General features: G+C 38.3%; 1 protein-coding gene, 1 long non-coding RNA gene and 1 pseudogene across 6 annotated transcripts; 1 reads left to right on the forward strand and 2 right to left on the reverse strand.

The window, feature by feature from the left end:
• Positions 1–1241: 1241 nt before the first annotated feature.
• HMGN3 (high mobility group nucleosomal binding domain 3) lies at positions 1242–31439 on the reverse strand. 3 transcript variants are annotated; one of them, XM_081139926.1, is made up of 7 exons: positions 31128–31304; positions 13112–13162; positions 6558–6587; positions 3760–3810; positions 2250–2363; positions 2089–2131; positions 1242–1714 (listed from the first exon to the last, which is right to left on the reverse strand). In XM_081139926.1, the coding sequence occupies exons 1-7, from the start codon at positions 31140–31142 to the stop codon at positions 1701–1703; spliced, it is 318 nt and encodes a 105-aa protein (XP_080996052.1). In that variant the 5' UTR covers positions 31143–31304; the 3' UTR covers positions 1242–1700. The 3 variants fall into 3 exon arrangements, with proteins under 3 accessions (XP_080996052.1, XP_080996053.1, XP_080996051.1); XM_081139927.1 differs by lacking the exon at positions 2089–2131 and having other exon boundaries at positions 31128–31439; XM_081139925.1 differs by lacking the exon at positions 1242–1714 and having other exon boundaries at positions 1770–2131.
• Positions 31440–31503: 64 nt separating this feature from the next.
• LOC308558338 lies at positions 31504–55206 on the forward strand. Of its 2 annotated transcripts, none has more exons than XR_013998986.1 (4): positions 31504–31593; positions 33707–33818; positions 47006–47135; positions 54468–55206. It is a non-coding gene; the product is annotated as an uncharacterized lncRNA (long non-coding RNA). The 2 variants fall into 2 exon arrangements; XR_013998987.1 differs by having other exon boundaries at positions 31512–31588.
• A 43541-nt stretch (positions 55207–98747) lies between these two features.
• On the reverse strand, positions 98748–99971 carry LOC308558336 (proteasome subunit alpha type-3 pseudogene; annotated as a pseudogene). Its single transcript has one exon. The product of its transcript is annotated as a proteasome subunit alpha type-3 pseudogene (transcript).
• Positions 99972–144179: the final 44208 nt, after the last annotated feature.

Genomic DNA, 144179 nt, shown 5'->3' on the forward strand with positions numbered 1-144179 from the left:
TTAAATACAAACTAAATAAAACAATAATGTTTTAATTTTCTTACTAACTTAGAGGAACACTGGCCAGAACTGTGGTCTGTATGTTTAGGCTACACTACCCAGTTAGCTTGATTTGGAAACGCACAGAGCAGTGCTCACAACCCTGAGCTTGGTTCTTCCCTGCTGAAGACCACGTTTCACCTCAACAAATATTTACTGGGCCTCTACTCTGCGTCAGACCCTCGAGACACAAAGGAGAATGAGACATCCCTCCCTGCCCTCAAAGAGCTAACATCTCACCCGCCCCATGTCTTGACTAATAATACTTTTTGAACATTTACTTTGTGCCATTTAACACTTATAATACCCTATGAAGCAAGTACTGTTTTTATTCCCATTCACAGATGGCAACTCTAAGATATACGGAGTGTAGAGAGGCTGAGTAACTTGTCCTTGGTCATATGGCCAGTAAGTGGCAAAGACAGGGTTTGAATGCAGGCAGAAGGCCTGCAGAATTCACAAGCTTAGCTATTACACTAGACTGCCGTCTTAGCAAAGCACAGTTCTTCCTTTTGCACTGTTTAAGGAGACACACTGACCCGAGGCTGACTGCCCATGCCCAGTCTGTGATATTTTGTTATAGCAGCTTAAACAGAGTAAGATAGACACTATGTAGACAATTCGAAAGACCAGGTTCGAGTTCTGGCTGTTCTTCCTGTGGGCCTAACATAAGTCACACACTCTCCATGTCCTTTTTTCTTAGCCTAAAAAGGAGCTCTAATAATATCTTTGCCAACTTCTTTCTTAGGGGGACCCAAGGCTGAAGTGTGGTCGTGCTGGGTAAAGTGTTTTCAAAGCTGTGAAGTCCTCAACCAATGGGAAAGTATTTCAGTACAAATGTGACTCAGCATTATTTTGAAAGTGGGAAAATTTCAAGGATGAGCCCGAGTTTATGGCTTTTCACTAGCAGAACGCTGTTTATAAGGACTTCAAAAAAAGTGGTGTTTTATTATGTGTTGTGTATGATAATCACTGCGAGCCACTTCCTATATGAAGTGTATTAGGTGGAATTCCACACTGGCACTCACAGATGACTTTATTAAAATAATAACATTTTTAAATGCCAGAAAATTCAGAAGCAATCCTATTTTACTTATTAGAGATACCCTCAGGGCACAGACTGTAGAAATTCTTTATCTCTTCTGCAACAATAAAATGAAACTCTGCCTAAATTTAGTAAAAACATTACTTAGAGGCAGGTATTCTGCAGGCAAGAAAACCTTTTATTTTAAACCACAAATAGTCAGCAGGTGGCCACAACTATCCATGTTTCATTAAAATCACATAAACCTAGGTACAAAAGCACCACTGATTATTGCTCTAGAAAAACTGCATGAAAAATGCATATATGCACAGTAAAAACACCACAGTATGCACAGGACTATATTTTTAAAGCAAATGCATGGAATGCTGAATCAATTATACACACAGCTTCCAATATTAAATTTATTACACTTGAGAATGATGGAAATTTCCAAAAAGATGTATTATGAGAAGGTAAAATGTCCATCCTTATATATTTTTGTATGCCAACTAGAGTTCTAAAAAATTAGCATTTACAAAAACTTGGTAAAAATAGCTTTTAAAAGTTGTCCCAAGAGGTACATAAAATCAATCTCAATTTTTCCATGACAATTCATTCTCCCTCGGTATCTACAGATTCAGTTTTCTGTGCCTGTGGGGGGGAAAAATGAAAAACAATGATATAGTTACTATTAAAACTACTATAAGCCAAATAAAAGTCCACCCCACCAACACACACACTTTAGAACATCTGTTTTTTAGCACCTCCACCGCAAAACCTACTTCAGCTCTGGGTGTAAAACAGACAAGGCAGGAATGTATTACGCAAAAGCTCTGCTGCACTCATTGCTTTCTGCTTTTCAAACGACCACAGACACTTTCCCTGCAAGCTCCCAAGGCTCATAATAAACAACAGCACACCACTATCTGGTTCTAGTCACTGCAAACATGCAGGATTTTCTACGATACCCTTAACTCTCACTGTTTCAATCTGCCCCTTTACGGACAGTGTGCGGGGTGGGGTGCCTCTGCAGGTTGAGACACTAACAGTTGAGCGATAGATGTGGATCTGCAATAACATCACAGGCAACGAAGAGAGACTTTAAGAACATGCCATCAGCAGCTGAAGGAGCCAGCAATTTCTTAAGACACTGACTCAGCCCGTGGGAGGTATTTATGCACAGTACCTCTTCCACTTTAGTTTCTCCGTTTTCAGACGGGGCAGCGCCTTCCTTTCCAGCTTCCTGCTTCTCCTCTTTCCTCCCTTTAGCACCTTTGTTAATCTTGGTTCCAGGCTCTTTCTAACAGGATCAAAGCACAGACAGACAGTACATCAGGCACGGTGCGGTGTCAGCCGAGACCTGCCAGTCTCCGTCCAAACGCAGCGCCAGGCACAACCGGGCCAACACGGTGGGTTTGGGGGGAAAATAGGAACCCAGTTTGGCGGGGCATCAACTGAGCTCCACTGAAAGTGTAACAGGCTGCTGAGAGAGTCCACCGGACCTTCCCTTCTGCGAAAACACGACGATTCCTCTTCTGCATTTGTTCGGGGGACCGCCTCTCTCGATGCGGTGAGAGGCGGTTCTGCCGTGGAGAGGACAGAGGCAGTGGTGAGGGACAAGGCAAAGCCGGGGAGGCCGGCTCGTGGAACACCTCCCGTGCTTGGGGACGTGGGCTTGTGTGACTAGAGAGCTGAGAGAACTGGAGAGTGAAGACCCAGATTCTAATTTTTTTTTTAAGGGACATGAATCTTTTTTTTTTTTTTTAATATGTTTTAATATGTTTTTATTGATTTCAGAGAGGGAGGGAGAGGGAGAGAGAGGGATAGAAACATCAATGATGAGAGTCATTGATTGGCTGCCTCCTATATGCCCCCTGCTGAGGATCAAGCCCGCAACCCGGGCACGTGCCCGGACTGGGAATCAAACCTCAATCTCCTGGGTCCTAGGTCAATGCTCAACCACTGAGCCACGCCCGGCTGGGCTAGATCCTGATTTTAAGACCAAGCTACAGAATTGAGTTCTGCTTCAGAATCACCTACTCACACCATGATACACATAGTTTCAAACAATTCACAACAAGGGGCAATGCTCTGAAGGGCAGAGTAGAGAAAAGCCACGTGGGGTCTGTTTTTGTGCTTTAGTTTCCTCATCGGCAAAACAGGCTATTTGTACCTACCTCAGTAGGGCTGATGTGATGGTTACATGAGAAAAGCAATCAGAAGAGGGTCTGGCATAGTATAAGGGCCATATAAATGTTTGCTGGTATTAATTATGTGATTATTATGAGTTATCAGACTGGCCTAGTAAGAGCAGTGATGTGAAGCCAGAAGCCCCTTCCCTGGGTCCTTGAGCTCTTGGCAGCAGTGTCCATGGCTGCCACCAGTGTGAACCGTGTGAGCACCGTGTGAATGGCATGTTCAGGAGGAAGTACCAAACCCCCTTGGACATGAGGCTTCTCAGAGCACTGTGCGCTGACTTTCTTTGCTTTATTGACCAGATGGAAAACACATTCCTGGTAAAAGCATAAAACTGTGCTTTATGCCTGTCGAGAAAGCCTGTAGCAGGGATAAGTTTTCTAGTCAGTACATTTAGCCTGAAGCATTAAATGTGATCTTTCCTTGGATGACTTTTGGATATGAAATTATAATTTATTCATTGTTTAAAAAGCCAAAGTGGGAGTGGAAGCACCTCTTACCTTAGCAGATGTTTTTCTTGGTTTGGGTTCAGGTTTTGGTGGAGTGGGTTTCTGCAAAGATAAATTAAGTTATGCAAATAGTGACAAAGACAACCCTCAGCACCAAAAAGACCACGAAAAGATCACAGAAGACAACAGTGCATTTTGACTATGATTTTGCTCATTTAAAAAATATTTTGTTCTATTTTTAGCATCAGGTAACGGCATAAAGAGCTCTGCAATTTCATATCTATTTTCATCCTGGGTTCTTCAGTGAACGGCAGGTGAGATTTAAAAGCCAACTCGTTATTCTCTGGTCCAGAATAGCTCTCCGGGAACAGGTTTCAGCTTCTATCTCTGATGTCTCTGTACTTCCTTTTATCACAGCATAGCAGCAGGAAGGATGACTCAGGCTCTTGGCCAAATGACTCAATGAATTCGGTCACACTAGCCTTCCCAACAGTCTAGAAATCACAGCACAATCACAGGCAAAGCCCATCCTGTAATGAAGACTGCTGCCTGTGAGGTATTTCAAAATCATTTCCAAATCCTTTCACCTCTGATGCAGATTTCAAGTCCTGGAGCCAACTTTCATCATCTCCAATGCCAGTACAAGGTGAAAAGAATCTCTTGCCCACCCAGGCACTGGGCTCATTTTGTCTCTAGAGCTTTCTATTAAGAACATGATTATAATGATAAAATGTCCACTGTTAGCCCCTAAAGTTTAAGATTTTTCACGAATCTTATTAGCCAAAGAGCCCACCAGGCAATTATTTTTCTGTGGCCTCGTGTGGGTCTCCTCATTGCCCTGAGCAGTGCCTGCCTGCTCTGTGGCCATGGTGCCCCCCACACAGGGCTTCAGTCCCAGCCTGCTTCCCAGGGCCCTGAGACAGGGTGGCACGTGGGGATGCTGGGGAAAATAACCAGTGTAAACCTCTAGTTTTCTATAGCTATATTAGGGCAAATATTTCTCTCATGGAGCTAGAAAAAATAAGTGTACATCTCTCCTGGCACTAGGGGGAATGGTTTTTAAATAGAAAACACTGGCCAGGGTCTCCCCCTGTGGAGAAAAAATACATGTTCCTCTCCAGTGCCTCTAGGTATTTCAGATTCATGTTGAATAGGGCCCTTTTCATCAAGAGCATAAAGTAAGATTGTAGACAGTTCAATTCCTGAAGACTGACTGCTAGACATGACCTTTCAAATAAAAGAAGAAAACTGAGATTGAAAAGTAAGGAAGGCTTTTATTAATCTTCTTACCACTCTAAATCTGCAGTTTGCTCCCCAAATACAGCAGCTTGCAGGACTCCTAAATTTTCAGGATTTTAAAATTTTCATTTTGAGCTTTGATATGTTGTGTTAACATATACTTGTTTTCTCAATTGACAGCAAATACTTTCCTTTTATAATAGTTTCTATAAGACAGCCTCACCGCCTTCTCCGCCCCGCCCCCTCCCCCCCCTGACCCAACTCAGCATTCAAGTGTTTTGATGGGACAAGAAATATTGAGGTTTCAGTCTGTAATCCCACTGGCCTCTGGAGAGACTCTGCATCAGCACCACGGGCAATGATCTCAGTGGCAGGCGCTTATATTGCTGATTCCTGTTGCTCAGGAAAAGCCTTGTTCTAAATTTTGGGTATCATTTGCCTTGCAAGGTGTATCCCCTTCATGGGCCAGACATCCATGGAATACAATGGCTTTCAGTAAAATCTATAGTTTAGCCTAAAAAGGGTTTAAACTAACCCGAGCCATGCTGAAAGTTACTATTAGAGCACACCACCTCTGGGGGGTTTTGGGAGAATCTGGATTAACTGTATACATATACAACCGCACCTCCCAGCACTTACTCTTCCTGGTGACTCTGACATCACTTCCTAAGGCTCAGACTCACGGGAAACACTGGTCACTCCACTCAAACCCAGTTACACTTCTGAACTTGTGACTGCTCCTAATATCCATTTTTGTTTGGATTTCCTGATCCGTTCTAGGCATGGGTGTTGGCTACAGATGAAATCCATGCTTCCCCAAAGGCCACAGAAGCTTGCAGCTCCTATACTATCTAGTGTGGGAATATAAGCGATCAGCCAAGAGGTCAATGCCTTTCCTCTACATCTCAGTGGGCAGTGCTGCTGGTATTTTAAGCAAAATCCTCCACCAGAGAAACAGGCTGACCTGTCTTGGCAGAATGAAGACTGGACTTCAGTCAGTGGGCAGCAGGGAGGAGCACAAGGGCCAGCAAGGAGCACAGTGTGGCGAAGAGAGCTGGAGCACACTCACTGCGGAGGTTTGGCCCCTTGCCCATCCCTACTTTAATGATCTAAACCTCTTCCCTGGGCCTGGCCCACAGAGGGAGACTCCAAGTGTCCAAGTGGAATATTTACTTTCTCAGCGACTCCCTAGTTCTGAAATGAGGCTAAAGTCTACGGAGTCAGATAACTTTCAGAACATTCTGACTAATGTATGAGTTGTAGACAGAGAATCAGATTCTTGTCCACTTCAGCGCATCACAGGTAGAATCGGAAGGCTCCATATGACTTTGCTGAACGTACTTCTTTCGTTTCAGAGATCGAGCAATATCAAACAACTTCTGTGCTTTATATTCTTGGTAATGGGGCTGGCCACTGGTTTTCACCCACACATCTGATCAAGGGACTTGCTTGGCAGCAATGGTTGAATTTGCTGTATATTGTGACCCACGTAATTACCAAAACGCAAACAAAAAACTCAAGGGAAACAATCTTGCTTCTGCAGCTTTGCTCTGGACAGAGGGAACATGAACTCATAGGAACTAACACCAAGGGGGTTCTAGAGTACTCACCGCTGACAACCTGGCAGACCGTCTTGTGGGCTACAAAGGAAATGGAAAAATACATATTTTTTAGTGATTAAACACAACCAAGTTGATTTTAAAAAGTTCTTTCTTGATATGTATTTTATATTTGTTGAAATAATGTAATGTATGACTCCCATCACCCTCTCTAGGTGAGTACAGTGAATACCCCAAGTCACCCTGGGCACCCTAATGCTCAAGACGAAGTTTCTGTGGGCACATGGTTCAAAGAAATGGCCTCTCCCAATTAAGGATGGAAAAGGAAGATGAACTTAGGCTCCAAACCCTAATCTCGACTCTTTTGTGATAAAATTGATAGCGGGAACATTGAGATGCTATTTAAGAACTACTTTCCAGTCTGACTCTTGTTCCTTACGAATGGAACTAAAGCTTATAAGTTAAAGCAAGAGACTTAGATAATTGTGTAGAAACCAAAACAATGGGAATTCCGGACCTTGTTACTATGTTAGAAAAGAGGACTACAAGTCTTAGGCAGTGAATGAGAAATGTTTCCTTTCACCTGCTACCAAGTACACACATTTATTTCTCTACTAAATGCGTATGTTTAGAGGTTTAAATAGAGTAAAAAGTTCACTAATCTTTTCTTTTAATTTGGAAGTTTAGAGAATATAGAGAGAAACTGTGTTGAGACTGATGTTTTTCAGGAAATCTTTTCTTCTTCAGCAATGGTGCAAGTTAGCAAATCAGATGGCAAAGAAAATTTAAACTAACAGAACTCTTCTAACCATTTCAGAAATAAGCATATAGAATTTATACTCTACTTACCACCAGCAAAAAGATGGCTCCCCAGGGGATTTCACATTCTAAAAGTACAATTGCCCTTCTTTAAAAATGTCCTAGAAGTAAACACTCCATACTTTTTGTCTGTTTTACTCCCTGCTCTAATTCTAGTAGAATAGTATGCCACCCAACATATGGGAGATACTCAACATTTGCTCAACAAATGAACTCAAGCTTTTCCCCAATTCTTGCTGCCTGATGCAGACTTTGTCTTACTACAATAGCTTCAATGTTTCAAATAATTTTTAAGGGGGTCAGTGAAAATGATCAGTAGCAGCCCATGCCATGAGTGCAAGGAATCATGAAATTCTTGAAGCTGTGCTTGGGTCAGTCCAGGTCAGCTGGTCAGGCCAAACTGGAAGAAATATTTCTTGCCATCTTTACATCTAAGAAATTTCTTACTGAAAATAGCCACAAGAAACTAAACTCATCTTTCTTTAAACTACAGAAAAAAATGAAGGGCCAGAGCCTTCATGAATAATTTTAACCCTGGGGTCTTGAGGAAAGATCAGAGCTGGACTTCAGGCCAGCCAGCAGCAGTGCTGAGACGAGGGGACTGTGCAGGCTAAGTGGGGGCCGTGACATATGTGCTGAGACCAGGGGACTGTGACATATGCACTGCAGAGGGAAAGAGTATGCACCACGCAGCACACAGCATGGGAGGCCTGCCTTTATCGGATGCTCATCGGAATACCACAGTGTCCATTAGGGTTATCAGGTCAGTGCACCACAGGTCCCTGAGAATCAGAACCCAAATTGTGTGATGCCTTTCCCAGGACGGTGAATTGCATAAACTGGGTATTACTGAAGAAAAGGCAACACTACCAGTTAAACCGGGCAGCAGGTGGGTGAGCTGTGCTTCTTCAACGTGGAGTCAGAGCATGGAGGAGCAATGTGCACCCGCCGATTACTGAACAGAGCTCAGCTTAGGCGCTTCGGGGTGACCTTAAGAACTACCCACACCATCTCACAGCAAGGCGCAGGCGGCATAAGCATGCTCAGGAAGATACTCTCCGAGAGGAAAAGGGCAGACTCCATGCTAGAGGGGTGAGCAGGCCTTATCTGAACCCCTCTCCTTCGAGTACCACGTTGGTCTTCCCTCACTGTTCACCTCATCTGTTTCACGTCTGTGCCCCTCCTGCACAGGACTATCTTCTGTAACATTTCTGTAGCTCCAGTGCCTACTGGGGCCCCTCAGTAAATGTGGAGGTGAACACTAGACATGTACAGCAAGTGTGACCTTGGGAGAGTTGCTAAGGTCACTACCTCATTTTACTGCACTTTACAAATGACTGTGTTTTCATCAACAGCAAGGCAAGACCCTCTACCAGCAAAAAGACTGTGACTCACTGAAGGCTCCAGTGATGGTTAGCATTTTTGAGCAATAAAGCCTTTTAAAATTAAGGTATGTACTTTGTTTTTTAGGCATAATGTTATTGCACACTTAATACATTACAGTATGGTGTAAATATAATTTACTTTTTAAAATCCTCACCCGAGGACATATTTTTATTGATTTTTTAGAGAGAGGAAAGGGGAGAGAGAGAAACATCAATCGGTTGCCTCCCATACAAACCCTGACCGAGAGGTGAACCCACAACCATTTGGTGCCTGGGATGATGCCCCAGACAACATAGCCATCCGGTCAGGGAGTAAATATAACTTTTATATGCACTGGGAAACAAAAATATTCATCTGACTTGCTTTATTATGATATTTGCTTTATTGTGGTGGTCTCGAACCAAATCTGTAATATCTCCGAGTAATGCCCGTACTCAGTCAGGTACTATTCAGTTCAGGCCTGAAAAGGGGCCAAATATGTTAACCGTTACTCATAGCTGCCTCCCTATCCGCCAACCAGCTGTCCTGATAAATGGTGAAGTGAGGACAAATCATGTGAAAAATTCCCCCACTCATGCTCTTGCTCCTGCCCTCCCAATGCAAACACCCAAACATAGGAAGAGGGAGGGTGATGTCAGAGAGCACTTTGGGATTTCCAGAGGGACATTCCAACCAACGCACTGCTCTGCAGGGCCTGCAAGCAGTTCTGATGCAAAGACTCACTACTTTTTTTACAATTCAAGTCCAGTATGAGAACTGCCAAATCAAAAGCCTAAGAAATTAATGCAAAAACAAAGTTTGCTTTTTCTAGGCTGTCTAAAGTAACTAATCTCCAAAAAGCACACATTTTACTGTAAAATCATTTCATGACTTCCTGCCTGCAATTTGCCAGCTCTTCTTTCTATGCTATATTTAAAAAAAAAAAAAAAAAGAATTTTCTTAAATTTTCCTTTCTGGGAACCATCGGAAGAGATTTTTTTCCCCTTCTGCAAATAGTGGAGGCTGGGATGAACCTTTCACTCAGCCAGAGGAACTGGGTACACGTGCAAGTGTGTACACCCGTGTGTACACCTTCCTGGACAGTTCCATCAGCCTTCACAGCCTTAGAGGCTATAAATGATTGGACTATATTTAATAGACATGAAATAGACTAGACTGCTGGTTTTTCCTCCTGAAACACTCCAATTTAAAGTATTCATTTGAGACTCAGACTATCGGGCAGGACCACTCCAAAAATAAATGTAGTAAACATTTCTCTCAATTTATTGATTGTGAATCCATAGGAAAAATGGCCAAAAGAATGGTCCCTGAGGAAGAAAGGCAGGCTTTTAGAATGACAAGTCACCACGAGAGTTACAGAACAATGTGAGGGTTCGTCACTGTGGTATATGTGTGCTGGGAACAACGGAATTACTCTGCAAGTGTTTACTGACTAGCTGATCATTCCCTGGGTTGGAGAGAATGTGGGGAAAGGCTACTCTGAAAGACATGGAGTCTTTTACTTTTATGTCCTGGAGGCAAAAAGCAATATGGAAGTCTAATCTTGCTGTGACAGAGTTCACTGGGATAGAGATTAGCTGGATTCAAGTAGACTCACTGGACTTTGCTGAATACAGCTTGAAATACATGGGCCATTCTATTGGAATTTGCAAGTATGTTTATTTTAATGAGATTTCTTAATGCTCCTGAGCCTGACCACGTACTTCCAAACAAAACCCCAAATTTGAATTGCTTTTAATTCCCAAACACAAATGAGGAACTAAATAGAAATGACCTTCTTTGCAAAACTGGGAGGTAGGGGAAGATGTAATGAGAGCCTTGGCAGAGAAAAAGCACTGGATGGTCAGCCTTTTGCGATTACCACAAAAGGGGCCCAAGGGCAGAGGACTCTGAATCAGGACTTTCAGACATCTTTCCTGGTTCTGCAATTCACAAGCTGCGGCATGTGGGGAAAATCACATACGTCTCTGGGGACACTGTTTGCATTAGTGAAAACGAAGATAATAACACCTGCCTATTAACAAACACGGCACTTCTCTGACATTCCCTATGACCTTTCCTTGGTTTATTTTTCTTTATAGCAAATATCCGATTATTTTCTTTTACTCTCTCTCCCTCCTGCTAAAATGGAAGTTCCATGAAGACAGACATTTTTGCTTTTGTTCACTGTGGACCCTGCAGAGCTGAGAACAGTGCTTGGTGCACTTTAGGTGCTCAATACATTTCTGTCAAGGAATGAATCTGCTTTGCCCTCATTTCAGGATTATTGTAAAGATCAGATAAAACAGCGTATGTGAAAGGGCTTTGTAAACTGCCAAATGTAATGACCGCAATATATTGTTTTGGTCATTTATTGTCCAAATACTAAGCTCTGCACCAACCCCTTCGAATATCATGGCAGGGATAGAGGCTTTTCAAATCCTTTGCAAGTGATGCCTTCACTGTAGTCAAGGCTGTGCATACTCAATGGCCTGACTAGAAAATTCAAACAATTCAGCAGAGGTGAAACAAATCAATATACGGTCTGACAGTTCGTACCCTAAACCCTAAACCACCAGCTAACCCACTGACTTTTTCACTTTTCAAACAATTGTACTGATGTCCTGAAGGAATATCATGAGTTTTAATTTGGGTATGGTTTAAATGACAGGTAGAGACTTGTCTAGGAAAGTTTTTTGTTACAAAAATATAATATATATAATATAAAAACAGGATATAAAAATAATATAAAAAATAAAAATACACCTCAGAACACCTCAATAAAGTGAGTATCTCAATAAAGTGAGTCACACAATTTTTTTATTTCCCAGTCCATAGAAAAGGTGCGTTTCCACTATATTGCAGTCTATTAAGTGTGCAATAGCATTATGCCTATAAAAACAATTTACATACCTTAATAAAAATACTTTATTGCTAAAAGATGCCTAGCATCATCTGAGCCTTCAGCAGTTGCCACAGACTTTCAATTTGTAAAAAATGGAAGACCTGCAAAGCACAATAAAGTGAGTCGCAAAACAAGGTGTGACTGTACTGTAAATAATTTAAATTCTGGGGCCAAAATAATATGTATGAGACAGCTGTATACACAAAATTATTTTCTATATATTCTAACCAGCTTGATTTCTTTTAGTGAAGGATTGGAAAGACTTTTCACTATCAAATGGTTTCTAGGTTTTCTGACTGACAGATCAATTTCAATAGCAGTCCCTAAGGACAAACCCAGATGCATTTCATGCCCAAATCTAAAAACATTAAGGTTCATTACACTTAGTCAACTGTCCTACAAATTATATTTTTCCATTTTCAAGAAAATTCTAACATTCATTATTTTTTGGTTGGATCTAGCATTTGTATAGTGGTTTGACTTTGGATCACAAACTTCACCTCCCAAATGTTAGACACTCAATATTAGGTAAACGGATGGTGGAGATGTGGTTATAGGCAGTTTTGTTTTGGTTTTAAATTATTTCTTTATAGAGTCTGTTAAAGGTTTTCCGTTGGCAGAATGAATTTCCCTGTACAAATCCTGTACAGGGATTTTACTCTCATGATAAACTCCTCTGAATTATTATCCACAGTATGAATCACCTAATAAAAGAATCTGTAACTAGACATTGTTTTTATCTCTCTCATGACCCATTTTAGTTTATAAGTTAAACCGTAACAGTTGCAGTTTTTCAACACACTGAACTCTGTGCAAAAGTGAATGGCTGTCACCATAGTTACCATCTCACTTGCTACTTTTTCACCCATCTCCTTTTAGAAGTTCATGATACTACCAAGGAAGGTCAAATGAAAGCAAGCATCTCTTCCAAGTTCCTAGCTGTTTGGAGGTTTCTGTATTTTAATACAGAGCTTCTTTGAATTATTGCCTAATTAATTATCTTAAGCCCTAAGAATTTTTCTGATTAAAAACCCCCAACTTTAATATTTTGACATCTTGTGTATCCTTTCATAGTTTTTTACTTTAGAGATGATTCCTCTTAGGCAAATTTCAAAACCTAAAAAGTAATTTATAATTCACTCACTGGAGCAGAGAATTTATTAAATCAGAAGTCTTTGATTTCCTTGCTGTGAAAGGCAAACTTTGTTCTCCTTGATGAATTTACCTATTATCTTGATTTTTGCCCAGAAGGAATTCTCAGTATCTGCTTTAACAAGACAGCGGGACCCACAGGTAGAAACATAAACAACACAGTAAGTGGAAAAATGACTCATCTGTGAACCGACTGAAATATACCCAAGCCAAGGGAGACTACACAGTGACACTCTTATCTCTGGCCTATGTAGTCTCAACAACCTTGTACAGGAATAGTATTCATTCAGATGCAGACAATCATAACAATATTAAAAATTCCAGTTAAATAATTAAATACAGGATGTCAAAAAGATACACTTACCTCCTGTTTAGTTACTTTGGATCCATCCTTGCCCTCTGTATTCTCTGGAGACTAGAAAGAAAATATTTCAGTGAATTGTATTTAAATTGGAAAACACACATTAGAGGGAGATTTTTTTAAAAAAAGCTATTTAAGTTCTCTGGACCACATAAACCAACAGATATTTTGTGGGGGGAAAAGTAAGTTTGTATAAGGATATGTTTTTCACACACACACACACACACACACACACACACACACACACACACACACATTGCATTTATCTGAATGACTGCTCTTGTTTTAAAGCAGGAGTGGTGCAAGAACTGATATGAGTCCCTGTCCTCAATGTACATTCAACCCTAAGCAATTTTCGTTCTTTTATGATTCCATGTGGGTTAAAGAACAGGGACCCAGAAGTCAGTGGCGGGGTACCTAGGATCCGCCTGCATGTTCCAGTTTGCTTGATGCTCTGAGATGAGGGCAGGATGTTGGGAAAGCCTAAGCCAATTGCAAAAGAGTATTTTCATCCCATACTTGCCTTTGATTTCTAGCCCATTTCTTGATATGACTTAAATTGATACTTATTATTTTTATAAAATATTACCATTTTTCCATTATCAACTCCAGCACCTCTACGACACTCCCAGCCTGACAGGACAGCCAAGAGCCCCGCCACCCAAGCTGATTTGTTCCCTGATTTTAACCCAGCCCTGTGCAGCCCTGAGCCCACTCTCGGGACAGTTCAAACCTGCCTTTTTTACAGGCTTGCATACAAAGGGTAAAATAGATTTACATGACATACCAACTACCCCAATATATTTATTTTTATTGGCTAAAGACAGTAAGTAAGATTAAAACAATTAGAAAATTTAGCTATTTAACACAAGATATAAATATAGTTCCCATCAGGAAAAATTACAAATAGCAAACTGATGTTTGGCACACTGTTTAGCTTAGCAAAATGAAGCAGCTATGTGGTAATGCCTTATCTAATAAAAAGAGAAAAAAAATGTAAGATCATAAAACCCACTGTTTGGTGGGGCAGGTGACACTGTAAATTAGAATAATATTTTCAAAGAACAACCTGGCAATATGAAAAACACACATAAGACTAATTATGTGATAGTCCAGTAATTCCAATTTTAGAACCAGGGCTCAAAGAAAGATTCTGGTTTTATTTGTACTGTTTGTACTGTTTCTAATATGGAATAAACTGGAAATGACTTACTGGAAATGTTTAAGTAAACTATGTAACTATTAATACAATGGGATTAAAAATATTTAGGCTATGTGACTACATAGAAAGTACACATCAAATAATGCTAAATTTAAAAACATAAAATAATATGTAAAACATAGGTCAGAAGTATACAAAGTCTTTGAGAAAGACAAAAGCTTTTCTTCAAGTCACAGGACATAATAAACTTCTCTTCTTCCTATGGTTTCCTGTTACCCAGTCTATCAGTTTACCTCTCTCTAGAACTTCCCAGATTCATAGTTTTCTTCTGTTTCCCAAATCAATGAACTATATTCCTTCCTCCATGGGACTTCCTCTATCATAAAGGGAAACAGAGCTTCCACCTTTCTGTTCTCCACTCTCTTGTACATGATTGTCTGGTTCACAGAACTAGTGCTATATCAGTTAATGGAGTTAGAGAGGGCACATCTTAAAAAGTCTGACCATATGAAGACAATCCCTAGATGGGCCATTCGGCTGTGTTCACTTCCTCTGCTCATTTCACAAACTTGACCCTTCTGGCCACAAATCAGACCCTCGGTTGTCAAGGAATGCTGGGCTGCCCTTCATACCTGTTGGGCCACTGGGCAGATTTAAATCCGGGGTACCCTCTGTTACCAACAGGCATTTAAAGAAGCAGCACATAGCTATTGTTGATGTTAAACTACATTAAAAAATTAAAAATGATTTAACAACATTTTCAATATTTTTCTAAGCAGTGGATTAGTGACAGCAATATGACTAAGAAATCACTCTCTAAATAGTGACCTGATAATGTTTGAATTGGATGTAAGTTATTGAAAAAGAGAAACTTGAAAGGATGCCACTTAAAAAAGCAGGTATAATTGAAAATATTAATGCCTTCGGATGAATGAACATAAGACTAGAGATGTGAAGAAATATAACTCTAGGCAAAGCTGGTTTCTCCGGCAATCTTTCCACAAGGGCTTTCTATTAACAGGCATGTAACAAATTTACAGTCAGGAACAACCCAACTGATCTTTACCCTGAGATCAGTGTGGAACTGTGGCAGCAATGCAGGTCAGGACACCAGCTTAAATCTTAGCTTTCTACCTAGGAGCTGTGTGATCTGGGGCAGTGCCTTGATCACCATGGCTGTCTCTTTATCTGTGAATGATAGATTATAATGACATGTAACTCAAAGGGTCATGCTAGTGAACAAGCAAGATGTCGGGAAAAGCATTTCATAGACTAAAAATTGTTATATAGATGTTGAGTCTTCTGAATTATCAAATATAAAATTATATTCAACAGCACCTTGGGCTTGAGCACATCCCCTTACATCCAGATTCTCTGCAGCCTCGTCATCTGTTTTAGTTGCACAGGTTAACAGGTATACTATTTCATAAAGACCAACCATCTCAGGCTATCTTATCACACACTATGTAGAACATTAATATTTAGCCATGAGCCTGGAGATACAAGGAGGGCATGGTATGAAGGGATTAAAAGAGAAGTCTGAAGTTTTCTGTCCCAAGGGATCGTGAGGAGTAACAACAAAGAAAAGGGGAAACAAGGCTTGAGGGTGTACATAGATGATCTCAGATGTATTTCAATATTGTAGCAGGCTGATGGGAAGGATGAGGTGACTAAGACGGGGACAGGAAATTCCAAGGCAGAGGGGTTCTTGCCCCACTCCCCAGGACGGGGCAGGTTTATGCTAATCTAGAATGGTCAAGAGGGCAGAGAACCATGGTGAAAGGAAAAGGTCTCATTCACATATCTGAGCTTGCTGCAACTAAATGGCATGGGTACTGAGCTGAGAGGCAGCACGGGATGGGGGACATATATGGTGGCCAGATGGAAGGCACAACAAGGATTCTAGGACTCTAGAGCACTGCCCTCAGATCACTGAGGGCAAGTTGGCAGGCAGGTGGATTATTGAATACCTGGTGATAGATTATTGGCCTAGAAGGCCTAAACTTTGGCAAAATCAACGGGCAGTTGAAATTTTTTTATTACAAATAAAAGTAGGCTAACTGAAATAAGAAAAACTTGAAACATAAACACTAGACCAGGGATAGTAATAGAAATAATGAATTGTCACAGACTACTGAAAGTTGCATTAGTCCAGAATGCAACTAGGAGCAATAAAGAAATGGATAATATGAAAGAGAGGTTAGGAAACATGGTGGGTAATTGAGAAGCTTCACATATACCTACTACTTATTTCGGAAGCAGAGAACAGAGGTACTAGTAGGACGGCAGAGACATAAAACAGAATATTTCCAAATTAAAGTAATGAGTCTCCAGATTGAAAGCTCACACCAAGGAACAAACTGGAAACAAACAGAACAAATACATTGAGAAATGCTGTAATAAAACTACAGAATGTCAAGGACAATGGGAAAAATCTTACAAGTTATCAGAGTTAAAAGATGGATAATCTACAAAGAATTACTTCTCACCAGCAACTACAAAGGTAACAAAATATGGGGTAATGTTCAAGAAGCTGAGAAAAACTGTCAACCTAGAATTCTATACCTTGCTATCACTCAAGAATGAAGGCAAACTATTGTAGAGACCAATAGAGCCTTTCTTTCAATAAGGACCTATTACTAAAGGATCAAATTCAGCAATTAAAAAAAATGAATCCAGGTGGAAGAAAAGTATAGAAGAAGAAATGTATGAAATATGTTGGTAAATTTAATTAGCTACTCCCTATAGATAATAATATCTATGTTGTGTGTGTTTAAATATTTAAAAGTTTCAATAGAACTCCTAGATCAGTGCTGTCTTATAGAAATATACCATGTAATTCTACATTTTCTAATAGCCACATTGAAAAAGTAAAAAGAAATAGATGAAATTAATTTTAATAATATTTTATTTAACTAAATATTTTAAAATTTTATCACTTCAACATGTAATCAATATACAAATTATTGAGATATTACACAAACATTTTGTACTAAATTTTCAAAATCTGACATGTATTTTATACTTATAGCACATCTCCATTCAAGTGCTAAGTTTTCACCAAGAATACCTCATCTGTATTTAGAGTTCATAAAGCTTATAGTGGTTTTACATATCCAGGTTGTTTCAAACATATGTAAAACTTTCCAATAACTGAATTTAATACCAGTTTTTTAATTTAAATTGATTAAAATTAAAGTTTTAAAAATTCAGCTCATTTTTTTTTTTATGTGGTTAATAACCTCATGAAGCTACTGGCTACCATAATGGACAGCACAGTTTTAGACAATAACCACTGCAAAAGATGAGAGTAGAACAGATCAGAAGTTAAAGGTCCTGGTTTTGTTTTGATTTTGTTCTGTAGGACAATACAGACAAAGAAAAATCTTAGACTTCATTAAAAAAAAAATTAAAATATAGTCATTAAAATTTTTAAGAAAATAAGTAGGACCTATAAACCTAAAAGTCAGGAGAAGTGAAAGTAAGCAAATTTTACAAATAAAAGGCAAGGGAGAAAAGAACAAAGCAAAGGGAAACACATGATAAATAGAGACCACAAAATAAGTCATTAGAAAAGGTCCAAATACATTAAGAATCACAATACACCTAAGTAAATTATACTTATTCATTATAATGTCAAGCGACAGAAGGAAAAAAATAAGAATACATGTATATGATTCCACTTACACAAATTTTAAAACATGAACAAATCAATATTATGGATTTATATATGTCAAATATATCATAAATGCATAAAATCATGGACTGAAAGGATACACACCAAATTCATAATGGTTGTCTCTAGGGAAGCTGACAAGAGAAGGGAACCAAGGAGGTGTTTCAAACTTGAACTTTATAACATTTTATTTACTAAAAATATCTGAAGCAAATATGATAAAAATAAGTCAGATTTATAAATTCTGAGCATTGGGTAAATAGGAATGCTCAGAATTCCTCAAAACTATTACCAAAACTATTACTGGTATTAGGTGTGTGTGTGGGGGAGGGGAGCTAGAAGCCCAGTTTAACAGTGCCAGGTCTATTCCTGAACACAAATTCCATGACTAGGTTTACTCACAGTATTTTTTGTGTTTTTTAAATGGCTTATAAATCTGGTTTATACACTGCCTCTTCTCTTTCTGTTCAAGACATATAATTCATAATCACTTCATTTGTGCTGATATGAAGGAACTGGTGTAGGGCAAGACTGGAAGCCAAGATCACTATAAACACTGATTCAAAACTCTCCCTCTTGGGCTAGTGTGGGAGGATAATGTGGCAGAGGGAGCGTGGGTTCCTTCAGCACTGACTAACTGAAGTATATCCCTTCTTTCTTTATTCAAAGATGCCTGGGCCCTGCATCTTAGGACACTAACCTGTATTGAAGAGGACACAACTATATCTTCCTTAAGACTACAACAGGACCAGCAGTCCTTATCAGGAAAGCAAGAGAAGAAATTGGGGATTTTTATTCTATAGACTGCCCATAAGGAATCAACAGGAAAAATTACCCCATTGCTGAGCTTCTCTTTCAATAAACAGCAGTTACCACCTTACCGAGGGCACTGTGGGGGTCATGAGCACACTTTTCTTCCTCCAAACTTGGGAAGGGATCAGAGAAGAGAAAATCCTTATGCCGTTCAACAGCTGCTTGGGAACACTTCTAGATGGCAATAGCCTATGAATTCGTCACTGCAGAGGAAGCTTTACTGAGGGTGTGGCAGGAAGTTGGGGAGTGTTAGTCTAGTACGCCTGGTGCCATGTTTCTCAGCCACACGCAAGAAAGAGGAGAGTTCAGGATCCTCAGCAACGTGTGCTGGACCTTATATTAAAGTTCCAAAAAGTCCCTTCTGGTAAGTATAGGCTCTCAGAGTTACTTCTCAGATTTTTAGTGACGAAGACTATTGCTGTATAAATTAAGTGAATTAAATTATTTAACCATTTGCCAGTAGCGATAGAACAAAATCCAGTCTCAACTCCTGGGTTATCCATGTTAATGTGGAAAAGCTGGAAGCAGATATAACCAACAATCACTTCTTTTAACATGGGGACTATATTACTTGGAGGTGATCTTCCTCTAATTTATTGGCCAATATTTTAAAATTGTTATTTTTTTATTACTTAAAATTTCTTTTAAAGTTAATTTACAATTTCTGTTACAAATGTGAGGCTGGTGAAAAGAAAGCAGTCCAATAGTGAGCTGGTTAGCAGAGGACAACCATTCTAGGACAAAAAAAAATCCAAAAACCCATCCAGAAAAGAAAAATGTGTCTACACCTACTTCTGCTAAGATTAACACATAAAGTAACTACTTGAGTAATGCAATGTTAATTTCCTTCTACAAATGGGGTACTACCCATGAAATCTTATGAGGTTTTTCAAATAACAGTTCCCTTAAATATTCAAATATTTCTATAACACATGAAACAGACACTAAAAATTTTATTAAAAGCCATCAGGACAATCGTTTAACATTAGTATGGCTGTTTTTCATTCATTCTGGAGGTGTATTTTGGGACCTTCCAATATTGCATTGCTTTTTAAAAATCCAATACCTGGAATTGAGAGATCACATGCAGAGGACTAATAATCAAATAACTGTTAAATTTCTTTGCTCCCTCCTCCTTTGCTATATTGATTAATTTCACCAACTTCTATAAACCCAAATTATACTTATTAAAATCATGTCAGGCTAGTATCTTCCCAAAATAATATTTTGTTGTTCAAGATAAAAGTAATAATTCTGCTTTAAAAGACTTTGGATGATTGGAAATAAACAGCAACTCTCTCTTTTCTGAGGGATACTTTTAGGGAAAATATCTCACATTGTAAAGGTAACTGAAAGTAAAGAAAAAGCCATGTTCAACCAGGTTCAGAGAAATTTTATTAGCATAAATGTACATAATTCAATAATGGGACTATATTGTTAATATGAAATAAATAATTCAAAATATTTTACACAACTCTTTGGCATGAGTTGCCTCTTTCATGAGAGTTGCCTTTTTTCCGTGTGTGGGATACTGTATGGGATGGGGTCATGAAGGAAGCACCTGACTGAGGTCAGAAGCCTGCATTCTATTTGGCCTCGTATCTCATGTCCATGGGTCTAAGTTTCTCAAGAATATAACTAAGAAGATGGACATGAAGGTCTCATTTGCCTGACTTACTTTGCTGCTCATACACTTATTAATCACACTGAGGAAGTGTCCTGTGAATATTACAGGGATTCCAGGTACTGAGGTCTTGGAAAAGGACAAGAGACCCAAAAGAACAATCATCATCTTAATAAACATGCATATTGCACTATGTGCAAGGCAATGATCGAAATGAGTTAATCCTTGTGGCAACCCAGTGAGGTTGGTAAAATAGCATCTTGCCCACTTTATAAATGAGGAATTGAGGCGAAAGAGGTTAAATAACTTGCCCAAGAACCCCCAGCTGGCAATGTTTCTGGTAAGTGGAAGGGCTGAGATTCAGACTCGGGTAGGCTGTCTCAGAGTTCATTCTCTTAACCACTACACCACTCTAAGTTTTCCTAATTTCAAAACTGGATGCAAATCTGGGATGCTAGAAGAGCAAAGGGCTTCCAGTTTGGGAAATATTTTAACCTGTATCCTTAGCCAAGGAGCACATAAAATGTAATGGAGTATTTCTTATTCCCCCTCATTTTTGAACCTCTTAGAATAACAACAAATAATTTCCCATTAAAATACTATATGTTGACATGCATATAAATTTACTATTCTGGGTTTTTAAATGGTCACATACACAGATACATGTATTTTTGTCTCACTATTAAAACCAAAGACAAACCACCAAGTCACTTCTATAATTTTTAATAGTGCTTTACATTTTTCAATGTCCTTGCACATTGTTCTTGTATATGATCCTCTCAAGAGCACTGAGATACACAGGGGCAGTCTTAATATTCCCACTTTACAGATGAGGAATAGAGGTTCAAAGAGGTCAAGTTACTTTCCCCCAGTAAAGAGTATCAGAGTCCACACTAAACACATGTATTCCAACTTTTACACCTGGGCTCTTAAAAGGGTGTTACCAGACAGTTACTTTTGCCTACATCTGAATTAGCTTCTAGCAAATGGTAAATGCAGTTACGTTGTTCCTTGTATTTTTGCAAAACTAATCAGCTGTCTCTGATGTGACTGACATATGACCACTAAAAGGGGAAGTAGTAAAATTAAAAATTATATCAAGAGAACAGGTAAGGAAAAGCAATGAGAAACAGGAAAAATATAGTTAAAAAAATATATTACATGGCATATATATGAAACTTCAGAAAATTCTTTAGTTTATCTCCCACATACACTATGTCAAAGACTCATGACTCCCCACAGAGTAGAATTTAACTAAATCTGTCCAGTACTGTAAAAAACCATAGCTTACATCCAAAAAGAAAAAAAAGAGAACGTAGGAGAGAAAAGAAAAAGAAATGTTAAAAAAAAGACCACAACACCTCTCAGGGTAGACTTTGTTTATATCTTTGAATGGGCTTAAAATAATTAAGTTATCATTTTAAAATAATATCACTTTATACCTTTAAAAAATAACTTTATAGTTAAAATTAAATCAATTGGTAATCCAGAACATTGAAATAAAAATCCATCTAGTCTTAGGTCCAATAGATTTTCTAAGCTATAAACCTTTTAGTCTTATTTGAGTTCCAAAATCAAAAGCACCTGCTGATTTTTTAAATCCAATGCCTAAATAATGGTGGCTTAATATTTACGCTACAATCTCTCAATAGACTGTATAATATGCAAGTGTATTCACAGTTTTCTGGTCATAGGGGAGTATCCCTATTATTCTATATATAAAAAAATTAACGAAGACAATATATCTTGGCAATAGTAAATCCAACAGTTCATGGTGGATTTGAGAAAATATGAAGTCTTAGACTCTCAGTACTCAAAGCTATCAATACTTGGGTGAGGAAATTATGTATATCTTGTATATGTCCCTATAGTCCATCAGTTACTGAAATACCCAGAAGACTCCATGATAATGTGCCTCTTCCAGAAGCAGGGGCCTGGACCCCGAGGCCTGCCTTAGGGCATGATTGCAGGTAATAACAACTTGCTGCGTAACTTTCTCTGACTGGCACCTAGAAGCAATGGCATCAGCCTACATCTTAATAAAGACAACATTTTAAACAAATAAACACTCACTAGTTTATATAGCTTTTGGTTCTTCCTTGTTTGATTCGTTGGGCACCTTTATTTAAATAAAAGTATATAAGATTATTAGAAATAAACATTTATCAGAAGCATTGTGGAATGGTTAAGAGCAATATTCTTGAGTAAAAGAGAGCTGGGTAGAATTCCTGATTCTATGTTTCTAGCTGTGTGGCCCAGGGGCAATTCCTTTATCTCACTGAGTCCCAATATTCTCACTGTGTATGAGAAAGGCTGGGGGCTCAATGGTTAAGAGCACAGGCTCTGGAGCCAGGCTGCCAGGACCATTCCCTATCACTGGGGCCTTCTGCAAAATGGCAGTGTGAACAGTACTTTTTGTCTTATTTGGGAGGATTACTGGGGTGATTCAGTTCATTAATGCAACGTGCTCAGAACAGTGCCTGAGCAATAGAAAGCTACCTAATTTATTTATTGTGGCTGTCATATCACTATCTGTGAGATGAGGACAACCTCACAGAACTGTTGTGAGAATAAACTGAAATGACACCATAATACTTCCCATATATAATGACTTCACATATTTTTCTTAAACCTAAGGTGCCTAATAAATATAAAACACATAGCTCAGGACTGGTACATCCAGGCATTCAATAAATGGTAGCTATTTAAATTTTAATAGTAACACATGTATTTATATATTACTACTGATACAAGTTTCTCTTTAAATATTAAATTTTAGAACCAATTTTGAAATTTAAAATTGTTTCCTCTATTTCCTTACATCTGAACATGCATATCGTTTACTTTATGGGTGACTTAATATGCATTTGCCTTGGGCATATCTAAATCGCCGTTTCTGGACATGGCCACAGATATAAGAATATTAGACTCAATAAAAATCTTGACTAGGAACCAATATAGGATTCGGCTGAATTTTTCTGAGAAGAAAATGAAATGTACAATAAGTAAGCAGCCAGTGAAAAAAATATTCAACATTTTGATTTGGTTTGTTATCTTCAACACTGATTTTTAAATTACTCAGGAGATTAACCTCATATTTCAACATACTAGGTACTATGAAAGCAGACAGCTTAAATGGTTATTTCAGTCACCATTTCCAAAGTATACCCTAAAGAAAAGTGGAATACATTTAATTTTGGTGTAAACAAAAGGAGTGTTTTCGGAGGAAAATATAAGAAAAGAGGATCACTTGATAACTGATTTGCCAAGGGAATTTTAATGTTATGTGAAGATATTTTTAAACACATTTCTTTTCTGTAAGAAAAATCAACCATGTAAAAAATGCACCAGATTAAAGCTTATGTTCTTTCAAAAGCACTACATTTTTATTTGGTTGCTGAACATTTACTCCTCTAATTGCAGTTAATTAGACATCCAAGGTGAGAAAGGCTTGCTCCCTACCCACTGTGTGTGCCATTTGTCGTACAAAATGGAAGCTTGGTGCTTACTACAAGCCTATTAATTCATGGTAGTTTTCTTAATAGTTAAAAATATCATCATCACAATAATGAATATCCATTGACTGTTTTACATATGCCAGGCACTGTGCTAAGAACTCTGCATTCACTATTTCATTTAATTCCTTCAACAACCCAATGCGGTAGAACATAATTCTATTCTGGTTTTACAGATGAGGAAACTGATTCTCAGAGATTTAGGAATTTAGAAGCTTAGGAAGAAGTTAAGTAGCCTGCCCTAAATCATATAGCTAATAAACTGTAAAGTCAGACCAAATTGGACTATCTCCCCAACAAATATATGAAATAATTAAACTTATACTTTCTTCTCTTGAAAATCACTCATTCAATATACTCATTCAATAATTACAGTACCTGTGCTAGGAGCTATGGCGATTAAAAAAAAGACCAGAGCCATCAAAAACTTCATGCTCAAGTGGAATTAGGATTACAAAGTTAATTCAAAATTAGGTAATCAATCAAATAAGGTGTGTCAATTTGGATACATGGTCCCACACAACCACCTTTAAAGCACAAGAGGGTCATGAACAGAAATGCGTAAGGACCAAGAAGTCACTGAATCTCTACTAAGGAGGGAGGATGGCTACTGTTTACAATCCAATCTCAACTGTAGTAACAGGCCTTGAATTTAACTTCCTCAGACTGCAGAGAAAGCAATACTTCACAGAAAGACCAATGACAGATCACCTATAGTAACAAACTAGCACTCATTCTCTTAAGACTATATATATTTTAAAAAAGCTATAACCCCCAACCATTTGAACCAAACAACTTTTGTCAGGGTTTTTTCCTTTGGACATGCATTCTGGCCAAATCTTTAAATGCTCCACTGCTCATAGCTTTTCTTATGGTTTATTATCACTTCTTGTCGTGAATTATAAATACTTGCATTGCATATGTATATTTCCTACCCTGTGAGACTGAAAGATCCTTAAAATAGGGCATTTATTAATTTACTTCAAAAGGGTCAGAAAAAAACAATAGTTTACTTACTTTCCCTGAGGTGATGGTACCTTGCATAAAGATGATGCTCAAGAAATGTTTATTTAACATGGAGTGAGTGAATGAATGGATAAAATGAACAACCCTACCATTCTGGAGTCTTTACTCAAATACAGGTTCCATATCAATATTGACTCAAACTCAGCAAGCACTTACGGATGGCATACTATCTGTCAGAACCTTTCATATTCAGACCTGGAAACTCAATATAGCTTAGATGACAATTCTTTCCAAATTGATTTATAAACGCAATTAAATCCCCATCAAAATCACAACACGCATTTCTGTAGAAATTTACAAGCTGATCCTAAAATTTATATGAAAATGCAAAGGATGTAATAGCCAAAACGATTTTGAAAAAGAACAAAGTGGAGAACTGACATTATTAGATTTCAGATCTTACTATAAAACCAAGATAATGTGGAAACAATGTAAGAATAGACAGGGAGAGAATGGAACACAACTTAGAGCCCAAAAATAAACCTTTATGATCATGATGAATTGATTTTCAACAAAGGTACTTAAGCAATTTAGTGGAAAAAGGATTATCTTTTCAACAACTGGTGTGGGGTCAACTGGATATCCATGAGCAAAAGTTAATTAATTAATTAATTAAACCTTTATCTTGCACTATATCCAAAATTAACTCAAAATGGATCATAGACCTAAATATGAGATCAAAGTTGTAGAATAAAATAACTGTGACCTTGGATTTAAAATTCTGTTCTTTAAAATATTAAAAGGTTTTTTTTAAGCTACAGACTGGAAGAAAATATCTACAAATCATACATCTGATAAAGAGCTTGCATTCAAAAAATATAAAGAACTAGTACAACTCAATTAAGACAAACAGGCCTGGTCAGTTTGGCTCAGTGGTTAAAGTGTCAGGCTGTAGACTGCGGGGTCCCAGGTTCAATCCTCGCCAAGGGCACGTGCCTGTGTTGCGGGGCTCGATCCCGGTCCTTGTTGGGGCATGTGGGAGGCAACCAATTGATGTGTCTCTCTCACATCAATGTTTCTCTCTCTCTCTCTCTCTCTCTCTCTCCCTTCCACTCTTTCCCAAAAAGCAATGGAAAAAATATCCTTGAGGATTAAAATTAATAATAATGATAATAATAATAATATAAACAATCCAATTAAAAATGGGCAAAATATCTGAATAGACATTTCACCGAAGATATACATTGTGCTAGTATGTACAGGAAAAGATGTTCATTATAATTAGTTATTATGGAAATGTAAATGAAATTTATTAGAATGGATATCACAAAAATACTGACAATCACAATGAGCAAGGATGTAGAGAAGCTTGAACTCGCCTGTGCTGATGGTACAATCACTTTGGAAAATAGTTTAGAAGTTTCTTAAAATGTTAACGACACTTTCATAACACCACCAGCTCTACCTTTTGAAAACTTCCCTAGAGAAATGAAAACATGTCTATGAAATACTTATATACCAATATTCATGGCAGCATTATTTATAATAACTGAAAACTGGAATAATCCAAATGTCCATCAGCCTGTGAAAGGATAAACAAAAAGGAGTATACCCATTCAATGGAGTATTAATGGGCAATAAAAAAGAATGGAGTACTGATATGTGCTATACTATGTGTGGACTTCAAAAACATTAGGCTGAATGAAAGAAACCAGACATGAAAGATTACATATTGTTTGAATCCTTTTATATAAAATTTCCAGAACAGGCAAACCTATGGGGAGTAGATTAGTGGTTGCCTGGGACTGGGGTGGGAATAGGGACTGGTTGCAAACAACATCAGAGACCTTTCTGGAGTGATGGAAATGGTTTAAAAGTAGATTACGGTAATGTTACACAACTCTATACATTTCTTAGATATCACTGATCTGTATACTCTGAATAGATGACTGAACTTTATGGTAAGTAGATCATAGCTCAATAAAGTTTTTTCTTTTAAAGGAAATTATACTCCCAACCACACTGCTTGAGAGTTGCATGGAGTGTCAATATCACTCAGCAATGGGCAGTGGTACTTCCAATCTTTTAAAAAAACTACATCTCATTATTCTTAATAATATGCATTTCTTTGATTTCTACTAAACTAAACATTTTCATTTATTTAAGCCTGCTATTTTCTTACAAGGATATACATCTTTTCCATAAGGACATTTGAGACTATCTTTTTAAAATAGCAAACTTTTTCAATGATATCTGGTACAATTTTTCCCCCCAGTTTTTCATAAGTTTTTAAATTTTAACAGTGGGTGTCTACTGACATATTAAAATATGCATTTTCATATAGTCAAATGTATCTGTATTTTCATTTACAGAGTCTGTCTCTAGTGTTATAACCTGTTATATTTTATGAAAGATTAATCAGAAATCTTCAGTATTATTAGTTAAGAATCCCCTGTGCCAAGCCCAGCACTATGGAGCCTTTCCATTTTAAGAAAAAAGATAAAACTTAATTTCATATTTCAAAGGAGGAGGCAGACAGTGCCCCCCCCCAAACTTTTATTTTAAGAATAAACAAACACTAGTATTTACACCCCAAATTCATGGAAAATCTTCTCATTAGAGAATTACTGTGATACACTAGACATTTCTAATAGTTCTAGTGATGAGGAATTGGAAAAAGGAAAAAGAAGGGTGTGAAAACGTGTTTGCTGTTGCTAATCATGCCAGGACTCTGACTCTAGGCCTCACTGGCTGATGCCTCTTTGTAGAACATCAAATCATCACTGAACAATGTGACCACTACAGGCAGTTGTGGATGTCTGACCAGAACAGTCTAGAACTCAGTCACACACTGTCCACTACCACAGAGTCCATTATATTATCATTTTCCCTGGTATTCCATTCAGTATGAATAAGTAGTGATCCACTGACCCATCACCCATTAGGTATGTCAACTTTATTTAAATATATATAGAAAATATATTAAATATATATTTATATATTAATAAATAAATTAAATATATATTTAAATACATATAGGAAAGTCAACTTTATTTAAATCTCACAAACTCAGAGATTTAGTGCTAATTGAAGAACTCCTCACTGTTGAGTGATGTACTACTACAAAAAACACTACAGCAGTAATAAAAAACCATTTGGTTTAATGTAGCTATCATATCCAAAGATACAGATAAAATAAAGATATGATTAAGGAGTGTCATAAGAATGTTTTACATTAATGTAAATATTATGGGCTTTGAGTTGTGTAACTGAGGCCTGGTCATGTTAAGAGACAATCAGAAGAGGCATTCAAATACCCGATAACAAAGAATGACTGTTTTTTCCTTTGTATATGAGCTCTACCCACCTTTTCAAGACCAGTTAAAATTCAACTTTCTTCCTTATCTATCCTACAGCTTTTAGAATCTGTACTATATATTCTGGAACATACATACAGGCTTAATATTATTCAATTGTTTTGTATCTGCTACTCTGGTCATCTTATTGAATTAAATATAAGCTCCATGAGAACAACCTATGTATGCCTATGGCATTAAAGAGGTGCTAGGGTTCCAGACTTATTATTATTATTATTATTTTAAAAATTTATTATATTTTTATTATAGATGTTTTATTTCTAATGTCTCTTCTTACTCTGCAGAAGCCTAAACATGTGCTCATTAAATACTTTTTCTTGATTTCTGGGAAAAGGTGAAAAAAGAGGCCAAGATGGCAAAAAGTATTGTGGGGGCACTTTTAAAACTTATTATAATGCAGAACAGACAGTCCTTTAGTAAACACACACATACCACACACACACACACACACACACACAGAGTATGTAAATGTTTTGACAGTTACTCCAACTTTACAGATCTCCAAAAGCTACGCAAGGATAGTGTCCAGTTCTTTTCTTTGTATCTGGGCAGGTTCTACCTAATGACAATGGCTTCTAATATAAGTTCGGGTGAACTCCAGGATTCCACGAGGCAGCTCCAAGGTTTACCTGATGGATGGGATGGCCAAGGTAGCCATGTTTAATTTGTGGCTGCCCCTGACCAGGTCTTTTGAGTTCTAGGTATAAATGAAAACCATTCCTATTAATCAAGGAGAGGTTTGTCATCTCTGAAGAACACTCTGACATCCTGAGGGTTGACACACAGGTGTGCCCCTAGCTAGCTTCTTTAGGGGGTTCCCTGCCTTCCAGAGAAATAAATCCATAATTAAAAGCCAGTTCCTCTACTGCTCTTCTTGTCTTCCCAAGAGAGGTGGACAGTAAAGGAAAGGAAAAGTAATGGTTTCACCAGCTCTCGCTCTTGAAAAACAAAGATTCTACCATGTCAGGGTCCATTATACATAAAGGGTTAGTGCACATCTAACCCACTGTTCATCTAAATTTGTTAATAATTACCAGGAAAGGAGATGGCACCAACTAACCCTGTAACCCACTTCTTGATGATTAGTACCTTTGACTCTGCTAGAATTCCAAACCTGTCATTAAAACTCAGATAAAATGCTGAAAATGGTGGCATCATTTTAATATCCTTACTTTAGTACAACAGGGCTGGAAAAACAATCCTTTCATAAAAAATAAGTTTAAATAATGAACCTCAAGCATTAATTAGAACTCTCAATAAGCCATCCAACTTCTCCGGGGGTATCTCTGGATTTCCTAAATTCCTCTTGACCGCCCAGCATTAAATGAAGAGAATGAGACATTAATGTTTGAAGGTAAGAAGTCTGGACCTACAATATCTAATTAAATCTTCAGTACTAGCCACTGGTTGGTGAGACGTTGGGTAATTCATGTTTCTAAGCCCAGGTTCAAGGGTGATAGCACTCAAGGTGTTCAGAGGATTAAATGAGATAATGCAAGTGAAACTAATCCCACAGTAAGAGGCACATAGTATGCACAAAATAAGATTTTAGGAAACCGGTTTGATTAGAGACAAGTTTCCATCAAATTTTCAGTAATGACATATAATGCAGAATCTCCCGTTTTCTGGGAAAGCTCACCCGAGGACACAACACAAGGATTTTTTTGCTCTGGGCTGAAACCGAACCTGGGACCCTTCCGTCTGCAGGCCAGTGCTCTAACCACTGCGCCAAATCGGCCAGGGCGAAAAGCGCCTGTGTTTTTAAACGTCAAAAGGTTTAAGCAACGCATTCACTTAAACACACAAATCAGCCCACAGTCTTTGACGGCTAGAGCAGGTTATTATTTGAAATTGTGCTTCGAATGGAAAACCCTGCGGGCTGACGCCGCCGGGAGCCCTGGGCAGGGCTGGGAGGGCGCGCGGCGTTTCCTCAGGGGCGGGCGCCGCACACCTGTTTCCTGCGGGGGAGGAAGCCTCCCCTTCCCTCCCCGGGACCACGCGGGTCGCGGTCGGACTCCGAGAGAAACGGGCGTCCCTGTGCGAGATTCGCGGTGGCCGGGGACCGCGCGGAAGGGGACATAATAGTCCGCAAGGAGCAGCGGCGCCGACAGTGACCCCAGCTCCCTCCACGCACGGACCCCGCCCTCGCCGACTGAGCGTGGGTTTGGGTCTCGGGAGCGGATGCGGCGGCCCCGGCCCTCGGCGGCCCCAGCGGGCGACCCAGGCGCCCGGCGCCGCCCGCGCGTCTCGCACGCCGCCGACTCGGCCGCTCTCGCCGCGAACTGCGGGGCAAGTCCGGCCGCCCGGGCCCCGCCCGCGCCGTCCCCAGCCCTGATTGACACCGGAGTTGGTACATACGGGTCCGCCGCGCGGGCGAGCAGGGGGTGAGCGCTATTCTAAACATGGCTTTCCCTCTCCCTCAGCCTCCAGGGCCAGCGCGGCGCACCCAGCCGAGGGCACGGCCCGCGTGGGAACGACCCCAACATCTGCCCGACTTCTCTTTTCCGACCTCCCCGCGCGTGGACTCGTTTCCCCTCTCGCCGCCTTCCCTCCGCACTCATCCCAACCTGGTAGTTTGCGGAGGAAACTCCCCTCTTGGAAGAGGGAACGCATTCGCTTTTGCGTCTCGCTGGGGCTGGAAACCATTCCACAGAGAAGGAGTTCAAAAAGCGGGGAAAACGCGTCGCCGGACAGAAAGTAACATTCGGAGATCGATGGGGGCGGAGGGAGGGAGAGAAGAAGGGGGAAATGTCTACAACAAGCAGAGAGCCGAGACATTCGCAATCCCCGACTTATTACTGAGCGCATTCCGCGCAAGCCATTGCAATGACAAGGTCTGCCGTAAGCACCATTTGGAGGCCTCTGGAATCTTCGGGTAAGACTTACCTTTCTCTTCGGCATAATGCCTGTGCTCGTGCAGCTAAAAAGTAAAGCAACGGGCTGGAACCGCCGGTGCCGCCGCTGGAGGTTGCCGCTGCAGCTGCTCACGCGCGGGGCACGGCCTCTCCGACCCGCACCTCCGCTGCTCCCTCAGGGGGCCCTCTACTCGCTCGCCTCCCGGCTCCTCCAATGAGAAGCGCCGGCAGCCGGCCGCGAGGCCCCATTGGCTGCGACAACGTTCTAAATTCCACGAGGGCACGCCCACCTCTGCTCGCTCCGTACTCGCTGTTGTAGTTTCCACTTTACTGAAAAATCTGCCCGGCGACTGAGCATGCCCAGTGCAACTAGCGAACCCCCAGGCGCAGGACCCCGGAGTTCCATTGTTTTCCTGCTCCCTCCTTGGGTTGTGTCAGTGTGGACGGGCCTTCATAGGGAGGAAAAAGAGTGAGGATGGACACCTTAACTTGGTAATGTAAGTCTATGCACAGCAGACTCTGTATACGTTTACCACTCAAAGGCTTGTAATGAAGGTTTATGATGGAGAGTGGGTGGGAGGCGCTCTGCTCTGGGAGGGTCTGGCAGTCCCCAAGGCTCTTGGTTTTCCCCTCTAGGTATCTATCTAGTGACATGAATCTCTAAAATTGCTTACCTCTTATTTCCTAAAATCTGTGCAGAGCCCATGGACACAGACAATAGAGCGGTGAACGCCTGGGGGGGGGGGGGGCAAAGGAGAGGAAAATAGAGGACATCTGTAACACTGTCAACAATAGAAAATAAATCTGTGATTACAAGCCACTCACTAATGCAGGCTATTTCAAACTAGGCTTGAAGAGGAATAGGATATCTTGGTTATGGAAATTAGAAAAAGAATGAACAAGGTCAGAACAGATTTTTATATTTGAAGTGTATATTTTAATATACATGATTTAAATGTGCAGAATTTGATATTTGATCTCAAAGTTCTGCCAGGCATGAAATGGGCATTACAAAAACACTTCCAGATTTATTTCAGGAGATCAGTGTTAGCCTGATACCAAAAGCCACTGCATGACTTTGTCTTTCTCAAAGGAAAAGAGAGCTAAGACCAATATCCTTCATAAATGAAGACATAAGAATCTTGAACAAAACTTTAGTAAGTCAAACCCAACAACATTTGAGAAGATACTACATCATGATCAGGGAGGTTTATCCTGGGAATGCAAAGTTGGTTTAACATCTGAAAATCATCCAATGTAATTCACCATGTTAACAGAATATAGGAAAAAGTCAATATTATCATTTCAACAGCTACAGAAATAGCACTACTGAATGGGTAAACAAAGTGTGATAAACATATACAATGAAATACTACTCAGCATGAAAGAGGAACAAAATATTCCTATATGGGTAAATGTCAAAAACAAAATGTTGCCTGAAGTAAGTCAAATACAAAGGACTATACTAAATAATTTTATTCATGTGAAATTATAGAAAAAGCAAAATTAGGCAAGGTTAGTTTCATAATCATATTAGAAGGCTAAAGTTTACATCGCAGGAAAGTATACTGAAGCCTTACACTACAAATATGGCCAAATATACTTTGGTCACACAGAGGCTGTAAATATGTATAAAACAATGTCACAAAGTAATTAGATTTAATGTTTTGTTTTTTTCCTTGTTAACTTCAGAATAATTAATTGGAATCCTAGCAAAGTGGTCAATGACTTTTTTTTTATAATCCCTTAAGGAACTCGTGGATTTTTGTATATTTGGTGTACTTCAATCTATTGCCATTATTGTTATGTTTTTATGCTCATATTGCCCCAATATGAGAACCTTTTTAAATTAGGGCCTATAGATTCTCTGCTTTCAGTGGATCACAGTATACTCATAAGAACTGGGATAAAACCAGTTCTTTGCTTTCGAACTGGATAGAAACTTCAAGGTTAACAAATTTATGTAAAAGTAATATTTATAATGAAGTTGTTTTGGAAGAGAATTAATTTGCAAAGTGCTTGATGGTTTTTAAAAAGCCAGTGAAGATATTTTTTAATGATAGATGTGTGTGGGAAGGAAACTGGACAGCAAGTGAAATCTGGGGTGAATTTTAAAAAAATAGTTTTATTGATTTTTTAGAGAGAGAGGAAAGGAGAGGGAGAGAGAGACAAATATCAATGTGAGGGTGGCTGCCTCCTACAACCCTGGTACCGTGCCCTGATCGGGAATCGAACCAGCAACCTTTTGGTGCACCGGATGACGCCCAACCAACTGAGCCACGCTGGCCAGGTCTTGTCATTTTTCTTTATGGAGATAAAAAGGTTCACAACAAAGGTGGGGCTAGGGTGAGTTTTTTCCTTCTGTGATGAAAAGTGACTCATGAAATTGGCATCTTTAATTGATATTTTTCAAGGCTAAACACTCAACAACAGCAGACAAAATTGTCAATGTAGACTGGCTGCAATGAAAATGAAACATGCTATCTTGATAAAAAAAAGTTGATTGTGGGGATCTTGGGTCATTTGAGTCTCTTAGTTCATTTACAAGTGATGAAAGTAAGGACTTTAGTTGTAAAATTAATAACAATATCGATTCTCTTTCCTTTGAAGTGGATTGCACCTGCCTGAGCAGGACACTAGGGAATGGACAGTTCTCCAGGTACCTTCAGTAGCCTTCAAGGCCTGGGAAAAGAAGTGCAGACCTCTTCTGGCAGCCCTGAAGGTAAGAAGAGTAGGCAAAGAGAATGATTTGGTAGATAGCTAGAATTCCAGGTTAGGAGATAAAGAGGCCTGAGAAAAAATGAACCTGTCTTGCCACATGCAAGACAGTGAGGAGGCCAGCGTGGTAAGAAGTAAAGACTCATTTGTTTATCAGTATATTCCGCTGAACACTTTTCCTGCTTTGATACATCAGCGTCTAAAACAGTAAAGTCTTCTCGGCAGGATGTGGATACTATCTAAGCCAAGATAGACAATGGATGAATGACGGGAGGGAGTTAGTCCTGAGGGAGAAAGGGCAAATTCGTGAACAAGCTTCTTTTCCAATTCCAGCTCCTCTCCCCTTCTTTCCTACTCAAAGAGGTTAGAACCCTACACCTACCTCAGCATTTTTCAAACAGCAGGGCAAAACCGTGTGTGCTATCCTGACTATCATTAAGGAAGGAGCTGGAGGGGTGGGGGGAGAGGGAGAAAGCGAGAGACAAAAGAAAAGGCAGAGCATAGAAAGTATCAGTTTCCATTTCCCCATGCATTCCCACGTAAACTCACACCACACACAAGTACACATACATGGCTTATTTGTGTGTGTGTGTGTGTGTGTGTGTGTGTTTTCTAGGTTGTGATTTGAAATGTATTTTTAGGATGGGTCTTGGTGAAAAATCTTTAAAGTTACTGCATAGCCCTAATGAATCTTCTGAATCAATTTCTTCCCCAGACTAAAGGTCCTTAATCTTCAAATCCTGAAAGGAAATGCCCACTTGCAGTTCACCTCCCTCTTGATTTGTCCTTCCTTCCCTCTTTCAGGGAGGCTTCCTTAGGGTTTTGCTCTAAGGAATGGCAAATTACTGGAGAAGTCAGATTTAGAATCTATTTATTGTTGCTTCTGATAGTTCTGTGATTCTGGGTTATGTTACTGTTCAGTAAATAGGCCAAAGAATTTGAGAGGTGAATGAATTTAGGAGTGTAACAAAACATAAAAAAAAAACCCAAAAAACCAAAAACAAAACAAGAGATGGCAAAAGAATATTCTATTTTGTTTGTTTTTATTGATAAAGCCCTTAATTTGATTGGATACTAACTTTTGAAGAATCCATGTTTTGTTTTTACAAAGTCCTTGTGTCGGTCGAAGAGCCACCCATCCCAAATCACAGGAGCTGCCTGATAATAATTCAGTCCTAGTCCCCAACTAAGTAAATCGGAATCTTCATGGCTAGACCTAAAAATCTGCATTTCAAACAAGCTCCTTTTGTGATTTTGTTATACTAACTAGAATTTGAGAATTCTGGAGTAGGCCTTAGCTCTCAACAAATATTTGCTGAATGCTGGTACTTCAATTCTACTGATGTATATCTGTGAAAGCCTGTTGTTTTCTTAACTCACGTTCAAAGCAGGAGCATAATTCTGAGAGTGAGACTCCACCCTCTCCCACAGACCTCACCTTGTGCTTTCTCTCTCCTTAATTCCAGTTTTGCTTGGCACTACCTGCTTACTTCACATTCCTCTTCCTCTTCTCAACTTGCAAGGACTCTGAAGGGTGATTAAAAACTGCACACCTCCAGATCCCTAGAACAGCACCTCCTCCCGTCTTCCCAAGCAGCACTGCAGGTGGCTGCTGGAGTCCCTGGCATGATTAAATTCCCAGGCCCCTCATCCTCAGCGGGAACCTAACCTGCCCAAAGCCCCACAAGCCACACCCTTTCAAGGCTTTATTATTTCAGTGATTGTACAAGTGTACCTTGTAATTGCGTTAACAGCAAGGGGGACCAGGGTGTCCTGTGATCTTCCAACAGAAACCCAGTTTTCAATCAAATTTAATCTGTGTGCAGATTCTTTATCTCAAGTATGTTTTACACGCCCGCCCGCGCCCCCCCCCCCCCCCCCCCCCGCAATCTCTGTTATTTACATCTCCTTCTTGTTGTTGATGTTTAAACTCACAGGAGTGTAATTGATTTGCTCTTTGTAGCTCCCAAATAACTATTTGGGGATGAATTAGCCATGCTCTGTAGATAGAACCAGGGATCAGGCTACATTCGGTCATCCATCCCTTTCTGCCAGCATGTCCGGCACCAAAAGCCAGCCATGTCTAAGGAGGCAGAAGTGAAGGGAGGGACTCTCCTAGGTTCAAGGCAAGGACACAGCAAGTGAAGGATATCTCATTCCCTTAGGGGAAGCGCCACAAGCTGCAAGGTGCCAGAGACCAGTCAGGTGTTGCTGCAGCTCTCAGACTGAGTAACACACTCTGTATCCTGCTGCCATTGCCAGCACCTCTCTCAAGGACCACACCCTGCCCTCCAAGCTGGGGATCTTGGCTCCCCTTTTCTGATTCTTCTGCATTTTCTTCAAACCTCAGAACTCTTGGGAGCTTGTAAGAAACATCCAACACCCCTGTTCTGTCATTATTTACAGCAGTCCTGCCTTTCAGGACAGGTAGGACTATTTCCTTTCCTCAATGAAAGCAAAGAGAGAAAAAAAATTCTCAGGTTTGGGGAAAAGACACTCAAACAAATCATTCTGGAAAATACCATTTAACAATTAGAGGTGATTTTCAGGCTAGCCTGATTAATAACTATTATAATTCTCAAGCACTAGGTAAGAGTTAATACAGGCAATAAAATGAGTTTTGCCAGGTCATGATGAGTTCTAGCCACAAGGCAATAAATATTTAGTCAGTAGTGGAAAACTAGCCTGAAAATGTGCCATAATCTTTAAGTCTACTTTTAAGCACAGAGGGTTTTTTGTTATTGTTGTGATTTTTTGAGCATAGGATTGTGCTATTCCCATAGAAAAATCTTATCTTTCCCCCCTTTCTCATCTCGATTCCCACTTCTGCTCTTTAGAATCTTTAGCAAATGGAGCAAATGGGGTTTTTGTTTGTTTTCTGAATAATCTGATTTGTCTCTATATGTCAAAAACATTTTAAGTTTAACAAAAAACCCTGGATTTGCAGTTATAAGGCTGGAGTTCAAATCCCAAGTTATCGAGCTATGATAAAATTACTTAACTTTTTTGAACCCTGTTTTCTCGGTTGTAAAATGAAAGTAGTAATGTTTATCCAAGGCAGACACCACTAGTTACCTGCCAATATTCACATTAGCTTTTTTCTTAACAGAATCCTGATTTTGGCAATAGTCCTGGCCAAAACAAAATGAAAACTTAAGTTCCTTAGTTCCCCAGCAGAGAGAGGTTACTATGTGACACTGTTTTGGCCAATGAGATGTGTGCAAAAGACACAAGGTAGTAAACACCACCTATAAAGGGGGCAGACCCAGCCCCACAGCTGCCTTCTGCCTTTGTTCTTTCCCGTCTTCCATCCTGGGAGTTGATAATGTCTGGAAGTAGAACAGCTATCTTATGTCTGTGAGGATAGGGGCTACAAGTTTAGAGGAAAGACCAGAAAGGCAAGTGTCTTGGTCCCTGCACTGGCCCTGGATTGCCCACCTCCAGACTACATATAATGAGCACTATGCTTGATCAAGCCACTGAAGGTGGGTGTCTGTGACATGCAGCTGACTGCGATCCTTAACCGACACACCACCTCACAGAATTGGTGTGAAATTGAAGGTGACAAACTATGGGAATGCACATGTGCCTGAAGCATAGTGCTTAATGTATTTTGTTTGAAGAAAGTATTTTATATTTCCCCATGAATTATAAAAGAGAGCACAGGAAATTTTTAACTTTTCCTGAATCCCCAGGAACTTGATTAAGAATATTTAGTGTAAGGCTCTTAAAATTAAAATAGGCAGAGATAAAAAAATTATATATAAGTTTTATGGTTGCTGTAGAATGTGCTGCCCTATATTTGGCTTACTACCTCATGGTGAAACATTGGGTAAAAGTGTTGCCTGCAGTACATTGGAAGGTAAAAGACATACCTAACTTTAGGGAAGAGATTGAAAACAAATTATTATTATGGTATAATTGGTTTCTATTAGCTGCATTTGACAAGATATTACAAGAAAGATATATGTTTGGAGAAGAATCTGTCAGTTTGTAGGGATAAATAAAAGATGAGAGTCTACAAATTCAGGGACCTATCAGGCTGGGAAAGACAACTGCTTCTCAACACAAACAGTAAAAGATAAAATTGATACTTTGAACAACAAAGGCCTATTAAAAGTCAGCTCTGCAGCAAGGATCAGATCACTAAACATGGATTAGGGTGTTGTGACCTGAAATTCCTTTCAATTGGACCAAATGGCTCAAAATTACTTAAAATGGTTCAGGGTTTGAAAAGGTGTTGCTCTCATCGCTGTGCTCAAGAGACCTATAATTAGGGATGGAGGGTAGGAGGGAGAGAGAGAGGGAAGAGGGAAAAGGGGGGAGGTCATTGGGACAAAAGAGCATAGGAGTACAGCAAAGAAATAGGCCTAGAAAGGAAATGTGGGAATAGGTAAGAAGTCAACCAAGTTTAACTTTTGAAGACAGTTTTACTGCTAAAAGAGTCACCAACCTGGATTAAATGCAATTGTGGCTATTTGAGACTTAAAATGACCCTTGGATTTCGTACCATTGATGGGCAAGAAGTACACTGAGAAAACTGCTCAACCTGTAAGGCGGAGATATTCTTCAGTGCTTACTTCAGACAAGGCCCAGAAAGATAATGGAAAGAAGAAGCATCCCAAGGTGAAAATCCAAGGACCATGAGATCAACAGACAGGGGAGCCCCTCATAAGAAACCCCCATGGATCCTGTTCAGGGAACATTCCTCACCTTTAGGCTAAGGGACCTAAAACTTCTGCCCAGTCTAAGATCAGAATTGCAAGAGGCCATGCATTTCCCATTCTTCCTTTTTTAACGTATTTATTAAAGGTATCCTGCCCCTGCCCCATCACTGGATTGTGTGTGTGTGTGTCTGTGTTTGGGGAGGTGAGGGAAGGGAAGGGTCTGTGGATCAAGAGGAGTTGCACATGGGCCGTTGTAGAGGCTATTGCACCTTATTTCCTGATGTAAAGACTACTGTGCGTCCACCCCAAAGATGTCCACATCCTAATTCCCGGAATATTCCTGTGAATATGTTACTTTTAATGGAAAAAGCCTTAAGAAAAAAACCTTGGGCCCACAGTCTTATTTCTCGCTGTGACTGTTCATTCAGAGCATACCACCTTTCTCAGCCCTGCACACCTCACATTGTCAGAGTTCTTGTTGAGTTAGTTTGCAAGCTGCAGGCAAATATCCCTCTCTTAGCTCAGCTGTATTTCTTTCTTTTTCTGCTTTTGTACCATTCAGTTCTAGCCTGAGTTTATCTCCCCCTTGTAAGACTTTGCTGAAGGCAGCAAGAAGCATTCAATACATACCTACATTCTGAATTTTTCACACCATTGCCCTGTCTGTCTTAGGTTCTATGGTCACTTTACTACCAAATATTTGCCACAGAATAACAAAGGTCATCAGTTTTCTAGTTTGCTTTTCTTTCACTGGCCACTTTCACTAAATCACACATTTAGTTCTGTTACTTGTAGCACCAGGCTTCTAGGTTCCAAATTCTAATTGGGTTTATTGTGAATGTCAGATATCCAAAATGACAGTGGCTTAAACAGGGTGGAGTTTTTAAAAAATTCTTTGTACAATTGAGGTCTGGAGCTGATGGGCAGCTTCGCAATGATCAGATTCCCAGACTTCATCAGTCCTCAATATGCAGATTCTGTTTTGTGGTGCATGATGGTTACTCCACCTTTTGCCAACACATTTGCATTGTAGTCATCAGATTTGAGAAAAAAGAAAAAGAAGGAAAAGAGCTCACTACTTCGCTTTAAAGGTGTCTTCCAGAAGCTGCACCACTGTGCCACCAGTGGGAAATTATTGACATAGCCCCTCCAAGCTACAGGGGAAAATGTAGTCTTTATTTTGGGTGTCCATGCGCCTAGGTAACATTTTGGGCTTTCATTACTGAAGGAGAGTTAGGGTGTAGTTAGCTGCATTCACTGCTGCACACTGCTTTGAATTGTGGACATCAGTCAGCTAAGTCATGACAGGGAACTTGTTGAGTAGATCTAGGTAGAGCTGCACTATAATGGGTGATGCATTTCTGAAATGGACCATTATGGAGTGAATCTTGTCATTCAAATGTATCAAGAGCTCATAGTGATGAAACCAAGAAAAGAAATGGAGGAGCCATTTCCCAGTCTTTTATTACTAGCAGTTTGGGTACCTTAACTATTCTCTGCGTTGGCTATCTAATGGGTAAATGGGAACATAGAGGTGTTGGGCTATGCCTGTCAGCTTCCCAAAGATGCACATAGGTTTTGCTTTAACTGTCTACCTCATGAAAACTGGATAGTGTGCATCTTAGATTACAAAATTCTGCAAAGCTGAGGTACCAGGGTCAGGATGATCTTCACCGTGGCCAACCGTCACACAAGTACATCCCTTCTGCTATAAGGAAGACCAGATGTCATGACAGCTGCTTAATATTAGATCCAACTCTGTAATATTAGATCTAAAAAACAAGCTATTTTGCCTCTCTTAGTGTTGGGAAAAGCCTTGAATATTTTGATTAAGTTCAGAACCACTTTTTGTATTTTGGACCCTGAACAAATTGGGAGTTTCCCTGGCGTCTGTTTCCCAAAGATGGGGGAGGGAGCTTAAGGAGCTTTGCTTATGCCTTTGGCCTTGAAGAAATGCTTTGTGAAATGATCAGTGGTTTCCAAAGAAGTGTTTTAAAGCTTTAGGATGAAGGCAGGAAGAAACATTCAATATAATAAATCAAATCTTATTACACAGCAAAATGATTATATATTTTTTCTATTCTGATTTTTTTTTTAACACTTTTCAGCTAACTCATCACATTCAGGAACCCCTCAGTTCAGGGACATGATCACTTATCAGAATACAACTTCAGAAGGACACATGCTCTGCCTGGCTCTATAACCTGTGCTGCACATAGGGCCACCATATAAGGACATCAGAAACTAGAACTCCTTTCTAGATTTTTGATCTGGCATTTTACACTATTTTAACCAACATCTCTTACTAGACCAAAAAGAAAAGGCTCTAATGAGGCTTCACACCTTCATTTTAGTTCGAAAGTGAGAATCAACTGATTTTATATAAGGATTTGAAGAGCTTTAGCCCCACAATCTGAGAATCACTATTGTCTCTAGTGTTGTGGCTCATTTCTAAAAATTTCATTTTAACTACTTCCCTGTACTGAGACTCCCATCAGAGTCAATTGCCTGGTGTGTCAGTGTCTTTAGACAGGAGAAATAATCCTCATCTCAGCTGCCAATGTGTCCCTCCATCCTTAAATATGTTTAATTCAAACATATAGAATTCTTGTATGGTATTTTCTCCTTTATCAAAGTGGCAAAATTAAAATAAGTGGCATTATGCTCCAGTTAAGATGTAGAAAGTCATGTCCATACTTAAATTGAAAAAAAATAGAGAAATTTAGAAAAGCATATTTTTAAAATGACAGAGCTATTGAATGAAAAAGTCTAAAGGAACTACATTCTAGAGAGGGGACAAAGCCTAACAATGTAGTTAGTAGCTTGGCAATAAGTACATAATAATGGTAGTAATGTAACTGATTTTTTTTTTTAAATCACTCAAAGTGTTATTTTTCCAGCAAAAGTAAAACAATTGAAAAGAATCAAATTAATTTCCTAATTATTTTTAGTAAACTTAACTTTAGTCTTTTGCTTGAGAATATAATTTTTATTTTTGCTGTTAGCTATTCATGCAGATATTGCTGACATTTTTTCAGCATTTCACATAATTGGTAACATATTAAATACGTTGTGTTGACTTAAATAATAAGATATAAACTGTTTTTATTTAGTTCTCAAAATCCAGCTAACACACAAAAGCATAAAGAACAAACATAAAAGCATTCACAAGGCCGGCGGCTGCCTGTAGCCATGCGCAGGCCACCTCTCACTGAGATGGAGCAAGGGAAAGTCCTTGATCGACAGACTTTTCTGCAGCCATCGTAGGGCTGATCTGGCAGAGGTTTTGTGTGCCCTTCTTGAAATTAGTGTCAGTGTTGCTCATGTGATACCCCTAAAAACCCCAAACCCAGCAACAGGAATGAAATACTAAAGAATAAGATTTTATCAGATAGAACTGTGTTTTGAAGGGCCATGTTCATTGTAATATTAAGATATTTTTTAACACTTCCCAAGGAACAATTTTTGTCCTGTTGGATGCAGTAGCCCCCAGTGAGAATGCATGATGTAAATGAATTTAAATCACTAATAGAAAATATTTATAAAAGGAATACTTGCAAGAAAGATACATTTTCCCTTGAATTGTATAATTTAACTTTTTACATGTAATTTTATATGGACAAGGGATAACTGCTCCCTTCCATAAAAAATTGCCTGCCCGGCCGGGCGTGGCTCAGCGGTTGAGTATCGACCTAGGATCCAGGTGATCGGGGTTCGATTCCCCGTCAGGGCACATGCCCGGGTTGCGGGCTTGATCAATGACTCTCTCATTGATGTTTCTATCTCTGTCTCTCCCTCTCCTTACCTCTCCCTGAAATCAATAAAGACATATTTTAAAAAAAAATTCCCTAATTTAATTACAGAAGTCAGTGATCCCAAAGCTCATTTAATGAAAACTTATTTTGGACTACACTTTTTCTAGAGACCTCCGGGATCCTCTTGTACAGTGGTATATGGCCTGAGATCTTTAAATAATTACAAAGGCGATATTAGGGTATCTTGAGCTATTTTCAATATTGCAAAATGCCTAGAAAAAGTTATAGATACTCTTGCTGGGCTTTATTTCCTAATGTGCTAAGTTTTATAGGATTTTGTTCTATAAGAACAGAACATGAAATGCTGCTTAATTACCTGAGGAAATTGACATCTCCTTCTAGCCGAATCACCTACCCTGTTCTCTGCCTAACGCAGCTTCCGTCATTTCTGTCACCACCATTCCTAATCCTCCTTAGGGATTTGTCAGAATTTTTAACAAAACAACCAATTATTGCTAAGTGACTTTTTCTATTATCTAAATATTATTCTATATAATATTTTGAAGGACAAGGCCCATGGTTAAATATTATTAACTGGAGAGCTTAGTAGTGAAATGTTTCAACTTCTTATCTGGTTTAATGTTCTATAGAGGTATAAAGAGGTCAAATGCATTTTCCAAGGTCACCAAACTGGTTAATGATGAGGGAGGAATGAGTCCCAACTTTCTGACTAAAATCTGTCATAGTTTTCACTACATTAATGCTGTCCTCAGCATGGACAGCATTAAACACTTATGCCATAAATGACATGAAAGCCATTTTCTGTTGATAGAGGTTAGTGGCTGCCTTCACACCCTAAGGCTTATGAGAGCTCCTCTGGCTGCCTGTTTGTATGCCGGGGCATTGTCGTCAGCCCAGAGCGCAGCAGAAGGCTGGGAGGCAAAATGCTGGTGCAGCAGTTTTGACATCCCTAAAAGCAAGCTTGTGTTGTCTGTGACTGCTGAGTTGTGCTGTGATAACTGTGGTTTGCGATGTCCTAAGGCACTGCATGTTCCCAGGATGTGATCTGAAGAATCAAAGACATTACATTTGGAAAAATTTTAGCATTTACTACATATGCTAGCATTCTAAGGTGACAATATGGCTGCTCTCAGTCAAACATAATTTGTATAATTGGACTTTAAAGTAAGATTTCCAGAATACAATTTAATAGAAGAATCAAGGTCTAGAGTCATATTTCTCATTTTTGTATTTTATATTTGTTAAAATAGTCTTACTTTTGCCTCAACAAGCCTTTGCTGACTATTATGTTATGGCTTTCATTTATTTTTCTTTCTTACTACTTTGAACTACTCAATCTTTTAAGTTCTTTAGCACAAAATTAATCAATTATGCACTCATTCAATAAGTTCATTGAATACCTATTTTGTGACAGATTTATGCTAGATACTGGGGAGATACTGGTGAAAAAATATTGGAAACTTATTAGAGACTGTAGAACTAATAACACAAATGAATATAAAATTATAACTGATGAGTGTTATTGAAGGGAGGGTATGGTGGTATCAAAGTTATTTTTTAAAAGCAGGTTTGCTGATGTTGGGGATAACAAGAAAGGATTCCTTGAAGAAGGAATTATTAAGCAAAAGTCTGAAGAAAACTCCTTTAACTAAGCAAAGATGGCAGAGAAGAAGCTTTCAGGCAGGAGAACAGCATATGTAAAGTCCCTGTGGTCAGAGTTCAGAGAAATGAAGGCCAATGTTACTGGAGTGCAGATTGGGTTGGAGGTTGTTATGAGATGATGTGAATTTAAACCAGGTTATGCATGATTTTAAAGCAGGGTTGGGCTTTTTGGCATTATTCTGAGAGCCACTGGAAGCATTGAAGGAGGAGGGGTAATTAAGGTTTATGTTTTTAAAAGATCATTTCGCAGCATTGTGAAGAATAGATCAGAGTGGCAAAAAGAAAGTAGTAAGATGTAGCAGGAGATTATTTTAAGAATGCTAGTAATAAATGATGATTGTTTAGACCATGAACTTTCAACATGGGTGACTGTCGCCCTCAACAAGACAAAAATTAGTTCAGTGGGGGCAAAAATAACCCCCTTAATTGTTACATTGATTTGTGGCCCTTAGAAGCTCAACCCTAAGTGATAAAATATTATGGGCTTAGTAATTAATTTCTCTCATTGGTTTTTGGTGTTGTTTGGAGGTAGCATATGAGCAGCATTGGCATTGAATTCATGAAAGATATACAAAGTGTATGCAAGATCAATGCTAGACAACTACAGAAGAGATAGCTATGATTGGGGACTTTCTCTTGTATGGCTATTTGGTTCTGAATTATATTGCAAGAGATGACCTAAGAATGGCTGTGGGCTGCTATTGACCACCATATAGATATTGTTTATGTTTGATTTTTATGGTTTTGTGTGTGAATTGGACTTTGAGATTTAAATAAAAATAGTTCATAGTTTATTATTTAATTAGACAAAAGTTAACCAATGCATCATCCATTTCATCAAATGCTGAAAAGAAAAAAAGATCAACAATATTCGAATGGATATCTAGCAGCTAATTACATTAAAATGTTTTCTCATACCAAGCAAAAGTTAAAAGCTAACTTCTCTAAAAATAATTTTAAAGAAATTAATTAAAATTTTCAATAGTTTTATGTTTGCTGGAAAATAGTTTCATGTTATTTTAAAATTTAATTCCATTGTTATTATTTCTGTATTTATATGTATGCATATATTTGACACATTACAATTTATAAGCATATAAATTACATTTGAAGTTACTCAGCATATACAGTTTTAAAGCTAAATATTGGTAGCTGTTTAATTTATCTTTTAACTTGGAAATTCTACTAAGTCATTCTTCACTCAGTATTGAATAAAGAGATTAAGCGTTAGACATACTCTTTTTATGTATAAATCACAGCTACATTGTACTATCTGTGGTATTAACATTTCATAGGCGAGGCAATTAGGAAAAATATCTAAGTAGGCTTTTTTAGGGCATAATAGTGAAGAAAAGTTTAATAAAAATGGCTTAGAAGAGGGTGATGAAAGTAGAAATACAGAAAATTTGGATGAAGTAAATCGCTAAGATTGAATGATGAGTGGGATTTGGAGAGTGATAGAGGGGAAGGTGTCAAAGATTCCTCTTAAGCCTAGTTTACTCAGCTACACAGGTGATTCAGCCAGCCGTGGAGGTAGGGAAGCCCTGGAAGAGTACCAGGAGGTTCTCATTTGCTTATTTATTTTGTGGGATCTATTAGTGTGCATGTATCTGTGTGTGTGTGTGTGTGTGTGTGTGTGTGTGTGTGTGTGATGTGTGTTTGTGAGCACATATTTAATGAAAAGGTCTTGGACATACTGACTTTTAGGTATCTATAGTAGGCAGAATAATGGTCCTTCAATATGTCCACATCCTGATCTCTGGAACCCGTTAGTAAATTATCTTACATGGCAAAGATGAATTAAGGTTGCAGATGGAATTAAGATTGCTAACTGGTTGACCTTAAGATATTAATAGTAATCCCCAGGGAAACCACTAAGAAAATAACTCAGAAATACATAGTAAAATATGTACAAATAGTACAAGAGAATTAAAATGGCACATTAGGGAATATCAATTTGGCACAAAAGAAGTCAGTAATGGAGGAATTGAAAAACACAAAAGACATGACATATAGAAAACAAATAGCAAAATAGAAGATGTAAATCTTATCTCACCAGTAATTACATTAAACGAATTAAATTCTCCAATTAAAAGATAAAGATTGACAGGTGGATTTTTAAAGAACATGACCCAAACTAGTTGCTGACTACAAGAGACTCAAGACAGAAAGACACACATAGGTAAAAAGGATGGAAAATAGATACCTGCAAATAGTAACCATAGAGAACTATAGTGGCTGTACTAATATTAGACGAAATAGACTTAAAGTAAAAAATCATTCCTAGAAACAAAGATGAACACTTTGTAATGATAAAAGTTTAATCTACCAGGAAAATACAAATATGTAGACAGTCCCTGATTTACAGTGATTCGACTTAAGATTTTTGACTCTACAATGTGCAAAAGTGATATGCATTCATTAGAAGTCAGTCTTCAAATTTAATTTTTTCCCAGCTCGTAATATTTGGTATGATGCTCTCTCATGATGCTGGGCAGTAGCAGTGGGCCACAAACCTCAGTAAGCCAAGTGATCATTAGGGTAAACAACCAATGCTCTATAGTGTACTGTGCTGTCAGGGTTTTGTGGATATTGTGTTTTGTGTTTTTGTGTCCCCTCATGTGTACAAAACACCCATATGTCTCCTGCTTCTGGTGAGAAGGAAAAGAGAAAGGCAATTACTCTTGAGTTAAAGTTAAAAATAATTGCCTAGCATGAGGATTACAAGCCATAATTACATAAATTATATGAGATATTCAATACTTTATTATAAAATAGGCTTGGTGTTAGATGATTTTTCAACTGTAGAACAATGTAAGTGCTTTGAGCATGTTTAAAGTAGGTTAGGTTAAGATATAATGTTTGGTAGTTTAGGTGTATTAAATGCATTTCTGACTTATATTTTCAACTTACATTGGGTTTACTAGGCTATAACCCCATAATAGGTTAAGGAGACTCTGTAGATATACATGTACCTAACAGAAACTCAATGTATGTGGAGCAAAACTGACAAAATTAAACAGAGAAATACATGATCTAACAATAATACTTGATGACCTCAATATCTCACTTGCCATAATGAATAGGTAAGTCGACAGAAGATCAGCAAGGAGATAGATTTGACCAACTAGACTCAACAGAACACTCCACCCAACAGCAGCAGAATATATATTCTTCTCCAGTGCTGATGGAACATTCACCAGAATAAACCATATGGTAAGCCATTAAACAAGTCTCAATAAGTTTAAAAGGACTGAAATTATACAAAATATTTCCTTTCAATCACAATGAAAGGAAAGTGGAAATCAAAAACAGATGGAAATTTTGAAAATTCACACATATGTTGAAATTTAAAAGCGCACATCTAAAGACCCAATGATTTTAAAAAGAAACCACAGGGGAATTAGAAAATACTTTGAGATTAATGAAAGTTAAAATATAACATACCAAAAATTATGGGATACAGCAAAAATAGTGATCAGAGGGAAATTTATAGCTGTAAGCACCTACATTTTAAAAAGAAGAAATATGTCAAATCAATAACCTAAACTTCTAACTAAAGGTATAAGAAAGTAGCAAACTAAACCCCAAGTAACCAGAAGGATAGAAGTAATACAGATTAGAGCTGAAATGAATAAAATACAGAACAGAAAAATAATATAGAAAATCAATAAAACCAAAAGTTGGTTCTTTGAAGAGATCAACAAAATTGACAGTTAACTATACTGACCATGATAAAAAGAATATTCAAAATACTAAAATCAAGAATAAAAGAGGGGACACAAATTACCAACACCAACTCATGAAGAAGTAGAAGCTATGTACTGGTCTCTAACAAGTAAAGAGTTTTAATTAGTAGTCAAAAACTTTCCATCAAAGAAAATCACAGGAGCATATGGCTTCATTAATGAATCTTAGCAAGTATATAAAAAATTAGCACCAATCCTTCCCAAACTCTTTAAAAAAAATAGAAGAGAAAGGAAAACTTCCTAATTCATATTGTGAGGCCACTATTAACTTGATATCAAAACCAGATAAGGGCATCATAAGAAAAGAAAACTACAGACCAATATCCCATGTGGCTCTTCAACAAAATACAAGTAAACCAAATACAAAAATATATAAAAAGCTTTATAAGCCATGACCAAGTGGGATTTATTCCAGAAATTCAAAGTTGTTTCAACATACAAAAATAAATCGAGATACATCATATAACAGAATAAAGAAAACAACCCCTCATGATTATTTTAAGAAATGATCATCTTAAGCAGAAAAAGCATCTGACCAAATCTAATAACCTTTAATGATAAAGATATTCAACAAACTAAGGGCAGACAGAATTTCCTCAAACTAATAGAGGGCATCTGTGAAAAACCCACAACTGATATTATATTTAATGATAAAAGACTGAAAGTTTTCCCCCATAAGATCAGGAACAAGCAAAGGATGTCTGATCTGACCACTTCTGTTTGGTGAGGGTGGGGGAGAAATAGGCATCCAGGATGGGAAGGAAGAAGTAAAACTATCGCTATTTGCAGATGACATAATCTTATATAGAGAAAACACAAAAGAATCCACAAAAAAGCTAATATAGCAAATTTCAGCAAATTTGCATTATACAAGATCAATGTGCAAAAGTGAGTTGTATTTCATACATTAAAATAAACAATCTGATAGTTAAATTAAGAAAACAATTTCACTGACAATAGCATAAACAAGTATAAAATACATTTACTTAGGGATAAATTTAACCAAAGAGGCACAAGACTTGCACACTAAAGACTATAAGACTTTAATGAAAAAATTAAAGAATGCCTAAATAAATGGTGAGACATTCTGTGTTCTTGGGTTGGAAGACTTACTATTGTTAAAATGGCAGTACCACCCAAATCTACAGATACAATGCAATCCCTATTAAAATTCCAGTTACTTTTTACAGAAATAAACAAGTTGATCCTAAAATTCACACAGAATTTCAAGGAACTCAAAATAGTCAAAAGAATCTTGAAAAAGAACAAAGTTAGAGGTCTCACTTCCTGATTTCAAACCCTAATTCAAAACAGTGTGGTACTGGCATAAACATAATCATATGTATCAGTGGCATAGAGTTGAGAGTTCAGAAATTAACTCACACATCTATTTTTGTCAATTGATTTTTGACAAGGGTCCCAAAACCATTCAATGAGAAAGAAATAGACTTCTCAAAAAATAGTGATGGGACAGCTTGATATCCATGGGCAAAAGAAGGAATTTGAACCCCCTTTCACCACGATATAAAAAAATTTAACTCAAAATGAATCAAAGACCTTAATGTAAGAGCTTAGATTATAAAACTCTTAGAAGAAAACAGGAGTAAATCTTTGTGACCTTCGACTAGGCACTGGCTCCTTAGATAAGACACCAAAAGTATAAGCAAAGAAAATAAAGGTATATTGGACTTCATTAAAATTAAAAACTTTTGTGCATCAAAGCACACTATCCAAAAAGTGAAAAGAGAACCCACAGTATGGAGAAAAATATTTTCACATCATATACCTGAGATTAACATCCAGAATATAAAAATAATTTTAATAATTCAACAATAAAAATGTTAAGAAACAATTTAAGAGAAGCAAAAGATCTGAGTAGACATTTCTGCAAAGAAGATATATATATGGCCAATATGCATATGAAAACATAATCAACATCATCAGTCCTTAGGAAAATGCAAATGAAAACCACAATGAGATACCACTTCACAGCCACTAAATGACTGTAGAAATTTAAAAAAATAATTAAAAAATTTTTAAATAAGACAAAGAAAGAAAGAAAAGAAAAAAGGGAAATAAGTGTTAGTGAGGGTATGGAGAAATTAGAATCCTCCTACACTACTAGTGGGAATGTAAAATGGCTCAGCCACTTTGGAAAATGGTTTGGCACTTCCTGAAAAGGTTAAATATAGTGTTATAATATGATTCTATTAGATTCTTCTCAAGAAAATTGAAAACACATGTTCATACAAAAACTTGTACATGAATGCTCCTAACAGCATTATTCATAACAGCTAAACGGTGGAAACAACCCAAATGCCCATCAACTGATGAATGGATAGGAAGTATGTGATTATATTCATACAATGGAATATTTTCAGCCATAAAAAAGATGAAGTACTGACACATGTTACTACATGGATGAACTAAGTGAAAGTTCTAGACACAAAAGGCCACATATTGTATGTTTCCATTTATATCAAATGTCCATAATAGGCAAATCTATAGAGATGCAAAATAGATTAGTGGTTGCTGGTGGCTGGGAGAGGGAGGAATGAAGACTGCTCAAGGGAGTAGGATGTCTTTTTAGGGTGATAGAAAAGTTCTGGAATTACTGGTGATGCTTGTACAACTTTATAAATATACTAACCACTGAATTTTACACTTTAAAATAGTGAATTTTATGGTGTGTGAATTACATCTCAAAAAAAAAAGTGAAGGTTGAGTCAGAAGAGAGTTAGAGAAAGAAATGCAATGTGGTTGGCTTTGAAGATGGAGAAGGAACCATGGAACAGGCAAGGAAATAGGTTTTCCTCTTGAACCAGAAAGGAAATCAGTCCTATAGGGATCTTGATTTTAGCCCATTGAGACCCATGTCAAACTTCTAACCTTCAGAACTACTGTAAGATAAATTTAAGTTGTTTTAAACCACTAAGTTTGTGGTACTTTGTTACAGCAACAATAGAAAATGAATACAGTACCTTTGAGATATCCAAGTGGAAGTGTCCAGTATGCAGTTCAATATGTCAGTCCAGTATGCAGTTCAGAAGAAAAATTGGGGCTAAATATAAAATAGTGATTTCTAGGCTCTATTGCAACTAAGTTATATATGTGTGTAAGAGATACCTACAGGTCTTTGAGGTTAGTTATGTATTATTTACTTTTTTTTGTAGGATGAAACCACAGCATAGGTGTTCAATAAATTCTGAGATGTGGAAGTATGAAATGGTAGAGGTACGACTCAAGTGCGGCGAGTCTAGCCTCAGAATTGGGGTCACCTCTCATGAATGGATCTGTAAATTATTATTATGTGATAACTGAAGCTCTCTGAAAATACCTATTGAATTTAGCTACATGGAGCACTTCAGTCTCATTTACTAGCACTCTTTTGGTGGAGTGATGGGGCAGAGCCAGATTGGGTTAATGAGTGAATGAAAGTTGAGGAAGGGGAGGCTGCATGTGTAGACAGTTCTTCTGCCAAATATGTCTGTGAAGGGGCAGAGAAATACAGTACAGTCTCTGTGGGGGGAATGGGAGTTGAGAGAAGTAGTTTTTAAATGGAAGTCTTGAAGATGCTTAAAAACTGTTGGGAAATTATAATGGAGTGAAGAAAAGGTGAAAAAAATAAGAAAGAATAGATATCCCTATTTATAAATTCTGAAAAGGAAGAGATGGGAGCAATCTATCATGTTATGGAGGATTTTGCCTTATACTTTTGTTATATAAGAAAGGGATAGGTATTGGTTGATGTATTTAGTATCAGGAGGATGCATAAGTTTCGGAGGGCTCCTATGTTTATTTTCTCTCCTATAAGTTAAGGTCACCCTATGAGAGTGGGGAAGGTGAGAGGAGTAGAGGTGAAGTTGGTGGTTATGACAGTAGCAGTCACAGCACTGAATCTGAAGTTGGAGGACAGTGGAGAAGATTTAAATGCTAATTTGGGAGAATAAATTGACCGGAGGGATATATGTAGTATTTTTGTCAGTTTTAGGGCCCTTTTAAGGATTTATCTGGTTTGCTACTATTGTCTTAAGTTGGTCACAAATTACTGCAAGGGTCTTAGACTTCTCACCTCTAGCTGTATTGTAAAATCTTCTGTTTTCCTCTTGATGCCTAAGACAGTGTTGAGAAAGCACTTAAGAAATATTTTTGGATTGATTAGAGTATTCAATGAATCAGAATATCTTAGTTCTCAACATTTCCAGATGAAGTTAGCTTACTATACCATGTTTGTAAAAGGCAAATAATCTGTCTCTCTCAAATCCTAGTTTTAGTAGAAGTCTTCCATAAAAAAGGTCAGTTAAAGACTATTTGTTTTAAAGTTTAAAAGAAAAGCAATAACAAAAAAACCTTATCCCACAAAAGCTAGAGAAGAGCTTCAATTCTCAATAAAATAAAATAATTTTATTTTGAGGTTAATAAACTTCCTCATTTTTTAAGTTAATAGATCCATTACCAATGGAAACATTCAAACTGGAGTTGAGCAGGGAGAAAGTAAGATTCTTTTTGAGGAAGCAGCCAGTGAAACAAGACAGGAGGGCAGACTCTGGGCAGAGATAAGGAGATTCCTGCCAAACTCCTTCCCTGCTCATTATAGTCCACAAATATATGTGTGGTTGCAACTGAGCTTCTCTGAGGCCCCATTCCATTCCAGAGGCAGATAAAAAATGTGAACATTTAACTGTGGATAGAAATCTCACACTGTGAAGCGTAGCAACCAGGAGGGAGTCCCAAGGAAATCACCCAGCAACAATCAGAACCTTGAAAACAAAGCAACCCAGTAACCAAAACACAGTCCAGACATGCTGAGGAGCCAAGGAAAGAAGGAAACACTCCAGGCAGAGTAGAGGTGCCCTAGGTCAAATTCCCCAGCGTCATAAGACGTGCACTTTCTCATTCATATTTAGGGAATGCTATGTGCCAGTACTTTGCCAGGAGCTAGGAATTCTAAGTTGAATAAAAAATAGTCCCTGTCTGCAATGAAATAATGATGATATTTTTTTAAACCCCTAGAATGATGAATGCTAGGATAAGTCATCTGCACAGTGCCATGGGAGCACAGAAGTTTGGGGAGTTTGGAGATGTCTTTGGGACACTCAAGTGGCACTACTCATTTGACAGTTGGACTTCTAGGCCCAAGGCTAGAGCCGACCACCTGAATGGTGATACAGGTATAGGAATATGTGTAGGTAGTAGTGGAAATCATGAGTTTGAAGAAAGTCATGGAGAAACTCATGAAACTGAGCATGGAACTCTGGGGAGCACTGACACCTAAAAGGGGAACCAGAGGAAAAGAAGATGAGTGGAGACAGAGGTAAACCAGGAAACAAGCGGCAGAATCGGAGGGAAGGGAGAGCACCAAGAAATATCCGATGCTGTGCTGCCACTCTAAAGTGTACGTTGAATTTGGAACCAAGGGAGGTCATTGGTGACATCCCTCAGACCAGCTTAGGGCAATGCTGGGAGGAAGCCATGTTACCTTGGTTAGAAATCATGCTAGTTGAGGAAGAAAGGAGAGAAAAGGTAAATATATTCCTAGAGAGATAAAGAAAAATACAGCAACCTTTGCATTTGAAGGGCACCCTTTGACACTCACTTGCTGACTGCTATTCCAGTAATCATTCTAGGCTCTATTGCAGGACCTTGAGACCTTTTCCCTCGCTTAACAAGATTTGTGGTCAAACCCTGAGAAGCCATGAGAGAGTAAGAAGTGAAGGGACACTTTGTAGCAGTTTTCAGGTGGAAGGTCCTTTAGAGACATGATTTCATTTAATTCCCACAAAAACCTTTAATAAAGTTTTCATTTTTAGTTTAAGATTCGAAGCAATGGTAAAAGTGAGTTAAGTAACATTGCCTACTAACCTCAGTTGTTAGCATGTTGATGTTATAGCCCTAGGAAAACCTTTCATTTCTCTTGCTTATGGGCCTTCCAGGTTTTGAAAAGTCTGAAAACTGCTCTGAGGGTCTATCCCACCTTCTCTTAAAAAGCTGCATCACAGGGGTCATTGCCTAAGTCAGAGTGACCTGCTGTGGAGGCTTGGTTCTCAGCATCTAAAAGCTGTGTCCAATCCTAAAATGATTTTCTTCCAACTGGAAAAATGTACTCTGAACAACTAGTTTAAGTCATATACCAGCCTGTCATATTCCCATTTTATATTGGGTTGGACATCATGAAACTGCCGTGTTCAGAGGTCAGAAAAATTGAATGCCAGCAATTCTGTGTAGGCTTTTGGTCATTGCTTGAGCTTTGTGGTGAAAGTGATGAGAATATTGACTCTTGGTGCTTTAATTTAACTTTTACACAGTTTATGTGTGTTTTAGTTCTATTTTAAACTTTATGCTTTTTACATATTAGTAAGAACAGTCTATTATTTTAATGTCTAGGACATATACTAACTTTTATAAAACTGGACTAAAAATGGTATAGATTAGCTGAGAAATCTGTTTAAAGCTCTATATTGTTTATTGGGCACATATCTTAGAAGCTGAGTTTTTATGAAACTGGTTTTGAAATAAACTATCAAGAACTGGTGTTTGCAGCCCTGTGAACGGCTCTGAGCACTTTAACCAGGGCCCTGTGCTGTTGTCTAATGTACCTTATACAAATTCAGATCAGGGACTGAACGTTTACCCATTTTCAATTTCTCAAGCAACATGTGAACAAAAACCATATTTACTTTAAATATCAGGCTGTGTGTTCTAGTTGACAAAAAAATATTAAGAGTAAGTTATATAGGCAACATGCGTACTTTTCATTTGGTTAAATAATTCATTTTATTCTTATTTCCTGGAAGTATAGACACTTCGATCAGAAAGCCTATCCTCTGTTATACTCTACAATTGAGCTATTGGATTTAAACAGTTCACCAACCACTTACAGAATGCAAACACAGCCTCGCATGATACTGATGTAGAATAAAAGAACCTCGAACTGGAAGATATCAAATTCAAATTCCATCCCTTTATGCTTTGAAGAGCCTATAAAATAGCTTCCATGTAATGGTTAATGTAAACATTACTTATACTTAAAAAAAAATATGACTTTGATACGTTTGTCCTAACTGTAATATCTGGCTCCATTTTAAACATATTGAGTGTACTTCCAACTGACAATCTTTCTGATTTTTAAAAGAATACTGTGATATTCTTTCTACATGCAGCTTTATTGTATAATTTTGTTGTGTGGTGTTATTTTTTGGAAACAAACAGTATTCCATTCTCATGTTTTCAGTCTCATGCTATGTGATAGTGATATTCATGTGCAAAAGAAAACTCCCAGGTTTGTTTTGTGATGTCTGAACTAGATGTATATCTATCATCAAACAATAATATAGAAAATAACTGGCATAACAATTGATTCATATAATCGCTACTATTTTCATTTGGGAAAAAGAATATTGAACTTAGAAGGAAAGAAACGAAAGGACAAAATAGCTGCCCTGAATTCCAAAATGAGGTATTTAAGAAATTTTTTCTTACTAAGAAATTTAGAGAGAAATAAACTGAGTTGGAAAGAGGACTGTATAATTGTCTGTGAAAGTGGTCATTTGTTAAAAATAAGACAAATCTCCATCAGAAGAAGGAAATGATTGCATTTGGGCTAATAATTTTGTGGGAAAATTCACAAGTATTTCACGGACAGGACTGTGAAAATATTTATATCCAGTCTCAGTCTAGAAAGTAACTGGACTAAGTGAAAACTGAAGGACTCTAAGCTATTAGAGAATGTGATCTTTCTTAACGATTTGGAAATGGAGTTTTGTACCAGAATTTAAAATCCTTAGTGAATTGCCAGTATCAGGGGAGGGAGAAGCCTTGGTGATGGGTACTGTTTGTTGAAGCATGTCATGGAGGACACACAACAGGGTGAAACAGAAAAGGTTCCAGAGGCATAAAAGGAGAAATAGGGAGGTCACACACCTGCTGTGGCTTTTACACCTGTGACCTGACCTTAGAGTGGTCTCATCAGTGAGAGCTGAAAGTGACCCCGAAAACTCTGCTTCTACTGCCTCATTTTCAGATCACAAAATTGAGCCTCAGAGACTGAGCAACCTTTTTCCCAATCTTGGGAGATTTTTTATTATTATTTAATGTCACCTAATATGTCTCATTAGTTATTGTAAAGGTATTATTATCAAAAAAGTGATGCGGCCAGTACATGTAAATGCATAAAAATGAGCAGCAGCCGTAGCATTACTATTTTAACGGAGCATTTGAAGAGGACACTCTGGCATCCATCCCAGGAAAAAACACTCCAATAATCCCCTGGAAACCTGAGGGCCAGGTTCTAGATCAAACCTCCAAACTGGTTTGAAGCCTCATCCAGCTTCTGGCTTCCAGCTTTCTCGGTGGGAAAAGATGACTGACCCTTCCCAATGGAGGTGTACTGATGGAGCATAATTTTTTCACCCCTTCTATTGCATGTTGCATGGACACTCAGGGCTCACACTTTGCAAGCCAAAGGCCACAATGGGAAGAGAGGATCAGAAACCCTAAATTTTTTTCTTTTACTGTAGACTCTATTACAGATGCCCTCCATTTCCCCCTCTTTACCCCCTCCACCAGTCCCCTACTCTCTCCCTCTGGCCTTCACCACATTGCTGTCTGTGTCTATGGGCCATGCATATACACAAATACGTTCTTTGGCTAATTCCTTCCAGTCCTCTCCTGCCCCACCGGAGATCTATTAGTCTGTTCCATGCATCCATGCCTCTGCACCAATTTTTGTTTGTCAGTTTATTTTGTTCATTAGATTCCACGTATAGGTGAGATCATATGGTATTTGTCTTTCTCTGACTGGCTTATTTCGCTTAGCATAATATTCCCCAGGTCCCTCCATGCTGTAGCAAAAGGTAAGAGATCCTTCTTTTTTACAGCCACCTAGTATTCCATGGTGTAAATGTACCACAGCTTTTTTATCCACTCATCTCCTGATGGGCAGTTGAGTTGTTTCTGAGAGACCCTGAATCTTTAAATTTCCTGAGTCCCCCTTCTCTGAGCCATGCTCATTGGCATGTGTGGTCAGCAGAGTCCCCTGGGGCAGGCCACTACTGAACATCTTGACAGCACTCTTGTCAGCAGTGGTGCCCAGCTCTCAGGAACGAATCCAGTTAGGGGTGTCGACTCTGTCCTTAGTGACAGGATCATCCAGAAGCTCTCCATTTGCCAGCACAGCTCCTGAGAGGAGTCTGCTCTGACTGTCTTCCAAGTTCCAAGTTGCAGCTCTGTTATTCTTTCTAAGGTACCTCATGTCACAGTTCCTGCTTTGTCACAATGTTTTCTAATCTGTGGACTTAAGATGCCTCAGAAACCATTGAATTACATCAATAGCATGTGACCCAATATCTACAAGTATGTCTGTAATTCAAATAAAAGTATTAATAGTTACTGTGCTACATATACTACACTGTGCCAAGCCCATTGCATACATCATCTCATTTAATCCTCACAGAAATGCTGTGAGGTAGGTATAGTGATCACCCCCATTTTCACAGGTGAGGAAAGAGCCTTAAGGAGGTTAAGTTGCTTAAGATCATAAAGCTAGCAAATGGATAAACTGGTGTTCAATCTTGAAGACTATGACATAAGTATGCCTCTCACATATGTATAATTACTTTTTTTTAAACAAATGTGTACATGTGTTATGATTAAAAAGTTACATATAGATTTTAAAAAGTATATAATTTATAGTAGAATTTTGTCATTTTGTTTTTTCATTATTTTTCTACAATGAAAATACCTCAGCTATTACATGCTTGGCACATGACATGTTATTTTTTAAAGAGCCTTTTCAAGAATCTTGCTCAAATCCTTTTAAAAAATATAATAGAGAAAAATGACTGGTAAGTTGAGGGAACATTACTCTTGTACCTGCTTTTTTAGCAGCATCCTGCTGTGCTGTAGGGAGCGCAGGGACCCACCACTGACTATGACCTTGACGCAAACGAGCACTGAGGCACCTCTCAATGAAGACCTTGAGTTACACTAAAACAAACCTGACACAAATTGAAATAAGCAAAACAATGTGAAATTATTTTAATTGGTTGGTTATTTCACTCATTTGTTTATTCACCCATCCAACAAATTTTTATTGGTTGCTAGTGGGCACTGAGTGAGGAACTAGAGATACAACCTTCGAGCAAGAAATGGTCCTGGCCAATTGCAAGAGAATGTGACACCCGACTAGTTATTTTGCCTGTTAAAACTCTTTCCTTCTTTGTTCTTTATGTTTATACTTTACATACCCTCACTTAAAAGAAATTTACTTAGCAAATGTGAAATTTAAGAAATATAGATAAGTTAGAATTTCATTATAAGGAATCATCGGGTCCTGTCTTGCCTGATCCCCAGGTTTCTGAAATCCCACTTGCCATGGGTCACTCTACAGGGATGCTAGGTACTGTAGCTGCTAGCTACGTCTTTGAATTCAGCTTGGCACTCTACTGTATTAGTGTTCTGCTCAGGCCCAAAGGGGGATTGGATTATAGGAAAAGTTCTCAAAGAGCCTTTACTACTGCTTTTGATTCTAAAGAAAAATTTGACACGTAGATATTTAGGAAATTCTATTTCAAAATTTTAGGTTATAATCAGAAGCTGGGTTAGATGGGGGGAATTTAAGGATCTTTTGTCTATCTGGAAATCAGCCTTAAGACACCTTTGGTTCTACCCCCAGTGATATGGCCCCCATTTAAAAACCGGAATTGGCATTGCATTTCTGTCCCTACTGCCCTGGCAGTGCGAAAGCCCTGCTACCTGCCAGCAGACTTGCCTGGTTCTGTCTGCTTAAGTCGCCTGTCCTGGATTCTGTAAGCAGACTCTGGTAGGATCCCTGGTTACCTGGTAGGATCCCTGGTTACATGGTCTTGAATACTCTTGATGCTTCGCTTATCTTATCTTTGCTTTGTCTATTGATAACCATTTTTAATTCATACAACATATATTTATTTAGTATCAGACATTATTCAGGGACCTGGAAATATAACAGTGAACAAACAAAACAAAACAGAAACTAACCCTGCCTTCATGGAGCTCTGCATTCTAATAGACACCAAAAACTGGTAGCTACCCTGCCCCCATTCCGACACAGCTGGATACTTTTCCCTACACCTGAAAATTCTATTTCCAGGTCCTAATTCTGCACAGTCTTCTGTCCCACTGCAGTGAAGGGACCCCTCCTCTTCCATGATTCAGAATGTTATATGAAGAGAGGGCACATGACCAAGGGTAAGTCCATTGGGGTAGCAGAAGCCTAGATATCAAAATGAACTGAGGTTTGCAAAAATGTAGGGAACAAGAAACAAAGCTTTAAAAGTTTGATTAAAAAAGAGGAACAAAGAGGCAGAAGTCCCATTGGGTGGAGTCAAGTCTACAGTGACCTACTGTTGAGAGATTACTTAGGAAAAACCATGCTATTGTAGCTCAGTTTTACTTTTATCTTCTCATTGAAAAGAGTAAGAAGTGGAGAGCAGAAGAGAAAAACACCTTAACAGGAGAAAGAGAAGCCCATGGTGGAGAACCTAGTTACTTTAAATAGTCCCCCAATTCTAGTAAATTGCATCTCGATATTCTGTGAAAAATGTGTAAATTACATTGCTGATCTAATTTGCAAGAAAGCAGAACTTTTAAGAATGGTAGAAGTTCCAGCTTCCAGGAGATGGGTAAGTACCATCCTTATTTTCAAAAAGTGGGAGAAGGAAACTTTTGCATCATGAATACCAGTGACTTGATGTTGAATTTTTTTAGGTGTATAACTATTTATTAATAGACAAGGCCTATAGAACTATTTCTTCTTGGATACACCCGCAGTGTGGCCACTGCCACAGTGGTCTTGGTATGCTGGCTGTGGGGGTGAAGGCCCAGAAGTGGCACCTGAATCTTCTTCAATTGCTCCAGGTCTTCATAGTTGTCAAGACCAGTGGCCAGACCTGGATATAATTTCCATGTTCCATGTCATTCTGTCTGTTTCAGAACCCTTCTTTGATTTCATATTGCCTTAGATTCTGCATGATTGTGACCACAAGCTCTACTTCATCCTCAGTGACCGCTCTTTGTGAGTCAGTGTTTTTCTCAACACTCTGTAAGCATATCTCTGCTCCATACTCTTAATGGCAGTGATGACAAACGCTATTTTCTGCAACCCATTGATGTTGGTATTCAGTGCTTGCAAACTGTGCTGGAACTTCTTGGGGATCGCTAGAGATGTGGCCTCCTGTGGGAGAAAGAGGTTGGAGTTTTTTAAAGTTGGTTTAGAAGCCTCTAGGTCAAGAGTGGGCAAACTGTGGCTCACAGGCACTATCTGGGTCATTGTTTATTTTTATAAATAAAGTTTTATTGCAACAAAGACATGCTCATTTGTTTGTGACTGCTTTTGTGGTACAACAGCATTTTTGAGAAGTTGCAACAGAGAACATGTGGCCCACAAAAGCCTATTTTTACTATGTGTAAAATTTACTATATTTACTATGTGAAACTTTATAGAAAAAACTTGCTGATCCCTGCTCTGGGTAAAGAGGCACTGGGCACTAGCACTTGAGTTTGCTAAAAATGGTGATGTCCAATCAACATACACACACACACATATATGCACACACAGATACACACACACACACACACATATATACATATTTACATTTTGGGGTGTCAGGCTTACTAGATATATAGATCGGGGAAATGTTTTTTGTCATTTAGCACCTGATCTTCACTAAAAATTCAACCACTATTTCTTGAGTATGTCAAGCACTGGGAATGAAAAGATGAATAATTGTCTGGTAAATGAGACACATACAGTAGGGGATAATTCCCCCCAAAGTAATATTTCCTGTGAGAGGAGCATGTCCAGAACAGTGAGAGAGCTTTGAGGGGGCAGTTTACCAACTAGAAGACAAGGTACAGGTTGAGTACTGAAGAGTGAGTGGGAATTAGCTCCCTGATGAAGCAAGGTATTCATCTGCTGCAGCAGTGGTGCAGCACCCAAGGTAGCAGGTTTAGTGGGAGAATAAAAATTGGTGTGATACTGTTATAAGGGAAAGGTGGGAAATGGCAGGAAGTGCAGGTTGAGGCCAGGTTGGGAGAAGGAATTTTTTTGCCAAGTTGATGAGTTTGGACTCTATTTATTATAGAAGCAAAGAAAAACTATTAAAGCATTTTCTTTGCTAGAGTAAAACTCAGATTTGCAAATTAGATGAGTCCCTTTGGCAATGGGGTGAGTCAAACAGAAACCTAGGAACCTGACTTGAGGATTATTGGTAGAATCCAATCAAGAAGAGGTTAGTGCATGGACAGGGTGGTGATGTTATGGGTTGAAAGTAGTAGATTAGAGAAATATAGGATATAAAATACATAAATTAGTGACATTTGATTTAGAGATGCAAGAGTGTGATAAATCAAGAAAAACTCATAGTATTTTTTGTATGGTACCTAGATAGATAAATGAAATTATCAGTAGCTGATAGGGAAGAAATCAGAAGGAGAATCTGGTTTGGCCATGGGAGAGATGCTCAATTAAGTTCTGAATTGGTCATCAGTTATTGTCGTAACTGATTTGCAGTTCAACTTCTTCCTCGATCCCAACCCCTGCCTCTCGCTTTCTTAAAGATGGTGTTCCTAAGTGCACTCCCTAAAAAACCTTGGCATGCAATTGCTACTTCAGAGTCTGTCCTGGGAACCTGACCTACCTAAAACAGAAGCAAGCTGTATTGTATTTGCTAATGTATTTAGTTGACATTTTTGTACCTGCATTTTAAAGTGAGATGGGTCTAGCATTCTTTAAATATCATCAGGCTTTGGAATTAATATTAATCTGTCTTCATAAAATGAATTAGAAGATTTTTTTCCCCTTTTTGCCAATGCCTAGAAATACATAAACAATATTGGAATCATCTGTTACTTAAAGATTAAACCCCATCTGGTCTTTGTGCCTTGTTCCTTGATAGGTTCTTAATCACCAGTGTGACGTCTTCTGGAGTGATTGGCATTTTAAATAATGTGGCAAAATTGGTTTTGTTATCAAAACCAATTGTTACATCATTTTGCTTAGAGTCGCAGTTTCTGAGAACCTATTGATAAGATTAAGTGAGGACTTACTGTAATTATTTGGAGCTGAGTAGCTGCTGCCCCCTCTAGGAGCAGGCCTGTACTCTGCAGCCCTCAGGTCACTTATTTACATTTTCAGAAAAGCTCCTATAGATGCTTGAGTTGGCTATCCCTGCCATAGGCCAATGGATCAGGTTTTAGGACTTCCAGTGCAATGTTGATTAAGAGTGGTGAAAATGGACATCCCTGTCTTGTTCCCAATCTTAAGGGAAACGTTTGTAGTTCCTGCCCATTTAGTATGATCTTTGCTGTGAGTTTGTCACATATGGCCTTTGTTGTGCTGATGTATGTTCCCTCTCTTTCCACTTTGCTGAGAGATTTTATCATAAATAGGTGCTCGATTTTATCAAATACTTTTCTGCACCTCTTGATATGATCATGTGATTTTTATCCCTTATTTTGTTTATGTGGTGTATCACATTTATTGATTTGCAGATATTGTACCAACCTTGCATCCTCAGAATCAATCCCACTTGATCATGGTGTATGATCTTTCTAATGTATTGTTGGATTTGATTTGCTAATATTTTGTTGAGGAGTTTAGCATCTATGCTCATCAGAAATATTGGCATATAATTTTCTTCCTTTGTCATGTGTTTATCTGGTTTTGGAATTAGGATAATGCTGACCTGATAAGATCAGCTTGGGAGTCTCCCCTCCTCTTGAATTTTTTGGAATAGTTTGAGAAGGATAGGTGTTAGTTCTTCTTTGAATGTTTGGTCAAATTCACCTGGGAAGCCATTCAGTCTAGGACTTTTGTTTGTTGGATGTTTTTTGATTTTTGCTTCAATTTTATTAGTTATAATCTGTCTATTTAGATTTTCTGATTCTTCCTGATTTGGTTTTGAAAGATTGTATGTTTCTAGAAATTTATCCATGTCTTCCAGATTGTCCAGTTTGTTGTTCATAGTATGTCCTTACAATCCTTTGTATTTCTTTGGTGTCAATTGTTACTTCTCCTTCATTTCTGATTGTTTTTGCGTCTTCTCTCTTTTTTTCTTGATGAGTCTGGTTAATGGTTTGTCAATCTTATTTATCTCTTCAAAAACCAGATCTTGGTTTCATTGATCTTTTGTATTGTTTTTTAGATTCTATTTTGTTTATTTCTGCTCTGATCTTTATTATTTCCTTCCTTTACTCACTTTGGGCTTTGTTTGTTGTTCTTTCTCCAGTTCCTTTGAGTGTAAAGTTAGGTTGTTTATTTGAGATTTTTCTTGTTTCTTGAGATAGGCATGTAATGCTATGAATTTCCCTCTTAGGACTGCTTTCACAGTGTCCTATAGATTTTGGGTTGTCATGTTCTCATTTTCATTTGTTTCAAGGTATCTTTTTATTTCTTCCTTGATCTCATCGTTAACCCATTCATTGTTTAGTAACATGTTATTTATCCTCCATGTCTTTGTGTGTTTTTCATGGAGGAAACTTTAGAGAGTGATGGATATGTTCATTATTCTGAATGTGTTGTTGATTTTACAGAAATATCAAACATAAAATTGTATACTTCAAATATACAAAGTTGACTGTGTGTCAGTTATGCCTCAATAAAGTTGTTTTAAAAAGAACAAACTCGTGTATATCTCCTTTTGAGCTCTGTGCTCAGGCTTCATGAACTTTTTGGACTATCTAGGTTGGTTAAGTTAACTGTTTAGCATATATAATGCCAGGATCCTTGAGCTTCCCTCATAGAAACATCTTCGGTGGCTGCACACAGCCTCCTAGCCACACTTGCTTGCTCGATCTCAGGACTGAAGCTGTGTGGTAAGGCCTCTTCATTCTTTCTCCAGGCAATGCCAGAAAGTACAGAAAATCACCGGACTGTGATCCCCCGAGGGAGAAACTACTTGTCATTCAACTTTGTGATAATGGAAGCATTTTACTTAGGGTGTGATAAGTGTCATGTGTGCATTTGTACATTTAAATAAGTCCAGTGGAATTGCTGTCTTAACTGTGGCTATTGCATCTACTCAGAGATTTACTTTGGCTCAACATTTCATAAAGAGCTCCTTAACTCATTTAACTTTTGCTTTCAGATCTAAGATGCATGGTCCCATGGCAGATAAATAATCTGCTCAAATGAGGTTGGTTGTCTGGGTCTTTTGTGTCCATTCTTGTAACCCTGCCTTAATGCTCCCAGATGCCCAGGATAATGCTTCTTGAATCTGTCTACCAGCAACTCCCCTCAAAACAAAACAAAACAAAACAAAACTTTGACTAAAGGCAGCACAGGCTAAAATTACCTTCTCTGTGGTATTCAACCCTGGCTGCACACTAGGATCTCCTGGGGAGATTTTTAAAGCATGATGGGCACACCTCAGACCAATTAAATCATAATCCCTAAAGGTGACCCCTGGGCATGAGGTTTTGTTTTGTTTTGTTTTAAGCTCCACAGAGAATTCTAATGTACAGCTAGTTGAGAAGCACTGCTAGGTTTGATGGTATCTTGTTTTTGTACGGAAAGTCAGCACTTTGTTAACATGTCTGAAAAAAACTTAACTGACTGCCTTTGTTTTAGCCTCTATCACTACATTTTCCTGAAAGGCCAAGTTCTCTCATTGGTTATGTACAGGTCATGATAGTTAGGGGAAGATTTAGCCTGTAATTAAGAATAAAATGCAACTTAATTTCTGTGGAAATTACATTGTACAGTATAGTAAATTACACTTTTCATTGGGAAATTATGAAATAAGAATTTGTCATTGGCTACCATAATATAATGTTTAAATTTTTAAATTACATCATTAAAAGACAATTAGCTGAATAGGTAATAATTTGGCTAATTGCAGTGATTAAATGATTGCTTCCATAATGTAAATTACTTTCCACTAGAGTCAGTGATCTAAAATATTTTCTAAACATGTAGCCGTATTTTAAACATTAGATGATTTTATGAGTAAATGGCCTATATTTGGTTGATGGACTCCCTGTGGCCAATTTGTCAGCTGCACTAAGGAAGAGACCTTGTTGCAAAGATCTGTCAGGACCTGGGTCTTAGCCAAGCAGGTTGGCATTCCAAGAATAGTTCCAATGGGTGTGGGGAAAGGAGACTGCAATTGTTTAGGGCTCGTTGTGGGGTGTGCTAGATATTGTCTTTGTGTCTAAAAAAACTCTGAGTCTCAGTTTTTTCATCTGTGAGTAGGGGTAGGGGATAATAAAACCTGCCTTGCAGGATTGTTGCTAGGGTATGCATAGTAATAAGGCTTTTAGTATAATGCCTGGCATATAGTTAACGGTCAAGAAATGAGATTATTATTTTTAAAATTATTTTTTTTGCACCAGAGCTTGTTTATACTGTTCCTGGCCCTTTATTCAGCTGGCCATAGAGAGGCCTTTTGGAGACACAGGGGCACTGTTAATTATGCCACTCAATTCTGGATGACAGTTCCTGATGCTGCAAGATAGAATGGCAGGTGGGGCTGAGGCTAGGTTTCTTGGTAGGGGTCCCTCTTCCATTGAGGAGGGGTTGGGAACTGGAGCAAACCCAAGTCTGTAGGGAGAAGTCATCTTCACATTCAGCACTGAGGGAGAGCCTCGCAGATGCAAACTTGGAAAGCGATGCCTGCAGATCTAACAGTGGGATTCAAACCAATTTAACAAACATTCCTACAGAGATTTGCTATCTACTTCCTGCTGGCTGTTAGGAAAAAAAAGTGTTTTTCTTTTTTATGTTATGCAACGTTTTTACTTTTTGACTTTCTGTTTCTCTGACATTTCACACACTAATTGAAACTGAACCAGATTCTCTGCATCCAGGTAGAGAAGAGTGAAGTAACTTATCACTGAATTGCAGAATTTAAATCTAGAAAAGCTCACCTAGGTTGGTGGTGTTTTTTTAACATGAGTTCTCAGTCTTCTGAGTGAGGTGACTGGCATTAACACAGCAAAAGTGCAAGGGGAGAGCCTGGGATCAAATGGCTCCACATACCACCGGCTGTTTCCCCACTTCAGATTAAGGTATTCCACTCTGATGTTTTATATGTTGGGGTTTTTGAATAAAATTCCACTTGCAGATAAGGATTCTAGTACTAAAAACAGTTGGAAAGCTAGAGAATCAGTAAATCTTCCTTTTATAGGTGGAGCTTAGAGTGGTAAAGTAACTTGTTTAAAGTTACACACTTAAAAAATAATAGAGCTAGCACTGTTAGCTCTTCTGATGTTCAGTACAGATATATCCCTATATCATGATGCTGCCTCTTCGGAGGCAAGGAAAAGCAGGTATAAGCACAGGACGTACTTTCTAGGCCACATTGTGAACACATTGCACAAGAAATCTAGCAAAGTGAAAGGAAAGCAGCAAAATCTCAGCATCTGAATGTTATGGGCAGTTAGACTGACGTGAACAGAACAAGGACGATGGGCCAGGGACAGAAACTCACCAGGGCACAAAGCTCTGGATGCCTAGGAAGGGGCAGAACTGGGAAAACAAGAAACTTGTCCCCAGGGTAACCTATACTCCTCTAGCGTATCACTAGTCATGTGGTTTAGATCCCCTGAACTTTTCCTCCCTGAAGATAATACCTAAGCCTCAGTAGTATTTCAGCTCCAGGCCCAGAAAAGCAGCAAAACCAGACAAGTGACACCATGGCTGCCTCATGACTCGATACGTTGATTAATGACCCCCTGCCCTGGTACTGACCAATCAGTGGACACCACAACCCTGAAAGAACACACCTGGAAAGCTGATGAATATTCTATTGAGACCCTCCCCTGAGATCTCCCCTAAGATTTCCACCTGCAAGAGTGAGATAAATATTCAGGATAAGGGACCCAGTGCAGGCTCTCCCTCAGGGGAGCAGGCCTATGCCGTTCCCTTCCACCTCGCCTCCTCCCACAGGCATGCATCTCCTAAACTCTAAGGGACCCCACGAGACTTGCAACCAGGGGAGCAATGGACAGCAGCAGCTCATCCTGGGCTAACTCCGTGAACCTGTCTCCAAAGACCCCTTTTCTCTGACATCTCAGTGAGCCAGAGAAGCCCAGCCTCGGCTCTCCTGTTGTTTCTTCTATGCCCTTCCTTGTTTCACTGTCCTAAGTGTATTTTCGCTACAGCCATTAAAGTCTTACTTTGCTATAACTTTGTCTCTTGATTAAAATCTTTCCTTCAAATAAATAAGAACTGAGGTCTTGTCGTCTCCCCAATAACATTAATAGTGGAGTTTTCACACTGAATATAAAAAAGGGACACAGAAAGGGCATATTTTCTCTTCTGTTCTCTCTTCCATTGGAAGCTTTCTATTGTATTACCAATTAATTGACATGACTTGCAAACTATACAAAGGTTTGTATGTATATCATAATTAGAATGGTGAAAGAGCCCTGTAACATATTAGTTTCATGAACAATCCTCAGCATAATGTTATAGAGGGACTCGAGTGGCTGTATTTCTCACTACTGAGGCTTAGGACTCCTTATTTACGGCCTTGTCCCTGTGTGGTACTCAACTGTAGCATTTGTGGGCAATCAGTATCTACAAAAACGATGCCCCTTACTCACATGTATTTAATGGAACCCTGTGGTTCCCATCAACCATATTCCATTCCCCCCTTTTTCCTTTACCTGTTTATGATCCTGGACATGTTGAATGAAAAGAATGTAGGCAAAACATCTCACAAGTGGAAAGAAAAGTAGTCAGTTTGGGCAATAAATAAAACTCAATCATTGGTGTGTTCTGAGTGATCAGGACTGATAAAATGATCTTCCTTCCTGGTTGACTCTGGCTTTGCAGGTTTAGCCACAGAATGGCTCCTAGGGTAGGACTGCAGGTGGAAGCCAGAACACGTAGTAATTATTCTTTTTAGTGCCAAATTGCATTTGAGAAGTCTGTAGATCACTATTGTTAACCCTCCATCTAGATTCTTCTCCCTTAATTCAATGCCACTTACCATGATTGCCTTTTGTCTTTATCTTATTTCCTTAAAACCCACACACCTCACATCGCCAATCAGAATAATGTCAGCAAGAAGTATTCAATATAATGGGCTTAGGTTGTTTTAAGTAAATTGACCTTGGTTATTATATCTGTTGAATAGGGATATATTACTCTGATTTAACAAAGGAATGAATTAAAACATAAAAGTTATGCATGCACCATCTAACCATCTCTCTGTAGTTAAATGTAATTGCAGTTTTTCAGCAAAGAATTTGTGGAGAATTAAAATGAAAAGAAATAAAGGCTTGGGAAAGTAGCACCAAATGGATGGAAAATATGAAATCAATTATCTCAATGTTCAAAAAATCTGTTTCTTATAAAGAATTGGAGATCAGTGGAACTTCAAAATTATTTACATTTCTTTAGAAATGTTCTCACTGTCAGTAGAAGAACAACATATGAAGAAGTATCTTTTGTCACATGAGCCATGTAATATAGAGCTGAAAGAGGGTCTACAGAGCTCATCCGGCCAAGTCTTCTGTGTCCAAGAGATGACTACCACAACTGCTTGATATACACGATTCCTGTCTACTTTTGCTAGCTCTTTCTCTTACGTAAAAACAAGCAAACACTAAACAAAAAAACAAGACCTGGTTTTCTTCCTGATTCTTAAAGTTTCTAAAACTTTCCCCAAATATTACATATTTTAGACACAGTTTTAGATGTTTTATTTCATGTAATATCAAACTAAGTAAAGGGTCCATCTATCAATAATTTACTAAAGTCTTCCCAACAAATATTAATTTAGCTTTACCTATATAAGAAATGGACTAATTTGAAGAGGCATTAGTTAGAATTAAAAACATTGGAAAAGGAAAAATATAGGAGAGAGTCTTAGTGGTGCTCATTCAGCAGCCACCCGGAGGAAAAGGGGTGATAATCGACAGTCCTCAGATCACATTGCGCCTGTCACGTCTATTTGAGATCCGTGCATCAGGCTGACTTAGCTTGCAACACTGAACATGAGGCTCAATTGGCCCTTGATTCAATACACATCAAGAAAACTTGTGCTATCATTTGGATTTCCACAAAGCTCTGCCTAGGAGGACAAAATAAACTACTCTGGACAGACCATAAAACACTTGAGCCATTTCTAGAACCTTATTCTGGGAAAGAGCCGCCCCTAGAGATTCTTTTGGTCTGAGGTTGCTGTGGCTTGCGGATGGGAAACTGGCGAAGCCAATTCTGCTCCCTAACTGCAGCTCGTGGTCCTAAGGACCCACACCTGGCTGGGACGCGTGAAAACAGGCTTCTGGGAGTCAAGTACTAAGCTCCACCCCAGACGTTCAGTCTCTTCCAGAGAGTGTGGCTTTAACATGACCCAAGAGTGGGTGAGCTCCCGGAATTGTTGGCGAATCCTATCGATGAGCCAGACGCCAGCACTCTTTGAAGCCAGACGTGCTTTTCAGTCTTCGAAGGGCTGTTTTCCAAGATTGGGATTCTCCATCTATAAAGCCCCCAGGTGGAATCTGCAAAGGTAAGCATCCAGATTAATTTCTGGTATGTGCTGTATATCTGCAATAGAATTAGACTCTGTACATTGTTTTTCATATTTATAATTTTAAAAAATCATTAGTGGGGGAGGGAATGTTTTTCGAGGGAATGTTTGCCGTTAACAAAGGTGAATTGGTTGGGAATTTCTAAATGGAAACCTATAGCTCTAGAAATGATGCTCTCTGTTTGGGCATATGGCCAGAGTTGGATGATTTTCCTAGCTTTTACTTATTTTTATTTATATCCTTGCAGAGTTAATTATCTTTGGGGAATATTGGTGTGTTCAATTGAGAGCTGAAGAATGGCTCAGGAGATAGACATGTTTAATTGAATTAAAAATTCTCCAACACAGTCCTGTGTGAAAGGGAACCTGGTGGTGCAGGATGCTTGTTTCTGTAACAAATCTCAGACAAATTTAAATATATATTCAGAGCCAGTATATTATAGTTATTTCTTTTCTGCTTACTGTACTGAGGTTGATGTGGATGCAGGGAAAGAGAGGAAGCCAAGAAAGAAAAAAAGACACACATAAATCAGAGCATGATGTGTTCACCTATGTGCATTATGTGAAAACTATTGATGTGTCAGAAATGACTGATGAACTAACACATTTATCATATCCCTCAGCATCTAATAATGTGATCTTAATACATTTGTTTAAGTTTGTTGATGCAAAGGATTATAATGAAAGGTTTCTGGATATCAAACCACACTGGTAATCAGGAATACATTCTACTTGTTGGTAGTGTATTCTTTGAAACGTTTGTCACTTGAGGCCCATGGGTGCTGTGGTGTGCTGCTCCGATGCCACCATCAGCAGGAGCCAATTTCCCCAGCTATCTAGAGTGTTGGAAATGCTGTTCTCTCAAAGCTGAGTTCCTCTCAGGGAGCAGTCTGCCTCCCAGGGCAGGTTCGGAGCTCTGTGTGTCAGGCTGAACCCACTGTTGTACAGTACTGCATGCAGTTCAACTTCTTTCTCTACCCCATCTCCCGCCTCTCACTTTCTTAAAGGTGTTGTTCCTGAGAGCTCTCCCCCCAAAACCATTGGCATGCATATTTCTACTTCAGAGTCTATCCTGGGGACCTGACCTAAGTAAGACAGAAGCAAACTGCCTTTTATTTGCTAATATTTTAGTTAAAATCCTTGTATCTGCATTTTTAAGTGAGATGAGTCTAGCATTTTCTTTTTTCTTTCACATCAGGCTTTAGAATTAAAATTAATCTGGCTTCATAAAATAAATTAGGAGGTTTTTTCCTTTTTTTCCCCCCTCATGGCCTTGAAATGTTTAAACAACATTGGAATCATCTGTTACTTAAATATTAAACCCATCTGGTCTTTGTGCCTTTTTTCACGATAGTTTCTTAATCACCAGTCTGACATCTTCTACAGTGATTGTCAATTTACGTAATTTATATTTTGTTATAAAATCATTCACTTCTGTGTTTTCAAATTTGTAGCCGTAGAATTGCAAGCAGTAATCTTTTATAATTCTTTTAATCATGCCTGTATCTGTGGTTTGTCTCCTTCTCATTTTTAATCCTGCATATTTTTCCAAATGCCCTCTCATGTGAGTGTTTGCCATGTGCTCTCTTTCTTTTAATCAAATTCAGAGTTTATCTGCTCTGTTGCTCTTGAATTTTTTTTTAACTTTTGAATTTATATATCATTTCTGCTTTAGTTTGGTTTGTTTGTGTTTTCTAGTTTATTAATTCAACTATTAGTTTAAATAATCCTTCTTTGTTTCTTTTACTATTCACTTCCTAACTTCTGGTCATGAGTACTAAGTTTTTTTGTTTCCTCTTTTTTTTTTTTTTAAATAATAAAGACCTTTAAGACAAGTTTACCCTGGAACATGCTGTTCCATGTTATTGCTTTCTTTATAGTTTATTATATCACTTTTTATGTTTAATGTGGATTAACCTTCCAAAATTGAAAAATTTTATAATTCATGTTTAAGTTTATTGGGGTAGGTAATTTGAAAAAATATATCTTTCTTTATTTTCTGTTTTGAAACTTTGATTTGTTAAGCTTTATCTTTTTAGCCAAATACATGATTGATTTTGTAAATGTTTCATGAAACTATGGGTATTCTTAAGTGACTTGAACTTTTTGATTTATTTTTATTTTAAGGGGCTTTTAAATTTTTCAACAAATTAAACATTTACAGTCTCAGCCAACTTTTACTGGGAATGTTTACAACACAAGGATTCTCAACATGCTAGATTTAGCAAGGATTGTTTTTCAAAAGGAAACAAAATGTCACTACATTTTGTAATCTATGGCATTGCTTCTGTAGAAAATAGTTGGTATCCATTTCAACTGCAACCCTTCTGACCTTCCATTGCCAGGCTGGGAAATAGAAAATAATAAATTAGAAATAAATTAATGTAACTAAGGAGGGAAGTTAATTTTCAGAGAAAGCAACCTAATCATCTTAATGTACATCAGAATCACCTGGAGGCCTTGTTTCAACACAGACTTCTGGGTCCTCCAGACAGAGCTTTTGTAAGTAGAGGGTGGGACCCTAAAATTTGTATTTCTAACAAGTTCTGAGGTGATGCTAAGGCTGCCAAGAACCACAATAAATTAGGGACGATTTGATTTTGCTTATTTCCTTGAAAGTACCAAGGTTTTAAAATGTTCTCAATTTTAATTTGCTATGAACCAAAATTAACCTACTGAAGTCATGGTTTAGTATTATTTCTTCTTCTATCTAGTCTTGCTCCTTCTAGAATCTACTCTCCAATTTGTTGTTAGAATTAGTTTCCAAATACAAATACAAACCATATGGCAAATCAACCTTGTCTGATATTAATATCACTCTTGCTTTCTTTTTATTTGCATTTACTTTATATTTTTGTCTATCCCTGTATCTTTTAACTTTTCTTTACAGCATTGTTGTAAGTTGTTTGCAGTTGGGTTTTGCATTTCAACCAACCTGACAACTCATTGAAAAAAATCAGCCCATTTATATTTGATCTAATGATTGATACACTTCAGTTTTCTCTATCTGTATGTTTATTTCTTTGTAATGCTTTTTCTTCTCTTTTTCTTATTTTTGCTGGTTTGATCAACTTAACTGTTTATGACATTTATCCTTGTTAATATAAATGTTCTACTCTACTTTTCCACTACATTTGTTCCATTAAGTCTATTCTTAATTTTTTCCTGTGCTATCATTTTTCATGTAGACATTTTGCTTTTTCTGCTTGAAAATTTGTAGTTTCATTTCAGGAGTTCAGGAATTTACCTGGATATACCCAGGTGTGTGTGTTTTTTCCTCCCCAATCATGCCCGAATACTCAGCAATTCCTTTCAGTTTGCAGACTCAGGTCTGTCTTCAGCTCAGAGAAAGTATTTTTTATTGTCAGTTTAATATTTCTCTTTCGGGAATTACTGCTAGGTGGTATGTCTACTAAATCTGTCCTCAGATTGTTTTATCTGTCCTTTCATGCTTCCACATGCCTGTGCTTGAATTATTTATTCTATGGTCTTCTGGACCATTCTTTTTGGCCATTATAATGATCACCCTTTTCTTCTTGTGCCCAGTTGTTGCACAGGGAAATTATGGCTTGGTTTAGCTCCAGAAAATATTTATGCCTGTGTTTATGTGCTTCATTTGAGTTTCTTGAGCAGCTTTCTCATCATCTTTGTTTCACCTGGAAAGTTGTAATTGCTCTGACTAGTTTTTACATGACTGACTCGTTCTGGGCTGGTTGATGCAACGCCCCAAGTTGTGGCAGGATGGTGAGTGATGGATGCTGGAAATCCTTGTGGGCTGGGAATGCAGTGGCCAGCAGGTTGCCAGTCTCCAGGTCAGCTGTCAAAAGAAGCCCCCAGGCTGCCAGTCTTTTCTTATCTCTAGCCCCAGGAATGGGAGGGAATAGCACACCCCTTCCATACTGCTGGGCTTTTTTAGAGGGGGGAAACCTGACACATTAATGTGTGGCATATAAAGGCCTTTTCTCCATGGTTGCCTGAAGGGACAAGCTTTTTCCCAAACTTCTGCTTTCTGATTCTTTTTGTTTATTTTTTTGTTAATTCTCACCTGAAGATATTTTTTCCATTGATTTTCTTTTGGGGGTGGGGGGGAAGAGGAAGGGACGGAGAGAGAGAGAAGAGAAAGGAACATCGATGTCAGAGAGACACATCTATTGGTTGCTTCCCGCACATGCCCGGCCGGGGCTGGGGAACCATGGCTGGGGAAGGAACCTGCAATCCAGGTATGTGCCCTTGATCCGAATCAAACTAGCAACCCTTCAGTCCACAGGCCGATGCTCTAACCACTGAGCCCTCCAGCCAGGGCTGCTTTCTGATTCTTGTCCTGAGAAGTCTGTTGTAGGTCTCAGACTCTTGCCCATCCCCAGAGGAAAGCCTCTTATCTCATCTCTCCACTGGGTGCCCTCAGGGCCCAAGGGTATGCTAACATCCAGCTCTGCATTGGTATAAAGGGCTGGTCAAAATAGGCAGGCTGAAGGTGGGAGCAGAGAGGTAGGTAGCAGCAGTCATTTCCTGGAATCCTTTCTTAGCATAAAAGACATTCACTTTAGCTGAGTGAAACAGGAAGTGTCTTTCTTCTAATTTATTCTTTACCCAGTGGCTTAGTGATTTTATCCCACTTTTGTATGAACTCCTTTGTGATATATGCTAATGATATTTTATTTTCTGAACTATCAGCCTCAGAGAAAACTGGTCTGATAGCCTGTTATTTCCAATTGTAATAGTTTAATTTAACTACTTTAAGTGAAAATCATCATTTTTGGTAGTTGGCCTACAGCACTTAATTGGTTTATAGCAAATAACTGTAAATCACAGATCATTATGTTTAATTATCTAGGATAATAGTTTACACACAGTTCATCTTGAAAGTTTCTCCAAGAAGTTAAATTGCTTAGAAATACACATGACATATATCATACAGATAGATGAGCATGCGTGTGTGTGTGCCCATGTATCTGGAAACCCCAATGTACATACATACAACGTGTATGCATTTTTTTGGGACACTCTCTATATAAGTATATATAGATTTGTATGGCTGTGTATGTGTGTGTGTGTATATAAGTGTGTAAGAAGGAGACAAAGTTCGGTGATTGGTTATTTCTGTTTTGAAAATTTTTAAGCTAAAATTACTGTGACCACGCTTTATGGCAGAGATCCTAAGCTACACTCGAGATAAACTGCATGAAGGTCTGAATCTCTCCTGTTCCCTGACATGTCTCTGTTATTTGTCATAGTGCTTATGACAAATTGTTTTCAGTGAGTAGTTTCTCAATAATTGAGTGAACCAGTTCTTTTGGAATCCGAGAGCCCAGATGGTAACTCAGATGTAAGCAATAATGTATTTTCTACTAAAATGTGAAGATTTAAACTGAATGCCTATCGATCATTTTTATTTGATTTGTTTATTGATATTGAAATTTCTTCATTAGGAGAATTTGTCCATTAAGAACTTCAAAATACAAACTTATGAGATAGAGCTTGCACATCTATTTGTTTTTTGGTGGAGATTATTATTTCCTGAGGGAGCTCTGAGACTGGATGTGTCCTGGTTAGGCGCCGTATCCTGCATAAGGTAATATATCCTATCTGCATTCCATGCTCTTGCATTTAACTCTCAGCTGTTTAATGCTTATCACAAGTATTGCTGTAACAAATAATATTTGTTGAGTAACTGCCTCCAGATAGTCTACTCATTTTTCTAGGTATTGGAATTTCTCTTTGAAACAAGTAAGATCATCCTTACCCTTGGATCTCATTTTTTTTTAACTCTTGAACTTGAACTTTCATGAATTATACTACGGTGTTATGTCATAGGCCAGCATCAAGGGAAAAAACTGAGAAAAATTAACGAATGTCTTAGATTCTTATTTATTAAGAACAGATTTTGTTTTACTTCTGGCATATAAAAAGGACCTACCAAGGCACTTATTAAAAGCTTATTTTAAGCTATATTATCATAGAGGCAATCCAATTCTTTGAGTTTTGACAAAGAGTGTGTGACACTTTCACACGATAAGGATGCAGAGCAGTTCTGTGGCCCCTGAGAGTTTCCTCCTGCTTCCCCTTTGTAGTCAGCCCCTCCTACAAATCCACACCAGGCAACCGCTGACCTGGTTTCTGTCACTGTGAAAATCTGCACTTTCTAGAGTCTTATATAAATGGACTCATACTATGTACTCTTTTTTTGGGGGGGGAGGAGGAATCTGGCTTTCACTCAGCATAATCATTTTGAAATTCATCAAAGGTGCTGCATGGATCAGGAGCTCATTCGTTTTTATTGCTGAGTAGTTTTCCATTGTGTGGATATTCTACAATTTATTTAGCCGTTCATCTGGAAATCTGAGTTGTTTGGCATTCCTCCATGCAATTGCTTTTACACCTTTGTGGAAAATCAGTTGTCCATATATGTGCGGCTCTATTTCTGAATTCTTTATTCAGTTTGAGTGATCTGTTTGTCTATTTTGACACCACACTGTCTTGATTCCATAGCTGGATAATGAGATTTGAAATCAGGTACTGGTTGTCCTCCAACTTTGCTCTTCTTTGTCAGCCTGTCTTGGCTATTATGAGTACTCTGCGTTTCCATATGAATTTCAGAATCAGCTTGTCAATAGCTACAAAAAGCCTGCTGAGATTTTGATTAGGACTGCATTGACTCTACAGATCAATTAGCAAACGGAGTATTAATTGTCGATCATGACTATTGCAATTGTGCCTGCCTAATGGATGCCCAATGATTCTATTACAATGTGAGGATCACTGCTATTGCTGAATGCTGCTTGTTAAGTGCATCCATATACCGGATGCTTACAAAGAAATGTAAACATGTCATGCCTTATCTTATTCACAATAGTACAACATTGAATTTGAATAAAAACCCACCTAAGATTATTACTCTATCTCCGCACAGGTGTATTAGAAATTCATGTCTTGAATTAACCCAGAGAAAGATGAATAGTTGTTGAAACATAGGGGAATTGTAATTCCCAAATGAGTACAACACAAAAAACAGCAGTTGGGGGAGGGAAGCACTGAAAAAGAGAATGCCGAGAAATGGGACGTGGCTGAGCAGACATAAGATCCAGCCGAGGGAGTACTTCTCAACAGGCTCAGGACTTCGACAGTGAAACAAAATCAGAAGGACGGGGTTGTAAGAAACAGAACCGTGTTCTCCTCAGAAGGGACAGTTCGATGTGGTCGTACCTCATGTATAAGTTTTTTAAAAATATATTTTTATTGATTTCAGAGAGAGGAAGGGAGAAGGAGAAAGAGTTAGCAACATCGATGATGAGAGAGGCATTGATCGGCTGCCTCCTGCACGCCCCTGCTGGGGATCGAGCCCGAAACCTGGGCATGTGCCCCGACCAGGAATCGAACCACAATCTCTTGATGCTCAACCGCTGAGCCACGCTGGCCGGGCATCATGTGTAAGTTTTTAAGGTGGTGCCTGGATGGATAGTTGTCTGACAGTATTGGTTTCCTCCACCTCCCATAATAAAATTTTAGCTGGGCACATGGCCCCCTAGCTAACGATTACCTTCTCCACACTCCCTTATGCCTTGGTGTGGCTACTTGGTTAAATTCTTTTTAAAGAGATATGAATGAAAATAACGTGAGCATCTTCAGAATCATATCCTTCAAGGGAAGGGCAGGTTTTCCTTACTTCCACTCCATCCTGTGCCTGGATTGTAGAGGTGGCAGCAAACCATCTTATACCATGAGGGTGACGGGATCACTCTAGGGCAGTGGAACAAGACGAGAAGAACCTGGGACCTGACCACTTGGAAGCACAATAATAGCTGTAGACCTATTCCTACCCTATTATGTGAAGAGAAATACAGTTGTAGTGTGAGCCACTGTTAATTTGAGTCTCTGTTATAACTGTTGTTAAATTAATACAAGGAAGGAGAATTTCTCACTTGAAGATTGGTAAAAAAAAAAGGTTTTCTCTAAAATTTTGCATTTTAAAGCTTGAAATATTTGTTTGTAATTAGCTTATAATAAGTTATAAAATATCATTAATTTAGTGCATAACTCTGAGAGTCAAATGATTAATATTTTTCTCACTTGCTAGTGAGGAGAATATGTTTCCAAGAAAACATGGTAAAGTTGATAAAATATAAAATTGTATGAAATCACAAAGACCTGCCTTCAAATAGTGACACTATCACTTAGTAATTGTTTACTATCAACCGAGTTGCTTTGCTTCCATTAACTTTGCTTTTCTAACCTGTAAAATACCTACCTTTTAACCTTACTGTGAGGTTCTAATGAGATAATATCTAAACCTATAAGTCATAGGTACAACTTTAATAATTACCTCCCTCCCACCCTAGTCAAGATCCATTCTCTTTGTAGTAAAGTAGAATAATTTACTACTTGAACAGGTTTTCTATGCAGAGCTACCTTTTAATGGATGATACATGTTCTGTCATATCAGTAGATTTGGATGGGATCCAGCTAATATATTTATCCAATGAATATTGCCTTGGTGCCAACTATGGAGTGAGGACAGAAGGCTTTTTATTCTAAGTTTCCTGCTTTACTCTCTTTATTAGTAGTCCAAACCCCTGTGTTACCAGGTCAGGTGGGAAATATGTAAGAGGTGGGCTTGGAGAAGTCCAAATGCATAGACTCTGAGCAATGGAGGAGGCGGCTGCTACTCAGCTCCTGGAGATTTGGGATGAGGCTCTTGTAAATTTTCAAGGGAATTACAAGTCTAAGTTTTTATATGGAATCTGTTTTTTAAATGTTGGTTCATTTAAAAAAACACCAAACTGTTCAAGTCTGTGGCCACCAGCTTGCTGCCTTGGTTCTCCATGCCACCCACTTTGATGGGGATTCGCTCTGCTGCAGCAGGTGCCTGTTCAGAAATCCATTGACTGTAGATGTGTTTAAGATCAGCATATTCACTTATTCATGCAGATCTGTGTGCTCCAAATAAGACATGGAGATTTTAACTTAAAAGTGTGGTTATACTAAACTAAATACAAGGAAGATACTTCAACACTATATAATTCTACAGGTACCTGGGGCTAATTCAGTAGGGGAGGTGGGTTTCCACTCCAGGGAAGATGATGTAATAAACATTTCTGTTTATTTTGTGTGAAGCCAAATACTCAAATGCTGAGTGCATTTAAAAAAATATCAAAATCAGCAATTCAATTATTTTTCTCTATTAGACCGGCCAGGAGCGAGCTTGTTAAGATGGATCTGCTTTGTTGTAGCTTGCTCTGCTGGCAGTGTCTAAATGAATTAAATGAGTCAGAGTCCAAGAAATCTCACAGGCAGCTTTAATATCCTGTCAGAAAATAGCTAACTGACTCAAACATCAGTAATTTTTTTTCTTGGCTCATTTTAGAAGCTTGTGTTCTTAGCTACATATTTATGGATTTACATTTTAATCTTAAAATTACTCTCCTAATATATTCTTAAGACTGGGAATTTGAGGGTCCAGTATACTAAGTTAGTGATTTGCTAGTTCTTAAAAGTCAACCACATGAATATGCCATCTTTCCTCTGAAACTTGTAAGAGGCAATTTCTTTATCACTCAGTTCTATCAGAACCCTGCCACAGTCTTGGTGTCTGTTTTTGGAACAACCAGCAACTTCCCAAATTTTCATTTTGAGATTTTTCATTTCTAGTGCACACAACAGAAAAGGGTATATAATATGTCACAGCATAATTTTCTGAGTCACATGTGGGGAGAATGTGGTTCTGTTATGTGTCATGTAAAATTCTGTAAAATATCCTATGGATGAGAAACTTATGTCAGGAAGCAATCCAGAAATGAGGTCAGCTTTTTTTCCAGTGGGGAGGCCTTTGAGCTCTTGGGAATTTATTTTACTACTATTCTTGTCAGTTCCTCTTTTAAGAACTGACTAGTAGATTAAGCTCCACTGGGCAGGAAGTAGAGCTTTTCTCTGTTACAAAAAAAAATCCTCTTCTACCAGGATGGGTTTTTCCAAAAGTGAAATAAAATGTGGTCAGGTGTCAGGTGTTTAGTAGGTTGACAGCTGTAATGTTAAAGAAGTAGCAATTGTTGCCTGGCCAGTGTGGCTCAGTGGTTGAGAGTTGACCCATGCACCAAGAGGTCGCTGGTTTGATTCCTGATCAGGGCACATGCCCGGGTTGCAGGCTCGATCCCTAGTGGGGGGTGTGCAGGAGGCGGCCAATCAATGTAGACGTTTCTCTCTCATCGATGTTTCTACCTCTCTCCCTATCCCTCTCCCTTCTTCTCTCTCTAAAATCAATAAAAACATTAAAATAAAAAAGTAGCAATTGCTGACTCAAGAGTCTATGGGGACCTAAAGTGCTACAAAGAAAAGCAGAAATATTGTCTCATTTTAAAGATATTTTTGCTCTTAAAGTATAGCAAGTTGGGCATCATGGCCTCTGACATTGGTGGCTTATTAATTACAAACATAAAATACAACTCCACATAGAGCAATAGCCATGTGTAAATATAGAGGTTCAGACACTTAAAGTTTCTGGAAACTGTCATAGCCCAATAAATAGGAACCATCTACTGACTTCCCATGAGATTCATAAATGTACCTGTAACAGGTTTCCAGTTGCTTGTCAAGCTTTTTCTTTCCACCTGTGTGCTCTACTCTCTTTGATTGTTTCCTGGGTTGATACAGGTTCTTAGTACCAGAGTTGTAGACTTATGTATTTTTGGTAAACATGTTCTTTTTTCCCTACAAACAGGGATCTCCAATCTTCCCTTATTGGAATTAAGTAAAACAGATTTAATCTTTGACCTACTTGTATTTAGTTTTATTTTACCATAAAATGTATAAAGAACCTACTAATCACCTTGAGAAATTCAACATTATAGACTGTGGTCCTATATATCCCTCCCTTATTCTAGTCTCTTCTTTTCCTCCCCAGAGGCAACCATTGTTCTCATTTGTAAATACAATATTATATTCAGTCCCCCCAAACATGTAGTATTTTATGTATTTTATACTATATAAAAGTATCATATTCATGTATCCTTCTTTAAAAAAGCTTTTACATCTTTACATCATTAAATATTATTTCTCCCTCAAAAGTACAGAGAGACTTTTCTGTAGATTTAAAAATCCTTTGTGGGGACTTTCAAGGTGCATTTCCATATAACCAGCAATGTCAGCTCTTGACCGGTTAAATACTCACACCCGTGGACAAGCAGAAATGTACAGGATATTTGTTGTGGCACGGTTGTTTTTTTGTTTTTAATCCTTACCCGAGGATATTTTTTCCATTGCTTTTCTGAGAGAGAGGGAGGGGGAGAGGGAGAGAGAAACATCAATGTGAGAGAGACACATCGACTGGCTGCCTCCCACATGCACCCGACTGGGGGCTGGGGACTGAGCCTACAACTGAAGTACCCACCCTTGGCCAGAACTGAACCCAGGACCCTTCAGTTCATGGGCTAACGCTCTATCCACTGAGCCAAACTGGCTAGGGCTGTTGCAGCAATGTTGTAATTACCAAACTAATACTTAAGGTTAAATAAACTAGAGCCCAAACTACTCAGCAATTTAAAGGAATGAACTATCTATATTTACTGATCACATATAAAGGTATAAGACATATTATTAAATAAAAAAAGCAACTGCAAAACAAAATTAAAATTATGATACCATTTATGATTTAAAACTATATTTCCATGTGATTTTATATAGGGTTATACATTTATAGAAAATTTCACAAGCAAACATTGAAAGCTGATAACTGATTATCTTTAGGATAAAAGTGGGAGGTCAGGGAGGACTTGGTATTACCAGTATTGAACTTTTATAAGAAATGTATATGTTAACTAAAAATCTAAATAGAATTTAAAGTATATATAAAAATATATAAAAAAGGTCAATGTAACATTTTTAGGGAAGGATAATAACACTCTGACTTGGACTTGAAGGAGATGAAAACTGTCCCAGCAAATGATTAGCTTAGATGGCCTAAAGGAGAATAAATAGACATTGAGTTCAGTTCCCCAGTTTACCTAAATACCTAACCCAAACTCCTTAAATTTACAGAATGTGTGTAGGTATAGTCATATCAACACTGGCAAGCAAGTAAAGTTAATATCAGCAGACTAGAAATTGTGTGTTGCATCCAGAAGAAAGAAATCATGGGTTTTGATGGAGAAGAGTTGAGGAAACCCAAAATACGAGAAAAAACACTGAGAAGATAAGACAAGATCCACTGAAACTCTAAAAATAGAATGAACAAATACCAAGAAGTGGACAGAGCACTAAGGCAATAAAGTGGATAATAATTTAATTAGAACAGCAGCCCTAACAATTGAATTAGAAAAGCAGTATTAACTTGAGGCCAATATCCTCAAGATGCATTCCAAATAAAGTGATACACCAGGTGGGAGAGAGTTCCTGGGGAGGGTATAGTTTGGCTGCATGTCTCTCTCAGACCTCTAAAGAAATAAGGCAGCCCTGTCCAGGAGGGAGAAACACTAAAGATGCCGCTGCCAGAGAAAGGCCCTTCTTACTTTAGCCACTAGGAACTCCAGCGTGCCTGCCTGCTTCATGCCCAGGCACCATAAAGGGAAGCTTCTCCCAGTAGACAGGCTGTTCCCAGTTATATTAGCCCTGCAATCAGCTTTGCCATTCAAGGGGAGAATGAATCAGCTACCAGATAATCAACTGAGTTTCTCATTCAAAGACATAAATGGACAACAAAAGATCATCAGATATTTGAGGAAAAGCAACTAAATGAAACAGAGGACCAAGAGAAACAAACAAACAAGTGAATATACAAACTGACCCCAGAAGAAGCAGAGAAAATTAAAGGACACAGAACTTAAAAAATTATAATTCTAAGTAAAATTTTCATGGGGGAGAGTGCAAAGAAAAGTCAATAAAAGTTTATTAGGAAAAAAAAAAAAAGCAACATAGAGAACATGAAAGAATTTTACAAGTTAAAAATATAATTGCCCTTGAGGATGTACTCCAATATCTAGGTGGCAAACTGAACAAGAGGAAGACAAAACGGGATCCAGAAAACAGAAGCCTCTGTCCAGGACAGCACTGAAGGGAGATCCTAGGAAAACAGCTATGCAACATGCCAATAAATAGAGCAGTCAGTACAGAACAGGGCAGGAGGGTGATGGTGAGAAGGTAGGTAGATCCTCAGGAGGAGTGACTTCAGGAAAATGACAGGGTTCTCAAGAGAATAGATGGTGTGATGAAAAGTATGATGTGATAGTGAAGGAAAAGGGAGAAGAAAGATGATCTGAATATTAAAAAGAAAAAAAAGATGGTCCAATTTTAAGCAATTAATATTAAAAAAGAAATTCCATTTGTCCTTGATTTTAGGTTCACTAAAGGAAGACTGCTACTCACTATGTGGGTTTAAAATAGTTCTTATATAACTTACAAGACATTAGAGCAGGGGTATGAAACCAAAGTAGGTCAAATCTGGCCCACTTCTTGATTTTTTAAAAAATAAAGTTTTATTGGTACATAGTTTTGTTCATTTATGTACTGCCTGTGACTATTTCTATGCTACAACAGAATTGAGTAGTTGTGACAGAGACTATATGGCCCACAAAAGTACTTATTAACTAGTTCTTTATAGAAAATGTACTCCTGCATTAGAGAAACATAAATAAAATGTCAAAATTCCATCTGCTTAACAAAAGGCAGGAAAAAAACAAAACAAAAGAAAAAAATAGTACATAGAAAATATCAAATAAGATTGTAGAATAGCTTGAACATACTAATAAGAAGTATGTATGCGTTAAATTTGATTTAAATTCTTCTATGCTTAGATTGGGAAAAAGTACCCTATGACACAGTTTATAAGAAGCTCACTTGGAACAGTGTGCCATAGAAACATGGAAAATGGTGAAATAAACAAAAATGTACGAGCAAAATGTGATCTGTAAAAATAATGCAGAGGATTCTGGGGAAATGGTGGAGTTGAGAGCACCAAGAATCTGTCTTCCCACCTAGACAACAATTGCACTAGTAGAATCTGCCTGGTGTAACTAATCTGGAACTCTGGAGTCAATTAAAAGTGTTAAAGATTTTGTTTAACTCATTAATTAATGAGAGAAACAGTAAAATATTACTACTGGTTCAAAGGAAAATCCAACAAGAAAAAAATATGTAGCCATCTTAAAAATTGACAAATGGTTGCAAACTGGCAAAATTGGTCAATATCTGTAGGGCAACAATCAATTGCATTCCTCTGGACAGTATTTGCATTTCTATAAACAAGATGTATTTGCATTACTATCAGTTTTTCTAATTTTCTAAAACTTACAGAAATGTAAAGCAGCTCAAAGACCAGGAAAAGTGCACTAGACAGGGCATCCAGTAGGTTTATGTCTCCTTACACTAATCAGCACTCCCCCCTCTTCTCCCGCCATGCTTTCCAAAAGTGTATTAGAATGTGAGAGTCTAAAGGGAGAAGTTTGGCATGGCTGAAAATGATCTATCGTAAAGGCAAGGAGCATTCTATGTTGGGGATGGTTCTCTAGAACCTGTGACTGCTACTTAGGTGGCAAATCAGAATTAAGATAGCAAAATCAAACTTGCTGATCAGCTCACTTTAAAATAGGGAGATTATTTTGGATTATCTGGGTAGGTACGAGTATCCTTAAATGTTAAAGAGAAAGCCAGAAGAACTCCGCCTACTGTTTCTGGCTTTGAAAATGGAAAGAGGCCAAGAGCCAAGGAATGTGGATGGTATCTAGATGCTGGAAAAGGCAAAGGAATGAATTTTCCCCTAGAGAATACTCCAGAAAGGAATGCAGCCCTGACTCCTTGATTTTTAGCCCAATGAGACCCATTTCAGACTTGTGAACTACAGAACTGTAAGATGATAAATTCATGTTGATTTAAGCCTCTGACTCAAGATCCCTGTGATTAAACCAGACCCACATGGAAAATTCAGGATAATTTCCCCATGTCAGAATCCTTTCATTTAATCACATCTGCAAAGCCCCTTTGCCAGGTAGGGTAACATATTCACAGGTTCTGGGGATGTGGGCGTCTTTGTGGGGCCATTATTCTGACTATCACAGAACTACTGTGACTGTCTCAACATTTTTCCTAGCATTTTTATGTTTTTATATTTACCTAACATCTTGAAAGAATTCCTTAGTCTTTCAATTCACTAATTTGATCATTTATGTTCATTCTGTTACACAGTTCATCAGTTTTAAATCTCAGTAATCATGTTTTAAATTTCTGAGAACTCTGATTTGTATGTAGTTTGTGTGAATATCACCCCTTGTCTCTGTCTAAAAATACAAATACAACTTATACTTTTTAAATATTTTGCTCTATTTTCTTAACTCTTTCTTTGGGAGTTAATTCTTCCTGTTGTTTGAGTTTATATTTTCTCTACTGTAGGTTTTTATCCAATGGTTGGTGACTTTTCATTTTAGATGAATGTTTAGGTAACATGGTATTATTTATGTTTAGGATGAATTCTCCCCACCCCTGCTAATCCAAGTGAGGCTTTTCATTTCCATTTCCAGGGTTGGAATATAGGTTGTGCTTTGGGAATTTTGGTGGTTGTAAGAAAGATGGGGAGAGAGGCTGCAGGCTAGGCAGAGGGTCTTTTAGATTGTGCAGTAGAGCACAGGGGTAAAAGGTGGACTCTAATATGAAGTCAACTGGGTAAATCCTGGCTCTGTCATATGCAGCTATGTGACTTTGGAAAATTTACCTAACTGCCCTGTGCCTCAGTTTCCCTGTCTCTAATATTGTGAAAAGTAGTACCTCCCTCATAGAATTGTTATGAGGATTAAATGTCAGTTCATATTAAGCTCCTAAAACAGTTTCTGGCGTAGTAAGAATTCAATTCAGATTAGCTGTTGTTTTCTAGTAATACTCAGTTTGTGAACATGTGCACTTGTGGTTTTATTTTATTATTTAAAAAATTTGTATTTATATGTGTGTTTTTTAATTGATTTTTTTAGAGAGAGGAAGGGAGAGGGAGAGAGATAGAAACACCATGAGAGAGAGAAACATTGATCAATTGCCTCCTGCACGCCCCCTACTGGGGATCAAGCCCAAAAGCTGGGCACATGCCCTGACCGGGAATTGAACCGGTGTCCTCTCAGTGCACTAGACAACGCCCAACCAACTGAGCCACACGGGCAGGGCTGTGGTTTTATTTTTGAGCAAATGCTGCAGTCAGCTGATCCAAGCCTTTTCTTCTGCCAACCACCTATCAGCAGCTGCTTCTCTTAGTTCACACTGCCTCTGATTGTGAGATTATTCTCAAAGGAAATTCTTCTCTGGCCTCTGATTCTTCTCCAATTAACAGTTTGATTTATAGCCCTCTATGAAGTTGCTGTCTATATATAAGTATATATAATGTATACTATATAGTGCCTTATACATAAAATTCTTTCCGTTTTTTTCCAAACACATTTACCTACAACTTTCTTTTTTTTAATTACCATATTTTAGACATGTTTTTACATCAAAATGTATATATGAGTTTCCTTTAAGAAAAAAAGATGCAAATAATTTTATAAATGGTACTGGGGCAACAGTTTAAGTATTTGGCACAAAATAAAACTAATTAAGGAATTAAATATGAAATGTTAAAAGCTATCCAGACAAAAATAGAAGTAAATAACAAAGAGAACTCATTGTAAGGAGGAGGGGAGATTTATTTGACCACATAAGAGAGTTCTTCAAGAAAGTGGACTGAGTCCACATTTTATAGCCTCTCCTTCATCCTAAATCCCATTGAAATGACAGTATATATATTAAAAACTAATTATATAGCAACTCTGGAGATCTGGGAGGACCCCAACAGCAAGACAGGGTAGCAAGAGATTTCTAGAACTCATAAAGCTGAGACAAACAGATTAATCATGAGACAGCAGAACTGAGGGACTGGTATAGAGGCAAAAGAGGGTCCTCAAAAAAGAAAAAAGGAAAAAAAAGAATTTCCCCAGGGAGAATTGGAGAATAATCTCACACCAGAGGCTGTAAGGACTAATAGCCTGAGCAGTTTACAGACAGTTGGCTGAAGATCTGGGTCAGGACCAGCCATTCAACATTTAATCTTGGATAAAATCACAAGTGTAAACCTGTAAACTGGAAATTCTGACTCAGGGGACTCAGAAACCTCAAGGTACCTCAATAGTTGTGGGGGCTGGTATGGATAATTTGTATCATAACACTGTTATTGGAAATAATAGCTAATATATAGTTAATAATATGTTTTGTCAGTGCCACACTGATTTATTTTAACTTCATAATATGTTTAATAGTTTGTAGAATTAGTTTCCTCCTACCTAGTCATTTTTGAAACTTTCTTAGAGATTTTTCCTTTTTCTTTTTTCTTTTAATACCTTATTTAAGAGTTTACTTATCCTCCAATTTAAAAAATAATGCATAAAGTCAATTCCAACTTGACTTTTTAAAGATTGAGAAGGAGCAGATAACAAAATTGCCTCTGGAAACATTTTTAAAAAGTGTTTCAAATATGGTAAGATTTTGGTGCTTGTTTGTTTTCAAGTAAAATCAAGAGTGAAGAAATCATATTTATCTGAAACATGACCTCTTACATCATTTAAGTTAATTGGATTAGAAGACAAGTTAATATGTGAGACATTTATCCTTCTGAAACAAATATAAATCCCGAACATGCCTTAGTGACCCACATCCCTCCTGAGGTTTAAATCCAAGCAGTCACTTTCAGTTTAGGTTCCAGTTAAGGTTTGATTCGGCCCATACAAGCAACGCAAGGCCTGTGCACAGAGTAATCAGAGCCAGAGACTTCCACTCTGTGCTTGGTAAAGTCAAGGAAACATTTGGGGAGTTCAAAGAAATCTTACGAGTACCAGAACCGTATAGGCTTGCCTTTGGTGTGAGTAAGCCTAGTTTGTATTAGATGAAGTTTCTAATTAAATGTACTTAGGTCTATGTAATCATTTTGAAAGGAATTCAGTGAAGCAGAATTTTAATGGTGCAAGGTGTGAGTGTGTGTGTATGAGAGAGTGAGGGAGAGGGAGTGAAATCAAGCTATTTAAAGGTTGTAACACATGTGTACTTACAGTCAGGAAGATATATTACTGAAGCTGCCTTTCTTTGTTCAGGAAAAAAACAAAAAGACATTTTAATAGCCCATTTCATTATATCAACGTAAGATAAACAGGCATCGATTTTTGTGAAGGGAAGGTATAAAGAGACAGTTTTTCCCCTTAGACTTGTAAGGCATGGGACTTTAGCTCTGAAGGAAGAAAGCGTCTGGCTGACTGACCTTCAACACTACTACACTTGATGGTTCCCGGGGAAAAAGGAGTTGGTCACAGTTGCAGAGGCCAAGGAGCCTTTTGGGAAAAGTTTGAAGGAGATCCTGATTACTGAGGTGCTCTGGTCTAAGGTCAGGTGGCAGTAAGACAGCAGAGGACTCAGAGTAAATCTTCTGGCAGAGAAAAGGCTGGAACTGGCGCCTGGCACTCCATACCAGACCCTGGGTTGCTGTGGGAACCACTGCATCATATCACACCTTGTGTGTAATTACCTAAGCATCTTAGGGCTAGTATGTGCTTCCTCTCTTTGTCCACAATTAAACTCTAGGGCTGTTACTAAAGAATTGGTACCGAGAAGCCCAGGTCTGCCATGGTGTGGCACAAGCACAAACTGGATAGGGAGCCAAGAGGCTGTTTTTTCCTTCGGCAGCTGGAGAAGCCACTCTCAGAGCAGCAGCGGGGGTGTGGGTGAGGGCCCATCCAGGTGTTGATGGATCTGACTTTATAAAATATTGGGTTCCTTCTTAAATATTAAAATAATACAAAATTCTGAATACAAAATTGCTAGAGCCCCTCCCAGAACCATGGAAATGGCTCCTTCATGTGAGGGCTCCGGAAGCTTCAACTGGGTTAGTTTCAGGTTGGGTGGGCCCCTGGGAGGAACTTCCCTCAGTGTGGTGGAGGCTGCCCCGAGTGGGTACTTCTGCCTTCTAGAATGACTCAGGGCAGGAGAGAAGGAGCTGCTGGTACATTAATGAGATGTTTTATTTTCCCTCGGTGAAGGCTAGTAAGGACAGATCCCTAGAATTCAGTAATGAGGAGGGAAATAGACATTCATAGCATCATGAAGACGGGTGTCAACTCAGTCCTATTATTTTGAATAAGAGAAGTTTCCTGTGCTGTAAGCTGGTAAAGCAGGACTCACTTAGCTATTGTATCTCACATCAGTACCTCTGAAGTTAATGATGTACTTAATTAAGAATGGAAATCAGTTAAACAGTTGTAATAGCAACTTGTCAATTAGTAAAAGTGTATTTCCACAAAGTTATAAAAATACTGCTCTTTCTAACATGTTAGGGCCACTCCTATAATGCGTCATTGTCTTCATGCTGATGATGTGACATTTTCAACTGAGTGCAAGTCAGCCCCATCTTCTGTGCCCTTTATTTCAAGGCATTCTTTTCTTCTGATTTTCCCAGTTCCCAGTTAATGTACCCAACAGCGACAATTATAAAATTATGTTATCTTTCTAGCTTCATCTTTTGCTTTCTCTTTCTCCTCCATAGCTCAGGAGTTATTAAGGCCAATAGAATTTATCTTCTAATGTCTTTCCTATTTGTTGCCTCCTTGTATCTCAGTGTTAGATTCTAGACTATTGCAATGGCTTCAAGCTCTTCATAAGTGTCTTTCTAATTATGTCTTTATAATGCTGCCAGAGAGGGCCTTTCTAGAGCACAGCTGTGATCATGTCATGGTTAGCACAAAAACTTTTCTGATTCAATAGAGTTCCAACCTACTTTTTTGTATCATCTCCTACCTCTTCAGGCCCCATGCTCCAGCCACGTGGGACTACTTGCTGTTTCCTGAGTGTGGCATTCATTTCATGCCGTCCGACTGGGATGCACTTTCCCTCCTTTTCCTACCAAATGAATTCCTACTCTTTCCCAGTCCCAAATTAAATTTTAACCCTTATATTGTTATTTTTCGAATCCCCTTCATTTGAATTAATTACTCCCACTTTTATGACCCCATAGCTCTTTTAAATTATTTCTGTTTCTTCAATTTGAGCATTTCTGTCATTCTGATTCTATAATATTGTGTTGTATACACACGTCTCCACCACTAGGCTGTGAGCAGGGCTGCCGTGTTCATTGTTGTCCTCAGTCCCTAACGTGGAATCTGGCCTATCCGGAGCTTGGGGAACACAGCCACAAGTGTTGGCAGAGTTTTCCTTTATTTACTGTACCCTCAACACCCACAGGAAAAACGTCTGAGTTGCAAATGGGATTCCAAGACCACCTCTTTTCTTTCTCTCTCCTTCTTGCATATCTTCTACATGCACACACCATTAATCATGTCTCGATGTATTGCTTCCCTTTTGGGTACTCAACTCTATTCTGTTTTTACTCTTTTTCCAGGGGTCTTAACCTCTAATTCTAATAATATTTAGCTTTCAGGGCTTGTCTCAAATTTTGTTTTTAATAAGAAAAAAACTCTAGTTCTGGATATTAGCCTCCCTTTCATTCTATTTCATTTTGAATGGACTTCACATTCCAGAGAAGCATTAGCTATTTGAGTCCAGTGAAAATAAGAAATGGTTTTTGACATAGCACAGAATCTGCTTACAGATAACTTAAAGAACTAAATAAGAGGTGAGCTATTTTCTGAGTTGTAAGTGATTTTTAAATTGCTCGTGAAAATAGAAGAGACTTGGCAAAGAAACCAGATGACTTTGAGGGGATAATGGGTGAGAAAGCTTTTCTCATGTGGAGTAGCTATCATATGAGATTATAACTTAGCTGTAGTTTCTAGTGATTGAAAGATATCTGTGTAATGAAATGTGGGTTGATAGCTTTAGTTCATTTTCCAATTGAGAAATGTCAGAATTTAAACAGGCCCCACAAGGCTATTGGAAGCTCTGTCTTCTAAGGGAGAAACTATTGAGTGAGGAAAACTGACTTGGTCCTGGGTTAGCAACAGCATCATTTTCCTGAGGGCTGGCTTAATTCTTCATTCTCTCATAACTTAATCGTTGAATGTGGAGCTTACACGGTGCTGACCAGGACGTGAGTAAGCAGAAAGGACAGGTAAGCCCCGGCCGGTTCGGTTCAGGGGTCAGAGCATCGGCCTGTGGACCCTTGGGGGGGGGGGGTTGGGGGAGGCAACCAATCGATGTGCCTCTTTCACGTTGTTGTTTCTCTCTCTCTTCCCCCCACCTCCTCCTTCCCTTCCACTCTCTCTAAAAATGAATGGAAAAATATCCTCGGGGGAGGATTTTTTTTAAAAAAAAGGAACTAGGTAAAACAAGGTGTTCTGACCTAATAAATAAATAAACATTTAAGATCCTGCTTTGCTTAGATGTTGTCATTGTATGCAATTTTAATGGTCAAATGAATACTTTCTTAATCTTTTTATCTTAGGAATATATTGGTGATGCACAAATAACAAAGTGAAAGCATTCAAAATCTCCTTTCCCTCTCTTAATTGCTTTAGAGGTAATAAAAATTCAGGGGATTGGGAACATTTTAATTGAACTCAAACAATCCAGTTTTAATTTTAATTAAACCCCAAAATATTTTTGAAAGCCTGTTAAATGCAAAGTATTATATGTGGTGCTGACAAGACTGCAAAGCTATTATAGGGCTTTTGTGAGAGAGAAAAGGAAAAATAGAAAAATGTATGTAGGGGCTGTTTGTAAACTATATAATAATATTTAAATATCAGTCATAATAATAATTATTATTATTAAACAGACATCCTATGTACCAGAACTCGTAATGGGGATATAGATTTCTCAAAGATTAATACTAAGAAGGCTAGGATCAGTATACAACCAAATTTTATAGAAATTATGAGAGAAAACAAAGTTAATTTAATTTAGAAAAATTTGGAAGGGGCCCTTCAAAGAGTAACATATAAACTATTTATATTTAGAAATCACCATAAAGAAAAGATATGCTGATGCTCTCAGTGTTTCTTTATTGTTTTTCATATTATTTTGTCAATATCAATGTTTAAATGTACCCAATAAAGAGTCACAAAGAATTATTTTCTAGGTTTCTACTTTTTTATAAAACTGCTGAGTTGTTTGCCTTTGGAATATTCCTTCCCAAAAGAGAAAGCCAGAGGAATGTTAAGAATGTGTATTTGTGTTCGTTCTGAAAATATTTCTAGACAGATATACATATACAGATATACATAGATGTGTGCACAGTGAGTTTCTGTCTATCGGGCCAAGCTGACCTCTTCACTAGAGAAGCATGTCCACCTATATGGATCATTCTTCTTAAAGGCTACCTGATCCTTCTGCTTTATCAAAGGCCGAGAAGATAGAAACATCTGCCTATGATAATAGTTAATGTTTACTAAGTGCTTATTATTTTTCATCACTCTCCATTTAATTTATCTAATTCTCATGAATAACTTATGAAGTAGGTATAGTTATTATCACTCCCTTTTTATAAAGTGATTGGGCTGGGATTTGGACCCACGATAAATGGCTCTAGTGCCTGTGTTCTCCATCATAATGCTATATTTCCTCTCTCCAAGTGGTGACTATTCTTAGATCTCTATTCTTCCTAGTGCTTAAATCATTCTCTGGATGTTGCTTAGCTACTTGGGGAAACTAAGTTTTCTGTCTGGTTCATTACTATACTATTTCCAAGCAAAGTAGATGCTTTCTGTCAAAGTGAATTTCCATAAAGTGAATCAGGTTTTAGAATATCCTTATAAAATCAGAACTATATTTTTCTTAGGAAAAAATATTTCTCAAGAAGTAATGCTACAAGGAATGTTAAAGGGTCTTCTTTAAAAGAAGAAGAAAAGATAAAAATATGAATAATAAATAGCCATAAGAAAGGAAAAAAGAAGTAATGATAAAGTTTTGGTAAGGGGGGGATTAAGATGGTAGCTAGCCCAGGTTCATTTGGAACCAACAAATGATTTTTTAGTTCCTGTCTGAGGTGGTGGTATACTTTTTTTTGTAGTACCCTGTTGACTCTGGAACGTCTCCTTTGTCTCCACTTGCTCCCCTCATCATTCCTGCGGGTCCTGGTTCATACGCCATAAATATCCAAACATCACTCTGCCCCTGATTTGATTACCTTCACCTTTACAGTTCTCAGAATCTTTTTGTACGCATTTTCTGGTATTTCTCTGGCATTTGCAGTGTCTAATTCAGTTAGACTGTTACCATACATGTCACCTTTAACTGCTACTATATTCATCTAACAGGCTTTTATTGAGAACTGTGGTGGATTGAATAATTGTACTCAGTTCTGTCCTACTATTTTCACTATGTAGCTCCCATCTTCAAAATTGTTTGAAAGCCCCTGATGCTAAAACTTGAGCCATGACTTCCATATCTCAGGAAGCTCAAGAGAGGGAGGGAGCAAGGAAGGCAAAAGAGGAAGGGAAACAGATCTTCACTGGAATTCGCTTATATCACATTTACTAGAATTTATTATCATAACTGGTACAAGAGAGCCTGAAAATTTTAATCTATAAATGATCACATGTGTTGCTGTCCTGAATTAAATCAGTACGTTGTTACTAAGCAGAAAAGGAAAAATAGATGTTGGAGAAATCAAGTAACAATCTCTGCTCACTATAGCTCTTTCATTCTAGTTGTGTGTTTCACAGTTCAATGTTTCTTAAATCAGATATATTGTACCAACATTGATATATGCATTTTTCCTGAAAACCCACTATTAAATCAATAGAAAGCATTATTGATTTAAAAAAAACAAAAAACCTATGGGCAGTGTATCAGTTTTCTTGATGAGAATAAAATCAGAGCACAGTGAGTTTTTTAGGATATGGTCAAACCTTGTAAATTACCCCTGCCTCATGAAAGGAAATATAATCTTTTCAAGATTAAAATATTTGGATCTGTCAGACTCAGTGTCTATTCAATGAGAGAGAAACTCTACAAATTTTTGCTAGAATTCTCTCATCTCACCTCCCAAGAATGGGTCCAGTTATGGAAACTTTGGCATTTGCCATCTCTGCTCTGGACTTGCTCCTTTGTGATCACCCTCTAATCACCTTGATTGCTGAAGATTTCCAGCCAGGTTAAATTAAAGCATTTCTTAGGTTGGATGACTTCTACAGATGACTACTTGCATCCATTATGTGTTCATTTTAACTAGTTTAACTACCAAGGCTCATCTCACTTTCTAGTTCTGGGGATTCCCATGTCATTCAAATATTTCTGACATGGGCCACATTCCTTAACCCAAAGAGGAGTTCCTGGTGTATGTAATTTGGAAAAACACTTGCAGTAATTCTTTAATTTCTGAAGAAATACCATTCACAGAGTCATTGATTCAAGTATGAAGGGAAAAGATAAAGATATACATTAAACTTTGTGGTCTATTTCATAGAATCACTTAGGAAATAAAGTGTTGTGTTTCCTATATTATCCCTGGAATATATAAATACAGAAGTTTGTTGAATTTTTTCTTTATTTCTCTTACAAGTAAATACTTTTTTTTTTTTTTTTTTTTGGTGAGCTTTAGATATAGTGTTTGAGATCTTTGAAGTTGCTTAGGGTCACTACTGATAAGAATAAAGCTACTAGAGTTCATTAAAAATAAGATATGATCAATTTTAAGAAAATCCTGATTTCTGCCATGTGAAAATTTTGAGGGAAAATTGTCATCTTAGAATCACTAAAATACAATAACTTAGCAGGATATAATGACAATTACTAGTATAACATGTAAACCATAGATTGTAAAGCCTAAAGGTAGAAGAATATGTAAAACAAGGGGGTGTAGAGTCTGTAATTAAAAATATTAGAGTGTTTCAATTCTAGAAAATATGAAATATGTTTGTTTGCACACAGTTCATGTGCATCAAAGAATTATTAAGGAAACTTACAATCTTTATACTTGTACTTACTGGAGACTAAGAAGGTAATGGCTGAAAGTGAAAATCAACATTCTTAAAGGCATTGAGTTAACTAGCAGGTATTTAACTGCCTTTGCTGAACCCTCAGAAATTAAAGAGGAGAAAAGTCAAGCTCCTATATTTTATAGTTCTTGAACTTCTCAGGTTCACCCTTTAAGTTATCATAGAAGGAATGGATTTACTAAAGCATCCCTCGAAGTGCCTATTATGTCCAATGTAGATCTCTATGGCTCTCAAAAACCATCTTGTGTTTTAATTTCACTATTTCTCCATAATTCATGTTTTTAAAATTCCATCACCTCCCAAAGTCCTGTGAACTCGCTATGAGCACACAAGGGTTATTTAGTATTTACCATGTACCAAGCACTGTACCAGGAAGCAGGGATAAATGATAAATTCTTTTTGCCCATCAAATGAACAGTCTTACAGGGGAGACAGTTTCACTTGTGCTGTAATAGCACTTCTACAGCTTGTGTGTTTCATAGTGAGTCCAAATAATGGGCCAAAGGAGTATAAAATCAACTTTACCTGAGGGGGTTAAGGGCAGGAAATATGCCACCTGGGTCTTGAGAATGGAAAGGAAGGAATTTAGCAGGGAGGGTGGTAATGGAGGCATTTCACAGAGCGAACATGGGCACATATTTGTTTATGTTTATGTGACATACTAGACCTTCTAGAGGGAAGATCTCATGTTTTTATGATTCCCACCACCCAACTGAGTGTAGGCCAGTGTTGAACAAGTGTGGTTTTGGTTGGTTGGTTTGTTTTTCCCCCATGAAATGAGTGATCTAGTCTAGAGAATATTGAGAATGGTCACAAAATAGGCCAGTGCTTCTCAGACTTTGGTAAGTATGAGAATCACTCAGGGTGCTTGTTCCCAGGTACCATCCTCAGAGTTCCAGTAGGTCTGGATTAGGGCCCAGAAATTTGCATTTTATGTACCCTCTACCCCTAACTCCCAACCCCATTGTGACTCAAATGTAGATGGTCCACAGAGCATGGAGATGCAGGTGGAAAAGAATTTGTGGGTGCTTATATCCTGGTTCTTATCAATGACCTGCAGCTCACCGACTATACTTTGAGGTACCCCCCTGACAGCCATCAAAAAGCTTTTGAATCAGCCTTAACCTGTGCTACTCAGACGTGTAAGTTAATTTTCGGCAGATATGCTGAAAGAAAAATAAATCTGCCTCCTGAGACTTAACAGGTCTACGTGATTTTTAAGTATTAGCATGTTTTTCAAGTGCTATGAAGCTGAAAAGTGCTAAAAAGGCTCCAGGATTAGTCATTTCTCTCAAAAAACAAACAAACAAACAAAAAAAAAAGTTTTCAATGGCACAGTTCTTACCTTGAAAGATAAAATTTTCCACCTAAGGAATTTTTCTGTATTTTATAATCATAGATGAGAATTTATGCCAGCTCTTCTTTTTTAGCCTTTGAATGAGACATTTCTAAACTAAGTTGGAAATAATTCCAACATGCCTTTAACACCCACTTGCTCTAATTTAACTCCATTTGTCTCACCCTTTTTATTTTCTGCAGCATTCCAGCTGTTAACATTAAATCTAGCTTTTGGATGTCAGCCCGAGTCAAAGTAAGCCTTAATCCTTTTAATGATAACCTATCACCAGCTCAAGGCTGCTTTATATCATCAGATATAACTATGTTTCCAACCCTGCGGGCATGGAGTGTGATTATGTACACACACACCCTAGAGCTTCCCTATCCTACTACTTGGTTTAGACTGGATTTCTATATGGGGTGGGTAAGGATTGAACTCCATCCTAAGTGATTTGGTTACAAAAATAGAAAAAGGCTTTGCTAGAAGATGGTAGGACTGCAGGAGTATTGAAAAGAACATTGGCTATCATCTAGTTCTACATCTTTATATTATTGTCCAGGAGAGATTAAGCTGTCCTGATCAAAAGTGTATGGTTAATGACAGAGGTGCTGAAACCAGAACCTGACAGGAAACCTTAAGATCCATAGCCTGACACTTTGTTAATGGAGTTACATGTCATTTACTTTCTTCTCTCTCTGAATGAAATGCAATTAAAAAAACAACACACTACAGTTCTTACTCCTCCCATTTAGACAATTTTAGACAATTTGGGGAGTGTAAAGAGTAACTGTGTTTTGAAAGTTTGGTATAGATTTTTCTCTGATGCTTTCCAGTCAGATACACCTGAAATTTAGAAAGCTGGTCAATGAAACAGGCCATTGTCATTGGCTAATCCTATGTGAAGCAACTTGTAGTAAGGTACAGGTGCCTTTTAAAAATTACTGTACTGGAACATTTAGCTTTGTAATACTAATACACTAATAAGGCATTCTCTTTTTAATGAGGAAAATCACCAAATGAAAATAGATATCATTGCCATTTTATGTTATGGCTCTTGGTGCAATATATTGGAATTTTAGAAAGAGATTATGTCTTTCTATTAAATATATTAAGTATATTATGTCTTTTTATTAAGTATAAATACAGCAGCATGGCATTTTTTCTTTTCTGAACATTAAAGAATACCTTCTATTAACCATGTTTAAAATAATTATTTCTATGAAATAAGCTTTTCACTTTGCATTTTGCCAACTGTGATAATGTTTTCCTTTTATTTATTTGCTGTTTTTTTTCAGTCTTTCTGTTAAGCCTGTTTTATGCAGTTCATGGTGATTTTCCTACATCACTTACTTGGACAGACACTTCTTAAAAATGTCTGTTATACTTTCCTCTAGAAGAGTCACTTTTTATGTTCTTTTTAATAATTCACATCATTCTTTTCCCCCTTTCCCATTTATTTTATTCTCTTTTTCATAATATTTCAGTCCTCAGTATCATGACCTGGGAACAATAATATATGCTGATATTTTTATCTTCTTATACACCTTTATTTACACAGATAAAGAGACAGATTATAAATACTATTATTTTCATTCACAAGGGGGGAAAAACTGGGGCTAAGGTATTTTCCAAGGGCACGGGGCACCTTGTGATACATGCGGAAACAAAATCCTAACCACCTAGATCAGTGGTCATTAGATCAATTATTTTAACATTTAAAATGCTGCCCGAGATGTGTTATGGGACTCTCACTGACAAGTTCTGAGAAAAAGGTTCATGATTTGAGATCCTGAGAAGGAAGGAGTTAAAGAGAAGAAAATCGTAGAGGATTAGATTGCTCTCAAGGGCAGAGGATCTGAAGATGAAAGGAAAGATTCGGCTCTGTGCTGAATTAGAAGTTTAAGGAAATTAGAGTGTAATTTTGTTCAGCTATAGATAAGAATCCACAGCCTAAATTAGTGAAGTTCTTATAACTATTATCTTTTAAAATCATCATTAGAAAGTATTTCTAAAACGGTGTGAATTGTAAGCAATCACCTTGAAGTGCGCGTGTGAGATGAAACACCTCACAAAGAACAGCAGGAGCAAACTCTATATTAAACATCAGTTGCGAACGGCGAAATCCAAAAGGCGTGCCATTGCTTTGTACCTTTTCTTCAGTCTCAGGAAGAAGGGAAGGGCTAAATCATTGCTTTGTTTACAGGCCGTATTTACGTGCCTTACAAAAGCACCATGAGGCACTTCTGCTTTTTGAGGCAGTTGGCAGAGTGCCTTGGGTTTTCTCACCCTGTGAGAGGAAGGCCACTTTTCAACAGGCTCCGAAGAGCAACATTTTCGTTCCTCTCTGTAACCCGTTTGTTAGATTTGACCCTGACTCACTAATAATACCCTCGACCTAGGTTAAATGAATTCAGTATATCGGCCAAGTCAATTAATGTGATTGCCGTCCACTGGTTCGAGTTTCTAGGAACAATCTGCCCTGTTGCAAACAAGACAAACAAAGCAAAACATAATTTTTCCTTAGTTACCAAGTAAATAAGCCGTTTATTTGATTTCTGAGTGAATACCTACTTGTCATCAGGATATGCTCATAGAATGTTAAAGTGGGCATCTGGTAAAAGTAGTGAACTGAATACATACACCCTCCTCTGTGTCCTTCCAGAACCTCTCTCAAGTAGTAATAAAGGGATTTGGGGGTAAGGTGTGGGACAGGAGGTCGGAAGGGAGGAATTTAAACCCTCCAAGACAAGGAGAGCAAGAAAGGCCTCAGTGGCATCTGGACGGTAGTTGGAAGCAGTAACTAATTTAGCAGAGGAAAGAAAGCTGAATAATAAACCATCATTGGGAAAGACTAGAGGCCCACTAATTTGCATTTCAGAATCCTCAAAGATTCAATAATTTGCGGCCCTAGTAATTCTGGATGTGGGATACAGTTGGGGCTAAAAATAAGGATTGGTTAACAGCCTATTTAAGAAGTTTCCATTTACCTCCACTCCCTTCGGGAACCCCACATAAATGACAGCTTAGTTTCACTTTGATTTGTTTTAAGGATTAAAGCACAAATGACCAAAACAAGAACAAAATAAAACAAACAAAAACATGTTTTTTAACATACTTTTTGTTAACATCTTTTCTTGGGTACTTTTACATTTCTATCTATTATAAATAGTATATTGTTTAATTTTCATTTTCTAGCTATTTGTTGCTGGCGTACAAAAATGCCACTGACTTTTTTGTTTTTTTACAAGACAAAAATTTAATGAAAACTGGTCAGTGGGTATGTACTAATCCAAGGGGCTAAATAGCTACATGGGAACTGTATTCGAGATTTAAAATAAATGCTGAAGAAAATGTTACATATCGTCATCATCTGATTTATCTTCCTTCAAAGATGCCTTAGCATATTTCTCTGCCTCTTCCCTTATATCTTTTGGAACAATTTCCTGTCTTCCTTTAGTTGTTTCACCAACTCAGCCGAGCCCCAGTTCAAAAGCTTTATCCTTAACTTCACCGTGTGCTGCGTCAATCACTTTTGCCGCTGCTTTACCGGCGTCGCGGCGGGCCAGGCTTTCATCTGGAGCTCCTCCGTTTCTGCCTCGGCGGCTTGCCTGCCTTGCCGGCAGCACAGCCCCAGCAACCACGCGGAACACCCGATGGCCAGGCGTGCAGAGCTGCGCGCCGTCACTCGCCCTGGAAGGCCCTGACATGCCACGGCAGCCCGAGGCTGGCAGCCCCGTGGAGGGGACCTGTGTGTACACACATGGCCACTCTGGCTGCGGGATGTTTCAGTGGAACGGTGTAGCCAAAGTTGGATCTAAAGTTGGAAGCTTCTGCTCTTGCAATGTCTGCTAAAGCGCAAGCATCTGCCAACAGACCTGCCACTGCTATTCCAACATGTCCAAAAAGTCATCTGTTGGACCCTTCTTCATAAAGTGTAGAAAAGACTAATTTTTCTACCCCAAAGACAACACCATCTTGCCATCTGATTCCAGTCGCTGTACTACTGCTTTCCGCAGCCTTCCTAGCATATTCAACTTGAAAAACTCTTCCATCAGGAGAGAATGTAGAGGCTGACAGGTCACACCTGGTGTCCACTGAACTCATCCTGCTGAAAACCAGCGGAATGTGTAGGGCTTCCATGCCACTGACTTTTGATTATTGATCTTGTAACTGGTACCTTTGCTAAAATCTATGATTAATTATAAATATCTGGGTAGATTCCTTTGGGTTTTCCATTTTGTCCACAATCATATTACCTCTGAATAATAATTTACTTTCCAAATCTTACGGCTTTTTAAAAAATCTATTGCACTATGATATTTAGTCCAATGTTGAATAGAAATAGTTATATTGAGAACAACTATAATGATTTACCATTGATTATAATGTTTGCTATAAGGTTTCTGTACACTCTTGTTGAAGTTAAAGAAATTCCTTTTTATAGTTTGTCCACTGAGAATTTGTATTAGAAATAATTATTAAATATTATCAACTGCTTATTCTGCATCTGTTTAAATTATATCATTTTTCTCCTTTTATATGTTAATAGATACATTACTTAATAAATTTTCTAATGTTAAATCAACTTGTATTCCTAGAATGTGTGCAACTCAGTGATGATAGAGGATCCTTTTCGTGCACTACTGGATTCAATTTGCACTTCTTTAGAAAGCTTTTTGCTCCTGCATTAAAATTGGCCTGTTTTGCCTGGCTGATGTGGCTCAGAGGTTGAGCATCGATCTATGATCCAGGAGATCACAGTTTGATCCTAGTCAGGACACATGCCTGGGTTGTGGGCTCCATCCCCAGCAGGGGGCGTGCAGGAGGCAGCCGATCAATGACTCATCATTGATGTTTCTATCTCTTTCTCTCCCTCTCCCTTTCTCTCTGAAATCAATAAAAACATATTAAATACATACATACATACATACATACATACATACATATATATGTATTTATTGGCCTGTTTTCCCCCCTTATTATACTCTCTTTACTGTTTATAACAAAATAAATTAGATACAGAAATTGAATTGGAAAGCCTTCCCTTTTATTCTGTTAACTGGAAATTTAGGTTTGGAATTACCTGTTTTTTTTAAATATTTCGTTGAACTCTGCTGTAAAATCATCTGGTCCTGCTATTTTCTTTAAGGGAGAATTTTGCACTACTGATAACTGTTTTGATAACTACTAATAACTATTTTTATTTTTTCATCAATTTTGAGTCAAGTTTGGTAAAATTTTAAAGCATTTTGTTTATTTCACATTAAAGTTATTTCTATTTCATTATCATTTTGATCTCTCTGCCCTTTTTAGTTATGCTCTACCATTCCTAATATGTTGAATTGTGTCTTATGTTTCCGTAACCAATCTTGCCTGAGGCTTGCCAATTTCATTAATTTTTTTCTAAGAACCACTTTTGGTAAACTCATTATATCTTTGTTTTTACTTCATACTTTTCTGCTCTCATCTTTATTATTTTATTCCTTCTACATTTTGGGTTTATTTTACTCTTCTTTTTTCTAATGTCTTAAGATAAATGCTTATGCAACGGACTTTGAATTTTGCTTTTTTCCCCTAATATAAGTGTTTTTGGCTTTCAGTTTCCCTCAAGACTTTTGGCTGCATTCCAGAAGTTTTGAAATGCAGTATTTTTCTTAATGTACGCTGCTTCTGCAGATGTTATTTATGATGACTTTTGTTCATGGTTGCTTGTTTCCTCTTGTGTTCATCATTTTTGTTGTGATTTCATAATCCTTGGATTTCTACCTGTAGGAATTCTTTGAGACCTGCATTTAAAGTGCATATCTTTATAACAGTGTTACCTGAGGCATTACCAACCTAAGATCCCTTTAAACTCAATTGTTCAGTTTGGATTTTTCTCAGGAAATATAAATTTCAGAGGCAAACCCATGTGAGTATGGTTTGTGGTTAAGAAATCTCAAAGGAGACTTTTCCCCCTGCTCCGTTAGAGGGAAAGCTGAGACGTGCATCTTTCCTTCCATGGGTCACTTTTGTTTTCTTATTCACCCACGGTGGGGACTGCTCTTGAAGTGATCCTGGTTTCATGCAGGTATCTCTGGCCCTACCTTCCACTTTGCTCTGGCCCCTGGTTTGGCTTCTCTTTCTCAAACACATGGCCATTAAAACCCACATGTGGCCATTATAATTGGCTGATACTCTCAGGGATGGTGTCAGCTCCAGTGTTCACCTAATCCTCATGGAATCACACTTTCTCATTGTTTGTCTCCTCTATTTCTGTTTCTTAACTTCCAGCTCAGCTATGCTCTGAAAAAGATTTAAAAAACATTTAAATTTATACGTCCTGAAGGGATTTCTCTGCACATGTAGTCTGTCATACTTCTAGAAACAGAAGACCCAATTTATGATACTTCCTGTTGTAACTTATAGAAAACCCAGGTCAGTTTGCATTAAAGAGACATAAGTAGAAACTCCAGAAATATGGCGATTTTCTGTTTAGTTTGAGTTGGCAGATAAATTATATCATCAAAGCCATAGATTATTTCTGTCTCTTCACTCTGCCTTTTATGATGTCAGCTTAAATCCAAATCCATCTATCTCCCTGACATGGTCACAGAATGGCTGCCAGCTACTTGCAGAGTTACATACTTCATTACCCACATTCTGGTGAAGAGATCCAGTCCCTTCCCTAACCATAAAGTGAGTTTCCTGAACTTTTCCCAGTGGGCAACCACTGCACAAACTCCTATAACCAGAGAAATAAAACACTCTGATTGACTTAGTGGCTTGAAACACACCTGTCCCTTGATTAATGACTAATTCCTTCCTGAAACCCCTGATCCCAAAAGTCACTAAATGGAAAACATATTTACATTAATTTTAAAAGAAAAATTGTGATTTCATCTCAACTCAAGACTTCTGATTATTTTATATAGCAATAGAAAAATGCAAACAAATATACATAACTTTTAAAAATCCAATAATTTAAAAGTAAAAATGCAAGTTCATTTATAAGTTAGGGATATAATAAGGTTTGTTTATTTATTCTTTTTCTTTCTGTACCATTTTCTTCATCAACTGTTCAGCCTTTTAGGACTCTTGATTTTGTACTTCAACTGCACTTAAAAGTTTCATCATAGAAAACCACTTTTAGGATTAAGTCAGAGCTGAGCAAAAGAATGCTCTGAAACATATGGAAATAGTATATGTTCACAAAAAGAGCTGTTGAAGCTGCAAATTCTTTATCCCTCTCATTTGGCATCCATAAGCGAAGTCAATTGTTTTGGGTTTATCTAAACATTGCACGCAATTCAAATTAGATCCATATGATATTCGCTGAATACAAAAATGTTGTGTTGAGTAAATTGATGAGCATGTATTTGCCTGTAATCATAATCTCAAAGATATTACTCACTTATGGCTTTTATTATTTTTATTTCTAAAATAAGTTTTATTATTTCTTTTATTATTACTTCTACTAGTCTATTATTTGCTCAGTGTGTTTTAGGGTAAAAAGGAAAAGCTTCACGTGGGAAAAAGGGATTGTCTGTAAATGGTGTATGACTTTTCAAGAACTATTAGTAAAAAGCAGAACATTTTATGGGGGAGGGTAGGTCTGTACTATAGCCAAGGAGATAGGGTTCACTCAGATTGGCTAAGGCTAATCAGGGCTTGTCTCTGGGGATCAGTCTCTGCCAACTTCATGGTCATTACACATAGTAGGAGGAAGAGAATGAGTATCATCAATAAGAATCCCAGGCCCCCTTCAGCCGGCTTTATTTCAGGATTCCTGGAAATCAAGTTCAATCTACACTGAGACCCCACTCATATCGATGATGAGGCACTTGATTTCTGTAATCATTGGAATTTCCTTTCTCTCTCTACTATCATGTTCAAAAAAACCGGAAAGGCCCTGGTTAATCATGGTAGTCGCCAATATTGATGCTGCTCCTCCTTAATGATTCTGTCAAGAGTTATCTTCCAATATTCATCAAGCATTGACCTCCGGGTAGACTTAGGGGTGAACCCCTCAGCCACTCACTCCACCCATCCTGAAACTTGCCTTTGCTCCCAGGGCACAGTTTCTAACGCCCAGCTTCCTGTCTCACTCCTGCTCTCTTTCCCACTCTTTGCTGGCTCCTCTTGTTTCCTGTCCTACAAATTTTCATCCCTTTTTCTCTAAAACAAACAAACAAACAAAAACAAACAAAAAACTTTATTATGATAGGATTTGCACACTATACTATTGACCCATTAAATATGTATAGTTCATTGGCTTTTAGTATATTCAGAGTTGTTCAGTGATTACCACAATCAATTTTAGAATGTTTTTATCACTCCCCAAAGAAATGCCCTCCCCACTATCAGTCATTCCCCGTGTTTCTACAGCTGCCCCCACTTTCTGAAGCCCTAGGCAATTATTGATCCACTTTCTGTATGTATAGGTCTCCCTATTCCAGCATTTCATATAAATGGAGACATAAAATATATAGTCTTTTGCATCTGGCTTTTTAAACCTATAATGATTTTCATTTCATTCAAGCTATAGTGTATAAGAGTAGGTGATTCCTTTTGAGGTTTGGCTAATATTCCAATAAAGTATACGGATATACTACATTTTGTTTATTAATTCACCAGTTGATGGACATTTGAGTTTTTTCTAGTTTGAGGCTATTATTAATAATGTTGATATAAACTTTGCAAAAATGCCTCTGTGTGGACAAAGATTTTCATTTTTCTTGGATAAATTCTAGGAGTAGGATTAGGAGGTTACGTGTTGTTTATGTTTCACTTTTAAAGAAACTGCTATATTGTTTTCCAAAATAGCTGTACTATTATATATTCCAGCCAGCAAAGTTATAAGGATTCCAGTTTCTCCACATCCTCACTAACACTTATTATCTTTTGAATTATAATCCTTCTAATGAATTCATAGTGGTATACATTATATTTTTAAAATTAATTAGCTACATTTAAAACTTGAGACACAAATCTAGGCACCTGGCCTTTCTGGAAATAGCCAGATGTTTTGGCAACACTGGGTCTCAGTACTGTAAGGTGGCAATTAGCTGTGTAGTTGCCATTCTCTTTAGACTGACATTCTCTCCCCAATTTATTGGAGTCACATCTTATTTTGTAAGCCTGACACTGAGAGTAAGTGTCAGTTCTCATTTTTCATGATATTTTTTTTTCTGGTGGTAAGAAATGTTTTGTGTCTCCATGTCTCCAGCAACAGTAGAAAATGAGATACAGACTGAGAGGGGGCAGAATTACTCAAGAAAAGCAGGAGAGAGCACAGAATTCTTTTGTTGAATTAGAGACTACTCTTACATGTTTAATATACAAAGTATGTCTTTGTCAAAAGAATGCAACTTAAGACATTGTTATGAGTAAACCATACAAAGACTGTGTGTGATGGAAATTTTAGTAAACTGGAAAAAACAATAGACATTTCAATGAAGTTCTATTTTGAAGTCAAATAAAGAAATGCTACCATGAAAAGTAGTTACCTATTAATACAAATGTAAAGGAGCTTGTAAATAATTCTAAACTATATGTTTTGATTATTATATTCTTAGGAAAACTGTTTCTTTGGCAAGGAATAATCTACTGCACTTTATAATCAGTTTTCAGAATTGGAAATTATAGGAATTCCCCAGTTGCAGAGTTGAGGATCCAATTCCAAACATGGTTCTCTATTTAAAATTCATTAGCATAAACTAATATTGTTCACATTGTCTCTCAAAATTAATAGAATGAATATTAGAATAAATGGTTGTCAAATAAAATCATATAGCAGTATATGATACTGAGAGCTAAATATGATGGTGTTAGAAAGTTAGATTTCTTCAAATGTCTTGAGAGTAGTTACTCTAAATATAAAACCAAACTATGTTTGGAAGTAACTACATTTGGGTACATCTGTTCTCCATTATGAAATGGAATAAAACTAAATATTGTTCCCAATTAAGGGATTTAGGCCAAATTTTAGACTGTCCATTTCAAAGAGAAATACAAGACCTAATTCCTCTTGTGCAGAAAAAAGAAGTTAGTTTTCCAATTCTAAATTGGAGAAATTCAAATTAGAAATTTTAAAATTAATCTTATTTTAAATTTAATCTATAATACAAAATATCTGTTTAGATTTTGCAAAGCGCTTCTAATTTAGTAAAAATAACTAATGTTGATTCTATTTCTGGAAGTTAAGTATTCCGGTAGTTGGGGTGCTATATACCTTACCAACCCGGTGTTATATTACCTACCTAGATTTTTTTTCTTACTTTTGACTTTTAACACACCTGTAAAAAGAATGTGTTTAGGGATCCTTCATATTTCTTCATGATCCAGCCCAGATCATGAGGATGGGAAAATGCTTAGGAACTGAAAACAGATGTTCAGAAATAGAGAATCTTCATTTGTTGAAGGTACGAGCACAGAATGGGCTACAGGAAGCAGGTGCTCGGCTAGTGAAAAAAGGGGAAACCCAACATTTCTTTCAGTCAGCAGGACAGAACCCCAGCATGAAAAAGTTTGAGGCTGGTGGAGCAGGTAACTAAGGGTGGCAACGACACTCTTCCCTGTGCTTGTTTGGTGGCTGGTCATGCATAGCTCATGGCGGGGAGCTCAGCACAGGCGCTCCTCTGACCATCTCACGTACTTAGTTTCACAGCAGCCCCTCTCCTGGGCCAGCATGTGGGGCTCTGCCTGTAGAGGGGTAATCTTGGTTCCGGCAGAGGGGTAAAAATGCTTCCTGTGTTCTGTACAGCTAATTTCATGTTGCTGTTTACAGGGGGAAGGCCCCTGCTTCTGGTCTCTGCAGCAACTGGCCTGTGCTCTCGAATACATACTTTGATTACCCCATTTATCTTAGCATGAAGAGCTGGCACTAGCATTTATTAGTCATAAAGGTATTCATTCTGCTTTAAATCCCATGGCAGCACTCAACTCCATAACCTCCTGTGGCAGTGGGTTTCACAGGTTGGCTAAATGTGGTACAAAGTAATAGTTTCCTCGCCTTGCTCTAAATTTATCAGCCATTAATCCCACCAGATGACATTTCATTCTTCAGTGACATTGTGGAACATTCAGTTCTTTGGCTGAGCCTGCAAACAAAACCCTCTGTCAGGCTCTCAGACACTAAATAATCACCACTTGCCGTTTTCGTTTTAAATATGTTAACCTGGTTTGATTGACTTGGAGAAAAATCTTAAATTCTTCTTTCTAATTTGCCATAATTTTATTCAAATGTTACTCTCTCTGTCTTTCTTGGGAATCATTTCAAATGCATATTTATCCTTAAGTCTATACACAAGGTGACCTATTTGGTAGGATTCGGATTAATTTGTGTGACTAGTGTGCTGAAGGCTCCTAGAAAAGTACCAAGTGTCTTGTGATGATGATGACTCACAAGAAATTGTCTGTGGCCAGCACTTCATCCAGTAAGTAGATGACAGGACACATCACATGATTTTAGGGCAATTGAGTTGGTTCTCTGCCTGCCACCACCTCCATCCCCAGCCAGTTCTTCCACTCGCTCTGATTTATGAAATTCTATCGAGGCTCAGTCCCTTTGACCCCTATTTCAATGAACATGCCTCCAGAGAGAAGTGTTATTTCAGCTCTGTCAGCCGCTTTCTCCTGGGCACACAGTGCGATGATGTATGATGCCTCTTTTCCTGTAAACTAGTTGGCTCCCAGTCGTGTCCTGCAGAATCCTGGCATCTCCAGGGTAAAGCGGGGATCGTGGCAGGATAAGAAGGGAGCAGATGCTCTGGGTTTCAGCAGAGCAACTCTGCTGTTACCTGTGGCAGACGCTCAGCTTCTGTAAGGTCTCATGTGATAAAGTTTTACACTATCATTCCTGTTCTTACAGCTCTGCTTGAAGCGCTCAGGTTAGACCCCTTCTCATGAAGCCAAGAGAAGCTCCAATACTTGTAAGTCATCACCGAGGTTAATGCCGTCACGTTTCACATTCTCCTGTTTGGTCTTTGCTCCTGACGTGGGCTCTCTTCCCAGCACAGGACTTGGCTTCCCTCTTAGATGATAGAGTCCCTCTCCTGCCTCCTATGTGATGCTCATTTTTGCTGCACTAGAAAGAAAAAAGAAGAAATGAGACTAGGAAGAGAAAAAAAGAATAGCAGTGCACATGTTTCCACTAATTCCTTCCTTCCTAAAATATAATATTTGTAGAACATCATTACCCTTTGGAACTTTGGAATGGATTCCTACACATGTGGAAAGTATCTATTATACCCTAAAATTAAATACTTCCCAAGATGTAGAGAGTTGTAGTTATATAAATATATATCACTTTAACTTAGTTTGCTACTAGAAAACATGAAAAATTAACATACTTAGGTATAATAGAAAATTTGCCATAAATTGGAATAATTTATATATAATCAAAATGGGAAGTGAAGAGATTATCACCTGGTGAAGGAAAGATAATTTATTAGTTTTGAAGGAATTGAAAAGTCATTTAAAAGATTTAGAGTTTTAATTCTATAAAATGGAAATTTTCTAAATATTGGAAAAAATAAAACTAAAATTAAAAACGAGTCAATAAACTGGAAAACATTTTACATAAATTTTGACTAGGAATTACATAATATAAACATTCTATCAAGTCTGATTATAAATAGTAGAAACCAACTCTAGCTAACTTGAATTTTTAAAATCCAGGTATGAAACGGAAAAAGTTCTCAGCAGGTAAAAGGAACAGGTGTCCACCATGGGGTGTATTCAGATTTTTAGAAAAACATAAAGAAAAAACTCAAATGGACAGGGGATATGAACTGGATAATGCATAGAAGATGCAATATAAAACAATATAGATAAAGGAAATATTCAAATTTTATTTAAAAATTAAAATTAGCCCGGCCAGTGTTGCTCAGTGGTTGAACATCAACCTATGATCCAGGAGATCACAGTTCGATTCCCGGTCAGGGCACATGCCCGGGTTGCAGGCTCCATCCCCAGTTGGAGGCGTGCAGGAGGCAGCCGATCAATGACTCTCTCATCATTGATGTTTCTAACCCTTGAAACAGTGCCATGTGGGAACTGATACAGAGCGATGACTCAGCAGGAAGCCAGGCAGCAGAACAAAATTTAACTATGAAGAGAAGACAATGATGACATTTCACCTTGTGTTAATGCTGATATGAAAACAAGGGTACATGGGAGAAAAGAATGCAGGCTGGGTTATGGGAAATTATGAGTCAATCTGACACAATTTATGGTGTTTTCTAGAATTAAATAGGGTATCTTTTCAAATTTCTCTAGGCATAACTCCTAATTTAGATGATTCACTGTTAGAGAAAAAAAGTGCAAACGATTTAGTAACTAGACTTGGGATTTCCTGTTTTTTTTACTTATACTGGAGCTTTCAAACATGATTTTCTTTTCCACCTTACAGTTTAATTTAACCAACTTACACTGTAACATTTGGGTATCTAAGAGAAATGATTCAGTTAGTCTCATTTTTGCAGTTCAAGTGAAAAAATAATAAATATGAAAGTTAGAATCAGTCATTTTGACAGTCAGAGCCTATTTATATGGGATCTCTTTTGGGTAAAACTCCTGGGCTCACTGCTCTGTTCCATGTGGGCTTTCCCAGGCAGAGCCTCTCATTAACCCCAGCCTCAGGGATGTGTTTAATTCTCTCCTTTCTCTCTAGCTGCGCTCACTCTCAAGACTGTATATGTAATTAGGATACAATCTCCTTAGCCTTCTGGCTTTTCTTTGATGCAGAATCACACACTCATTTTATTTTAGGGTTTTCCTACTAAATACTTCATGAAACAGAGAAGACAATAAAAGCAATGGGCATTGGAGTGTTGGAAGCTTTAAGATGTCTGCAAGCTCTCGTAATAATTGTTCTCGTCTTATCCTAGCCTGCAAATGGGGCTGGTTGCCTTTTCCTGACTTTTTCATGGACTCGTTTTCAGTATCCTGATGAAGTCTCTGTATGACACTGCCTGCATTTTTAGAAATCAGGGGACATAGGGCTGACATTATTGCTCCCCCCCCCTTCCTCACAGATACAGTTCTCACCCAATGGGACCCTCTTTCTAGGTAGGTGTCCTGAAGATTCAGGGATGAGGTCAGATGGGAACTCAAGGGCATTCCATTTCCCTGTGTACATCTCCAGGCAGCTTCCCCACCAGCCTTCAGTTTCCATGTCCTCCAGGTTTACATACGAAAGTGTGGATTAGGTGAAACCTAGACACTGATTATCTGTCCTTTTCAACGCTACAGAAATTTCTAATTACCTTGGAGCTCATAAAAGCCATTCTGATGATGAAGAAAGACATTTTTGTACTCTCCAGGGATGGTTTCAGTTCTCTTAAATTGGGCCTTTCTGTTGTCCTGGGCTCATCTTTAGTCACCTGCCTCAGAGCCTCACCTTGTTCCTGAAATGCTGACCCTGTAACAGTCCCCCAGGCTCCTCCTTTAATCACACAAATAGCTCCTAGAACTCTATTCTGGGGCTATAAGGAAGACAAATTCCTACAACTCCCTCTTCAATGACCACCTCACTGAGGGCGTTTACCACTCCATTTGTGGTATTAATTCACACAGTGAATTTAGTCTTATTTTATACAGGATGGATTTGGTTGTGTGGCAGGGATATTAATGTTCCTGTTATCATTATTTAATTGGAAACCTCATATCTATTTCCTGGAGGGCACCTGCCCAGGGCTGCATAAAAAGGAACAGGCAGTTTGCTGTCTCACTCCAGATGTGACAAGGTGTTTTATGCTGCTACACATATCTTGTTTTTCTAATTCTGCTATACACAATTATTTTCTGGTTCTGCTATATATAATTATTAAGTGCACATGTCCTGAAATTCCCAGAGGAATTGTACTTTTAACAAGTACTACATATATGGAACAAAAAAGCCTAGTGTTGCCTAGAACAGAGCTAGGAAAGAAAGAAGTATAGAAGCATATTTTCCCCATTTCAGGGCATATCCTCATCGTAAAAAAATAACAAACATTTCTATGAGTGTAGCCAGAAATCTATAGGAAATTGTAATAGTAATGATAATATCACTTTGGAATGTTAAAAGTTAAAACTTGGGGATAAGTGTCTTTAATTAATGAAAGTTGATTTAGAAATGTACAATTGATATAGATTGAAATTATGATCACTAAGAACTTGTATATGTATATTTGGGGAAATAACCTAACTTGAAAATTTAAAGTGCCTTTTATTTTAAGATTCATGTAATTTTTAGAAGTTTCACCAGAACATCAAATATTTGCACTGTTAGTTGCTACCTTGATTAAGGCGGCTATTTGAACCCTTTAGGTTTCCATTGTAGTGAACTGGAGTTTTCCTCTACCACTTTCCTTTTTTCATAAAGAGAGATAAATAAGTTTAAATATGCAAACAATTTCATTTTTTGTCTTTACATTTGGTGAGCTTTAATGCAGTGCTATATTGAAAATCACATGATTCTTTAAAATTGTGGTAAAATACGTATAACATAAATTTTACTGTCTTAACTGGTTTTAAGTGTACAGTTCAATAGTGTTAAGAATATTCACACTGGTGTGCAATCAACCTCCAGAGCTTTCTCATCTTGCAAAACAAACTCTGTAACAACAACTCTACTAAATACCTCTCCCTCCTACCTCCCCCAGTCCCTGGCCACCACCATTCTACTTTCTGTCTCTATGAGTTTGACCAGTCTAACTACCTCATATAAATGTTATCATAGAGTTCAAATAAATTCAATAAACTGTAAACCAGATCTCATAACCATAGTATAACCCAGCGATTTTCAACTGGTGTATTGCAAGAATTTTTAAAACATGTAGTACCTGACTATTTAGTCAGGGCATTTGACCTCTTTTCCCTTAGCTTGTCAAACGACAAATGGCAACAGCCAACACAACCATAGCCATCTGGCATGGATGAATCAAAATTATACCAATTTTTTTGTCAGATAGGAAAAAAATATATATATATGTATATATGTGTGTGTGTGTGTGTGTGTGTACCACAGAATTTTAGCAATTAGTTTATGTGTGCCATGAGATGAAAAAGGTTGAAAATTGCTAGTATAACCAATGTAACATAAACCCACTTAGTGTAGCTATGTTGGTACATGGAAATTCTGTAAAATGGGAATTTACCTGGATTTTACCTATTAACTTCTGAATGGAGGCTTTTTAAAATAAAGTTTTAAAGCAATTCCAAGAACCTCTGAGAAGAGTAAAGAAAGAATAAGGGAGTTAAACAAACAAACAGTTTTCATTGTGGGAATGGCAAAGTAAATGACCCCAGGCAAAGCGAAGTTCTTTGATGGTAAAATACCTCCCATAGGTATTCATCCCAAAAGATATCTCATGAAAAAATAAGTTTCTATGATTATGACATTTCTGGAAAGCTGCATAATATGTATCTCTTTTGGATGCTCAAATAGCATGTTAGTATACTAAAAGTTCTAAGAAGCTCTGGACATTTTTTTCTGTGTTTGACCCAGGCGTTTCCCAAACTCACTTAACTAAAGAATCCTATGTCTCCCCATAAAACCTGCAAACATTGTGAAGGAAAAAGCATAGCTCTGAAACCTGAGATGGCTTCAGTTATACCTCACACTTGAAGGCTGTTTTCAAACTTGGGAGTCTTGGTTTGACACTCAACTGCCCTTCCTCATTCCACATTTTCATATTTACTTTTGGATAGAGATTGGTGTATGGGCCATAAGTGCTGTCACCAAGACACTCATTACTGTAAATGTCAAGTTGATTAAACTTTCATTTGAAAGAATGGTAAAGCAAGTCTGACAATACACATTTTTCTTAGCCTGGGGTTTGAAATGACAGCATTAATCCCAGGGGGGCAAATCTATGATCCTCTAGGCTAAAATAAAACCCGTTTAGCTCTTATGCCTCTACCATATGTGAGCTATAAGCCCATCTCACATGGTGAGAGGAACAAATGGCTCAGCTGCAAACTGCTTTTAAAGTACTAGTATAAGAACAGCAAAGACAGGTAAATGAGAACGTTTTTATGTACATGCAACATTAATATTGCATTGAAAATCTGTGCCTGTGTAGACTGTATTTAGAGATGCAAACAACGATTCCAGAAAAGACTACATAAAATACAAGTTGAATCACTGTTACTACACAAAAGTCTTTGAAATCATGTAAAGTGAGGTGGTAAATCTTGGGTAATAACTAGGAAATAACTGATTTTCCACTGAAGATATTTTGTGAATTATTTCAAGGCTCTATAGGCAATTTTAACACCTTGTAAGATCCATTTACAATAAGCAATTTCTCTCTGAATATTTGACAATGCATAAATTAACTCCTTCCATTTGATATGTTTTTCCCAATTATGACTGAATATTTGTATGTGTCCTACCTCTTACCAAGTTTAAGCTCCTTGTGGGGAACAGTGATATTTAAATCAATTTGATATGCCCATCAGAACCTGGCCCAGTATTTAGTGGAATTTTAATACATTTGATGGGAATTAAATTAATTCTCTAACTGGCTCTGTTCAGTGTATACTCAACATTTTCTAGAGAAAGAAACTTATTTGCCGACTGACTATCATTGAAGAAAGGCCTAAGGCTAAATTCTCTCATTTGAAAAAAGCGATCACATCCCCAAATGAAGCACTCAGCACACATTTGGCACTCTTGATTTGATCTGGTTCCTTAAAGATAAAGCATTGGAAATGTGGACTTTTCCATGGGCCAGTGAAAGAAACATGGAAGTTAGGGAAGAAGAGAAATGGCACATTGGGCAAAATGTACTGAGTCATTAAATATTAATTTAGAATGTTTTCTGAATTTCTAACCACAATCCCTCTCATAAAATTAAAGAGCCATTCTTACTACTCAGGCGTTTTGCTCTCCCTTCATGCTTGACTATCCAGTACAGTAACTCCTCAGAAGAGCTCTCCAGTGTTAAGAACTGCTGCTCCCTTCAAGAGGCTGCGTCTGCTGTTCTTGACTAGCACAGTGCCCGGCACAGAGCACACCCTCCAGAATTGTTTCACAGGTGAATGGGAAAAAACTAACACCTTGCATTTGTATAGTTTGCTTAGTGTGGGAACATTGTTGTCACACACATTACTTACTTCTATTTAATTCGCTGATTTTCTCATTTGGTAAATATTATTGGAATGTATAACAATTGCCAGACGGTAGATGTTAATCATTCAAATTAAGTCATAGTTCTTGCACTCAAAGGATACAAAATCTGTCGGGGAAAATATCGTAGCCAATGGAAATGAGAAGTTTTGAGAAAAGTGTAAAAATTTTACATTAACAAATATTAGAAATAGTTACTGTAAAATTTAATCCTTACAACCCTCTCGTTCGTTTGTCAGAAATTGTTGGCAGACCAAGGTCCCCAAAGTTGAGAGACTTGTCTGTGGTCTTGTAGCTAAAATAGAGACAGTCAGGACCTGGAGCTTATGTTTTTTTTACTTGTAGGACAGTGTTCACCCTGTTGCCTTGTGCTGATCAGGTATGGGGGCTGTGGCCTTTTTGCTTCAGGCAACTTCAGGTTGGTGGTGAGCTCAGATCTGGTAAAGTTCGGAGACATGTAGTGCCAGGCTGTTCAGAGAGGGAGTACTGGTGATAAAAAGGAAAAAAGCAACAAGTGGGACTGGGAATAGAAGCACAAGGCAAAGATACTGGGGAGTGGTTTCTCTGATTATAGTGGAAAATGGGGGACAACATTGGTGGTCTGGAGGCCGATACATAGGCTCCTGTGTGCTAGACTAAATGACGTGTGTGTGTGTGTGTGTGTGTGTGTGTGTGTGTGTGTGTGTGTGTGTGAGAGAGAGAGAGGGAGAGAGAGGGAGAGGGAGAGGGAGAGGGAGAGGGAGAGAGGGAGGGAGAGAGGGAGAGAGGGAGGGAGAGGGAGAGAGGGAGGGAGAGAGAGGTGGGGTGTAAAATTATAAATAGCGAAGAAATACAATTTTGTCTGTGCTTCCCTGGATGGCACTTAACGGTTGTGCAGAGAGACCTTTCTATAAGATTCTTCCTGCCTCCTGACCTCCAGTCAAACCCAGTTCAAAGCAGAATACAGTGAAAAAAGAAAAGTACTGAAGATGTGAATCTGAAACTCCTGACAGAAGCTGTAAAAACCAATCTTGAGTATGTTCAGCTGCCCATCAGTTATTTGGGGATTTCTATAGCAGAAAAACTGCCCTGTAAAGCAGAGAACACTTATCCTTCATTTCTGTGGCTGGTTTCATAAAATACAGCTGAGCTATAAATGTTAATAAAAAATATTTGGCATTTTCCAATTTATTTTTTCTTTCTCTCCCCCAGTTTTCTCCCCCGTACCTCCCTCCACCTCAGTGAAGAATCTGATAAATATGGCAGCTTAAAATTTTCTACATTATATTATCTCTTAGGCCTGATGTGGAGTTTCCCTAATTGAATTAATGTTGATGTTGTGTAGCTAAATTTATGCTGAGTAAAATTGGTTTTGCTTTGGTTCTCTAAGTTACCCTAGCACTCAACCCTTAGTACATAGTATTTTATTTTACATTAAATTAATATAAATTATTTCATTGTGTACTGTAAGGCTATTACATATATATATAAACAGATAAAAATGAAAAATAGTCAATAAAATTCTTCATGTGAGTAGAATATACATAGGGCACTGGAAGTGTGGGTTCTTATGCTGAAAGTATTCAAATAGTGTGACATTTTGCATAATTTAAAGCAAAACAAACAGAAAACAAAGCCAAAATGAAACAAAGTAATATAATTTGAAGCTTAGATTTTCATAGAAGCCACAGTGAAAATCACTGACATTCTGGAAAGTCCTAATATCCTACAAATGTTTGAATTCTTTCTTTGCATATGATTTTTTTGGTCCGTGGATTCTTTTGTGGCCCCTGTATGAAAGCTAGCTATATGCTGCTGCACAGATAAAATCTCCTTAATTCAAAGAAAATTAAGCTAAAATATTTTTGGTTAACTATCAAAGCAAAAATTATCTTGCTTAATCAATAGAAAATGAATTGGAAACCCAAATAAAGTCATAAACTATAAAAATGGTGGAATGCTTAGTTTACACAACTTACTCCTATTAAAATGGATTTAGCTATGTAAATTTTTCTTTACCTGCAGGCTGCTAGGTCCTAACTAACTATTCAAGAGTAGATCAGACCATTGATTAGGTTGATTCATCAAGATTAAAAATGCCACTTTCTCATGATGAGCAAATGCTTACTTCTATGACATAGTCAAATTAATATGGTGACTTTCTTTGCATGTCAAGAACCAGAAATTTATGAGATAAATCAGTGAGATAATGTAAAAACACCCTGGACTGGGTGTCTAGGCTTGTTCTATCTCTTTTCTTTTTTTAAAATATGCTTTTATTAATTTTAGAGAGGAAGGGAGAGGGAGAGAGAGAAACATCGAAGAGAAGCATCAATCGGCTGCCTCCTGCATGCCCCCTACTGGGGATTGAGCCTGCAGCCTGAGCATGTGCCCTGACTGGGAACTGGACCAGTGACCTCTTGGTTCATGGGTCGATGCTCAACCACTGAGCTACATTGGCTGGGCTCTATCTCTTTTCTTTCAGCATAGAAATGTGCTTAAAACTCTCCCATAAATGTAACAAAAAATGTTCTGACTCTTATATTCTCTTCTAGGTACTGTAACATCTTTATCACTCTTTATTACTTTGCTAGGTCTGCCATAACAAAATAGCACAGATTGGGTGGCTTAAATAACAGAAAGTTATTTTCTCACAGTTCTGGAGGCTAGAGGTCCAAGATCAAGGTGTTGACAGGTTTGGTTTCTTCTGAGGTCTCTCCTTTGTTTGCAGATGGCTGCCTCTGTCAGTGTCTATGTCCTAATCTCCTCTTCTTATAAGGACTCCAGTCATATTAGATTAGGGCCTACTCAATGACCTCAATTAATCTTCATTACCTATTTTAAGACTATGTCTCCAAATAAAATCACATTCTGGGATACTAGATACTAGAACTTCAACATACGAATTTGGGGGAGAGGAAGTTGAGCCCATAATACACTCAGGTGTTCTTTTTGTACATTTCCTTAAAATTTTTTTATTGATGTATAATTGACATGGATTTTTTGTTAGTTTCAGGTATACAATGTAATAACTTGATATTTGTATACATTGCAAAATGACCACCACAGTAAGTCTAGTTAACATCCATCACCATACATAGTTACAAAATTTTTCTTCTCTTGTGATGAAAACTTTTAAGATCAAATACCCAATACAGTATTATTAATGATAGTCACCATATTATATATTTTATCCTCATGACTGTTTCATTTATAACTGAAATTCGTATCTTTTGACACCTCCCCCTTCAACCCATTTCATAGCTCCCCCAAACACTAATCTGTTCTCTGTATCTATGAGATCAGGTTTTTTTTTTAAATTCCACATATAAGGTCATATAGTATTTGTCTTTTTCTGTCTGACTTCTTTCACTTAGCATAATGCTCTCATAAGGTCCATACACATTATAGCAAATAGCAAGAATTTATTTTTTTATGACTAAATAATATTTCTGTGTGTGTGTGTGTGTGTGTGTATCACAACTTCTTTATCCATTCATTGCCAATGGACACTTAAGAAGTTGTTTCCATGTCTTGGCTATTGTAAATAATGCTTTTATGAACATGCAGGTGCATATATGTTTTCAAGTTAATGTTTTTGTTTCCTTTGGATTTATTCTCAGAAGTGAAATTGCTGGATCACGTGATAGTTCTAATTTTAATTTTTTGAGGAAATTCCATACTGCTTTCCATAGTGGCTGCACCAACTTACAATCCTACCAACAGTGCAAAAGGGTTTCCTTTTCTCCACATCCACAACAGCATTTGTTATCTCTTATCTTTTTGATGATGGCCAATCTATTTTTACTGCGGCTTCTGTAAAATCTAAACTTCATATTATATTACTTTGTTTCATTTTGGACTTTGTTTTCTGTTTGTTTTGCTTTTAAATTATTCAAAGCATGACAGTTTGAATACCCACACTTCCAGTGCCCTATATATATTCTATTTACATGAAGAATTTTATTGACTATTTTTCATTTTTATTTGTTAATATGTTTGTAATAGCCTTACAGTACACAATCAAATAATTTATATTAATTTAATGTAAAATAAAATACCATATACTAAGAGTTGAATGCTATGATAACTTATAGAACCGAAGCAAAACCAATTTCATTCAGCATAAAGTTAGCTACACAATGTTAATTCAATTAGGGAAACTCCACATCAGGCCTAAGAAATAATATAATGTAGAAAATTTTAAGCTGCATGTTTATCAGGTTCTTGATTGGGTGGGTATGAAATATCTCATTGTGGTTTTGATTTGCATTTTCCTGATGATTTATAATGTTGAGAATCTTTTTATGCCTTTTCATGTACTTGTTGGCCATCTGTATTTCTTCTTTGAAAAAATGTCAATTCATGTCCACTGCCAATTTTTAATTGGATTGTTTGTTTTTTATGTTGTTTGAGTTTTTACATAGAATTTGGATATTAACCCCTTATTAGATAAATGATTTGAAAATGTTTTCTACCATTTCATAGGTCACCTTCACTTTGTTGATGGTTTCTTTTACTGTGTAGAAGCCTTTTAATTGAATGTAGTCCCACTTGTTGATTTTTGCTTTTCTTGACTTTGTTTTTAGTGTTAGATCCAAAAAATCATCACCAAGACTGCTGACAAGGAGTTTACTGCCTATGTTTCTTCTAGGAGTTTTATGGTTTCTGGTCTTACATTCAAGTCTTTAATTCATTTGAGTCAATATTTGTATACCATTGCCTAAGAGGGCCATCAAAAGTGCTTAGAGCTCTGAAAACAACAAATGCAAATAAGGACACTTATTTGCTTGAAATCTGCTCAAAAACTTTCAGGACTTCCTAAAAGGGAAGTAGGCTTAGTGGAACCATTAAGATGTAGGAAAGAAAGATATGTCTATAGGCTAAAGAAAAGAATGAAAAAAAAATCCAATTAAAGCAAAACAAAATGTTCTCTACCATGTGACCATGGGTATATATGCATACGCATGTGCACATGCATATATATTTCTAGAAGAAGCATATAACTGCATTACAGTTGTCTTTATTGTTAAAAATCAAGAGGTAGAAATTGACAAATGAAGGTTCATTTTAAAGTGAGGGAAAATAACTCTGAAAGGAGCTCTACTGATAAATTCAGCAAAGTAGAGTACTTGTCACTATGAATCTAATGCTTGGTAGTTAAGAAATCCTTATTTAGAGAAAAATGGCAAAGTTACAGTTGGCAAAATACAATTTTTGATAATGATTGTTGAGATGTGTGATCTTTAGTTGTCATCGTCAGAATATAAGAAACATAAAATATGACATTATAAAAAGCACACACTAAACTCTAACTATAGTAATAATAACTAATATTAAACACAATGCACAGATAATGAAAACTTCATAATAAACTCCAGAAGAGTCAATAGGATCTGGATAAACTGCATTATCCTCTTCATTATTTTTTCTCTATTTTGGAATTCACCCTGGGTCTCTCTGCCTCCAGAAAGTCCCGTTAAATGAGCTCCTGAAAATGGCACTAAATAAGAACTTATACGACAGGCTTGATCGTAAGTATAGGGTCCAGTAAAGGTGGAGCAGGGGGTCCCCAAAGACCACCTCCAGATATGGTGATTGGCTAGAATAACTCACAGGACTCAGCGTATAGTTATCTCATGGCTGTGATTTATTATAGCAAAAGGATATAAAGCAAAATCAGCAAAGGAAAAAGGCCCATGGGGCAGAGTCTGGAGGAAACCATGCACAAGCTTCCAAGAGTCCTCTCCCTGTGGAGACTCCAGGACATGCTTAATTACTTCGCAACAAGATGTAAAAACACATATGAAATTTGTACTAGAGAAGCTCATCAGAAACTCAAAACCCAATGTTTTTATTGGACAGTGGTCATGTAGGCACCATCTGCCTAGCACATAACAAAATTCCAGACTCCCAGAAAGAAAGCCATGTTCAGTATGAACAACATTAGTTATACAAACAATTTAGCTACAATAAACCGCCCTTATCAGTTAGGGAATGGTGGAAACACTCCCCAAATTCAGATTCCCAGACACTAGCCAAGGCCCAACCTCACAAGCATGCCTTGCTGGGGCTAGCAGTTTCAGACCTGCTACATTAACTGTTTTCTGCACAGATTCAAAAGCAGAGGTCTGCTCTGTGGAGGCTGACTGGCTGGCTGAGTGCCCCTCTGAATTTAACCCACTATATAAGGAATCACACATCAAGGACCCTAGCAGGGTCTTTGTAAACATGTCATTTTGCTTGCCATTTTTTGTCCCCAAATCTCACACTTTTAGTACCTATTTTTTTAATAAATAAATGAATGCTGCTTTTCTTCCCTCTCCTGCCCTTTGTGCCCTGCATAACAGGATGAGAGCTTTACCATAAATACCGTATTGAAACTCAGAGAGGGTTAATACAGTAACAGCCATCACACAGGAGAAAACATAGAGACGTTGCAAAGCTACAGGGCTGCTTTTCTGGCACATCTGATAAGTTGACCCTAGTGTCAAATCCTAGAAAGAAAGTCCCCTCTTGGTCTGGGCAGTGGCCTCATCCCTGGAGTTTCTGTGGAGAGGCAGAGAGCACTTGTCCCAAGAAGTGTGCCTCTGGCCGCTCAACTAAACACCAGCTGCTTAGATTCCAATGTCTGCTCGAAAAGTCTAGTTAAATATTTCATAGTTATACTCATCCAGTTTCCACTTTGAGCTAAACAGAACACAAGCTATGTGGCTTTTTAGGTAATAAAAGGAGAAAACTTTCCTGTTTTATTCCTTGACTCTGAGGAAATCAGACATGAATTCAGCTGCCTCTAAAGTCACATGCATTAAAAAAACACACACCCAGACACTTTTTAAAAAAAAGTTCATTTCCTTATTTTAAGGGGAAAGCGTCATGTTTGCTGCTGTTCTATCAAAGGCCTTTGACTGAAGGAGGCCCACGTCAATCTTCCTTCTCCTTCCTCCGCTGGAAAGGCCAGTGTTTCTGTTCAGGTGACTGTGGAGTTTGCCACCTAGATAGAGCTTCATGCATTACCGTGCTTTGCCAAATGTCACTGGAATTTGACAGAGCAGAAAGTCATCCCTAGAGTTTGTTAGTATAAACAGCTTCTAATTCTTCATGTCCTCTCCAATCAAAAGAGGAAATATTTCATTTGACACCAATTTTATTTATTTCCTTTATTCAACACGTAGTAAAGAAAACTGCAACAGCAGGAATTCGCTCATTTGGGGCAACAGGGCTCAGGAACTTTATGCTGCAGTAACTCGGACTTTTACTTGTGCTTCTAAATTTTCCATTTCGCTTTCTATCATGGCATTGTTTGCTCGAATAACAAAGGCTCCCTCTATTTCTTGCTTACCTGTGGTACCTTAAATGAGCAGCGGTCTTTTATCATTTCATCGTTTCCTTGAACCAGTATCCTTCCTAAGGAGCCAATGTGCGCAGGCAGTCACACAGATCAGCAAAATTCTGTGCATAGATGAAAGGAAGAAGCTGTCCTGGAAAGCAGAGAACAGGGCGCTCTTTGCCTAGAGCTACAGTTACCTACTTAGCCTCGCTTGTCCTCGCTGCGTCTCTGGCGGTGGCACTCTGCTCACTCCCCTCTCCTTTCTGAGCCAGTCTCTGTGGAATGCAGATGCTGTTTAAAATGTGCTAATTGTCTTCCCTTCATTTGTTCTCACTGGGATACTTTTTCTGCTAAGCGAATACAATCCGATCGGATTTGAGTAGTTTTATATGTTCACCCTCCCATATCTTGACAACTGGAAGAGTTTCTTAACTGTTCTTTCTTTTCACCCACCAATCAACTCTGATAATACCTGCAGAGAACTTTTCCCTCAGAATAAGTCCAAGTGCCTAAGTTTGGCATTGACAGCTGTCTATAGTCGAGCAACAACCTATTTTTCATTTACTTATGTATTTATGAATGTATGTATTTTTATCTCACATTTGATTAGTTCATTTATTGGCATATTCATTTTTTAATTAAAATTTTGGATTGTCTGTTTTGTTTTGAGAATTAAACACAGCCAATATGAAAAGAAAAAGACATCTGCCTTGTCACCAAAAGACTTACAGTCAAGTTGGGGAGTTTAATATGTGCTGGAATGGAGATGTGCACATCCTACTACGCATTAAATAATTAATGGTAATTTAATTCACTCGGTCCACAAGTATTTATTGAGCACCTAGGATAATGAAAGCAATGGAAAAACACATAAAATGAGCTTGGGAGTCTTTCCTTCTCTTGAATTTTTTGGAATAGTTTGAGGAGAAATATTAGTTCTTCTTTGAATGTTTGGTAAATTCACCTAGGAAGCCATCTGTCCAGAACTTTTGTTGTTGGGAGTTGTTTTTTAATCACTGCTTTGATTTCTTTAGTTATAATCGGTCTGTTCAAATTTTCTGTTTCTTTTTTACTCAGTTTTAGGAGATTGTATGTTTCTAAGAATTTCTCCAAGATTGTACAATTTTTTGACATATAGTTGCTCATAATATTTTCTTATAATCCTTTTTATTTCTAAGTGTCAGTTGGTACTTCTCTCTCATTTCCAATTTTATTTATTTGGGTCCTTTCTTTTTTTTTCTTGATGAACCTGATTAACAGTTTATCAATCTTGTTTATCTTTTCAAAGAGCCAATTCTTGGTGGCATTGATCTTTCGTATTGTTTATTTCTTTACTTATGTATTTATTTCTTCTCTGGTTTTCATGATTTTCCTCCTTCTACTCGGGGCTTTGTTTGATGTTCTTTTTCTTGTTCCTTTAGGTGTAAGGTTAGATTGTTCCTTTGAGATTTTTCTTATTTCTTGAAGTAGGCCTGTTTTGATATGAATTAAGATCCTATTTCTGGTCCTCAACTAAGTGTTCAGTTTTTATTAATGGCATGGTCTAGCTATATCTGTTCTTATAATAAAGATCTTAGATAAGATCTTTTAAGGAGTTAAATGAAAGTTCTGAGAGTAAAACCCCTGAATTGGGGCAAGGAATAAATAATAAAAAGGCCTAGAGCTCTAGAGTCTTCTCTTGGCACTGTCAGAATGTGGCCGGGAATCCCAAGTGTACAAGTAGAACATGGGATGACAGTGACCTCTCAAGCCAGGAAGCCCCAACAGGAAACAGCACCTGATGCCTAATTGCTTTACTCTACAACATTTGTGTACTTTAAGGTAGAGGTCTGGGTGAAACCCCAACTCCATGACCTTTGGAATCCCACTTGCTCTTTTTCAAAGTTCCTTTTCTCTTCTGTAAAATGGAAAGAACCATTCTACTGGGTTATTTTGAGCATTAAGAATGATTAGGTGAAAGGAACTAGCCCAGTGCACACTAGATAGTAAGAACCTGACTGCACAGGACTCACTTAGGAACATTGTTTTTGAAAACCTACTTTTGGATAGTTTGTCCCTTTTATGCATGAGTTTCAAAGCTACCTCCTCAGTAAAATAAATCCACCCATGGAACTATTTTTTACTTTTCTGTTTTTATATTTGTTAGTTTCTCTTTAACAGTTAAGGACAAAATTTAGTTTTTAACTCAAAAATACCATATGCCCAAAGCAATGAAAAAGAACAGATGTAGCATCTGGGATGTATAATGTCAGTCAGAGTTCTAGATAGGGGGTCACATATCAGGAGATTCTGTGACCATGAACCGTTTCTGAGCCTTTAGGAAGGAGAGCAGTAAGCACTGAGAGTCAGCTTGTGTTGCTGGGTTAAGCCATTCCCAAAGAATCTAAAATGACACAGTAGAGACTGCCAAAGCAAAGGGTATATGAATGTCACCAAAACGGTAATATGGTATCTTATTTTGCTCTGTGTCACTTTTGTTCATGTTATTGTTTCCTTTCTTCTCATTTCCACCTGCAAAGTCCCCTTCATTGTTTAAGTCCCATTGCAAAGCATTCTCATATGCTTTGTAGCATTCTTCCTGTGTGGCATTGAAAAATGAAAAATATTATGGTTTCCTGTTGATCTGTCTGTTACCCCCAATCCCAAAAACCATAGTACCTCAAAGGTGTCATTTTCATTCTTTCCCATGCCCTGAGATTTATACAATGCCTTGGACTAAATACTTCTTCAGTAGTAATTTTTGACAAACAAATAAATGGGGGAAAAAATGTGGGCTCAGTAATGGTGGATGGATTTGTGGCTAGTAAAAGGATTCTCCCAAAGACTGTTAAAGATGTTTAAGACTCACTTCTTTTATGGGGTAATTCTCAGAAGTTAAAACATGACCCTCTTACAAACTGAGAATAAACACATGCCAACTCACTAATTAATGTTGGAACTAGCAAAAGGGTAAAGCTGACTTTAAAAAAGATTTAAAGAACTGGGATTATGTAGTCTTTTTAAAATAAGAAAATTGGAATAGATTGCTGTTTGGACACAAAACCGGTTAATGTTCTTATCAGCTTTAACCTTTGGAATGTTGTTTTCTACTGAATGGAAATCATTTGCACCTTTGCCAGGCACAAATATACAAAGAAATAGAACATCACAGAATAAGTCCCTAATTAATAGTTAAAAGAAGCAAAGTTAAACAATGGTATATTTTCCTAGAAAATTAAATAATCCATGGCTAGGTCTGATAAACAATGACTTAGGATGCATTGAAAAGACAAGCAGTAATCCTCTTGACCTTATTACACACTGTGGATAGTTTTTCTACCCCAATGTTCAGCTCTTTTTACCCTATGCTGTTTTTTTGGAACAATTTCCTCCAGACCTATGGCTTGTCAGTAACTCTCAAATTTATAACTTCATTCCAGGTCTTTCTTTGTAGCTCCAAACTTACTTTTCAAACTCTCTCCTGACTAGCTGTGTGACTCTGGGAAGATTACTTAACCTCTCTGTGCCTCTGTTTCCTCCTCTATAGAATGGTATTAATAATAGAATCTACCATATAGGGTTACTGTAAAGAGTAAATTAATTCATATGTACAAAGTGTCTTGAACAGCACCAGACATGTAATATAGGTACTTGCTGTTACTATTCTCAACATCTCTATTTGGATGTCCCAGTGGTACTCAAACACTACATATCTGAAATCAAACTCACCCCATTCCCTCCCCAAACCTATTCTACCCCCAGTGTTCCCTGTCACCATCAAGAGCACCACCATTCATATAGTTATAAAAACAGGATGCTAAGGGCCATCCTTTATACCTCTTTTCCTTCTCATATCTAAGCTATCAGTAAGTCCTGTCTATTTTATTCCTAAGCACCACCTGAATCCATCAGTTTCTCTCCATCTCTACTGCTGGCACCTTAGTCCAAACTGCTTTCTCCTCTTGCCTGAATTACTACTGAATAGTCTCCCCATAAGCTCCCTTGCCTCTGTCTAAACCACTCTCTACAATGAGTGGTTTATTATGCTATTCCCCTGCTTTGAAGCTTTCAGCGTTTCCCATTGCTCTCTCCATAAAGATCCGGCTTCTAAACTGGACTTTGCCTCATGCATGTTTCCTCAGTATCTGTGCTCCAGCAATACTGAACCTCTTTCGTTTCCTGAGGCAAAGCCTCAAAATGTTAAAAATAGAACTGCCATATAATCCAGCAGTCCCATTCCTGAGAGGGCATCCCTGTATTGGGAGGGGATTTTGTACTAGACGACAACTAACTTCCTCCAACTCTAAGCTGTTGGGGTTCAGTGAATCCGTGGTGGTGGAAAACCTATGTGGCTGAACCTGGTATGATAGAATGGATTATTGTTCAGCAAATAGTCACTTAACTCCCTCTCCTTCTTGGGATAGAGGATAATTCCTTAGTCCTATTGATTTCAGGCTTGGCCATATGACTTGCTTTGGCCAATGAAATGTTGGAGGATGTGGCTCAAGCAAAGTCTGTAAATGTGCTTGCTCTGTTCAGCTTGGCTCCTGAGCCCCTGTGAACCACTGTGAGATGCTCCTAGCAGCCACTGCCCCTTCAGCCTAGGCTTTAGAGTCAGTACATATGGAGCTGGCCTGAAGCCAGCCCGCAGCCTACAGCCTGCAGCCTGCAGCTTAGCCCAACTGGCCCCAGCTTAGGTCAGCAGACCCCGGCTGAGCCCAGATCCATGAGTGTAAGAATAAAGGGGGGAGGTTATTCAGCATTCTTAAGACAAAAGATCACTAACAAACACCGGATTCTTCCTAACCTGAGAAACTCCCAACTTATACTACTCATGATATTGGGCCCTTTACGGGTTCTCCACTATTATATTTCCCTTTCATTGGGCTAAACCCTTTCTGTTCCACCCGGCAGATACGTAGCAAGGTGCATGGAGATACTCATTTTAGGAGAATCATGGTCCATTGTTCAAGAACAGTGGCTTCATGCTAAAATTTGAGGAAAGAAGTTGTATCAAAACAAATAATGTTTCCTGAAATGCAAATCTGAACTGAGTTTAAAAGCTAAAATGTGAGAAATTTTGTTTGCTTTGTGCTATAGTCCCAGCACCCCAAGCATATGAATTCTTTCTGTGGTAAGGGCCACTTTACTGGAAAAGTTGAGAAGTGCCAATTGAAGGTACCCTGTCCCTAGGAAGCCTCTGGGAAAACAAAGATGTGCTGACTGGCAGTGGTGAGGGAATGTTTATATTCTCTGCCAAATATGAGAACTTGAGGACAGATTAGCTTAGATTTATTAGCTTAGATTCACCCAGCACAGAGAAAATACCTGAAGTAATGAGACCCTAGAAGCATGAGTTTGATTGAATTCTGGGAGTATAGAGCTCATTTCTGTTGAGCAACAGTGGGAATTGTGTTCTGCCTCAGTGCGACATCAGAATATTATGTGAGGGGTGGGGTTACTAAAGAGTCATTTTCCCTCCATTGACCATTTATTCTCCACCCCACACCCCTTGTTAGACAATCTTCTCAGGCTCCCTTGGCAGAGAGAATGCTCAGACCTGTTAAATGGGAGAGCAAACCATCTGACACCCTCTTTCCTCCCCAGTCATAGCTGATTTAGCTATAGGCAGATACTAGACCCAAGGTCGAGCATTTGGAATGGATTTGTGTGCATCCAGAATAAGTCAGAAATCCTTTTATTCAGGAATGTAGAAGCTGGGGTTAAAGATCTGACTTTAGTCAATGTGAATTGAAGATGGTATTAGAGCTAGAGATAATGGTGGCCACATGCATGCTAACACAGCGAAAGCCAGCCTTACAAAGGGAAAAGACAAAACCAGATGTGCAGAGAAGCAATCAAGAGGACATACAGCTCTGGAGAGAGAAAAACAGGGACTTCACTTTCTGACTTTAGCCCTTCATGAAGCATGGCTGTTTGGTGAACTACCTCCACACCTTTCCTATAAGCCCCTCTTTGCTGAAGCTGGCTAAAGGGGGTTTCATTCTTTGCCACAAAAGTTCTCTGGCAATGACAGAGGGACATCATCAAAAAACAACTTTTCTTGACTGTAGCACAACCGTGTAATTTATCAACCTAACTGGGACACTTAGGGTGCTGTTAATAATTATATAGACACAACAGGAAAACCAGGACATATGGCCATCCTTCCTATGTGGTCAAGATGGGAAATGAGATGTTCACTGCTCGTGTTCCTGAGATATTGTTAGCTGCTTAAATCTAGGCTATCGCATCTGATTGTCACAACAACCCTATCAAGATCTCTGTCAGACCAGGAACTAGAGCTAGAGAGATTCAACACACAGGAAACTAGCGGAAAAGCCAGGCTAGGAACCCAGGTCTAGCTCTTCTCTGTGCTCTTCTTTGAAACAGTTCTGCCCAGGCTCAAGCTGTACCAGCCCACAGTCCTCACATCAGCATTCTGGGGTGCTGGAGAGCAATGATCAGTGGAGAGAAACACATGCAATCACCCTAATCTCTCAGAAAACCCACGCCCACCCTATTGACACAAGGACAATGTCTAACCTCATTCTTGTCTGAAATTCCTTTCAGCTGAAAAAGCACAATACAGCAAAATCTCCACTAGCAAAGAAGGAAATTGAAGCAATTTTGAGACAATTTAGGAGAAGCCTCATTTTCACTGCTCAGGGTTATCTGAGCTGCGCAGGACACAAAAGATTAGGGGTCAGAAATTTTCAGATAATTGCTTGTTTTCCTGGCCTAGCAGGTTTAACATTCAGGCTTTCTTTTCTGAGCCTGCATTGTCCTCAACAACAGTGAACACGCACCGATTTCTAGGTAAGAGCTGTGTGGTGGAAGAAAGGAATGATGGGAGATTAGAACCTGATATTCTGATTAAGACTCAGGTGAAAAAGTCTCTTCATTAAAAGTCTAATGTGATCCCAGTTTTCTTTTGACCGAGATGCCAAGTATAACAGGAAAATAGTTAGTTCCAAGTTCTCTTTCTTATCAGGGACTTCTAGCCCCCAGGGCTCATCCAGTCACCATCAAGCAATTACCTGATGACTGGGGCTACTGGGATTTGCTAACCATTGTGGGGAGTGTGCCAGGTTCCTTCTGAGTCAAAAAAAGAGATCAATTACTGCCAACTGCACCCACCTGTTTATCCTTGGGAAGGGGTAGACTGCCAGGATAGTAATTACATCTCAATTCAAGGCGACATGACCTAGATAGGAAGCGAGCTTCCCCCCACGCTGATCCAGCTTGAAGAGGCTCCAGCACCCGGCTGAGAGGCAGGGCATTCTAGTCCATTGGCGCCCCGGCTGTTTTTCCTGACGCTACCTTTAGAGCCACTGATGAGTCTGTCCTTGAGTGATTTGCTCACAACACATGTTCCCAATGTACTCCCCGACCTTGTGAGAAGGTGAACGGGTGATGGAAGAATTTGGAAGGAAGTTCTAGTATGGACAGGGGAGCACAATTTGGGTTGAGGAACTATTAGAAGCATAGGGTACTGTGCATTCATTTCCAGGCCCAAGGCCCATATCCGACCTCACAAACTACAATTCTGATCACATATGGCTGAGACTAGGTAAAACACATTGTTGGCATTTCATGAGTTACTTGGAAGCCAGAAAAACATGTTGGACATCAGGCAAATCTTATTGAACCTTGTATAGTGGAAATGTGAATTTTTTTACTCTAACGATAATTTAATTGAAAAAAAATCCCTTTACAGAAAAGGAGCATAAAACATGATTGGTTTTGAAGAACTTTATTGACTATACACATATTGTAGCACCCTTGGTGCCGTGTCACAGCCACAGTATTTTGCTGGCTTTTTAAAATGCATTCTGATAGCATTCTGTCACCAAAGTTAAGAGACCTCATGGTTTCTCTTTTGATTGATTTAAATCCTTGAGAATTATTCAAGTGTTCATATTATTTTCCTTCTTCTTTGTGCACCCAACTCCCAACTGAGAGAAACAGTTTTTTTAAAAAAATTACTCAAATGCATGCCTGCCATGCATACGTGTACACAGTGACTCTTAGGGGTCTGCACTTAAGAAAACTTAGTCTACAGATGTATAGATGGATGGCTCTGGTTGGTGCTAAATAGCCAGACCGCATCATTCACTCTAGCAGCATATAAAATAATCAGATGAGGATCAGAGTGACATAAACAGCAGTTGAACTCAGAGGTTAGTGAATGTAAAGCACAACTCATGACTCAGAAGTGAATCCCATCACCTGATACATGTTTATTCATTATTAGTAATATTTTTACTTTTTTTCTCTACCAACTTAATTATGTCTTACAGGCCTCAAATAAAAACTATCTTTTTATTTTAAAATGCATTAATGGCTTGAACATGAACATCACTAAATAGTTTTTCCTGAGACTTTGAATTAATTTTATTTTCTGAAAAATATTGTTTTTAATCTAGTTTATCTTTCAGGTGGTCAAAATGCAAATGTTACAGAAATGTTTTTCTTTTGTTCCAGTTTTCTACCCTAATATCAGCTTTGTCCTTTAAGTTGGATAAAAATTATGTTAACAGAGATGACTGTTCTTTAACAACAAAAGAGCATTTTACTTATTAGTTACAATGGTACAGTTTAATAATATATCAGTTGTCCCAGAGTGCCTGTATTTGCTTTGAAATCCTGTAGGGATTGTCTAAAAGTGTGCTGTCAGTGCATTCTTCTGGATCTTAGAGTTACCTATTTATTCACTATTTACACACGCTACCTCAAATTTAAAATTTTGGTCATAGAACTGAACTGATTAGTTTGTTGGAAGAAGAGGAAGAAAGGGAAAAATAAATAATTGCAGTAAAAATATGATTCTAAATATCTTATACAGTTAATTTAGGAATTAAAGACAGGCTCTAGTTGAGGCTGAGGAGTTTCTACAGTGGTCCTTGAAGCTTTATTACAGCATTTGGACTTTCAGTCTGCTACACCTATTTATAACCTAGCCCTTCAGTGGGTAACAGCTGGCCTACAACTCACTCTTGCCCTAGGAATTTTAGCCAAGCAGGCGTGGTTATCTTCAACTCCCTTTAAAAGAATCACGACTAAAATAATAATAATAATAATACTTTACAAATCTTTTGAAAAACAAAGGTTGTCAAATAAATTGGCTGACGTTTCTGTCCTATTAGATTCCTGGTATTAGATATAGACATCTGTTAAAATCAAAGAATGCAGTCGGCTCCCTAAGTACTGGGTCCCTTTCTGCAGCTGTGCTTTGGCAAAGGCCCTCAAGATTCAGTCGCCCAGAAGGCCACATGTCCTGAGCAGGTACTTTCCTCCTTAGCAGCAGCTAAATAACATCAGATTGAGCATCACACAGAGGCCTCAATTCAGCCTTTTTCCTTCACTCAGACATATTTTCTAGTGTGGCCATTGTACTCCAGAGAACCCAAGCATCAAGGTTTCAGTCACTTATTGAAATACTCCTCCATAAAACACCACCTCTATTTGCTGGCCAGGCACATGGGTGGGCACATGTCCCTGTGCATAACTTCTCTGGGCTGGGAAGTTGCTAAGAAAAAGCAGAGTCAATAGCTGCAAGTTCCAGGTTCTAAGGTTTCTAAGAAAAAATGTTTGACAGCACCTCTTTTTTTTTTTTTAATAATATGTGATTATTGATTTCAGAGAGAGGGAGAAGAGAGAGAGAGAGAGAAACATCAATGAGTCATCGATTGGCTGCCTCTTGCATGCCCCCTACTGGGGATGGGGCCTGCAACCCGGGAATGTACCCTGACCAGGAATCAAACCACAGTCTCCTGGATCATACATAGGTTAATGCTCAACCACTGAACCACACTGGCTGGGCCCACACATTTTCATAATAACGCATATATTGTTTTAAGTCAGACAAGGTAATTTTCCATCAGGATGGGGTTATATTATTTCTAAGAAAGCAGGTAAAAGTAAACTTTAAACGTCAATAAGGAAATACAACTTGAGTTCTAGTAAAAAAACAAAAAAACACACACAAAAAATCTCCAATCCAGCCTGTATGGCTCAGCTATTCAGCATCGACCTATGATCCAGGAGATCATGGTTTGATTCCTGGGCAGGGCACATGCCCAGGTTGCGGGTTCGATCCCCAGTAGGGGCTCTCTCATCATTGATGTTTCTATCACTCGCTCTCCCTCCTTTTCTCTCTCTGAAATCAATAGAGATATATTTAAAAACAAAACAAACAAAAACTCCAGATGTGTCCAGTAAGCTCGGCTAGGAGCCTGGTGGGTGTGAGAAGCCAGTGAGTGGGTCAAGCTCAGGGAGTGGGGAGGGGGCTTTCCCTAGAGGCTGGCACTTCCAAGTCTTGACGAGCCAAGGACAGATGCTAACGGTGGCTCTGGGAAAGGAGGGCCTAAGCTTTGAACTTTTTAAGGTGAAACCAGAGCCTCAAAGAAGAAATGATATAAATGTTAGGAGCTGGCTTCCTAGACCCAGGAGGGAGGGGGTCATGTACACAGAGGCACAGGCCTTTGAAAGTGGAGTGTGCTTCCTAATGTTACAGACTAAGAAACTGAGGTCCAGGGAGGACAGCTACTTCTGTCAGGATCAATGACACGATGGGGGTGGAGGGTGGGGGGTGGGAGGGATAAAGCAAACAGATAAGAGGTAGGCTGGGATTTTTTTAAAATTATTTTTCTCTTTGTCTATTTCACCATTTTGACAGCATCTGGCCAGGTTCGTTGGCCTTTTTGTGTCCCACATATGATGTATTCCAGTGTGCAAATATCACTGTACACTGTGAGAACCAGGCATCTTAATCTGGCCTTCACAGTGCACAGCAGCATCCTACACACAGGGAGTAAACTACGCCTCTCCCCTGGAGACATTAGGAAGAGCGCATCAGTCCTGAAGCTGCTCAACTAGCCGTTCAGAACAGTGAGTTCAAATTGCTCTTCTGCTTTGACTACTGTGGTTCAGGAGAGAAAAATTAATTTAAGGAGCAAAGTAAAAATATTTCTAATCTGGTATTTGAAAACAGACGCTTGTGGGACAATATTTACCTGATTCCAAGGACAATCCACAGTAGAATCATCCACTCATAAACAAGGCCCAAAATAGTTGAAGAAGCCAGCACTGTTGTATTAAGGATTTCTAAAACAGCAGGTTTATAAGTCATGGAAGGGTTGGGAACCTTTATCATCTGTCTAGCTTACTTACCTCGTACCGTCAGGCACAGGCAAGGAAATGTCTAATCCTCAGACAGGGCTGTTTTAAAGTACAGTTTGGGTGCAGAGAACAAACAAGTATCGGGGAACTCTTTCTTCGATCGGAGGTTCTGTAAGCGTGAGCAGAGGATGGGAGCAGGTCTGCGGTGGTGTTATAACCTACATGCTGGTGTTGGTCCCAGCTACTAAGTGGCATAGTGACTCTCTAGAAGCCCCAAAGAAAAGGAATTTAACCTACTTTTTAATGATTAAAAAACTATTAAATACTGTAAGCTAAGAGATGGTCTTTCACAAATCACCAAGCTGTATGCCTCCTGGTATTTCCAGGCTAACAGCTCCTTTAGCTGCCATGCCTTCTAGACACACCAAAGTCAACATGTGGCAAAGGAAAGACAAAGGGAAGACTCAAGTCACGATGCCCTACTCTCCCCTCGGTGTTGAAGGTTATTCTATTCTTTGACCTCTACAGGTCAGTGCTCGGCCCCATGATGTCTGTGGTAGGCAGAATAATGGCTTCCCAAAGATGTCCAGATCCTAATGTCCAGAACTTGTGAATATGTTACCTTACATGGCAACAGGGACTTGGCACAGGTGCTAAAGTCAAGGATTTGCTGGTGGGGAGATTACCCTGGATTATCTGGGTGGCCCAGTTTAAACTTGGGCCCTTATAAGGACTAGAGGGAGACAGGAGAGTCAGAGAAAGAGATGTGACAATGGAAGCAGAGGTCAGAGTGATGTTATTACTTTCTTAAATGATTGAAGAGGGACACAGACCAAGGAATGTGGGCAGCTTCTAGAAGCTGGACAAGGCAGGGAAATGGATTCTCCTCTAGAGCTTCTAGAAGGAATGCAACCATGCCAATACCTTGATTTTAGCTCATAAGACCCTCCCCACCCTTTTTTTTAGTTCTGACTTCTAGAACTGTAAGAAGGTAAGTGTGTTGTTTTAAAACAAGCCACTAAGGCTGTGATCATTTGTAACCACAGCCATAGAAAACAAATTCAGTGCCTCACACATATCTGTGAACAGAAGATTCAATCATAGGGTTCTCAGCTCCTCTCGTTGGTGCCTGTAGGTTCCAGATCTAAAGGTGCTAGGGACTTGGGTACTGTCCACAAGGTTTCATTCAGAGCCCAGGACGGAGCCATTTCCTCCTGAGCTGCAATAACTTTGCCTTGGATTCTGTGGGACCCTCTGCTTCTGAAACCCTGGCTCTCAGGAGTTGCACAGATGAGTCTGCATTCCTCACACTCCATGCCTCTCCCCAAGCCATGAATGGTATCATCCAGAGCTCATGGCACGTTGTGTGCTGTTTCTTTTCTGTCAGAGTGGACCTGAGAAAGTTTCTTGGTTCTAAAATATGGGTTTTGAGTGAGCATTGGTAGTATTTGCCATAGTGATATTCTAAATCTGGTGAAAGACCATGTCACCCATACAGACTGTCACTGAATCCTTGGTAAGTTTATCCTCGGATGTAATAGCCAATGAAAGGTTCTCATGTCTACTTCGATCAAGCTTGTCTTTCATGGCAAGATAAAGAACAAACCAGGTTCTTTGGCTCTTCCTTGTAAAATGTGGCCCAATCTAAGGGTTAAGATTCTTTTGTATTCTTTTAGGATATGCACATCCCTATCCATTTGGGGAAAGTCATGACTGATTAAAATCCACCTTTAAGAATCCAGCCTCTATTGGACTCTTCTTGAGGGATTTGGGATAAGCTAGATTTGAATGTCCTCATTATGACACTGTCAGCAATCAGAGCCCATGTCACTGTTCTCACTTTGCCAGAACTGTAGCAACTGAAGAACTCATTGATATTTTTCAAAAGCTCTCTGGATGATTCTAGCATGAAGTCAAGGTTACACAACTTCATTCCAAGCATTTTTTGTCTTAACAGTTTTACGATACGTATTTAAGTCCTCAAAATGTCTCTGTGAGTTAAATACCATTAATATCCCCATTTCGTTGAAGAAAAAAAAGCATAATTTGCCCAAGGTCACATGGTCAGCAAGGGACAAAGCTAGGATTCAAGCCCAGACTCCCGGAGCCTGAAACATATGGCTTCCTACTGCCTCATGCAGAGTTGAATCCTAAGCACACAGCAGAATCCTGTTACTCAATAAATGTTGAATGTGTAATAGGTTTTCAATTAAAATATTGTGAGATATTTGTGAAAAAGGTTTTCAATTAAAATATTGAAGGATGTAGGTCCAGTATTACTTTTTAAAAAAATGTATCTTTATTGTTGAAAATATTACAGATGTCCCCTTTTTTCCCCCCATTGACCCCCTCCACCCTGCTCCTGCCCCCTCCCCAGGTCTTCCCCGAACTATTGTCTGTCCGTGGGTTATGCAAGGATGCATATAAGTTCATTGGTTAGTCTCTTCCTGCCCCCCTCTTCTCTGATACACGTCAGTCTTTTGCATGCTTCAGTGTCTCTGCAACTTTGTTTCTCAGTTTATTTTGTTAATTAGATTCCACATATAAGTGAGATCATATTACTTTTTAACTTACAAAGTGCTTTCACATACTGTTTTGTTTACACGTTCATTTGTGAAATTTTTTCTTTAGACCTTAACTTTTTATTTTTAAAAAGGCCTAGAATTAAAAAACAAAATATGAAGACAAGCATAGTAGCATTTTCATTCCCAAATCCATGGAAAATCATCATTTTTTTGTGTGCTCCTACATTCTATATTTCTTAGGTATTTAAATTTCAAAATGATGGTTTTATTTTAAACAGCTCTATTTTTTATATTAAGAAATTTATTTTTAAATAGTCCAGAGCTAAATTAATCTGAAATAATTAAAATACATACATTTTATTTGATTCTACTTTTAAAATACTGATTTGCCTAAAAAAGGCTTCATTTTGTAAGGCTTCGCTTCCAGTGTAGCATAAATACATTTCGTCTTCAGAATCTTTAAAATAGCACCAATGTCACCTACTTGATCATTTAAGGAGAGAAGGAAAAGAATGTACTCCTCATTCTATGTAAATCTGAAATTCCCTTAAAGATTAGTGAAAGTAAGGAGGCCAGAAAGGAGACTACTTCTCTTAAAGTTAGAGCAATTTGTTATATGATGGCATTTTTCTCCTGTAAAAACATAAGAAACTCAGGAGATGCAAAAGCTGGTTTTGCTACAAATTGCCTTTGCACTAAAATAAGAGTGGAAAGTGGAGGTAAAGTAGAACAGCAATTGCAAATTGCCTTTTATACTGTGGTTGAAAGCACTTTCCTGTTCAATAATTTTAATAAACAAATCCCCCTAGCCTTTCCCCTGATCAGTTTGAACATAATTCAAGCATTATACACATTGTTCCTTGGGTTTATACCTTCGTGGTTTCAAATTATGTCTATTATCCTGCCAAGACTTAGATTACCCTACGTAGTTAAAAATTAGACTCCAAAGAAGCAACTAGAAATTCATGTTTTTCCAGTTTCAAAACAAAATTCTATTTATGGTCAACCTATCATTATTTTAATTTTTAAATTCAGCCAGTCATTAGTAGAATTATAGACCACTCTGAAAGTTAATGTTCAAATTAACTTTGTGGTATTTTCTTCTCCAAATTCTCAATTAAATATCTTTAGACATTGGTTCCCAGCCTGTAGGATGTAGGTCTCTGAGGCACCAGGAAGTTAATGCAAGGGGTTCTCAACTTTCCAGATATTTATTCACTGAATAGCTAAGCTGTCGTACACGTAAATGCACTATCATCTTCCAAATGTGTGTAGATGTCAATGTGATTTATACAACTCCAATTCATTTAGAAGTCTGTAGTTAAGTAACTATAATTGTTTTTCACAATGTATCTCCTCAGTCAATGGACAATTGCTTTGGGGGAAGGCTAGTGTTATGTAATATTTCTTTTTTTTAATGTTTAATATATTTTTATTGATTTCAGAGAGAGGAAGGGAAAAGGGGAGAGAGAGAGAGAGAGAAAGAGAAACATCAATGATGAGAGTCATTGATTGTCTGCCTCCTGCACGCCCCCTGCTGGGGATCAAGCCAGCAACCTGGGCATGTGCCCTGACTGGGAATCGAACTGTGATCTCCTGGATCCTAGGTCGATGCTCAACCGCTGAGTCATGCTGGCCGGGCTGTAATATTTCTTGATATTAAAAAAAGGTCTTTATGATTAAACATTAGCCTGGATACATAACTAGAGAAAATAGCCACACCAATAGTCACTCTTCTATTAAAAGTATCTAACAACAACAGGAAGAACCTACCCAACAAGTTGTCAGAAGATCTATGTGCTTCTCTCAGCTCATAGAGATAGCCCTGGGCAGTGAACTCCAAGTATCTCAAGCCTCAAATGTATTGCCAGAGAATTGGGAAAATACATTTTAACTCCTGTTGTGTTGGCAGAACAGAGGGCTGGTGCTCCTTTATAAAACAAATATGCACAGGCCTAGTAACCCATCCCAAAGGTGTGTGTTCTTCCCCTGGGCAGTTGTGATCACATCCTTATGTTCATTGCAAGCAGGGCCTTTTCCAGCATTTCATTTAGGATCTCTACACATCTAGGGGTATTGGCAGGGAAGAAGGAATTTGAAAAAGGATTGGATGTAAGTAAACGATGTTGTTCAGCACATGGCTGACCAGTAACACTGGCTAGAAGCCAGCCTAGAGCAGGCTGGAGGAGGAGAGCCAGGGTGTTTCCTTGTGTTACAAACAATCTCTCACTGGGATCACCGCTACCATTGGTGTAGAATTTATCAAGTCAGCAACTGTTCTAAATTCTTTGCCATCATTAGGAAATACCAGATGAAGAAACTGAGATTGTGAGAAGTTCGGTGGCCTTGAGGTCACCAGGTGGGGAATGGTAAACTGAGGTATGGAATTCAGATTTAATCTTAAAGCCTTCTACTTTAGCAGATACTAGAGGCAAGGCCAAGCCCTGGCCAGAGATGTGAAGCAGACAAAGTCCTCTCTCTTCTTTGTTTCCTGCTATTTACTCAATAAATGTTTCAAGGCACCCAGCCAATATATCTTAGTGGCTCAAAGTGAAGGCTTTGGAGTCACACATAGCTTAATTCATATCTTTATTCTGCTATTTGCCAGCAATGTTGTCTTGTGCTATTTACTATCAAAAACTTGTCACACAGGGCTCTTATGATGGCCTCACACGGTACCGTCATTCATTTGATGAATTCTAACTGAAAACACGCTGTCTGCTGGTAGCCTGGGTGTGAGGGTTAGCAACAGAATTCTCTCTTCTTGGAGCTCATCTTTTAGTTTGGGAGTGTGATATTCTGATTTATAATAGGAAATACGTATTTGGTCTTCATCCAATTTCTGGTACAGAGCTCCTAAAACCCTTGGAATTTCCTGAGTGATGAGAGCCCTAAATATGTCTTTTGTTATGTTAATGAGGTGACTTTGGCAAGCACCTGAGTATAGGGATGGTTGCCAGTGGAGCCAATGATTCCATTAGGGGGTTGAACTTTCAGTCCTCCCTCCCTTACCAACCTTCGGGGAGGGAAGAGGGGCTGGAAATTTTAATCATCAGTGGTCAGTGATTTAATCAATCATGCCTCTGTAATGAAGCCTCTATAAAAACCCAAATGGAAGAGGTTTGGAGAGCTTCCTGACTGGTGAACATGTAGAGGTGCTGGGAGAGTGGTGCACCTGGAGAGGGCATGGAAGCTTCGCACCCTTCTCACATACCTCCCCCTACGCATCTCTTCCATCTGGATGTTCACCTGTATCCTTTATCATATCCTTTCATAATAAACTGGTAAATGGAAACAAGAGTTTCCCTATGTTCTCTGAGCTTCTTCTAGCAAATAATAGGATCCAAAGGAGAGGAGGTCATGGGAACCTCGGATTTGTGGCCATACTGGACAGAAGTTGTGGGTAACCTGGGGACCTACTACTTGTGATTGTCATCTGAAGTGGAGGGGCAGCCTAATCTGATGCCATCTTCAGGAACTGTCAGAATTGAGTTAGATTGTAGGACAGCCAACTAGTGTCACAGAGAATTTCTTGTCTGGGGGGGATCCCCCACACATTTGGTGACTGAAATTGTCAGAAGTGAATTGTTCCATGTAAAAGTAAAGGAGACATACAGGAGAGAAAGACTGTGGTTCCTCCAATACAGGGAGTCAGGTAACAAAAAATGAAACAGATACATAATATAATTCAGCAGTGGTACATACGATGAAGAAACACAGAGCGTGATCAAAGGAATGAGAATGATAGAGTTGCATGGATGCTAGTGTACATAAGGCTGTAATGTACATTAAGGTCAAGGTCAGACACTTTGAAGGACTCAGACTATTGTCTATTGTTTTCATTAGGCCCCTATGCTGACCCAGGTGCTTGGGCAGCTCTGTAAAAATAGAAGATCCAGGAGGAACGATTTCCGTGTGTGGCATTCCAGCTCCTAAGGGAGGCACCCAAGGCAGTGCTGATAGCCCTTGCCTGAGGTGCTCACCTCCTCTGTACAAGGGGCTGAGTCCCCCCCTCCTCTGAGTGAGGGAACGCTGAGTAAATACATCTAATTAGCCACATCTGGATGCTGAAATTGCTCTCTCTCAAGCAACATAAAGGCCCTGCTATTCTTTTCTTTTCTGACCGGAGTTTAGACCAGGGTCATTCCTAAACTCTGAGAGTAAGTAGTGGGCTTCAATTTGTTTCTTTCCAGAAAGCATTGGGCTCCTTTTGTAAATGGGTTCGGTGGAGTCTACAAAGTTGGTCCCTCATGGATCCCCAAAGTTTCTGTTTTATTTTTCCCCCAGGAGAAGTCTTTATTGCTATTCATTTACATAATGAAGAGGATATCACTTTTACTGGCTTTTCCCAAAAATGGTCATCCAAGGTAACTTTCTGCCAGTTCCCATATAGAAAAGGAGTTGCTCTCACTTAAAAATAATAATAATAAAAATATTTATCCCACAAAGCCTCTACTAACCATGAAATCTCAGCTTTGTGGACTGTGGTATTGTACCTTATTCATGCTTGGCTCTAGTAGCTGGCCAGCTCTGTCTTTACTAACTTTGGGGATGCAATAAGTTATTTAACCTGTGAACCATGTGGTCCTCATCTGTGAAACAGACAACACTGCCTCATCAATGTAAGACACCAACTCTAACTTACAGAGGACAAGAGAGGTGATAGTTACGATTCTGAAATAAAAAATGAAAACAACATAGGCCTTGGGTAGGATCTGGCCTCTAGGAGACTGGATACAGGGGCTGGGATGCTGGCAGGACTTGACCTCACATCTCAGTTCCTCACTGAGTACAGTTGACTCTTGGCCATGGGTCTGAACTGTGCAGGTCCACTTATGTGCATTTTTCTTCCTTACGGTTTTCTTGATAACATTTTCTTTTCTCTACCTTATTTTATAGTTAGAATTCAGTATGTAATACATACAACATACAAAATATGTGTTAATGGATTGTTATTGTTATTGGTCAGCAGTAGGCTATTAGTAGTTAAGTTTTTGGAGAGTCAAAAGTTATATGTGGATTTTTGACTATTTGGAGGCCGACATCCCTAACTCCTGTGTTGTTCAAGGGTCAACTGTATTAGTTTTATATTTTCGGACATCTTTATTATCTAGGGACATGGCCAGCTGACACTTGAAGGTAACATTTTTATAGAACTTAATCACATAAATAAGAAAGGCTCTTTCCTGTTAAGTCCAGTAGAAAAATTCAAGGGGAGAACACTGAGGGGCCTCATTTGGGTCTCATGTGTGTTCCCCTGGACCAGTCACTGGGACCAGGTTAACAAGACCTCCCTTGTGGTCAAGGACACAAGAAACCCTGACCTGATAAATCCTTATTTGAACTGTGAGGTTTGAGTCAGGGTGGCATAGTTGCCCCCAAACAGGGAAGGTTATTACCATTGATAGAGTAGAGAATACCATATTTATTATTCCACGTAACCTGTTAATCCTTACAAGTTTCTTATGAGAATTCAACTAGAGGAAGTTCAGTGGAGAAACATTTTGTATTGGGATTAGGTTCTAAAGTCAGAGTGTTAGGGAAAAACTCCGCTTAGTCTGGCTTTAATTCTAGCACTAGACTGAATTACTAGTTCTCCAATAAAGAACATGAGGAAAATTTGGCTGGTGTTTACATGAAAAAAATTCAAAACTTCTCTTTAAACACCAGGATCACCTTGTACCTAGATACTCACAATATGAGAGGTATTTGGGAACTGGGACTAGCCAAAAGAGAGGGACTCCTGTATACTTTATTAAGCCCATCCCAGGTATAATCTCTATAGGAGCATTTACTTGTTCATTAAATTATGGGTGAAATCATTGGAATTATTAAATGAATGTATATGTATATTTTAATAAATGTACATATATATTTTATATAAATATACACACAATTTAAAAGAAAAAGAAAAATATATGTGCACTTATACATTTTCTCTCTCTTTTCCCCTGAGCTCACATCATTGAATACAAGTAAAGTACACTGTAGTACACAATGTGTTACTGTTTGAGAAAACACCAAGCATGGTATCTAAAACTTATCAGGTGCGCCATAAACATCAAGTGACTCTGAGCTGAATCTCTCTCCCTCTTAAACCATGACTTTTCCATATACAATTGTCCTTTCTGCTTCCTGCAGCTTTCTCTGGGAATGGTGGGGCTGTTTCAAAGATAACCAGAGGAGCTCTCAAAATTCCGAGTGTCAGAAAAAATAGGAAAAGAGTTTTTTAACATGTTTCTACTGGTGTTTGGCAGCTCCCCAGGCCCACTCTGAATCTGTTCTTATTTCTCTGCAATTGAGTCTTTTCTCAAACTGAAATTTCAGTTATTATTAGTGGCATCTCCCACATGTCATGCACATGCATATTGCTTACTTGAGTGAAAATCAAGGCATGCCCAACATTCCATCTTTCGGGAGGGGGCACACTCAAATGCATTGAGTAGAAAACGTGCCTTTCCTGTTTGTACTGAATTAAGATTCAGATGGCTTCAGAACAGGATGTTGTATAATATATCCATTGCATGTCTAAAAATGCCCCTGTGAACTTATCATCTACTTCTAGTTCCTTTATTTGTTCTGGAGTCTTTGAAGAGAAGTTAAAACTGATATGTATGGGAAAGTAGTATATATTTAATACAAGAAGGAATCTTGTTATCAGCAATTAGTAGACTACTAATTTTGCTAGAAAAATGTGGGACCTAACTTGTCCACGAGAGAATCTTTACTAGCTGTGCTTTTTCCAGAGGCATTTAGTTATCATTATTTTCAGATGTTTTTACATATCTGGGTTGTCAGGCTGAGCATTTCCAGGAGAGCTTGGGGACAGTGAAATAAACGGATTTTTTTTTTTCTTTTTACCATTTCATGGGAAGTGAGAATTTATTTGCTGAGTAATGAATATGGCATATTCCACTTAATTACCAAACTCTCCCGTCTCATGCCTGAATCAAAGTTTTTCAGTATATGGCAAAGAAAAACAGGATTAAGACATGTTTAACTCCTAAAATGACAGAAACGAATATCGATATTTCAGGAACTGTGCTAGGGTCTAGCACATTGGACTTTGCTTCTAAGTCATAAACCACCCTGGCGGGGTCTGTTTTGGTACAGTGGTAAAGATGGGGGTGGGTAGCCATGGGTTAAAAGTGAACAGGAAATGAAGAGGACATTCTAAGTGCAGCCCCGTTTCGAGTAGCTTGATGTTTTCCAAGGGAAGGTGTAATGTAATTTGCTTTAAAATACTTCAGCAGACACAATGTGTGCAAAATACGGGTTTCACTTTGTTTTCACCCAGACCCCAAGGCAGGCAGTCATTCTAATTGGAAATGCGTACTCCAGCGGTGGTTACTGGTAGCATTTAATCAAGATGCCAAACTTCAGAGGCAGCTACAGGTGCCTTAGCTATCTTTTGTCTCTGACACCAGAGGTTTTGATAATAACATAATGTCAGAAGTGGGCTTTCCTTTGTGAAATTCCAGTTATTGGAGATGTGTGGATTAGGTAGAAATGCTCTAGAGGCTTCCCACCTTGGTCAGAACAAGCTATAAGAACATGGTGAAGCTCCCAAGGCTTGATTTTTATGCAGCCACAGGCCCAGGATAACGAATGGAACAAGGTTCCAGAGCAGGAAGGAGCTGGAGGAGGTGGGATCCGGAGTGGAAGAGGCAGGGAGAGCCCTGGGAAAGAGGCGATGCCTGATGGCTGGGCATGAAGTCTGCAGTTTGCCTTAAGCCTTTCCAAGTTTTGCTAATTAGTAGTTTTCGTCCCCTCTCCCCTTGCCTGGGGAAGTGCCAGGTTTCTGGATCTTCATACCTTTATTTCCTTCAAATTGCAGCCTTTTCTCTGAAGCAGAGTCAGAGAGACTCTTAAGACTTCATGGACTTTATCTTTCTGGTGAATAATTAAAACTTATCCAGAATAGGACTTAGAAATTATTCCTATTTATAACTGTTGTTAATTAATATGTATAGCCACACACACACACACACACACACACACACACATATTTTTTATTCAAAATATTACAGATGTCCCCCTTTTCCCTATTGACCCCTTCCACCCTGCACCCACTCCCAGCCCCAGGCCTTCACCACACTATAGTTTATGTCCATGGGTTATGCATATATGCATATAAATTATTTGGTTGATCTCTCCCCACCCACCCCCACCTTCCCTCTGAGATTCGTCAGTCTGATCCATGCTTCTATGTCACTGAATCTATTTTGTTCATCAGATTATTATGTTCTTTAGATTCCACATATAAGTGAAATTATGTGATATCTGTCTTTCTCTGACTGGCTTATTTCACTTAGCATAATTTTCTCCAGGTCCATCCATACTGTGACCCAGTGATCCCACTTCTAGGAATATATCCTAAGAATCCTGAAACACTGATCAGAAAGGATATATGCACCCCTATGTTCATAGCAGCACAGTTTACAATAGCTAAGATCTGGAAGCAGCCCAAGTGCCCATCAGTAGATGAGTGGATAAAAAAGCTGTGGGACATTTACACCATGGAATACTACACAGCTGTAAAGAAGAAGGATCTCATACCCTTTGGGACAGTATGGATGCATTGCATATATATGTTTTGATTGGCATATAAATGCTTTCAGAGTAGTATCTGTTTGGTAAACATGAATACTTACATTAGCAGACTCTCTTTCTTAAAATGATAATATAACAAATTTAAGGAATAAAACAGAATGACAATTAACCAAAAGAGAGGTCAGCTACTGTGTTAATACTAAGCTAGAGCTGTCAGTAAGGTCAGTGAGCTCAGATAGATTGTAATGAAATTAACAGTATGTAACTACATTTCACTAGAAACTTGACACTAAAATTTAGCTTATTTCTTGTTCCCACTACATTAACTCTAAACTGACTTTTTCTAAAATACTTAACCTAATCTAAGGTAACTGAAAGAACTATACCCTGGGGGGTGAATAAATGGTTTCATTTTTTCTGCATTTGTACAAATGTTTAAAGGTATTCCAAGGAGCAATACATGGGTAGGCAAAAGTAGGCTTATAGTTGTGAGTACCCGAAACAGTTTATTCTTGTATTATTATTTATCAATTATTGTGTTATTCATTTGTATTACAACTGTAAACCTACTTTGCCCACCCCCGTGGGTTGTTGCACGAGGCAGTACTGCTCAAGAAAATTACTACTTGATATCTAAACAGTAAGGTAAAGTTATCATGCCACTAAGTAAACTACATAAAAATTGATCATTTTTTTAATCTGGGTGATTAAATTCACATTTTTTAGAGAGAATGGACAGTCAAGAAATGGATTTCCCTACAGTCCAACAACATAATGTGGTTCCAGGCGCCCTGAGCCGGTCTGATCGCACCGAGTGGTCCGTGTCCCCGCAAGCCTGCCTGAAGTCCCGGGCAGAGATCGGTGGCGTGGTCTCCGCCAGCGCTCCGGCCTGGGTGCAGGGAGCCTTCCAACGCGCTCGCAGTGCAGGGAACCCTCGAACAAGGGGTGTGGGGAGTCCCTACTTGGGGTGAAACAAGAGTATGAAGCTCCGTGCTATGTACCATTCCACATGGCACTAAATTTATAGGCGTTAATGTGAAAAAAAAAAAAAAAAAGATTCTTAAGTGTGGAAAGCAAATATTTAGTAAATTATAGTTGAGACATGGAATATGCTACATGAACAGTACCTTGAGGGTTTAAACATTACTTACCGAATGGGAGATTCCAAATGTATCATGCCTTTCTCGGTGCAGAA

This window comes from Miniopterus schreibersii, assembly GCF_964146895.1.
Source record: "Miniopterus schreibersii genome assembly, chromosome: 6".
NCBI lineage: Eukaryota > Metazoa > Chordata > Mammalia > Chiroptera > Miniopteridae > Miniopterus > Miniopterus schreibersii.

Coding starts and splice junctions, on each gene's coding strand:
- HMGN3 (XM_081139925.1), bottom strand. Junction 3,811..6,557: donor GGTCTGCCAGGTTGTCAGCG/GTGAGTACTCTA, acceptor TTATCTTTGCAG/AAACCCACTCCACCAAAACC. Junction 2,364..3,759: donor CAAGAAAAACATCTGCTAAG/GTAAGAGGTGCT, acceptor TGATCCTGTTAG/AAAGAGCCTGGAACCAAGAT.